General features: G+C 42.3%; 2 protein-coding genes across 2 annotated transcripts; both read left to right on the top strand.

Moving 5' to 3' along the window:
• Positions 1–7,556: 7,556 nt before the first annotated feature.
• LEMD3 (LEM domain containing 3) lies at positions 7,557–51,554 on the top strand (the record flags this gene model as incomplete). The annotated part of the gene is made up of 14 exons (XM_084261459.1): positions 7,557–9,105; positions 24,049–24,096; positions 25,662–25,699; positions 28,071–28,137; positions 35,268–35,335; positions 37,199–37,278; positions 37,362–37,510; positions 39,249–39,350; positions 40,333–40,435; positions 40,655–40,833; positions 47,779–47,860; positions 50,879–50,984; positions 51,072–51,150; positions 51,391–51,554. The coding sequence occupies 14 exons, from the start codon at positions 7,557–7,559 to the stop codon at positions 51,552–51,554; spliced, it is 2,814 nt and encodes a 937-aa protein (XP_084117585.1).
• A 3,046-nt stretch (positions 51,555–54,600) lies between these two features.
• MSRB3 (methionine sulfoxide reductase B3) lies at positions 54,601–140,054 on the top strand (the record flags this gene model as incomplete). The annotated part of the gene is given in 8 exon segments (XM_084268625.1): positions 54,601–54,693; positions 54,696–54,812; positions 74,464–74,590; positions 88,387–88,495; positions 90,307–90,384; positions 101,016–101,044; positions 132,566–132,663; positions 137,297–140,054. Coding segments are annotated over 8 exon segments (816 nt in total). The 3' UTR covers positions 137,462–140,054.
• Between the last annotated feature and the right edge of the window lie 4,125 nt (positions 140,055–144,179).

Raw genomic sequence — 144,179 nt, 5'->3', positions numbered from 1 at the left:
TACAGGCCCCAAATTCCTTGGCTTTACAAATTCTATTTTAATTTTCCATAGACATCTGGAGCACAACTGTCTGCACTCCAGATGATGTCATGGTGCAGATGAGAGGAGAGTTCACTGCTCCATCTACCACTCCCTACAGTGTGTGGATGAATAACTGAAAAAACCCACCTTCTTTCCCTTGCCCTACCTCATCCCACAGGCACAAAAAGCTCTTCCAAACCTATCCTCTGGCATTCCTTGTAAGAACACCTCTGCACTGTCCTACAAAGCTTCATGTGGTATGAAGCAGTCATTCTGGTATTTGGCTCTAAAGTAGTTTGCTATTACTATTTTCTGCTGCTGCTTCTGCTTTCTTCTATTCCTTTTACTTTCCTTACTGCTTTTTGTTACTTTCTCCTACTGTGTTTCCCCCCCCTCTTCCATTTTGTGTGGGTTTTTTTTCCTTCTCATGCTTCTTTTCCGCAAGAAAAGGGAGGTACTTTAGCCCAATCCCAGTTATAGAGGCACGGAGAGGTAAGTGAGAGAGCCGTCAGAAAGCATTGCTCTTGTCTGGCTAGTCAGGAAGAGGACTAGGGTTTTGCTGCTGTGAGGATTTCCCAGAAGTAATATTGGAGCTGGTCCAACAGTTTACAGTAAAAGGACTGCAGTTCCACTGCAAGTTCAGCAAGGTGAAGGCCATCTTTTTTCAGGTCAGGTACAATAACTGAGCTTGTCAGATGTGTTTCTGGTCTGAGAAATTAAGTAACTTCTTCAGATAGGATGCTACATGGTAGACTCTGGACTTAAAGGATCCAGCCTTCATATGAATTCTGACATGAGGAGAGGCAGATCTCTGGTCTGTAATGAACATGCATATTTAAGAATCAAAAGCCCCATAACTGAAGGACATTACTCTGGGGCCAGGGCATCAGCTTCCTGGCATCCCTAGCTCTGTTCTCCAACCAAGACTGTCAGCAGTGTTGACCATGGAGCCTGGCTCTGAAGAATGCTTTGCCTATGTTTGGGTTAACCTAAGAGAAGGAGTAGGGAGATAATTACACAATCTTTTAGGTTGGAAAAAGACCTCTAAGATCAACACCACCATTTCTACTAAACCATGTCCCAAAGTGCCAAGTCTGCACATTTTCTGAACACCTCCAGGGATGATGACTCCACCATCTCCCTGGGCAGCCTGTTCCAATGCTTGACCACTCTTTCAGTGAAGGAATTTTCCCTAATATCTAATCTAAACCTTCCCTGGTGCAACTTGGGGCCGTCTCTTCTTGTCCTATCACTTGTTACTTGGGAGAAGAGACATATCACCATCTGGCTACAACCACTTTTCAGGTAGTTGTAGAGTGATAAAGCCTCCCCTCAGACTCTTCTTCTCCAGACTAAACAACCCCAGTTCCCTAAGCTGCTCCTCCTAAGACTGGTGCTCCAGACCCTTCACCATCTTCACTGCCCTTCTCTGGACCAACTCTAGCAGCTCGATGTCCTTCTGGTACCAAGGGGCCCAAAACTGAACACAGAACCTAAAGTGCGGCCTCACCAGCGCCAAGTACAGGGGGACAATCACTTCCCTGGCCCTGCTGTCCACATTGTTTGTGAGACAAGCCAGGACTGTTTGTGACACACGCCAGGATGCTGTTGGCCTTCTTGGCCACCTGAGCAGGAGAATATGTACTGGTATTACAGCTGCCTTTTCCTGAGGAGACGACAGACACTTTAATGCCTTTCGAAGCAGTGAAACCTGGGCCTCTCTGCCATACACTGACCAGGCATAATGAGTTCGGCACCTCCGAAGGATGAATGTGTCCCACTGTGGGGCTTGCTGCCACGTCTCACACCCCAGAGTAGAAGCTGAAGCACTGGAACAGAAGCCATTAGCAGGGTAGTTTGTGGTGGACAGCTAAACAGTGTTGAAGGAAACCTTTCAGTGCACTATTCTCACAGGGGGAAACTGACATCTGCATGCGGCAGACAAGAAGTGTGTGTGGTGAATGCTGGAGACTCCCATACTGTGTGGCACAGAAGCCTTGGTTTGGGTAGAATCAAGCAACTCTTTAGAGAGAGATACAGATAACTTAACTGTAGGCCAAAAACTAGTTGTTGTGAACACTGCCTAAAGGTACTGTAATTTTTTTCAAGGAAAAACAACATTCTAGAAATGCAGCATGTACTTGGAATAAGAACTGGTAGCTCTCAGGGCCAGTGAGACTTTGTTCCCATTGTCTGTGAGCAGTTCCTATGTAAGTTCTTCCTTCCTCTGTGGGGGAAATTTTCTATGGGAGTGGAGTTATTGAGAGTGGAAATTGCACAGCTTAAGGAAATCTTTTAAATATGCCAGGCCCACACCACTGAGTACTCATAACAAAAGGATCAATTCAATACTCAATAAGAGGCTGAGAGCAGGAGGGACTGAGATGCTTGTGGCAGTCTGTGCTGCTGAGATGTACAAGTGCTTGCTGTAGGAAAGTGAGATTTTCCAAGGGCTGTTGGCTTCCTGCTTATGTACCTCGCCTGCAGTTCAGGTGGGAGGTAATGGAGGCAAGTATGTACTCAAGAGACAGGGAATATCTTCTCTTGTGTTTGCACAGGGACAGGTACAAAAGAGTATAAAAATGGGTCAGCTTTTCAAGTGCTGAACAAGCATAAATAGTAATACCAATAATTGTTTGGAACACGCTGAATTTAGTGCTTTGCAGCAGCCTAATGACATGAACGGAAAGCAGAACAGTGGGCCTAGTCTGACCTTCTTTGATTTGGTTATTTTTGCCTACGGTATGCATTTATGCTCTATTTATTCCTTGAATAAACTGAAATTAGAGCTTTGTGGTACAAGAAATGCATTACACAACTAGCTTTAAATAAAATGTAAAATATAAACTTGTTCAGTTCAGTGAATGATAGTTCTTTGAATATTATTAGATGGATTAAATAAATTTAAGTTTTCAAGACATTAGCCTTGGATCAAAGTCAGGGATGTCATTGTAAATGGTGAGCTCTTTGTGGTTATGTCTACATCATTCTTTGCATTGCTGCCAAACACCATCAAGATACTGGGTATTAGGAAGAGGTTCTTTACTGAGAGGGCAGTTGGGCACTGGAACAGGCTCCCCAGGGAAGTGGTCACAGCACCGAGCTTGGCTGAGCTCAAGAAGCATCTGGACGATGTGCTCAGTCACAGGCCCTGATTCAGCTGGCCCTGTGTGGAGCCAGGAGTTGGATGTGATGATCCTTATGGGTCCCTTCCAACCCAGGATATTCTATGATTCCGTGATTCTAAGATCCCAGGCTAGAGTCCCATGTATACACACATATTAAAGGTTGTTTAGGACATAACAAACAAAAAAAAAATCTCAATAGGTATATTCAACATATCTGCATCCTGCACGGTGCTCACAGGTATTACCTAAGTAAGAAAGGTACAAGAATGCAGGAAATGAGGCATCTCTACAGTATCAGGGTTCCATGGATTTCAGACAGACAGGATCCCTTCCCAGTATTCTCCTGAGATTAAGGACTTCTCTCTGGTTTTTTTCGTTACTTAAAACTTGAAAATATTTGCAAGGGATATCTAATAATAGGAAAGTAGATACTCAAAATCTGGAACAGTTTCGCCCACAACTGTGCTGGTAGGGTATTACACATACATAGCTCTGCCACCTCTGGGTGACAAATATGTTTTACCCAGCTAGAGTTTCTGTATGTTGAGGAGAGAAACAATATGTAAAATACTCTGCCTGACTACCAAGCTCAGCTTCACTTTTTCCTTTTGAAATTTAAACAAAAAAACCTCTGGATGTAATCTACTGCAATGCTTTCTAGAATGAATTACGGAAGTGATATGTCACCCACTTAGAAATGTCTATTACAGCATGTAGTAGCCTTCTAGCAACAATTACTCTGAGACATAACAGGGCAAGAAGGTTCTGGAGACCAAGAGCTGAGTGACATTTTGATACTGTCTTACTTACAAGATTTATCTGTCCTTTCTGAATAACTTCAGGATGGGCCTCTCAACCATTCATCTGCATTCACGAGTGCATACAGCTGCCTCTCTGTAACTACAAAGTTTCTGCTAGCTTCCTGAAATAGAAGACGGTGGAAGGTAAAAATTTACTACCAAAATAAACATCAGCTTTTTGCCACTATCATTTTTTTTTTATTCCTAAAACCCTCCTCTCTATTCTTGGGGTTTTTCCTACTAGGGTTTTTTTAATTATTATTTGTCACACTTTGTAGTGAAATCTCTTGTCTCCTGATAGCTGGCATTCTTCTCTAAGTCCAGTTCCTGTGGAGTTGGACAGCTCAGGTTCAGGTTTTAAAACAAATATACCTATTCCATCCTGGTTCCTGAGAAAAGAACTGAACACATAATGCAAATGTGAGTGAAAAGCTCATACATAAATAAATGATCCTTTTAAAATAAATACAGGTTTCTAAGCCAGTCTTAAGGATTTAGAGTTCTGCTTTGTTGATTTTTTTTTTTCAACAGAGTCAGCAGTAATGCCTCCAACAATCCCACTAAAATGGCCAGTGCCCTGGAATAGAGACATAATAAAGTGAGTCAGGAATTACACGACCTGGTCAGGAATGAACACGAATTGAGAACACGCTATTCCATAGATCAGTATAATTTCTACAGAAGGCAAAGTATGGACTGCAGGAAGGGATTCTCTTGTGTTGTGAAGTCTCAGACCTAAGAACTAAGATGGTTCACTTTTAGTGATGAGAACTGCTGTCACAGCAGGTCATCACACACTTTATGGGAGTGAGTTGCATAGAGACTGGGTTGCATTAGTGGCTGGAGGAAGTTGCAGTAAGAGATGTGATAACCCTAGAAAAGAAATTCATAGATACTAAGAACTTACAAAATTTGATAAACATCACACAAACTTGCAATCAAGAAAGGAAAAAGAGGTATTAAGGTACAACTTCAAACCTCAGTCTGATGAGGTTGACAGAAGTACGATTGCTCACTCCATAACACCTTTTCACCCCACGGAAGAACTGGCAGTTTCCTGAGAACACCAGTCCTTTATGGATGAGGGGGGAAAATACAAACCAGAAAGTCTTATTTGAAACACAACAACCAGTTTTCTCTTGATGAAGAACTCTCCACACTTCTTGCTGTCAACATTTACCTTTTAGTATGCACTTGAAAATATATACTTTTAGTATGCACTTAAAAATGTACTACACATGACCATATAGATACTAATGTGTGCTATTAAAGTGGAAATTTTGGACTGGTAGTGGAAGTATCCTTACTTCAGTATCAACCAGAAGACATATTTTTGCAACATTTCAAAATATTTTGGCACACAAACTTTAAAGCATGACTTGGAATATGTAGACTTTTCAGTCAGCTGTTCTGTGTATCTACATGCTATAGTTTTGCAGATTATTCAATTGTTAACAATTTATAGTATTTACTGCCCTCCTGCTGCTAAGTAAACAGTTTTATAAAACAACTCATACCCTTGCTGTAGTAAACAGACAGTTGAGTTGCATTAGTAAGATCACATCCTTCTGATACAAGGAAAATGCCTAAGCCGGCACTAGCCACAAGTGCGCTTGTCAGAACAGTATCTGATTTGGGACTAACTGCTCTTGGTTTGGCCAGAGCCTCAGGCAGATGGAGGTAAGCACTGACCATGGGGGGCATATTCGAACACAAATCCCTCATAGCTGGTGGAAGGTGTGGGTTGCTTCTCCCTGGGGAGCAGTGGAATGTCAGAAGCATTTCTCATGGCATTTGGAATGTCAGTTAGCTACTATAGATTGGGATATGGATCACAGCAGGTGTACTTATGTTAGCAATTTAATGTGTAACTGAATTTGTGTCAAGTGCAATCCTCCTTATAGCTGGAGTTTTGTGCATTGCTCAAACCAACCATACTGCTGCACATCAAATAGGTCCTCTGGCAGGGAAATGAGGAGGATGCTGTGCACAGTGGCACCAAGTAGAGTGTGCCAGTAACACAGACCCTTGTCTAGTGCTTCCTAGCTTCAGAAGAGTTGTGCTGAAGGAAGGTTAGGTGAGCAATAGGGCAGGTTCTGCATCCTCAGCTGTGGTTGGTGAGAAATGGAGGGCAGGGTACAGAAGTTAAATAATCATCATTCTTCGTTATCATCATGAAAGATGGCTTCAAGCCATTCTTCTAGCTCTGTAGACTTGGGTTGATCTTCAGCATACGGCCGCCTCACAGCTACCTTAATTCCTGCTCTGCAAATGTTCTTCAATAACAAGATTAGCAACTTCAGTTTTGGCATTAGGAGGGCACACCCACCACATCCTCACTGCAGCAGACTCTGAGGGGGAACATTCAACTGTTCCTGCAGTTGGGTGTTCATTTTGGACCACTTCTGCATGGGGTTAGAAGGTCACATGGTGTTACAAGGCCAGTCAGAGTTAGGTCAAAATGGAAACGTGGCCTTCTGCGTTTATGATGTGGTAAGCAGTAGGTAAGCCCAAGGTTCTGTCATGTGGGGTGGACAGGGAAGAAACGCACAGCTCGGAGGTTCTGAAGCCTGCACATGAGGCTCTGTGGGCAAAGGGCCAGGGCTCACCTCCTGCTCTGAGAAACGCCTCTTTATAGTGGCACAATTGTTTCGACAACTATGCATTGCCCAAAGACTCCACTGCCCAAAGGCAAGAGCAAAACACACCCAAACAACTGCGAACTTCATGAGGGTGGTGCTCGGGCCCCGAGAGTGAGGACGCAGGGAAGCGAGCACGCTGCCCGCCCCCCGCGGGAAGGGTCCCCGAAAGGGGTACACGGGGACCCTTCGGCTTTTTTCAGGCATCGCCGGGCTAAACCTGCCACCTGGACACGGCGTTAGAAGATGGCTAAAGCTCGGCCGGGCACTTCCCGCCGCAGCGCACCCCCGAGCCATCACTCTGCCAGCAGCCGGGCGTTAACTCCTGCTCACAGCCGTGCACCAAACCGCGCGGTTCCGGCTGGATCTGCCCCTCCGGCTCCGCAAGCGGCCGGGACAGCCCTGGCCGCCCCTTGCGCCTCCGCGTTCGGCCTTCCCCGGGCCTGCCGGGGTTACGCGCGCCGCCCCTTCCCGAGCCCCGCCGAAAACGCCTCCCGCGGGCTGCGCGAGGCCGCTGCACGGCGCCGCCGCCCGTTCGGGGGTGGCCCGTTCGGGGGTGCCCCCCTCACCTCCAACCGCCGCCTGCCGCGGCGCCACCCCCGCCTTGAACCCCCCCCCCTCCTCCCGCAGTCGGCGGCGGAGGCGGGGTGTGAAGGACCCGCCGCACCGCCCCCCCCGCCGCCGCCGCAGCGCGAGGTCCCGCGGGCGGGACAACGTCTCTCACTGGGGCGGCTGGAGGCGCCGCGCGCGGCGGCGCCAGCCGTTACTGGGCGGCGGGGCGGGGGAGGGGCCGCCGGCGCGGGGCGGCCCCGCCTCCACCCTTCTCCCGTCTGGCCCCGGCGGGCGGTGCCCGCGGGGTGACAGGCAGGTCTAGGCCACAGCCGAGTGCGCACGCGTCAGTTCCGGCGGGGAGCGCGGCGCGGCGCGGCGCGTGGGTAGGAAACGCCGCGGCGGCGGGGGAGCGGAAAATGGCGACGGCCGCGCAGCTCACGGACGAGGAGCTTTTCTTGGAGCTGAGGCGCTTCGGCTTCTCCCCGGGGCCGGTCACCGAGAACACCCGGCCCGTCTACCTGAAGAAGCTGAAGAAGCTGCGAGAGGATGAGCGGGCTGGGGCCCGCAGCGGCGCCAACAAGACCCGGAACAGCAACAACAATAACACGGGGGCCGGAGCGGCGCCGGGTGGCGGCGGGGGCGGCGGCGGTCCCGGGCGGGCGGCCCCGGGCGTGGGCTCGCGGCTGGTCGGCGCCGAGCACCCCTACCTCCCCGGGGCTGCCGCCGGGAGCGGCCGGAGCCGCGCAGCACCCCCTGCCGGGAGCGGCAAAGTGCTGCTGGGCTTCAGCTCGGACGAGTCGGATGTGGAAACCAGTCCCCGGAGCCAGGCCGGCGCCGGCAGCAGGAGGGAGCGGGCTTCACCCCTCTTCCGCGGCCTGAGGCCCGCCGCCCCCCACGGCGCCTGCGGCGTGAGTAACAGCTCCCCCCAGGAGGAGGCGGCCAGGCGGAAGCCAAACGCCTGGTGGGGGGCGGCGGCCAGGAGACCGGCGGCGGCTCTGGGTGTGAGGGAGCCCGGGAACGGCGACGAGGAAGGAGAGGAGGAGGACGACGAAGAGGAGGAGGAGGAGGAGGAGAGCGAGCAGGAGCGGTGGAAGAACCGGACCGTGAACGGTAACCGTCTCCTCTCCTACGGCGGCAGCAGGGACAAGTACTCTGACTCGGAGGAGGAGGAGGCGGGGGCGAGAGCCAAGCAGCAGGTACCGAAGGAGGAGTCTGCAGTTCGCCGGCCCAGACGGAGCCTCAGCAAGTCTCCTTCTCCATTCATAAGAAGCAAATGCGCTGCAGCCGGCGCTGGCGTGATGGAGACGGGCCAAGAAAGGGCTGGCGGAGGCTGTGGTGCTGGTGTAGTCGTAACGAATGACAGGGCGGCGGCGGAGGCGGCTGCTGCCGGGAGTCTAGACAGGGGCAGAAATCGGGAGGAGGAGGCGGCGGCGGCGGGGGGAGGAGGAGGAGGAGGAGGATGTGAAAACCTGGACTCTAGTCCTCCCAGCCCCAGATACCGCATCGGTCTGTCTAAGAAATCCCCTACGGTATTGTTGCTGCCACCGCCGCTCACGGACGTGGACAGCAGTAAAATCACTGACCCTCCAGGCACCGTTAGGAAAGCGACCAATAATCATGTTCTCACCGGTGCTGCTGGTAGCTATAATGTTGAATCCAGGATCTATTCAGCTACTAATAGCCTTACCCCGGGTGGAACCACCTCCTCCCTTAGATTCAACCACTCCAATCATACGGGTTCAAATCATACCTACCTGAAAAACACCTACAAGAAGAATCTCTCAGAGCCCGAGGAGGAGCTTCTCCAGCAGTTCAAAAGAGAGGAGGTATCCACCACTGGAGGCTTCAGTGCACATTACCTGTCCATGTTCCTCTTAACTGCTGCATGCTTGTTCTTTCTGATACTGGGATTCACATACCTGAGAATGAGAGGTTCTGGAGTAGCTGAGGATGTGGGAATCAACAGTAAGTATTAGGTGAAGGGTAAGAGCAGTTTCTTTCTGCATCTGGATATACAACTGTTAATTTGCCTTTGCATTCCCAGACATCCCTTACTGAGGAGTTCTGGGTTCTGCCTTGGTATAAACTTTCTGTATAGGATGTAGCACAGAGAAATTGTCTTTTCTTAAGTATATACCTTGCAAGCTGGTATAATAAGCTTGCCAGACATTTGAGGATAAACTCAAATCCTGGCAGCCCCCTCTGTAATCTACTGATACCTTGTTATCTAGCATGTCTTCACAAAGCGATTTTATGTGTTTTATTCAATGTAGTGGATGTATGGTTAATAGAGAATTGATGAGGTAAGGCTTTATGCTAATCTCACCGAAGTAATCATGCACGTCTAGATACCTGGGATTCCTGCAGGGCTAAGATTTTTACTCTAGTTATTTGGTAATAGAGAGTTGTTTTCATTTATGCATGCTGAGGCTCGAAAAGGATGCTAGGTTGAGATGATGTTGCACACTACAAACTTTGTGCAGTGATTGCTGGACCTACTGTGCATTGTTTTCTAATTATTATTTTTCCTGAATTTAGTTGAGGATATGATTATGCATGAAATACTGTTGTGCTTTAGCTTGAATTTCAGAGCACTTTCAGAATCCTGAACTATTTAGGATCATCTTTGGTATGTGAAAGTAACTTCTTGGAATGGATTTAGAAACTACCATTTTCTATTCACAAAGCATATGAAAAGGAGGACATGCCACCGAAGAGTGGTGATGGATTCTAATTCAATTCCTGGTTGCTCTGAAATGGACAGTGGAGATTTTCTTTCAGAAAGAAAAATCATGCCATTGCTATCTTAGTTTCTCATCAGGAGCAATGAAAACTTACACGAAAAGCTGGTTTGGGGATGCAAGAGCATTACAAGGGCCTTGGGGACTTGCATGTTTCTTGAAATGATCGAGGAAGATGTGCAGGGTGTATACACGTGCGAGTATTTCTTTGTATATAGAGAGGATTTATATACTCTGTGGGCATGTATACAGTGCCTTGTAAGGAGCGATCCCACTCTTGGATTGGGATGTTAGATGTTAGAGGGCAGAAGTAGCAGCGTGTGCTGTTTCTACCCCCTCGTCGACGTCTGTGTCATGTGTGTCGTCCCCCCCCCCCCCCCGGACATTACTGATTACATTATGATAGCAGAATAGTTCTTAATTCTGTTTTATTCTTTTTGCAGGGGCATGGGAGAGGGAGTGGAGTAAAGGATTTAGTGCTTAGGAGGGACAGTGGTAGCAAGTTGCAGTGGTTTCGTTGCTGTCCACGTGGCTCTTAACTACTGTTCAGTCTTGCTTTTTGGGAAGGCCCTGGACATAAGCAGGTGGGGTAAAATTAGGTAGTGTAGTGTGACTGCTGGGGCTTCTCATACTCTTATTCTGTCATTAACTGCTGCCCATCACTGTTGGAGACATCCACAGTTTTTCTTGTGTACTGATAAGCTGTATAATTCTACTGATATATATTGAGTGGGGTGTTTTTTTTGTCTTCTGGTCTTGAAATCTGATGGGTTGTAGTAGGGGAGGATGTCTGTCAGCCTACTGGGGTAAAACTTTTGACTGTCAGATTCAGTAGTTGAATTAAAACTCACCTTCTGTATGCTTGCTGATTGGTAGAGCTGAATGTCTCAGTTATGCAGGTAGCAATACTAGCGTGGAAAGAAATCCACTCTGAACTTTCTCTCATGCAAGAAGATCTCATTTTGAATGTGTGAACTTTCCTGTAGAGTGTGGGATCACTGTGTTGAGTGTGTTCTTAAAAAGTTAGCCTAGCTGCAACTAGCATATGGGGAAGATGGTTCTCATCTGGTTTCCTGCTTAGGTTAGGCTGTCCAGCCAAAGGTCTGTTAGTGCAGTGTTGCTTGATAGTTCAGTTAAGCCAGTTCTTGGCCTGTTCCTGTTCAGTTCTCTTTTCAGGGAACTCATGAAAATGGATTTTTCTGAAGATTTGTTCTGGCAGTGCCACTCATGATTCATCTGCCCTTCCTCACAGCCTCAGGGGGAATAGGGACCGTTGTAAGAAGTACAACAGAGGTTTCATGGCCAGCTCCTTGGATAGGAAGAGGAGCAGACCTGCTCTTTCAAGTAATGTGGGAATGAGCAGGGAATTATCTTGCCCATATGCTCAGCACTTGCTCAGTAATTCTTACTTCTGAAATGAGCATATGCAGGAAAAATATAGTAGGCCTGTAGAACAGGCAAGAACAGACAAGACAGGCCAGTTGCTACTGGGATGGGGAAGAAACCTGCCATCTAGTAGGTGCTTCTCTAAGCTTAAACATGATCTGAGACCTTTGGCTCTTATGCTTGTGTGGGTGTATTGTCTGTTTTCTTTATAGAAGCAGAACTGATTCATACTTTTTATAAAAAAATAGTGTACATCAGGAAACAACCTCTCAAGTGATGGGATACTGAGGTATTTTTCTGTCTTTAAATTGCAGTAGGTAAGATTTTGTTGGTGGAGAGTGACTTGATTGTGAAAAACTCAGTTATTTTCAACTTCAAGGTATTATAAAAGTGGAGTTGAACTATACTCATCTCCATAATTATCACAGTTACTGTAAGAAAACAAAAAAGGCAGTTGTTTGTATATTTGGGTGGATTCTTATTTTAGCTTTGCAGGGTATGATACAGTGTGCTTAACGTTGGTTGTCTTAAATGTTCATTACCTAAAATTAAATTCAGTCAAAATGAAGCAGTGTTAAGGTTGTGGCATTGAAAAGTAACTGTCAAGAAGTACACCCAAATATCAACACTTGGAGTGTTTGCCAGGCTGTAATCAGAGGAGGGGGAGGCTTGAAGCTAGATGTTGGGGTTGAATTTTGCCTGGGTAAAATAATATATATGAGAAGTGGTAAGCAGAAAACTTCAGAAGAGGATTGTCACTTATGCTTAACGTTCAAATGATTTCAGAGCTCTAAAATAGCTATGAAGTGCTTTAGTTTTTCTGCATGTATAGCATAAAATGTTCAATGACAAATTGGGATCAGTCTAATTCATCTGTATCTTATCTACATATGGTCACTTAAGGTAAGGGGTTTTCATGCATGTATCTAAAATGCAGATAAATATTTATGGGCCTTTTCCTAAAGCATTTTAAGCCATTGAAATTAAATTACTCTTTAAGCTTATGTAAAAGACCAACTGATGCATAAGTGCATGTTGTGCTTGCTGTCATTGACAGTGTTGTATGTGAAAAGAACTAACAGTTTGGGCTCAGTACTGGTAACCTCATTAATGTGGATTTTACTGTAAGGAATGTTTTACTTGCACCTGCTTTCAAAATAACATGGAATTGTATCAACCTCTTGCCAAGTCAACCTAGTATTTTGTCAAGAAAATGGTAGACTTCACTTTTGACTACTTCCTGGGGTTTTTAAAACCCTGAACAGCTGGGTATCTCCCAACTTCTTTGCTTTTGTGTTGTTACTCAGCATCTCAAGCAGCTGCCTCTGGGAGTTAGTGCTAAAGTTATTTTTCATGGAAAGTTGATAATGGTATTGTATCAGTAGATGTTGCTTTCAGGTCTGGCTTACTTTCTGAACGATGAGGGTGTTACTTTAGGTGGTGTTGAACCTTGTAACGATATAGGTTGCATTTAAGTTACTGCTTCTGCCCCAGTGCTTTGCCTGGGGAGTGGTTGATGTAGCAGAAAACAGACAACAACAAAAAAAAGTCTTGAAACTTTCAGGTAGGTCTTAATATGTTCTTACTAGAAGAGGCTTTTGAAAGTGACATCTCTCAATAGTAATTTTGGTCTTTCTATGATACTTGTTACAAAACAACTGCTAGGGGGATAATCCTTACTATATTTGCTACCTTGTGTTTTTGAAATGTTAATTCAGGAAGACTTAGCAGTTGTGTATATTGCAAGTGGAAGCTTATGCAAATCACAATTCTAAGAGTTTAATTCTATTCCATTGATGTTCCTTTGTACATGACTTCTAAATCTCTCAGGTGCTAAAACTAAGGTGGAATTTTATGCTGGGAATTTCATTGTGAAGAAGTTAGACTTGCTCTATAGTCTATATTATGACTGTTAGGCTCACACGCCTGCAAAATACTGTTAGAGTGCTATAGTATTTATCAGGTAACTGTTACCAATCTACTTGCTTTCTAAGATCACCTGCTCAGTGTACCTTCTTGAAAGTGTTGGCTTCAATGGAAGGAAATGATTTTTGGGTAAGAAATACTTAGAGAAGAGAAGATGATAAAGGGAGGAAGTAAATTTAAAAGATGTGGGGAGTTCCTGTGTTGTGTGGCTTGCCAGTGTTGCTGTCAGTTCACCTTGGCTGACAAGTTCAAGTCCTTCCTAAGGGATAATAAACAGTCTGTTTACCTTTGCAGCAGATCTGTAGTATAAAGTGTGAAACTGTTCATCAGTATTTGAAAGTAAATTGGTGTGGCTTCAGAATGTGCTTTCCCAAGGAGAAAGCTGTGTTTGATACTTTGGTGAGAATACTTGTACATGCCGGGTAAGATAGTTCTACCTTACATGTGCTGCTATTTGCAGAAGTGCACAAAACCTACCTTATGCCTTGGTTTTAGATACTGTTACAGTGACATTTTTCTCAATGTTTCTGTTGTTGGCTATGCTTTTTTTTTGTGAAGTCAGTTTTGAGAAGTCAGAACAAAATTACTTGCCCAGGGTGCAGGGATGCAGAAGAGCTCTGGCAGGATCTGTTTTCACTGTGTATCAAAAATGAATAGAAAATCTGCACTCCATTTCATAGTGCATTGCAGGTTTTTTTTCCAAAGAAAACTTGGTTTCTGGTGTGAGGAAATGGAGGGTGATCTAGGATCTGAAAACAAATCTGGTTGCAACTTCACCATGTTTGTAAAGGACTGCAGGGTAGAAAGGGGTGGGAAAGCAAAAAGCAAACTTGTGTTTCTTCTAAGTACCTCTGGCAACTGTGTTCAAGTGCAATGCAGATTTGTTTCTGCTTAGGACAGATGCATACAATGATAATGGATGCAACAGAAATACTTTAAGGAAGAGCCCACAATACCCAAGGACTTAAATGTAGCTTTGTAGGACCTCCTCTCTGCACTCTCATTCTCTTTTAAGTATCCCCGTAAGAGAGGAGAATCAGGCTCGCTGTCTTTCTATTCCTGGGGACCAATTATCTTTGTAAAAAATGATGTACATTTAAATTCTGTTAACATCTGTGTTTCATCTGGAGTAATAGGTTGCAAAACTTTGGCTTGATTGCTTACCCAGCTAAGCTGGCAGGATTGGAATCGTACTGAGTCCTTGTCATCCTTCTAGACTTGTACTTCAGAAATAGCATGGACATGTGAACAGGCCAAATGTTATTTGGTCACTGAATGAAAAATCTTAGGCAAGTGAAATAAAAAAGGAAATCAGTTTTTGTTGATGAAAATGCCATGGAGAAACAAAGTCTGTTGTAATAATGAGGCATCAATTCCTTACACAGTTCAAGTTACTGTGGGTATTTGTATTCTGTTATAGAATTAGTTGTCTCTTGTGATTTGTGGTAGGTTGAGGCAAGAAAGTTGACTGGTTAAGGGATTGTGAAATCAAGGTGTGTTAAGAAAAAGTGATTTTTGGGGACTTGTGTTTGCTAAGAACTTCAGGAATAGTGTATTTGTTCTTAAGTATGCTTTATTGGCTCCTACTTTTGCTGCTGGTAGGTCTAGAGTTACGGGAGAACGTGGCAGTGATTATAATAACCTAGAGTTACATGGTGTAACTGCCAGTGATAAAAGTAGGCTTGATGGCTTCTGTTCACTGAGAAATTCTGATTTAGGAAGACTCAGAAAAGGGGCTGTGTTACTGATGGAAAGAAGCATACTGATGGATAGAAGGACAGATTGAAGTACCATGACACCACAGAAAACTGATCTCATTCATATACAATTCCTCCATGTAGAAGGCTTGCTCCAATTCATAATGTCTGATGTTGAGTCCTGTTGTAAATATATTAAAAATTCCATCATCATCTTGAATGAAAATGATGGCACGAAGGCTTTGCAGTTGATGTCCGTGTGCTGTCCCTAGAAAATGCAGAATAGCAAAAGAAATGTCATGCTTTGACTGCATGCAGGTATGGCCTCTTTGTACAGCTGACTGTTCAGATAAGACACTACTTACTTTTACAGCTTTCCATTTCAGGCAAATCAGTTTTCCATTCGTGTATCTCTAGCCTGAGATACTGCTAGCATTTTCTCTGAGAAACTCTAGGAGTTCTGTAGAAATCTGTCCATTTGGTAAGCTGCTCGGCTCATGTGGAGGAGTTGAAAGCAAATGTAGGTAATGGAGCTGGAAGACTGAATCAGGATATTTAGATTACTTGGCACAAGTAAGAGCTCTGTCTTTGCCAAGAAAAATAGGGAAAATAGTATGGTTGTGCTTTGGTTTTGGTGGCTCCTTTTCATTTTGGTATCCTTATCATTGTCACCTTTTCTCTGCTGCTGTGCTGTGCTTCCCACGGTGCTATTTAGAGTTGTTTCTCTGTTCTGCTGTGTGTTTACAGTCTACTGTGGAGGGTGAGAGGGTAAGGAGCAAATGAGTGTGGATGGCTGCTAAATCTGAAACAGGCAAACATCATGTGCCTGTTGGGCCTAGTTTGTTGGAAGAGATATGCTATTATATCTGGTGTTCTGCAGAGTTTAATTCTGTTTCCAGCAGAAAGGATAAAATTTTCTGGTTACTGAAGGTCATACTGTTAACACAGGTATCTTGAATAAAGCTGCTTTTTTAGAGTCTTAAATTCCTTTAGCTGCTTTACATAATCTTGAAGTGACTGAATCCATATAGAAGGCTGCTTGATGTGGGGAGTTTAAACACTAAGTGGCATTAAAATGTGTTAGGTAGTCTACAAGATCTGTTGAATTCTGGTGATGCTGTGCTAGGTAAGTAAGAAGTAGGTCTGTTCATAGATGAAGAATTGTAGACCAATTCTTAGGCTGGTTTCTCTTAGAGACGGCTATCTACTTAATTAAAAGCTGGGAAATGGTTTGTTAGAAAATAGCTGTTGTACGTATATACTGGTACTTCCTTCATACTGCCTTTTCTTGTCTTAAAACTTAATGCAGGTTTTATAAACAGGTTCACACCCCCTAAACCTTTTATTTGTTGAAAAAGTACAAGAAATTTTTATACTGGGACTTGCGAGGTCTCGGTAAGTGCAGCATCAGCCTGTCCTTGCTAGGCAGTCGATGATGAAAACTTTGAGAGGGCTGCTCGGATGAGTTGGATAAATGCAGTGTTATGCCAGACTGGGTTTTAATGCCACATCTATATCTTCATTTTCCTTTTTTGCATGGAAAAATGTTTCTCTGAAGGCCAGTTAAATCTCTGAGTTGCTTATTGGAGAAGCTGCAGACTGTCATAGAATCATAGAATGGCATGGGTTGGAAGGGACCCCAAGGATCATAGAGCTCCAACCCCCCTACCACAGGCAGGGCCATCAACCCCAGGCCTGGATCTACACAAGGTTGCCCAGGGCCCCATCCAACCTGGCCTTGAACACCTCCAGGGACGGGGCATCCACCATCTCTCTGGACAGCCTGTTCCAGCACCTCACCACTCTCTCTGTAAAAAGCTTCCCCCTAATATCTAATCTAAACCTTTCTTCCTTTAGGTTTAATCCATTCCCCCTTGTCCTGCCATTGTCTATCCTTTTAAAAAGTTGAATCCCCTCCTGCCTATAAGCTCCCTTCAGGTACTGGAAGGCTGCAATGAGGTCCCCCCACAGCCTTCTCTTCTCCAGGCTGAACAAGCCCAGCTCCCTCAGCCTCTCTTCATAGGGCAGGTGCTCCCGCCCTTTAATCATCTTCATGGCTCCTCTGAACCCTCTCCAACAGTCCATTGACTTCATAACTGCTTAAGTTATCTTTTGGATATTTTCAGTAGACTGTGCATGAAAGCCACTCACCTTAACCATCTGTTCCCCATAGTACTCCTCAGCTCACTGTATAGTTACACAGTAAAACATTCCACAGAACACACATTCAGTAATATTTATCCCAGTGTCTGTTCACTATCATGAAGCTGCACAGCACAAGCCACTCATGTCCAATATTCCCATGTCTTGCAGCACTTCATCAAACAGGTTTTTATCTGAATGGGGAGGGAGAACAGAGAAGTCTAGCTAGCACTAATCTGAATATTGATATTGATATAGATATTACTGTTAAGGTAGGATTTCAAATATCAAGAGGTGAATGAGCCCTTTTGTTTTGTTGTTTGGGTTTGTTTTGTTGCCTGAATCAGCTCATGGTTGTGATGTGTGATAGTTTGGTGGGGCTGATTTTTAGTTTGGGGTTTTTTTTAATCCCTGAATATTTTCTGGGAAATGGTAAAAGTCATGATGAAATGTTCTATTAATATCTGGCATTTGACCTATATCTAAAAGCTTAGTGGACTATGTGTTGTTCTTCAGGTGTCATGCTTCAGACAACCAAAGAGGGTATTTATGAATTTCATTGAATGACAGTCTGGCTGGTGTATGTGTGACAAACCCCTGAGAGGCCTCTTTCAGGCTATGGAAATCCCCGGTCGGACTGGATTATTGGGGAAGGGCCAGCCTGGCAGTCTTGCTTGTGCTGTTTCTCATTCTTGCAAATTCTTTGGAAATAGTTTAGTGTTACTTTGTAAATAAGAGAAAATTATTTATGAAATTCCTTGGTGGGATCTTGAAAAGAGGAGCAGAGTGTGATGTTAGGTTACTCCTCTGTTTCTGAGTTAGTTTGTACCTTGTGTATGATCCAAGGAAGCTTCTGGAGGTGATGCACACATAATGTATTTCAAGGAAAAAGTTGAAAAGGTGTGGGTTTGTTTGGGAGGTTGTTGGTGGTTTAGTTTCATTTTTTTGTGTTGTTGATTTTCTTTGCTTGTTTTTTTTTTTTTTTTTAAATCAATGGAACTTTATGCTGTCCTGGGGAAGACTTTGCTTAGGTGAGAAGGTGAGGTTTTGAGACTAGTTTCTTCTCCAGAACTATTTAATTTTGGGTTTTGTTTCTCTTAATTCTATGCATGTGCTTATGAGGTCATGCAAAAGCAGTTTTGGATGAAGGTATTCCTGAATCACTGTGAGAAATAAAGAATCTGAGCTGTACCTAAATGATTATATTCGTGTTTGGGTACTTTATATTTTGCATATAATAGCAAACACATGTTCTCAACATTCGAATTTATTTTTACTGAGTTTACATTAAAATGAACATCTGAAAGAGTTATACTGTTTGAACAGCGTCCTTTGAGTTAGTAGTTTTTCATTTCTCATTGAAAACCAGAAATAGCAGCGTAAGTACTCACTCCTGAGAGCTCATCTCTTCAGAATGGGCAGGTGTATATGCAGTCTGACTAAGTGTGTTATGACCACTGTCTGTTATAACAGTTTTAACTTTCATCAGAGGTCTTAGTCCCTGCAGAAATGCTGCAGACTTTTTTTGTTAGCTTGTTTACACTGGAGAACTAATGTATCTCCATACTTGAGGATTGGACAGTGCTGTGGCTAATGCACTTTTTGATTTATAACTTTAACTACTGTTGTGTAGGGTTTTTCCTCTTGACCTTCACCTGTAGGTGCTGCTAATAAGATGGCAGCAGAAGTTAGATGGATTAAATTGCTGGATTGAGTACAAGTGCACATAAAGTAGGGAGGAAAAAAGCCACCACAATGGGATGTTAAATCCAGACTTGTAGGATGCATGGTATTAAAGTTACTTATTTCCAGGGAGAGCAAACTGTGAAGGGAAATCACATCAAAGTAGCAGCCCTGGGAAGGAGCTGTCCTGGAGGCTTGAGGATGGACCAAAGGGGTAGGATCTGCCTCTCCCTTCTGGAAAGGGAATGAGTTACTAGGGAATGGGTGTTTACTGAGCGTCTTACACCTTGGCATCAGACTACTAGGTATATGGTTGGCTTTGCTTCCTTAAGCATGAGATAATTGAGGAAGGAGTGTTAAGGTGTTTTGTAAGCTTTGTTTTATAGCTTGAGCACTGAACTTTGTACTACTGTGTAGTGACTTACATACTACAGAGTTCCATGGATCTATACATAGCCAGTGGTGTGTTAAGGTTTTGTAGTCCCCAGTGTTTGAGATCTCAGCAATGTTTCACTTGTTCTGACTTTCCATCTTCCCCCTTTTTTTTTCCCCATTTCTGTATGGCAGATGAGTTCCTTGCCAAGATGGGTTCTTTCTCCTCATTAGATCCACCTGACTCAGGAGAACTTGAGGATTCATCACCTTAATCCACAATGATGTAACCCTTTAATAGGCGTAACCCATTTAATAAACAATTATGATAACAATATTGGAAGTCTTAGTTCAAACAGAATTCATCTGAGTGTAGGAGGTAATACCAAGGTGTATCTGTGAGGGTAATGGTGATGTATGGCTCTGTGGCAGTCCAGTTGTTCCCTTCTGATAATTATTTGAACCAGCCAGATAATGCTGTGGGTGTAGTTGGTATGGTAGACAGCCTGGAAGGTTAAGCTGGAAGGTCCAGCTGAGTAAAAGTGAAAGTTACTCAGTGTTGCCTACTTCTATTCATTTCTAGTCAAGTGGTGTAATGTCTTGAATTACTACTGAGCCAAACCTGGTTTTGAGCTCTGCCAGCTGCTGCTATACATGGTGAGCAGTTGTCCTTTTATTTAGCTAATGTGGATAAGTCTGGTAAGCTGGCTGCTGCTTCTGCTGTGAAAGCTCCTCTTTGTCATGACAGGAGACCTGCTTGCTACCAGCTACCTCTGTCCTGCATGGAGTAGTATCATTTTTTAAAGATAGACTAGGGCAACTATTTTCAGAGTTTTACTGCTGTGTTCAGGCTTTGTATAGATCGTTGCTCAGTAGTTCTGCTGCTCTAAGTGCAGCAAGCAGTGAGAGACGAATGCGTGCGGAATGGTTAAAAGCACAGAGGCACAGAGAAACCCTGATGTGATCTTTCTCTTGACTTTGTTAATGTCTTTGCTCTCATGAGTGAGAGTCTCTCATCAGTGGAGAGCTCTCTGTGCTCTCCATCTGAATGTTACCTTTGGGTGCTGTGAGCTGTTCGTGCTATTTTATATACATATATATATCTCGAGCTACAAAGTTTAACAGTGTATCTGTGCATTTTTGCATTAGAAACTCCTTCCTGCTTGTACAGGGTCACAGGAGTGTTTCTATCTAGACAGTGTCCCTTGGCAGAGTGACAGTAGATTTAATATTTAATTACGGATCCCCATTGATTTTTGAACCTTTGTGTTTTAATAATACTTGCTTTATGAGTTTGTTTTATAGCTTGAACTTTGGAATTTGAGGAGAGACCATTCCCTAACTTAACACTGAGCTGCTTGTGCTGCCATGTTTTCAAGGTGGAGTGTTCCCTCCTTCTGAACATATTTGGGTTTTTCCATTTGTCTTTATTTTTTTGAAATTTTGTGTGTATTTTGACCTTATAAGGTTTAAGGAACTAATATATCTGGGAAGGAGCACAGCAGAAGGGAGAAGAGGCCTATTGGAATTCTCTTGCAAATAAAGTATTCTCTACCCATTGTCAAAGGCTGGTATGTGTCTGAAGAACGAATTATCAATAAAAGCTCTCTAAACTGAGTTGAAAAAACAACAGTGTTAAAGATTCTTCCATTTTTAGAATTCTCTAATCCTTGTGGCAGATTGTGCTGCTGTTCAGAATTGGCATGGCCAAGGGCTGCTCAAACTGCAGCAGTGCGCTGATTTAGGATTATAAAATCTTTTTCCGAAGCACACAGAGGTAATCTGTATTGAAGGAATTGCTAGGCTTGGCATATAACTCGTGTCTTAATATCAAAGCACAGAGATTTAAACTTGTAATTCAACGTGGTTTCTAACAGAATTAGTGTGACCTGGGGATGCAGGTCATGCAAAACTGCTCATTTGTTTTGAGCACTGAGTAATTTTGGTGCCACATTGGTGATGTGATTCTAGCTCATGTCTCAAGCAGAGAGGTAGTTTTACTTGTGTGTGTGTTCTTCCTAGGTATGACTGCCTGTGAAGCTAGATCAGTTTTTGGAACTTGTCCCATTAAGACTCTAAAAAAGCTGACTTGTATGTTGACAAATGTCTGCAATTAGGCTGCAACTTCATGTCTGTTAAAGCATGCTTTGAAAAGAGGAGAAATCCCAATTTGTGCTCCATTTTTTTTTTTTTTACTGAAGAAAACTTAATCCTTGTAAATAATGTCTGTCTGCAATTGTTACCAATGTATTGGGGAGGAAAATGGGTAGTGGTGAGTGGTTGTATTGTTACTTTAAAGATGAAAGCATCTGTATCATAGTGAAAATTAACCTTATATGTTGACACTGACTGCACTTATTCCTAAAATTGTGCATCTCTGTGAGATGGCTTGGTATGTGCATTTGTGTTGACAGCTTTGGCTGGAATGCTTTAGAGCTGTGCTGTGACCCTTAGCTTTGTATTGGTCACTTTTCGTTATTTGAGACTGACCAGTTCTGCTGTTCTGAGGAATTCTGGTAGTCTCTTAAGTCATCATTTGCAGCTTGTCCCAACAGTACTATGTGCAAATCAGTTACTTCTAAGGATCATTAGTAGACTTTTCAGTAAAACAGAACAGTATTTGTATGCTGCTTTGATTTACCGAAAAGCCTTTGAAGTGATCTTACTGAAATGCTAGTTAATCAAGAATGAGACAGTAAGATCACTTTTTAAAAATGAAATTTAGATAGCTCTCCCTCTCTGTTCAGAAATCAACTTCTATGTGAGGAGGATGTCCCTTACTGTGTTCATTTTTTATTTCCTTCAAGATTTGACTAAACAATCTTAATACTACACCTTGCAGAAATAAAGTTCTTTTCTCAATGCATCATACTTTCAAGCAGAATGTTTAGCTATTAAGTGTTTGGGAGGAGTTGGTGTAGTTCCTCTGTCAATTTTTTAATTTCACTGCTTTCTTCCATGAAAATATTCTTGCTTTTTTTTTTAATCCTGCAGCCAGTATTCACATGTGGCCAGGTAAAACTGCTATGCTTCTCACAGTTTTGCCTCTGTCTGGGGAGCTCTTATAAATAATGAGATTACTGTGTCCGGGTAATTCGTTGCATCCCTCTTTTTTTGAGGACAGTGGATGTGATGGTAGGTTGGTTGGCTAACCTGGAGAGAAGATCACCTGGGACTGCAGCCAGGAGATTCTTGCTTTAGAAAATTATTTCTCTAGTTTTTAGCTTTGTGGCATACGTAGATGAGAATTTGTTCTTTAAAGATCATAAAAACATGATATAAAAATATAATTTAAGAAGCTGGTGATTATTGCTGTATGGTAGAGGTCTTGAACCCGTTTTGAGGTGGAGCCTTGGAAGTATTATGTTCACATAAGAAGTTCTTCTAGTAGTAATGAGTTATTGAATTAATGCTTAGTTTGGTAGAACAAGAACTTGTTACTCTTAAAACTGTATTTTAAGAACTGTCAAGAAACCTTTTGAACCAGTAATGTTGAAGTAATGTATTGCAATGCTTTAGACACATGGGAGTAGATGAAAAATGTACATCTGTGGTTGGAGCAAGTGGGAGGATTTGGTAAGAGCTTAGGTCCTGGCCAAGAGAAAAACAGTGGATTCAGAACAGGAATTACTGAACTAAAGGAGTGGCCTTATTAACTGAAGTTAGTCAAGGTTATGTGGGAAGGAGATGCAGATTGATTAACAGTTGTTAAGTACATATGCAGCTGATAAATTGCTGCAGTCGCATCCCTAAAATGTTACCATCTTATATTTTATCTATCTCGTTTATTAACTAACGTGCTGTGAAATAACTAACTTTATGGGTTTTCCATGAAATCCCTCTGGTGTGAGTTAAAATAATGAATTATGTGGATTTATTAAGTTTTTGTGATAATTTTGGAGGATGGTGGGGTGTTTCTGTCACTTTTACTGCCATGTGTTTGTGAAGGATAGGCAAAGTTGACAGCTCATCTGGATTGCTTCCTGAGTTCAATGTTATAGTTTATCCAAGTATGAAGTTGCTCATATGTGAGATGGACTTTACGCTGGGGTTGCAATGCTGGGGAAGTCTAACACCACCACTGCCTCTGCTTGGTTGCTGTGCTGTCCTGGTGTCCGTAGAATTGCAGCTGACAGTTTTCAGTTTGCATCTTTGCAGGCATGGAAGTGTTGCATTTGCATTTGTTCCATGGCTTTCATCAGTGCTAAAATAAGTATTTGTCAGGTATATTGAAATCCACACACTGTTGTGTCTCATGCCCCCTCCAATCTAAAACCATATAATCAAGGCATCAAGTATGCTCAATAAGATTGACCTTGGGACAAGATGATAATTACGTAATTATCCTGTCTGGATAACTAACGATCAAACTGGGAGGTTGGCAGTCATCTAGAGCCTTGGCTGTGTTTCTCTAATCCTATTTTAGGCTACTTAGATTAAAAGTTTAGTGTACTGGGAATGTTCTGCTCAGTTAGTGAATGAAATACATAGAAGCTTTGTAAAGCTGGTAGCTTGATAACCTTGTAGGTGATGTCTGAACATTTGAACCTGTAGAATGAAATCATGAAGTGGTCTAGGGCTTGATTTACAAGAGGGATTGAACATCAGTTTTAGTCCAGCTGATATCAGAAACAAGTATTCTGATGCCTGTGAAAACCAGTCTCTGTGTTTGGGTGGGTTTGGTGGTTTTGTTATTTACCATGCCAGAACAAGTGGAAGTGCTTATTGCTCTTGGGTGGGTAGCATGCTTAATTGTCTTCTGAGCTTGGGCACGTGGACAAACTGTTGTTTGCAAAGTTTGAGAGTCAAACTTTCTTCTTCAGTCAGAAAGTCTTTTCATCGCCCCACGGTTTTATCCATCATGTGTTGATTGTAATGGTAGAAATGCCTTCCTTACTGCTCCTACACGTAGGAGCAATGAAATTATCATTCCCATTTCAAACTTGCCTTTCAAAAATAAGATGAAGCGAGTCAGCATCTGGCTGCTGCCAACAGTGCCGTGGAAGTTTGTGCAGATAATAAAAATCATTGTTTTACAATGATTACAACAGCTTTTGTTATAATTTTCTTTTCTTCATGTCCTTATCTAGATGCTAGTACACTTGCAAAGGTTAGGGGACCCTTAGTAAGTCGGTTATTAGTTTCTTTGGTATCCTCTGTTTCTCCCAATTGAGAAATCTTGCTATGAGTTGGATGTAGTGTGTCCACCTTTCTCTTAGCTTTCCCATTTATAACTAAACCGATAGGCTTAGTAATCAAGGCTATGGCTCAAGAGTCATATGTTGCCAGTCAGCTGACTATCGGGAAGACATTCTTCATGCTTTGGAAATATCTTTATGAATGGGAGTGCCTTGTGAGAAGTCAAATGGGTTAGTATTATCTGAGGCTGTTGCTGAGTTACCTTCAGATGCAAGCAGAATGCTGTGTGAACAGCTGCAGTGTCTGGGTGGGGTGGGTGTAATTATGCCATGTAAATGGAATTGCATATTTTGGACACTATTTAACATGGCTTTTGTCTTTTTGCCATGCCTTGGTATAGAAAGTTGAACTGCAGGATGTCAAAATGTCCAAAATTCTTCCCAGATTGAGACTTCTTCCACATTCTCTATGCAAATATATCAGTAGTAGTGGATGATACTTTCCCCCACCCGGTTCGGAAGAACTTTACTCTTGGTAGAACTGGATATGCAACAGTGTGCCCCTTCAAGTGCTACTTGTTCTTTCATCAGCAGCATGATGACATTGACAACCTAGACCTTCAATCTTGTGTCAGTTTTCCTAGGATACTTTTTCTTTGGGGTTTGTACTTGGTGAATTGTGGTCAGTAGAACTTTTATTTTCTGCTTGACTCATGTATGGAACTGCTTGTGTCTGTATAAGCTCAGACTGTGGGTGAAATAAGTCTGGGGCTTAGAAAGGCAAGACAGTACGCTCTAATGATGGCATCTTCCATGCTGTGGTAGCTTTTCAGTTACCAGCTGGCTGGTCTTGAGCGGAAGCATATCACAAATTGCTTGTTGAATTTCAGCCTCTCTTCCTTGAATAATATATTTTTGTAGCCAAGTGGAATAGAATAGTTAAACTTATGGTTTTGGGAGCTGTGTAAACTCTTCTGTTTAGGAAGGGATGGTTGCTTATTCACACTGCACTTTTCACCTGAGCTTTCAGGGTGTCATCGCTTACTCTTGTCAAACCAGAACACGCTGATGAGTTGTGCAGCTTTGTATTTTATGGAGTATTGCTTTAAAAGTGTACCAGTTCTAAACACTAAAACCTTTGAGTTATTTCAATGCAATTGAATCATTGAAGTGAGAGATTGGTAAATGGCAAGTATAGTCTTGTTTGTGTGGAAATACCTGTGAAATTTGCAGATATATAAGATTCTGGTGTAACCTAAAAGCTAGTATAGCACAGTATCAAATGCAGAGTTAAGTCAAAGGTTAATAGCTCTCTAATTGTTATTTGTCATAGTATGGACTTGCTTGTTTTATCTATAAATTAGTGTTGTCATAAAGCTATATTGCTGGTATACCTTTCAAACTCTAGAATGATTCTTTTTTTTCTCTTTTGACAGTTAAGAATCCCTTCCGTGAAGAACTACAAAAAATCGAAGTAAGTAAAACTACTTAATATTGAGATTTTTGACTTGTCAAATTGTAGTATGAAACCAATACAGATCTCTTCAGAAGGATGGAGTTTCAGAATATTTTGTATGAAGTGAATGTAGTTTTTGCAACGTCAATGTTTTAATTTTTTTGTTTTTCATTTTGGGTAATGTAACTATCATTACAAGATTTGGCTCTGGCATACTGGTTGCTTTATATACTAAGAAAATGTTACATAATTTGTGTTGTAGAGCTACGAGGAAAAATTGTGTTGTAAGCTTTGAGGCTAAATTTACCATTTTGTCTCTTACTGTTACCATTTGGCTTCTCAGCCTTGAAAGGACAGCTGGTCAGAGGTGATAGATGTGAAGCTGTAGGATCTTACTTAGTGCTATAGAAAAACAAGGGCTAGCCTCTTCAGACAATGGATTTATAAGTTTGGGGTTTTCACTTTGATTCTATCAGTTACTTGTTCCTATATTCACTCTTTCAACTGGAATATTAGGATAACCATTTCTGAGATGCCATCACTGAAGATATCTTAGTTCTACTAAGAATTATTCTTAGTTCTACTGTCTGTGTTATGGTGGGTCTCTCTTCCAGCCTTCAGTCATTCTGCCTGGACTGTAAACATAGTGACCTGCTTTTGCCAAGCATATACAACCAAGTATTGCAAGATAACTCTGTGTGGTTGGTTTTTGTTTGGGTTTTTTTCCCCCCTTGTCTAGGACGAAGCTCTCCAAAAGTGACTAAGTGCATATTCTAAGTAGATAGCCTTGGTTAGTTTCTTGGGAAGAAAATGTTTCTGAATCTCTTGAACAAATTGGATTTGTGGAGTAAATTCTGAGGATTCTTTCAGAATGACTTCAAGTAGTGCAGAGATAATGCATCTTGTGCACTGGACTTGACAGATTGAGAACCTAGTTTGAATGTTGCTTTTTTTTTGTGTTTCTTGTCGGTTGTTCCATAGTAATCCTGGTCCATGCTTGATTGTTTGTTAGCTATGAAGGTTATGCTGTTCAATTCATTCCTTTATGTGGTCTGACCATTAATTTAGTTATTAATAAAGTTATGTCACAAACATATTTCACATGTCTGTCTGTCTCAGTGTAGCTGTGAGTGAAGTCGTGGGTGTACGTTCTGGCAGATAAATGGAAGTTGGAGTACTGCTCTTTGCGTGTGCGTGTGGTAGAGGACTGGTTTTCCTCCTCTGCCCTGCCCAGTATTTTCCAGCCAGGAAATGAGTTAATGAGGTTGGTTAGTTTCCTGGGGAGTACCAACTATAGCAATTTATACTCAGTGGTGGTTTTGTAGGACCAGGATGGGGAAAGGTGAGGCTGGTAATTGTTTCTATAGTTTATGGGAATTAATTTGTCAAATATTTGATCAATGAAAGAAGTATTTTACTCTTTAGTAGCAGTTTTCTTACAGGAAAAGAAAGAGCATTTAATTGAAATTTTAGAGTTATATCTATGCTGGTGCATCAGGGAATTGAGATATATTTAGTTCCTCTCAGTGTGAGCCTAATCAGTAGATGCACAAACTAGTGTCTAACCTGATCTCAGTTATTTGACTCTGCCCCCCCAGGAGTCAGAGCCAACTTAAAGAAAACAACCCCACCCAAACCCCTCTCCCCTTCCCCCGTGTTTTTTACAGTGGCTTTTAGTACTCAGTGTATATGTAAGTGGAGGCTCTGCGTCTTCATTTTTTTTAATAATTCATTCTAATATTGAAATACATCCAGAAACATTTTATGAAATGGCTCAATATCTTGGAAAAAGGTTTGACTCCCCTCTAAGTAACGATCACATGCCATTTCATATTCATACTTGTTTTGGGAATTGGGTCTTTTTATACTGGTGGTCTGTGCAGGAACTATCAACACGACTGTATTGTCACCACTTGTCTGCATATTGTGTTTGGTTTGGTTTTTAATTAATGCTGTAGTTTAAAGGCAAACAGCAAAAATCTTACTTTCCTGTGAATTTTCAGAGGGAATATGGCCAGATGATACTTAAGTAAGGCTTCTATGAAGTGTCACTGCCTGTTAACATATAACAAAACCAAAATAAACTCTGCCAAACTTCTTTTTGGTCACTGCATTTTCTCTCAGTAGTATTACAATAAGCTTTTGAGCTGTCAATTCTAACAGATCCATCAAGAGTCCAGGCTGCAATCTAGTTTAAGTCAAGGCCTGAAAAATAAATATTGTGAATACTTCAATCTATTGGTTGCATTGTTATATGTTACACATACAGGTAGTGTTTCATCTTTTTTTTTTTTCCTCATTGTATATAAAGATTTTTGGGCTAAATGGAAGAAGACACATCTCTATTAATGTTTGTTTGGTAACAGTACTGTGTTTTTTCTAATTCTAGGAAGTTGAAAGAAGTCTTATGATGAACAGCTTATATGCACTTCATGATAAATTGGCACAAGTAGCAGGTAATGCTTTAAAAGTGTTGTGACTAAGAGTGTTATGGCAACAGCCACAAAGAAGTCTATGCTCAGGTAGTGATTTGCAGCAACTGGTGTACATGCTGGGCCTGCAGTAGCTGTTTAGAGTTCCATTTTTGGGAAACTAGAAATCCCATTTTTATTTCACTAGCACTGCCTTTTTCACCACTCTAGTGCCCTTTGTTGCAGTGTTTTTAGTTAACGGAACAGGCTGTTAAGTATTGTGGTTCTTTATGGGTTTTGATCTTATGTCTTAATGCTTTATTAATTTGATTTCATTAAAAGGTTTAAATACAGGGAGAGGAATATGTATTTTTACAGGTAGTTAATTCACTATAATGGAAAAATGTTTGGAAAACAATATTTTGCAACAATTGGAAAATGCTTACTAATGCAATGAACCATAGTGGTTGAACAAGACTGTCTTGTTAGCAAAATAGTCCAACTTAGCTATACTAATTATATAGTAATGAAAAGTGCTGTATACAGTAATGTGTCAGGTGGTGTTTAGGATTAATATTAATTATTGAATATTCAAAGTAAATATGCAGTGTTTTTGCCTAGAGTCATAATTAACAGCTTTAAACTGCACAGACACACATCACAGTCGAGAAATGGTAAAGTTAAGACTGTGTTTAACTTTGGCATCTAGTGGGTGTGAACTAAAGCAGAACTATTTCATGGCTATTAAACCCTTAATTTATCTATCATCCTTGCTTATTAAATCCATAATGCATTTAGGAGGCAGGACTTCAGTTTTTGTTTTAAGCCTTACTGTTCTTTGTGCCAACTATTTATTTTGCAACAGCAAGGTTCACCAGGAAGGCTTCTCCACTGTTATCAGGTGCTAGACATGTCTCAAACACTAAAAGAAAATGTGGAAACAACTTTGTGACAGATGTGAAGCTGACAATTTAGTATGTCAGAGCTATATAGGAAATCTGTGAGAAACCTGAGCACCTCTAGAATACCTTTAAATTTCAAGAGTAAACTTCTTGCAGAAGTTTTTTGCTTCCAGAGCATTTACAGTATTTGCAGTGAATAAAATGGCTATTTGGACAAACCCCACAAATGTCTTCTATACATTATTCTTTAACCAAGAAAGTAGTGAAAGGATGATGTTTGACTGAGTGCATGTAAAATAATAATGACTTTAGCCTGCCATTTTGTTGCTTGCTACCAGTCAGTGCCTTGAAGTGTTCATTAGTAAGTAATATAGGTGATAGAGGGACGGTTGGACTAGGTGAACTTGGAGGTCTTTTCCAACCTTTATGATTCTGTGGTCTTTCACAGGTCAATCTTGATACATTTTTATCTGTTTCAACCTATTTCATACTTAATATGTGGTAGTTCTGATAGATAATTCAGTACTGTAAGTTGTTGGAGCCAAAAGGTTACTTTTTTCCGTGCTGTGTAGTCAGCCTATGGGAATGTCTTGGGAGACCCACAGCCTGTGTGCAGTAGAGCACTGACTTGTCTGAAGTGGAAGTTGAGGGTTATGGTACTTCTCTCTCTCTTTTGGAAGAGGAAAAACCTAAACAAAAAAAACAAACCAAAGCCAGCCTGCTGTGTTCCTTCAGTGTGCCACCTCTCCCTCTGATGGCAATACAGTAAACATGGTGCTTTCATGGGCAAAAAGTTTTGGCACCTCATTTCTACATCTGTGAAAGAAAGGGTGTTTTCTTCATTACCTGGGGCTTGCTTACGTGCACATAGATGTATAACAATGTTTATCTGTCTGTGTTAGGAGAGGAATTTGTATGATCTGAGATGACTGCTTTCTTCCCCAAGCCTGAAAGATGCATTAATCTCTACTGGTCTGCTCCTGGCCAGGAGAATCTTCAGTGCTTACTTTCACAAAATACAGCTATGCTTTCTAGTTAGATGATCCCCCAAACTGACGCTGTATTGCAAGATTACCTGGTTGCTCAGAGTAGCTTTCATGCAGACTGAAGAATGACCTAATTCATCTGTACTGAGAGAGAAGTTATCTTTGATGCCAGGTTTCTTAAGGTATGAGAGGAAGAAGTCTGCTGTTTCTTAATACCATGTCCATGTAGACCTTGCACGATACCTGGAAGCTGTTTAAAAGCCATAGAACAGAGGAAGCTGCTAGGGTGATGCAGGGTTTAGAAAGCGTTGCTCTTGTACACAGTCCACCACTTCAAAAGAGAGAAGTAAAGGAATATAGTTTTAGTAAAAGTGGTGCTTTTCAGGTCTCTGTCACATACTTGGAAAAGTTTCTCTCATTTCATACTTGGCTATGAATCACTTGTTCATGTTATAACTATTAATATTAAAAAGGCAGCCTGGAAACTTGCAGTAGTCTGTTCTGTTAAGCTTTATTCAACATCTTGTCTACCATGAAGATGGTCACTTCAGAATTTGGTTTCTAGCCCTCTTCCTTTTATTAGAGTTTTTATATTTTTAGTGAGCTAGTTTCTTGCCTTGTCAACTTCAATTGGAAGTTGCTTGAAGGAAGAAAGTCAGAATAACAGTTTGTTAATTTTATTTGACTTATATACTGCGTTCCAACTGCAGATGCCTATTCTGTACTGTGGTGCCCTGATATGATGTAAAATGATTTAATTATCCTATATAAAAATAGATTGCCTTTAATGCATCGCTGTTCTAAGAATTGCTAGTCTGCCAAACCTACGGTGAGTAATGCCTACCTCACAAGAAACAAGAGGGAGAAGCAGTGTCTACTTGTCCAGTTTGTGTTCCTGTGTTCTTGTCTAATGGTTCAGCCTTTCTTCAAAGCAGCGACTTTCCATAGACAGTATATTTCAGTGCTTATCGCTTTCTCCTATACCAAAATATGTGCTTTATTTAAATTGGACTTCCTCCAAGCATGTGTTAATTACTGGATATCTCAGACTTTAGTGGAGAGTTTTCAAAAAATCACATCCATTTTCAGTCAGACTTGCAAAATGAATAACCATAACCACTATATCCACAAGTAGCTGTTACTGATGGGTGTGACCCTACTTTCTTGTACATTAAGAATTTCTATTTAGTTAGACATTTCTTTTTGCTTGCTCCATTCTACACAGAGTGATGATCTATCAGATGTAGACAGTTTCCTTCAGAGCTAATGCCCAGTTACTTGAGATGCAGGGGTAAATTAGACTACCATATGTAATAAGGCTTACTAATAAATCCATGACTGGAAGAAAATCCTGGCAAAACACTAGACATTACTTAATATTAATTTCAAGTGTCAGCTGCTATATCTGATAACTGTCATGGGCTCTCTGTTCTGTCACTCCCCTTACTCCTTAGTTCTTCATGTAATTGATAGTGTGCTGTTTCTAACCGGTGATTTAAAAACTATTTAGCAAGTTCTGATTTTCCACAGTGTTATTACACTGTTGAATTTGCCTTTGGGAGATCAGGCATTCTTTCTTGCTCTCACACCACTTGTTCTGCTCCTGCTTTTATTCAGCTGCCCACTTTAGTGTCCTGCTGCAAGTAACCTGTAAGCATGAGACCTGCAAAACAAGTGCTTTATATGCTGTTTGCCTTTTGTATTGACTGACACATCAAGCTATAAGCTAGAGATCTGTGCTAAATCAGTCTGTTCTTCAAAGTATTACGTTTCCACTAGGTTTTAGTTCTGGTACTTTCAGAGAACGATTTACATTCTAAAGCAAATATTTTAACATTCTGGGTATTTCTGTTCATTTAGGAGCCGCAGCATGTACAGTTAAGCTAAATGCCCAAATCAGAGTCAGTTTCAAATACTGTAACCTGCATGGAAAAGCAGATCTGACTTGTTTTCTGTATTGAAAGCAATTGTGAGAAAAAACTTAAATGTTTCTTTAGAGCTAAGGCTTTAGTTGCTTTTTGGTAGTATTTGAAGAAGAACTTACTGTTCTAAGTGTCTTGCCAATGTACACTAACATAAGCTGAAGGGTAATTTTGTGACCCTTCCTGGGGGTCACAAACATCCTGGGATGTTACTTCTCCCCTCTGCACAAAGGCAAGTAGAGTGATTCTCAGATTGCACTTGAAATTGAAGTGATCTGTGCTCAAGGAAAGTTTGAGCACAAAAATCCATTCTTTCTCTCAGCTTGCAATAGACATTTTTACAGAAGGGCAGCTTTCACAAAGAGCTCAGATGTATCTTGCAGCAGACCTGTATAAAGCCTTTTTTTTTTTTTTTTTGCCTCTGCTTCACTTTTATTCCTGGATATAGGGCCTCAAATGGAACAGTTGGGAAACATTTTTGGCTCAGACTATGGAAAGTGGGTTTCCAAGCCAAGTGGTTAATGATTGCACCAAAGTTATTCAAAGTAAGCCTTCATTTGCAGAACTATTAGCTAAAGCAACTGCAATGGCATATAGGAATATCCTGCTGTTTGCAGTAAAACAGAAGGTTGTCTGACTTGTGAATTGCCTAACTTTCTGCAGGCTTTCAAATTCATGAGTTTCTCAGAAGAAAGCTGCTAAATGGTTCTCAGCAATAGATGGGTTGGAATGAGAAACTGCATTTCCAACAGTTTTTTGTACCGGACTGAAACTCTGTAGCTCTGATTAGCTTACTCCTTTCAAGAGTGGGAGGCAAGATTAAAGAGATTTTTATTTTTTCCCCCCACAGCGTTGCACGACAGTAATTTGAACTGATGGGCTTTAGACATTGTCAGAGCCTAGCCAGCAAAAGCATTTTTAACTGTTAAACGTGTTTGGAGGGAATACAGTCTAAAAGAAATTTCATAAGCAGGACTGCGAGGAAACAGTCTGCTGGGTTTTGAAGATGAGACCAGAAGCAGTTAACTCAGTGTGTTGGCTGCATACTACATAAATGTGATTCCTGGAGGAAGGCAAATAAGATTAGAATTTAAAACTACTGAAGTAATCCTGTAGCCCCCTTATCTGTAGCTTTTGTCCCCTTGCAAGAGGTAATGGTGTGCTCTTGTTTAAATTGTGAAAAATGAATTCTTCAAAATAAGTTTCAGGATTCATTTTTGGATTTTCAATCTGGCCACCTGCTTATGTGTTTTGCTTGTCTTCTCTGTGTATTAACCTCATGCTTTCTTATTTCATAAATGGACATTCCTGCTTATCTACATAATTTTAAACCCCCCCAAAACTCTGAAGCAGAAAGGTCTTGTGCTCCTGTTCTGATAAGCTGTTTGGTTCAGTCAAATTGTGACTGATGTGCTTTTTTTTGTATAAAACCCCCAGGAGGACTTCAGGTCTCACTGAAAAACAACATCAGTTTAAATGGATGAATGCCTACCAGTCTTGCTTGTGTCATAAAACTGATACCTGACTGAGACTGTACACAGGGCTTCTACAGAGATGTATATTGGGTTTGTTGTATTTATTCCATCAGTTCTAGATTTGAAACAATATGTTTATACTGGATATTGTGTAATTGTATAGTTATCCCATGTCTGCTAATCTTGAAACATGAAATCACTGGTGATTACACCTGTAAACTTCAAGGTTGTAGAGCTTATGCTGCACAAAAATGCCTGAATTGCACACAAGTCTAGCCTGTAACTCCAGTTCTTGTGCTGACTTATAAATTCAGAGTGTGTTGGCAAAGATGGGGTCAATTTTCACTTGTGATCTCTGTAGTTTTGCTATTACAGTAGACTCTGGCATGTTTGAAGTTTAAGATACTGCACGTTAATAATCAAATTAAACCACTTTTAGAGGGATATCTATTCTGCTCAGTGCTTGATTAAAAATACACACATGCACACAGGCTTGGTTCCAGCAGCACTTCTAGGCCAGATAGCGTATGAGCACTCCTACAAACAGTGTTCCTATTTATCTATAACCCAACAGTAAGAGAAGAGCATCCCTGGCACGCTGATGTGTTTGCAAGGCCAAATTCACTTAAATCTGCTTTTGTGTATTGAGCAAAACTTTGCTTGTAGCAGTCCGAGAAGGACTTTTGTTCCGTAGAAACACTTCTTTAGAACTCCCAACTGTGAATGTGACTTGAAAATGCTGCTCCCTGACTTGCTAGGATTTACTAATTTTTGGTCAGATTGCCTCAAATGTTCTTGTTTGTATAGAGGAATTAATACTTGAAGTTGTATCATCAAAAGGGTTTACCAGGTAGATGAATTCCAACCTTAAATACTTTGTAAGGGTACAAGCAAAGGTTTATACTTTGTTTATGGATGAATATCTTAAACTTCCCTAGCCTTGCTATGGCTTTGGAAATAATACACTTCAGCATAGATGCAGGAAGGTAAGGCAGGTGTAACCCTGAGGCAGTGGAAGACTGGGTTTGTTTCCTATTTTGTTGTTTTGGCACAGTAAAGTCATAGCTATAGATGTTAAGACTTTTCTTCGTTAAATTGGGAAAAGGGTGATTTTTCCACTCGCTGACACTTCTTGAGAAGTGCTGGCCTAGTGATAGATAAAACTGGTGTTAGACCTTTTCTTTTTCTCTGACTTTGTGTTGGTATGGTTGCTGCTGTGTTTGGAGTTTTTTGCATTAATTTGGTACCTCAGTACAGTTTAGTAAAGAAAATTAAGATGATGGTGGCATGTGGCTGTGAGGACTGACTGTGCATATGATACCTTATTTCCTGACTACTTTGCATACATTCCAAAACACCTACAATGGTAAAACCACCAGTCTCAGGCCCTGTTTGGATTCTGAACATGTTCAATAAGGTTATGACTTACTGTGATAACTTGGACCAATCTAAAAGATAACTTCACAGTGTCTGAAATACCACTATGTATGTGTTGCAATGGGAACTAACCTGGTCTGTATTAAAGGTAATGCATGTTTCAGGGTAAATGAAAATATTTGAAGAAGTTGAGTCAGGGTACAGCAACGATTCACAGTAATGTCCATCCTTTTGTTCTGCTTTCAGCATAAATACAGAAATATACTTTGAGCACTCCATGAAGTTGTATTCATGGGATCTGTACATATTATTAGCTGTGACAATCTTCAGGTTTTCTAACTTTTCTGAAGGAGAAATTTGTCCAGAGATTTTTCCATGGTTTTAGTGGAACCTGTGAGAATTACTGAACTACTGCTGCTTTTGTAGATTGTGTTAACTATAAGCTTGTATTTAATGATTTTATAAAATGTGGTAATCAGTAGATCAAAATAAACAAAAGTTTGATTTTACCAGGAGAACATGAATGTGGCAGCTCTAGTCAAAGGAACCTTACCGTCCAGGAGGCAGCTGCATATTTAAAAGTAAGCAAACAAGGTATTTTTCATTGGTTATATATGAGATTTGTGTAATTTACAGTTAGTGAGGCCTGATTTCATATGTACTGTATTAACTAACATTTCAGTTTGTATGGAATGTTATTTGGAAATGTTTGTAGCTGATGTCTTGAACATGTGCTACTTATAATTTTTATTTAGGGAAGTAGTGAGGGTTTTGAGGGAGGGAAGGTGAAAGAAACTGACTTAATTGCAATTAAGGCACAGATAGACAGTAGTGCTTCAGTGGCATATGGTTTTCTTCCTTTTAGTTAAAACATCAGGGCATAATTTGAACTGAAGGAGATAGTTGACCAACACAAATGTCTTAAATTTATGAAATGCAAATCTTTAGAATCTTCTCCAGAAATCAATATACTATGTTTGGAGACTTAATAGAAAAGGGTACTGTCCTCCTTTCTTTGGGAGGAGACGGTGACGCATGGATCTCTGCAGTGTGCCTGACAGCAGCTGTACGGAGACACCATTCACTGATGCTTTAAATAGAAATGGTCAAAAAAGGCTTTTTTGTTAATATGATAGGTGTGCAGTATTATGAAATCCCACTCTCTGCTGTCATTCCCCTGCCATACTCCCCAAATAAAAGATGACTCTTGCCTTGTCTTGACAGCTGTAGGGTTTATTTTAGCCCCCGTTGGTGTACCCTTCAGTGGAAAACTACTTGCAGCTTTTAAAAGGCTGTGAGAGTATAAGATTTCTTTGATTGGATGGAGGGACCTAAGCTGATGTGACTTCTAATGTGAAAATGTGTAGAAATTTTATGTCTTGGCAAACATTTACATAGGAGACAAAAAGAGGCGAGGTTAAGAGCACCCTGAAGAAGCTGCTAACACCAGTTTATGGTTTGGCAGTGATATTCTGTGTCTGTTAAAATCAGTGTGTTGTGGGAATACATGGGAAAAAATTAAGTTCTTGCCAGATCACTGATGGTCTTATCTGTTGTGCTGCAAGAATGACAGTTATGATAACAACTGTGTTAGCTCTGATAAGAGGCTCAAATTTTATATGAACATTTTTCACTTTGTGCAAAGTCTCATTTAACCCTACAGCCCCTCATTTGGGGAGTATAAATGTAACTCACTTGCAGAATTTCTGTATTCTGTGGCAAAACTTATTTTCATTTTGAGAGTAAAATAATTAAGAGTTGTTTTTTTAAGTGTTTGTCCTTTAGTGTTCTATGCTTGTTGCATTATGTGAGGTTCAAAAGAAAGGTGGAGGTAAATCTTATTGGCGAGTATAATTTCAAATATAATAGTACTTTCCACTTAAGCTTTCTTCCCTGAAGAACATGTGAAGTGAACTATGGAGACAGACTTTTAGCTCAGATAGCAGTGAATTTTCTCCTATGAGAGTTGATATTGAGTAATTTTTTTTAAAGTCAATTTCTATAAAGTAATATCAGTTCTTGAACTACAGTCACGGGGCTATTTGCAAAATACCAGTTAAACTTGATTTTCATCAAGTCTGAAACTGCTCTTATAGGACCTGTTTTCAGCTGGGTTTATATCTAATTTGAGTTTTAATGAAGTAGATTTTCCACGAGCACCACCTAGTGACTGAATCTTTTTTTGGTGTAAGTTAGAATTGTTTTTAACACCTTGAATGTGACTTGACTTTTCAAACGGTCCTTAATTTGAGGAAAGCTACTAAATCTGATAGCTGCTCATATCATGGATAAATTCAGTTCGTGTCAAACAGGCAAAATCTGAAGAATCAAGGGAAAAAACCTCACATAGTTTTGAGTAGTAATCTGCAGTATCTTGATTTTATTGTGGCACAAAAACTTTTTGGTTATTTATGAAGTAACTCATTACTGTTTTCTCTTGACAGAGTTTAGATCCACAATATGAAAGTGTACTTAACACAGCATTACAGTGGATCTTGAGTAGCGGGAAAGATGTTGGCATAAAGTAAGTGCTTTTTATCTCTTTTAAAAAAAAGTTCTTTAAACAGAATGTATTGTTTTTCATAAAACCTGTGTGTTTTGGAATAGGTGTCTCAGCAATGACCCCAACAAGGTGAATGTCACTAATTTGACAGATGTGAAGTATCTGGAATCCACTAGTCCAAAGATGTCTTTCAGGTGTCGTTTTCGCCGTGCATTTGTTAATGTAACTCACAGATTGTCAATATTGCTTTTGGGTAAGTTAACTTCAAAAACATCAAACATTTTGCTATAACAGCTTGCAGTTGTGTAAGTGCACAGGGAAATGTAAACAGCACTTCCAGAGAAAATTTTTATTCAACCATAAAACTTGGGAGTTCCTATCAGTGTCTTGATTACGGCGCGGTTTGCTTTGTGCTGCTTTTGCAGCACTGTTGGTTGCTATCAACTGCTGCTGTAGCCAGCTGAACATACTCCCTCTTTGGGAACACTATTTTTCCCCTGCCAAGCGATACCTTGCGGCTTCCAAAGATTCCAGAGTGAACTGAATTGAAAAAGTAAAATGCCCAGTAAAAAAAAATGTAACAGCCATAATTTTGAGGGTATTTCACTGTTATTTCTGGAACTTAACTACTGAAAAAGAGCTTTCTAGTTTTAGGAAGAGATGGATACCAAACATGTTTATCACCAAACATTCTTACCTCTGAAACTGTTATAAAAATGTATCCAATTCTTCACTAAGGCTTACTCATTTAGTCTTTGGTAGTACTCTAAATTTAAAGTTCTTTCAGTTTAATTCTTCACGTACTGAAAACCATGTAACATAAATATATGATATAGGTGAGTGCAGACACTTTACTTTTTTCCATGTGGCTGGTTGGAAATTCTGAAGGTGTAGAGTTCATCTCTACAAATACTGAATATGTAATAAATTGTTTTATCCCAATAAATTAATCCCATGCTTATGAGCAGAATATCCCCTTCACTGGTCTTTTGACAAACCAAAAGAATCGAAGGGAAACTGTCCCAGATTGCTGTCTTTCTAATAATACTGGATATGAGGGTTGAATTGGGATGCAGAGTTGGAGCTCAGTATCCAAGTTAACCACTGCTCTCATCAGTCATGTTGAGCAAATTGCTCCATATCTCAAATTCATCATCTGTAATTCAGGTTAACATGAAGCACCTCTTAAAAAGAAACCATTGGATAAATGTTAGATGTCATTATCATTAACTAATACTCGTTTGGCCTAAAATGGTATCCTTCAGTCTCTGGGATGCGCCAGTTATCAGTGCCTTGTGATTGCTGTCATAAAAAACAAATTATGTAACTGTAATTTGGGAATGCATGTTTCTGTGTTTCTTTCCTTGTTAAGAGATCACGGGTGGTGTGGTGCCCTCAGCCTGAAATAGAAGTAGTAATGAGACTTTTATTTTCAACTTATGCTGCTGGCTTTCGTAACTAGATTGTGCTTTTTGGGGATAATCTTTAAGTAATAGAAAATTACTTCAATAGAAAAACAGCATGCATATCTGTAGCTGAACTGAAGCAGTCCCAGTTACTTAGTTTGGACAAGTATATGTAAAGTATGTGACTTGTCTGTGAATTAGTGGATAATTGTGCATTTTTAAATCTTAACGTGTTATCAATTGTCAGTTTATGTGACTTCTGATATGACTTGAGTTTTTCAAATAGTTGTTTTACTGTTTTTCTTCACAAATGGGTAAAATTTCAAACAACAATAATGGGATACTAGGCTATTGTTAAAACAAATGTTTTTCTAAAGGGTAACCAGTCTTCAGAGTTCACGTGTTTGTGCTGCTGTGTGAGTAAAACAAAACACACTGACAGCAAGTATTGAGTGCTTCACTGTTTTGAAAGCTAAAATACTTCAGAAAGTTAGCTAGTTCAACCAACTTCTGAACTGCGGGATGTAAACTGATGAATAACCTCGTTCCAATACTGATTAAAGAATAATCTACATCTAAATGCAGGTGTAGCAATCGTCTGGGGAGTCCTGCACTACATGAAATACCGTTGGGCAAAAGAGGAAGAAGAAACAAGGCAGATGTATGATATGGTGGTAAAAATCATAGGTATGGCTTCCCAAGTTGCATCTGATGTACCAGCTCTAAGCTTTCAAATTGCTGGCATTAATGGAGCTGTGTTTTCTGTCTATTTAATTGTCAGTCATCAGTGATGCTGTTGGAGTTCTTGGTCAAATGTGCGATTCACGTGTTTGGCCTTGTTTTTAAACACACATTGTCCTTTAAACCTAATCAAAGCTTTTGGTATAAAGATCGTAATTGGTGAGTTACATCAACCTGGCCATTTAAATTCCCATTGACTTGGTGGGTTTTTTATCTTACTGCTGAAAACAAACACAAAGTTAATTGTCTGGAAGTATGGTGGCATCTGTATCATAATTTTTCATGTATCTTTAAAATATCCACTCTTAAAATGTGTGTTAGTTCTCAATTCTGTTCTTAATGGCTTTTCATAGGAAAAGCAGCTCTTTAGTTACTCACTTTGGGCAGAAATTATGTTACTAAAGCAGAATAAATTCTGAAATTCTGCCTTTCTACTTGAAGCCATGATGTTTTCAGTAGCTGTGTTTATAATTCTTAAGCTCTGATTTGGGCTGCGTTTTTGCTTCAGTTGTCTTATTACTTTCACCTATGGGAATCATCATAAATACAGAGACTGCAGACAAACTGGGGCTCTTCCCCTGTTCCTACCTCTCTTGCATTTGCAAATCAAGTTTTCTTGGGGCGGGGGAAAGCACTTTATTTTCAAAGGTATCTGTTGTTGGCAACAATTAAAAGTACCAAACAAGTGTAACTGCAAGAATTCTTTTTGTGTATTTCAGAGTTATTTGAGGCACTTAGAGGGTGTGTTTGGTTAGTCTTCTTGATTTGTGGTCAGCATGGTTAGATGGGAGAAAATGCTTTGAAATGCCAAAGCCCTGTTAGCTACTGAAACTGGGAGGGGTCTTCAGAGCAGCTGTTGATTGCCAGCATTGATGATATTCTTAATGTTAACCTACATAGTTACCAGTTTTTCTTATGGTCTCCTCAGATGTTCTAAGAAGTCACAGTGAGGCATGTTCTGAAAATAAAGACTTGCAGCCTTACATGCCTATTTTACATGTGCGTGATTCTCTAATACCACCTCAGGACAGGTATGTTCTCACTAGAAGTACTGAATGTCCTTATGTGCAAGGAAAAAATAGTAAAAATAAATGGGTCAATAAGTTAATTTCAGTAGTCTGCACAGTACAATATTTGGGAGTTCTCTTGACGTGGTGGGGAGTGGGACATCAAATTTCTCTTACACGCTGGATGTCAGCTATGCTGGTTGTTACAATGCTAACTTTGTACTTCTTGCTTCAATTTTTAAGGAGGAAAATGAGGAAAGTCTGGAATAGAGCAGTTGACTTTCTTGCAGCAAATGAATCTAGAGCTCGCACAGAGACACGAAGAATAGGTGGTGCTGAATTCTTGGTTTGGAAATGGATGCAACCTTCTGCAGCGTGTGACAAAATTTTAGCAATACCATCGAAAGTGTGGCAAGGCCAAGGTATTGAAGTCTGGTTGTCTTTTGCAACTGCAATACTTTTTTAATTTCTGCATCTGACTTCTAAATGATATTCTGTTGTTCGAATGTGAAGGATCTGTTTTGTCTCACACTGTTAAGTGTTGTTATAAACTGTGCTGTTTATCTGTTATCTTGTTCAGTAGACTTACTTTTTCTGTGTATTCAGGGTCTGCTTGTTTTCAAGCAAAATCAGCTTTTCTGTTACAGCTACTGCAGAAACACATCAGAATGCCCAAGTGAGTTGCTTGTTTCTTTCCATAAATTAAAAAAAAACAAACCACCACCACCTCTTTAGTTGGTGAAATTTTGACGTCTTAAACTTATTGGAAGTAATGTTGTATCTTATAGCAGGTAAATCAGAGCTTGTAGACTTGAGTTTCCCACTGTTATCAGTTGGGTACCTAAAGATAGAAAAGGAAGATGGAAGAGGAGATACTTGTTTTGAAAAGGAAACTGCTGGGAGAAAGGACTTCTCAATTGGCAGAACATAGGTTTTGAGTACCTCCTAGTAGTGCTTCTTTTCTGTATTTTTTTTTCTACACTGTGCATTTGTATTTTAAGCTCTGTGGTGCAGCAGACCTTTTATTTTAATAGAGGAGGCTGTTCTCATGTGGATTTTTGCAGTGGTTTGTCACTTCTCAACTTTATCATGGAGCCAAGTGGCAAGAATTCAGTGGGTTTGCAATTGTCTGTTTGCAGTGGTCATATTTTCCTAGTTCTTTTTCTTTCTGCCTTTCCTCATGTTAAGCTTCAGGTTTTGGGCTAGGGGTGTTTTTGGTCAATGAAAATTTGAAGCTATAATTAAAGCAACTCTGGGATACAATTAAAAATTATTAATTATATCAATATTTCAAGCGTGAAGGTAAAGTGAAGTCTTAATTGCCAATTACTTAAGTGTTCTGACAGTGCTGAAGAGTCTGCCTTGCTTCTGCCTTGCTTTCTGTTCATCTGTAATGCTGTACTACCCCTCCAGTGCAGAATCCTGTTTTATAAACTCATTGGCCCGTTTAGATGGTGAGGGGGTGGGGGCTTCTAGAGTTTTCAATTCAACTTTTAAAATCAGGTATTACCAAGGTTCTATCGTGTGTTACTTCTGTGGTGTTGAACTAGATGCTGAAAGAAAAAAAAAGCCTGTTTAAAATCAAACAGACTTTCTGCCTCCTTAGTCCCACTTAAAAATAAAAATACCCACGGGCAAACAACTGCACTCTCATCTGTGTTCTTCTGAAGTATGCTAAATTTGGTATTAGTTTAACTAAAGCAAATAGTAATAGGATCTTTTCTTTAGCTTTTTACTGGTATACATTTTTATTTGCAGGAAACAATGTTCCCACTGTTTCTTATAAAAGAGGGTACAGTTTAAAGTAGCTCTTTCCAATGTCATTATTTCCTTTCCAGAGACAGACAGAGCTTCTTTGTGGCTTGGAACATTTATGCTGTGGCAGGCTTGATTGTCCAAATGAAAGTACTTCTAACATTCTGGTTTTGTCCCAGGCCACTTGCATGCTTTCATAAGTTCTATGTATGCTTTCAGCCCTTGAGTCTTAAATGTTGCTTTTCTGTAAGTTCAAAGCAAACCCAAACAATTCTGTCAGCTTGAAAAGCCAAATATTTTTGAGACATTTGCAGATAGATGGCACTTATCTGCTGTGGGTCTTAGTAGTCTTGGTACCCATTTCTTGCTTGTCTCTGCTAAATGTTGTATTGGGATGTTATGTGCTTCTCAAAGTTCTGCCCTTGGTTTCAGCATTATGTTTCTCATTTGAAATCAGTCATTGGAAGTGAGAGCTGCTTTTTTCAAATACCTTGTAAATACTACTGCAGGCTTGAAGTTCTGCACTCATTGTCTTGCACCAGTTGTGACATGGCATTCTGTGACATCTCTATTACTAAATTTTTGAGAAACTGTAATAATCTAAGACATGAATAGTAACTTTATTACAAGAGTTGCAGGGACTTTTTTTTTTTCCAGGACACTGACCAATAGGGATGTGTGAGTGCTTTAGGTGTAGTGCAGAAGTCGTGGGCTTGTCAACAGCTGCCCGTTCCATCTCTGATAGGGTCATCAGCAATTTTCAGACTCTTAAATTGAACACAGCTTCTGCAAGCTGAATCTTCTACACACTGTTCAATACAGGCACAACACTCCAGTTCTCAAATTTCTTACGTATTACTTATTTGCTCTCAGTTTTTCTTGTCTTGTTTGATTGCAATATCGATTACAACATCCTGCTCTGAGTTAGAAATCAGACTGGATTTTTCTTCATCTGGAAGACTTTCCAGTGTGTGGTAGCTTAGGTGCTGCTTTGCTACCTGGAATATATATTCAAGACTCAATAGAACACTTGTTTCTAAAACTTCCTAGAAAGACAGCACCTCTGGTAGTGGCTGTTAGGTACCATCTGGGTTTCAGCATCTGATACCTACTGTAGCATATTGTGAATGTGGACAGAGTAACTACTTCTCAGCAATGGCTTTCAGCTCTGTGCTGCCTGGAGTAGGTACTTAAGATTCTATGCTTTCTGTTGAATAAGATATTTAAAGATCTATCCTGTTTCAGTACTTTTAATAGCAGTTTCCCTAATTTTCTTGTCATGTTTGTAGTTTGGCAAAGATCTTTGTGGAATTGAGATTCCATGCCCTTCTGTTAGGGCCAAAGTATGTGAGTAGGAGTGTCTGAAATGACATAGGTTGTTTTGGCTCTGAGTATCTTGGTAGTCAGCAGTCAAAGGTAATTGTGATGTGCAAAGGCTCTTTCTATTTTAAATTCCTTGTTTTCATATGACTGTTACAAATAGTTTCATTACATAAGTCTGGTGCTTTTTGCATAGCTATTCCTTTCCTGATGTTAGGAATTCTATATACATGTGGCAGTTCTTCATTTTTGGAAGTATAAATCAAGTGGAATTATGTTTGTCCTGCAATTTTGATGTTTCAGTGTAGGAGTTCATAAATCTATTTTTTTTTTCTGGGTCAGAATAAAGTCTGGTGTATTTCCTTTGAAATATCTGTCCAAAAAATAAAGATTAGTAAGGTCATTGTAGGATGATGGACAAATGAGTGAATGTTTTAAAAACAGTTGGCAAGACCAAAGTCGAATTTCTTTTTTGTTTTTTTGGAAGAAATAGTCAGTGTGTTCAGTTTGCTTTTGAAAGAGCAGATACTGTTGTCCCCTCTTGCCTTTGATAACTGAGCTCTAAAGCAAAAAAGGTAGGGGAAGCTCCAGTGTAGCTAAGCTAAGAGCAGTAGCTAAAGTTCCTTGACAGCTCAGGAGACGAGATAAAGAGGTTCTCTGAAGTACCACATCTAGGGTGATATTTCATCCTGCAGCATGGAAGATAACCTGTTACCTTGTGTGAATGACACCCCTCCTCCCCAGTTTGTGAGAATGTAATCCTCCACGTTTAAAAACACAGGGGGCTCTATTCTTAACTACTGCAAGAAAACTGTGGATTTTATGCTTGTAAAATGCTGTATCCACCCCGTGTTGGTCTTCTGTAGCTGAACTTAACTGTATTACACCCCAAGTCAACCACACTCTCCTAACATTTAGTATTATTTTGATTTCAGTATCTTCCCAGTTTACTGAAGAACCTTGTCTTGTGTGAAAGTGTGGAACTTCAGTATTTTTACTAAATGTTTTATCTTTTTGTCCTTACCTTTTATAAGAAGGGGTAATATTTAATAAATCAGTGATCTGTGGCTTAGCACAAATAAATCTGTTCTTCAGAAACATGGTTATCTGTATTTAATGCAAGTCTTCCACCTTATCAGGTGTGTCAAATCCACATCTAAAGATCTGTTGGGCTGCCTTATAACCCGTGGCAGTGATACTGGGGTATCCCTTTTGCAGTAATACAATAGTAATTCAAGAGGTCTAGAAAGCTGCACTGTCTCTCAGATGTTCATTTTTAAGTCTGTGCAAGAGCCACTAATTCCATCATACACATTCCAGTCATGGTGGTAAAGAGGCTGTTGAAACCCACATTTTTATCTGCTGCTGTTCTTTGAATCTGGAACGATACAGTCATGCTCAGTTTAAGGTAATAAAACAGGGTACATCATGATTGAAATACCAAGTGACTTCCTTTCTTGAAGCCCCCAAGGGGAGTTTAGCAAAGTCCTAAAAATTTTCTTGTCAGTGACTTAGTACACAAAGTTGTGCTTCTGCCTTCCTGTTTCATCTCCACCTCTTTACCCTCATCTTGTAATTCTTACTGTTGAGGGCTACTTTGGAAAAGAAACGTGCTGGTGAGGTGCTTATTTAATTGTGCTGGCCCAAAATAATACCTGCTGTCATTGAGGAGAATGTTTTGTATGCTCCACATCAGTGTGAATACTTTAAATAATCAGTACTGCAATCTGAATAGGTTTGTCACCATAAACATAATCTTTTTAGGAGGAGGGGGAGAATTAATTGTTACAGACACATCTGTTAGTTGTGCTGTTTTGAATTGTGCTCTGTAGGTACAGCATTATTTTCAGTTCACCGGTGTCTTCCCGAGCATCCCCTTTTGGTCTGATTTCTGGTATACATTTTAAAGCTTGTTACTGTGCTAACATTCATTTTATACCTCACTGATTTCTGTGGCCACCTTTTTCTTTATACATGAAAAGCTCCATCTTAAATTGCAAAATTTTCTTTTAATTTATGATTGTGAAACACTTTTGAGAAAAAGCAGAATCAACATTTATTGTCAGATGCTGCACTGCCTTGGGCACTGCTTCTACTAGAATGACACTTAATTGGTAGCAGATTAGTTTTGTGCTGGTGGTTTGCTCTGGTTGAAGTAATCTCTGCAAGCACCTGAGCCCTTCCCAGCAAAAAGACATAAAGATTATTAGAAATTGGAGCAGGCAGAGCTCGATTTTATAGGTATCTGCACTAAAGTGTCACTTGTCCATTTAGTTACTTTTGTGTGTAGCTTGGTGGTGTAGCTGCTGCCTTAAACAACAGTATGGGGGTTGGGAGGTTTTTTGGGTTGTTTTTATTTTTTAGTTCATAAACAGCTTGCAGAAACGTTGATCCCCTGGGCCTAGGGTGTCTACAAATAACCTCACTGGTCTTTATCCTTGGACTAAAACCGTGTGCTGAATAAACCTAAGTATGACCAATCAGCACACAATTTCCTCAACCCCACACCTTTCCAGGGCCCAGTCCATGACTAAGCCACCCCTGGTCACCTTTTCCAGTATGGTGTGGTGCCCCAGTGTACCAAATGCTGGTGACATTTCTCACACACACCACTTGATCTGTGTAGTTCTGTAAATGTTGGTCAGTTCTGTAAAGTTGTTGTTGTATACCCCATGTAAAATTTTTAATCAAGGGCAAAAGAACTTTACAAAACCATGTGCTATTGAAGAAGGACTTGTCCTTAAGCTCAGAAAAAGATGCAGTGTCAACAGCAGATTTAGAAATCTATTCCCAAGGAAAAAAAAACAGACAGTTGTTACAGGCATTGGTGACTTGAACTGTGTGTGTATATTCTAATAATACTTTGAGTACTTGGGGAACTTACCGTAAGTTCCAGATGAGATTTGGAGGTCACCCTTTTTAATTTTTAGTTGGCAATTGTATTATTTTTTTTGCCTTGAATTTAGATAGACAAACTTGACAAACTTGTTCCCTATGCCGTATCTGCAGGCAGCAACTCTCTCTTGGTTAGTGCTTGTCTTTCACATGCAGTCTCTTCCACATGATTGAATTTCTTCTACCTATCTGGGGTTTTATTGTGGTGACATACAGAAGAGGAGCAGCGTTCATGCATTTTTTATATACTTGCAGGATTTCATTTTAAAAGGTCAACAGTAAGAAGCACAAACAAACCTGTAGTGTCATCTGCTCAAAACTGAGACTTCTAACATGTGCAACGGACCATCTTGAATCTGTTGAACTTTTTTTCTGAAGTAGGGATTGCTAAGGAGAAGCATTAGTATCAGTTAGGAACATCACTTTGTCTTGTGACTTTTTTTAATCTTACATGTAAACTCTTGAATTAACTCATCTCAAGTCTTAAAAGTAAAATTTCCTTCAAGCCTTGGACGTTGTTTTATGAGGCTATCTTATTCCATTTCTGTTGCTGTTTGCTGGCCCTTCTGAAGGCATGGAACTACCTAATCTGAAGGGCTCCTTTGTTCCTCTTCTCACAGTGCAGTCTTCTGTGGAAATTCTGACAGGTAGAACTTGTGAACTTTAGAGACTTTAATAGTTATTTTGGAACTTCAGAATGCATTTCATGGGATTGTTCAGCTTTGAAAGATTCACTCTGTTATTTTTAACTTCCATTTTTCTTCTTGCCATTTTATCTGGTTTGTCCTCTTGTGGGTTTCACTTTAGATTTTTGCAAACTTCTCGTCGTGCTTGTAGAGCATCTGGGGTTAGAAAAGCTCCATCCTTGTAGAGTGATCCTTGACGCTTGCTAATGCAATGCATATCTAATAAACCATCTAAACATCTCCCTGTTTCTTTGATGGACAGTAAATTGACTCAAAAGTGGAAATCAGGCAGTTAAAACTGGTCAACATGCAGCTCCAAAAATTCACTCCCGATGTCAAGAATTGACATCTTTGTCAATGAAAATGCCTTTCACTGAGATGTAATGCAAATACTTCATCTTCATGTATATAGGATTTTTTAAGATATCCTGAATTCTTTCCACATACTGTGGCCTGGATATAAAACAGTACACATTCTATTTTAAAATGTAACAGTGTAAATTGAAAGAAAAAACCCAATTAACTATGGTTAACTTTATTCAGGGCAATAGAAAACTGCAGGGAACTTAATCTGTTTGAAGCTTTTTCCATAGATGAAGGAAAGTATTCTTTTGAGTAAAACTACAATTGTATTGATATGTAACAAGTTCACACTTGTTAACTAGATGGTATTATGGCTGCCAGTAAATACTATTACATTTTTCTTTGTAGCATTTCATCTAGATAGAAGAAACTCACCACCGAACAGCTTGACACCATGTCTAAAGATTCGCAATATGTTTGATCCAGTTATGTAAGTAAAGTTACCTATCTATCTGTATCTCTGTATCCTTTTGGAAAGGTCTCAGAGGGGTTTGGAAGAAGTGAGTGAACATGAATACCTTAAAATAAACAAATGAGTTGGAAAAAAAAAATCTGCCTTTTAACATCTTTGAGAAGACATAAATAATCTTGCTTTCTTCTGTCCTTGTCTTGCTTTGTGTCTTTGGGCCAGTTCTTGAAGAGTGTAGCACTACAAGTGGTTTGAGTGACTGATCTTGCTCCATTAATTACTTTTGTAAATGCTCAATTAGATCAGCTGACAGAGGAGACACGTGTCCTAACATCAGACTGTATGTTTCTGAAGTATTGATAAGTATTCAGTGGCATTCAGTACTGACCCAGTCAGTACTAGTGCATGAAAAATAAAGCCAACCCACAAACATTTATAGACTAGTTCTTATATTTTTATGCTGCTTTTTAGTGTCTATGTCCAGTCAGTCTATTTGAACAATGCAACTTCTAGTACATTCCCTTATTTTAAACCTTTTCTGTTGGAAGTTGACCTAGCTCAGTTACTGGACTGCAGGATTATAGTCCTTGTGAGTGGGATACTTTATGTAATTCTGTATCGCACGCCCTAGCTGTTCCTCTTCCATGAGCTGTCTTGCAGAAGACTCCTGCTTAAGGAAGTACTTTTTCTCACACCCTTTGCAGTAATCTTCAAAAAACAAACACACACCCCACAGTGCAGGACAAACTACTTTGTTCAGTGCTTTGTCAAGAGAGGAAGGAGGTTTATGTTCTTGTCCCAGATCTGCAAGGGTTGAATGCCCTTACTGACCACCATAAGCACAGAATGTTCCGGTGTATGTGATTAGATAAGCAAATATTGTTGATGTTTGCCATGGGTGCAAGATATGTTCAATAAAATTAGTTTGTGGCTGCTCTAAGTCAACCAACAAAATGCCAGTAGTTAGTAAAAGCAGCCATCCATAATAGAGGTCTTTCCTCTTGACCTGAGAATCATCTGAGAACATACCAGTTAATTTGTATTTAACAAAGTTAACAGAGTAAATAATCATACTGCTGCTGTCAAAAGTCAGAAAACTTACCTGCAGGCTGTGAACCCTTAGACCACAGCAGTGGACTTAAACGTGGCTGTATATTCTAGGCATTTACACCATGCCAGACACAAACCTGCTTTTTGGGGTTCTGTCTTGTTTTTTTAATGTCAGTCTCTTCCAGTGTTTCTGCATCGAGCACCAAGGCAGTAAAAAGAATGGTTCAGAAAGCATTACTGTTCCTGTGAGACTCCTGTTGACAGCTAATGGGACATACATGTGCAGCATCAGGGAGGGGCAAGTCACTTCCTTGGGAGCCTGTTCCATTATGGGAGGTCCAAATTAGTTGATAACTCGTATTTCATGTCCCAGGTCTGCAAAATATAGAAAGCACCGTAGACTGAGAATGCATTTCTGTTTCATTTGCAAACAGGAAATGAGCACTTGGGAATAATGTGGTGACTTCAGTATTTGGGAAGAATACAGGCCAGCAGAAAAGATGATTGCCTGCTCTTAACAATGTGGTCTCATGGTAGCTGGTTTTCTGCTGATGACAGCGTGTTTCTCAAGAATATCCGGACATAAGTCCTGGGCAGGGAGGGAACGTACCAAAGTCAAGATTGTATAGAATCATAGAAATGTTTGAGTTAGAGGGGACCTTTAAAGGTTCTGGGTTTTGCAACTTGAAATTACTCTATTTCCCTAAGATCCTGAGCAGAGTGTGTTATCTAGAAAATGCTGCTGTTCACGCTGTTAGAGAAGGGGAAGTAGATCTACATATTCCCTTCATTTTGAGCTATTTAGTAAAAAGAGAACTTCGTTTTTCCTTCCATTCTGAGTAGGGTGCAAGTTTTTAAGTTGTTCTTTCGACTGTGAAGTCTCTCTCCTAGTAGGACCCTTTGCACCATTGTGTCCCTCTCCCACTTTTGTTGGCTTGTTTATATATGTTCTCCCTGTGCAAGGCTCATCAACTGGAAATCTCATCCTCCAGCCAATGACAGAAGCAAATCTGACATTCCATGTTGCCAGAGTCACTCAAATGTAGGACCCCTCTTGGTGTCATACTCAACAGATTTAAGTAACATCCCCGACCAATTAGCTTCCCTATGTACATTCCATTCCCCTCATGTGTGTTCTGCTGAATACAGAGGAAGGTGGTTAAACTATTTAAAGAATTTTAGTCTTATGTAAAGAAAGCTCTTTAAAACTACTCAGAGCTCTTAATAGTATTATTGGAAGAGTAGGTTCATTGTGGGGTTTTTTTTGTGTAAAGACTATTCAAGCAGGCTTAAAGGTGTATTAAGGCTCTTGAAATCGTTTTGCTTCTGCTTAGAATTATTTTATTAGGACCAGATAGTTCCTGCAGTACCTTCATAAAAATACAGAGACTTCTGTCTTGTCTAGTGATGAACCTAAAAATTGATAAGCATTGACAATAAAAGAAGTTGAGGGGGAAAGACAAAATGAAACCAGCAAAATCTGAGTCTGGCTTTAACTTCTATTTCTGGAGCTACATTGGCACATTCTATCAGTAGCCTATGGGATGAAAGCAGGTCGTCCCATTGTTTGGGGTAGGGAATTGGTATTTGGTGATGGACAGCATCTGAAGAGCTGCTAAATCTCCTTCAGCCTGCTGAAGCCTGGCTTGGAATGTTGCTTCTGTGACTGCTGGTAGAGGTGATATGGTAAAGGGGCTGAGGCTTGCAGCTTTCAGAGCTGATGGCAGGCTGCTGGAAGGAGAGGGCAACACACACCCCACACCCAAATTCAAACTACGCCTTATGATGATTATTGTTGAATTTTCTGAAGTGGACTCTAAGCCCTAATGTACTGAATATTCAGTACTTGAAGCACGAAATCTGTCCCAAAGGCATTTAACAGGTAACGATGTCAAGTTACAAAGAAATGGAACTCAGTGGGGAAGGATGAGATCGTTGTCAATATTGTAAAAATGCTGTGCTTAATTAAACCTTTTGTTGTTTGCACAGGGAAATAGGGGATCACTGGCATCTGGCAATTCAAGAAGCAATCCTGGAGAAATGCAGTGATAATGATGGAATTGTTCATATTGCTGTTGACAAAAATTCACGTGAGGTGAGTCTTTCCAGTAATTTCTTAATGCTTTGTTTATCATTGTCTGTTGGACTTCAACAACCCAAACCAACCTTCTCTTTCTTGCAGGGTTGTGTGTATGTCAAGTGTCTCTCTCCAGAGTATGCTGGAAAGGCTTTCAAGGCATTACATGGCTCTTGGTTTGATGGTAAGGAAAAGGGGTTTATAACAAAATATGAAATGACAGAAGATGGGTGCTGTTCTTTTTAAATGGTGAAGGGTTTTAACATCTGAAGTACAGAGCTTTAACAACAACTGTGTCTTCTTTTTTTGTAGTCACCACCTGCAAAACTAATGTCAGTGTAATGACACGTTTGTGCAAATTTGTCTTGAAACATAATGTAATATTATTGAACTAGAAGGTTTCTCTTATTTCTTTGCCTTGTAGGAAAGCTGGTAACAGTAAAATACCTGCGACTAGATCGGTACCATCATCGTTTTCCCCAGGCTCTTACTTGTAACACTCCACTGAAGCCATCAAACAAACACATGAACTCTATGTCCCATCTGCGTCTTCGGACAGGCACAACTAATTCTCAGGGAAGTTCCTGAGAAGACTTTCTACAACTGCTAGGACTGTTACTTGCAACAGGAATTTTCCTGTTTGGCTGCCGTCTTCCTTTTTTAGTGCTTTTTGTATGTAATACTTTAATGAATTAAATAAAAATTTGAACGTTCCAGAAATCTTGTTTCCAAAGGGACTTAGCAATGAGGCAGTAATACTGAGCTGACAACAAAGAAAAAAGCTTCAGGAAGTTTTCTGGGGCTATAGTAAACCAACACATTTAAGTTTTGCATGAGGAATACTGAATTCATTATACATTTGCAGATGTGGTGACTGTATTTTTGCACCAAGAAGTGTTTTTGATAATACAAAAGCATGGAGAAAAAACAACTTCCTGTATTTCCATAGTTTCCTGTGAAATAATCTTGTGGGTATTTTGTAACAACCAACCTACAATTCCTGATGGTGATTAAGTTTAAAAAGAAAATCTTTTTCAGTCAATATTAGGTTTTTGTTGCTGTATAAGAATTTTTTTTTCTGCAGCTAGGGTCTGGGGAAAGTTAATCTGGCATTAGTGGTTGCATATAAGTGTGAGGGAAAACAAACTGAATGTGGATGTACTGGGCTTTGTATATAAATGTAAATGCTGGTGGTGGCAAAAATGGTTGTGTTCTGTGAGGATGTCTGCATTGGAGCAGTGAAAAAGCTTCCTATTTTATTCAAAACCTAATGTTTTTTATGGTTTTGGCTCCATGGCAGGAGGCCAAATACCTTAAAGTGTTAGATACAGGTTAAATATCTTTTATAGGTTTTATATTAAAAATACCCAACTGATTTTGTGTGAAAGGTCTGATACCAATTGTAATGAATTCAAATTTGTGAGCAATAAAGAAGCAATTGGCAGATACTGGAAAAATATTCTGTGAAAAGCTGTATTTATTATTACAATTGTCAGGGCTGTGACAAAATACCGTTGGGATTAAGTGACTTTCCCAATACATTACAACTTGATTTGATGAACCAGTTACCTGCTAATTTCTTAAATTACATATTTCCTTGCAACAATTTTGGCAGGTGTGAGCAAACAGTACAGCTGACAGCAAACCTTGTGATTCCAAGCTTGTAAATTTACTAACACCAAGAAATACAAAGTTGTTGCTGAGAAGCTTAGTTGCAAGTCTAAGATTATTGCCTTTACTAATCCCCATTCCAACAAAAATTATCCATCCGAATAGCCTGTAACGGGGGGGTGATACTGGAAGCACACCAGTCCCACAAACTTTACTCAAACTCACTTTACTTTGTAGATAAGATGGTTTTGCAGCATGAACTTGCACAAATAATGCACGTTTTTCTTATGGTTAAGTAAACATGATGCACACTATTCTGCAACAAAAAATCCTATTGTGCCTTACCTTTGTGCTTTTGTGGGCACCATGTTTATTATTGGAGAGTTTGTTAACCGAAAAATTTTAAATCCTCAGTTTTATGTCTCAGATGCTAATGAATGAGTATATATAATATATAATCAGCCATGCAGAATTCTACTTACCAAGGACAAGTACATATTTTTGATGGGTAAGTGGATTATGCCAGGTCTGGTAGATTTTGATGAGTTTTACTATATACATATATGTATAATATACATGTATATGTATTATATATATGTATATAAACTAATTTTGCTGTATTTGATGTGCATCATAGTGATTTGTTAACCTGACCTTAGTGACCCCATCTTGTGACCTGTTGCAAGAGTGAATGTAAAAATAGTTGTGGCATTTTAAAAGGTCGCCTCGATGCAAATGCATCTATCTTGCTTCTAAAATATATTTCTTGTAAACACTGTACATTTTATTATTGTAATATGTACTATTATGCAGCTTATTTTACCTTAAACTGTTAAGTTGACCAATATCCCTTACTGCAAGACAGATGGGAATGTGTATAATACCTGAACATTTGAGAAAAATCAGATGTTTCTTGTAATTTGTCACCCTGTCCTGTAAAAACAAACAGAAAAACCAAAACAAACTCGAATTAAAGGTTTATTAGGGGTTTTTATATGCGTCTCACCTTCCAGATATTTGCATGTCTCTTTCACTTGATACTTCTTTCAGTCGGGAGGGAGGGGTGGGGGAATTTATTAATTCATTGCAGCCACCTAACTTTTAGTGTTAGGATTTGGAGCTGAGCAGCTGCTACTGTGAGCTGAAATACACAACTGAGCTTTGCTTCACTGTCTGTCACCTTGAAGCTTGTCTGCATTTTGTATGCAGGGCCTGACAGAGGTGTTGCCTTCCTTTATTTCTAGGGCCTGGGGCCGCCTGACAGAGGTGAAGAGTCTCAGCTTTTGTCTTTTCAGCTTGTTTCTTGTATTTTGAGATAGTAGTGGTCCCTCAAAGGGATTTTGGTAGATTTTGGAAACGGTAGGCACTTTTTTCCCCTGCTGTTTAGGAACTGTTCAAGTGACAGTTTGTATTGAAGGGCTGGGGGGCAGGAGGACCGAAGGAGGGGGTATTAAGGCTGTTATTTACATTCGTTGGCTTAGCTTGTATCTAGCTCTTCCCTCTGCGAGGGAGAGGACGGCGCTAGAATTCTGACACACACACCCCCACCTTTTAAACTTCTATTTCATTCGAAGATAAGCAAGGTGGGCCTGTGACGAAGTTAGCTCAGTCACTCGGCCGCTGGCCGCAAGTGGGAGCCGTGGGCCGGAGCCGTCGCGCCCCGCAGAGCTGCCGGCGGCCTGGCACCCTCCCAACCCCCCCCCCGCCAGGCCGCGGTGCGGCGGGCGCCGCGCAGGTAGGTCAGGGCCGCGGCCGGGAAAGGGGCGCCCCGCTCTGCCCCCGCAGAACAGCAGGGACGTTACTGTAAAACGGCGGAAAGCTGCTGGGTTGGCCCCACCGCCGCGCACCCTTCAAATCTCACAGGACAGCGCGCTCCGGGCGTGCTGCGGGGACGGGACGGGGGTCCCGGCCCTCCCCGCCAGCTGCCTGGCCGCAGGCCGCCCGTCTGCAGCGGCGCCGGGGTCGGCCGCCTCCCCGCGCTGCCGTGCCCTGCCGGGCGGGCGGCGGGTGTCTCCCCGGCTCTATGTTCATATTTGGTGTTGGCCGCCGGTGCCCAGGAATTTCCCGTCATGCTCCCCGGGCGGCGGGCCCGTCACTGCGATCCCGGGGGGCGGGCGGGGGGGGGGGAAGCCGGGGCCGCTCGTTCCCTCGGGCCTCTCCTCATGCGCGCTGCGCCGCCGCCACCGCTGCTCTCCGCGCTCTGCCTGGCGCTGGCGGCCGCCGCAGGAGCCGCAGGTAGGAGCCGCGCCGCCGCGGCCGGCAGCTACCCCTCCGCCTCTCCCCCTCCTGCCGCTGCGCCGCGGGGGAGGGCGGGCCGGGGGCTGCGGCGGGGGGCGAGGGGAGGAGCGGCCTCCGCGGCGCGGGGGGCCGGGCCGCACATCACCTGCCGGGGCTGTGTCGGAGGGCGAGGAGCGGTCCCCCACTGAGGGAGACCCCTCCTCCGGGCCCTGCCGGCGGTGGAGAGAGCGGGCGGGGGGGGGGGGGGGGGGGGGAGCTGGGGTCGGTGGTCGGCGCTCAGGTGGAGCCCCGTTGCGCGGGACGAGCCCCTGACGGGCTTTGCCCTCCTTTCATTCCCGGCCGTGCCTCCGTGGCGTCCCTGTGGCCGCCGCAGCGCCCGACCCCCCGGGCACGGCGCGGAGAGCCCAGGCTCCGGTTGTCCTTTGCTGGCGCTGCCGCTTCTGACTCAGAAGCGAGGTAAATAGTTTCTGGGATGTGCAGCGGGATAGTTGGCGTGGTGGAGCGGTGCCTGACCGAGTGCCTAAATAGTTCCGTTCTCCGGCGGCTGCCTGCTCGGTGAATTGTGCTTCGTTGGTCAAAAAAGGAGCTCAAACTTGCCAGCGGCTGTGTGCGCGTTGCTGTGTTTCTCTGGGGCGGCGCGGAGGTTGGTTCGGCGTTACGCTACCGGCGGACGCGCTGGCCGCGAAGGGTAATGTCTTTCTCCGTGCCCCGCTCCGAGCTCGTGGAGCTGTGCTTGCTGCGCCCTGATATTCCGGGAAATAGAAATGAGACTCAATTAAGCTTCCTGTAGCGTTTGACAGCTCTGCAGCAAATGCTGGCTCTCCTGCCGGAGCTGGGATCCCAGTCATCCTCCCCTCGCACGGAGGCTGCCTGCAGGCGCGGTAATCCTAAGTGAGGATAACCGTGCCCTGAAACCACCAAATCTAACGATGGGTGTCGACAGAGAGGGGCAGATGCCTACTGTTACCTAGCAGTAAACGTCGTGCCTCTCGGAGACTCCTGATCTCAAACACGGCATTTAGGAAAGTGCAGAGCTGTACGTTACATGCACGGTGCTTTTAGTTCTTTTAAGCTTCCCGTTGTTGCTCTTAACACGTTTCTGAAACTGCTCTCTCCAAAGAGGTGTCAGAACGTGGCACCTGCAGCAGGCAGATACTTTGCCTTACTGGTACGGCTTGTTTGTGGTAAGCGGTCTGTAAACGGACGGGCCAGCTCCACTGCCGCGGTAGCCCAGTGCCGGTCACCTGAATGTGGCGTTTGGTGCTCAGATTTTGTCCTGTTTGCGTTCCTGCCCTGGCCGAATTGACAGAAGCGCTTGCCGTCTTGTTTGCTGATGATTCCCAACTTTCTGTTGCGCTGCTGCGTGCCTTCGCAGTTCGTCATGACTCCTCGGCTGCCAAATTTGGTTGGTAACAGTGCCCTTTAAGTCTGATTCTGGAAGTAGTTTCCATGTGGCTTGTCATCTTAATCAGACGCTTGCTCATTGTTTCTAAAAGAATCGCCTGCCTTGCTGCAGACATGGCTTATTTTAGAACAGTATTTTTATTTTATCTTTTAGAATTTATGTAGGGAATTGAGTATGGTGAATAACATAACCAGAGTTACTAAATACTCATGGAATTTCAGGATGAAATAAGATTTTTTTTTTAATAAAGTTTTGTGTTGGTTTCTTAAAACCACTAAAGTTAACAGTTAAGCCATATGTAGTTCAATCCAGAATGTGGTTGGTTGGTCCTTTTCCTGTCTGATGTTCCTTGGATCTTCATTATATGCATTTGAAAAGATCTTTTTGGTCAGGGAAAAAGAAAATATATGTTTTTTTCCCCAAAAAAATCACAAGCATTAAAAATAGCGCCTTTGTATATGGGGTAGTGTTTCTATATTTGGTAGCAAAGCCATATAAAGCAGTTGATCCTAGACAAAAATAAAATCTTTTGACTGAATGACCTTGTTATTTTTCCAAGTGGTGGTTATACACTCTCACAGGGATTTGGTTAATACAGGTTTTTATGTTTGTGCATACCATAAGAATTCCTTACAGCTGTTTGATATGGGAAACTTGCACATGAGGAAGACAGTTGGTCCTTTGCCCTGATATTTTTTAAGGTATGGGAGGATCTTGTTTACCTACTCACATTTTGTCAGCCTTGTAAATTGATACTTGCTTCTATATTGTTGGCAATCCAGCTTATTTACTACATTAAAAGACTAGAAAATTAAATTTCCTTTACAGGTAGATTGCTAAAGGATCCTTTGTTATTAATTTTACAAGTGGGGGGAGTCGGAGGAAGAAGGGGCAGAGCAGAGATCACTCTGTTAAGGATTTAATCTTCTCAGCCAGAAGGTTAAGAAGTCTGCCTGTCTGCATCTGACTGGCATCGCTACAAGCCTGCGATGCAGTAAAGCCATCTAATTTTGAGATGGCTCTCTGGAGCTGCATAATTCAAGTGAGTGTGTCCTCATTACAAAGCGATACCTAAGCTACATGCAACATTTTATTAGTCAGGGATAGGGAGTATGCCCCTCTATTCTTCTTCTGTTATCAAGAAAAGCTGTAGTTTCGGCAGCTTCCAGGCTATGAAATTAAGCTTGTGGAGTCTTTAGCTGATAGGAAAGTGGGATAAACTGTCACCCTAATTATAGCTTTGTCTAGCCCTTACTTATTTAAGGCATCCTTTTGCCAAAAGACCCCCATAAACATGGACACAGATATTCCTGGTGTATTTATGACAGTGTGTTTAGGAATTACTGTACAATAGCGTCAGATATGGATTTTAGCTTTCCATGAGTAGCTCTGAAATTGGTATGCTTGTTTTGGAACAGAAGCCAAGGCTAGATAGAATAGGGCGTTTCTTGCTCTGGAATAATTGTGTCCATACATGGAGTTATTTAGAGGCTACTTTTTCGACAAAACACAAAGGTCCTTAAACCAGAATAATTATAACAACAACAAAAAAACCCTCAACAAACCTTGCCGGTTTTGAGGGTGTTCTTATTTTTTTAGTGTTTTATGAAGTAGGAAGTGGCTACCGGTTAACTTTCCACTCCCTCACTCTTTTAACTTCTGTAAGATTGTGTGTTTTCAGATACTTCTTTGGCCTCAGAAGCATCTTAGGTTCTCAATAGACTACTAATAAGTACTCGCTAAAAAAAAGAATCGAAGTCATTGTCCATGGAAATCTGTGACTATGTGACCACCTAGCAGTGTTTTAAAAAAATTTCCAACCAAGCACCTAAAGGAAAAAAGGGAATACATATTCCATCAGTAACTTCTACCAAAAGATGAAGAATGTCATTCTGAGTTTTAAGTGGGATTTTTGTGTCCTTAATCTTCAAAGATGGTGATCCTTATGTAGGTAGAAAATTCTTTGGGAACATCATTTATGATGAGGTAATTGGGAATTTGTAATATATCTGCTTAGCCTCGGCTTTCTTGTTCTCATTTAGCAACCTCAATTCCAATGGCATTATCTGGAAACCACATAATCGAGTAACTGGTACTGGGAATAAAGAGGCTTTTTTCTGTAAGGACTTTAAGACCTGAGGAACTGAAACGCTACTAGCCAAAAACAGGCAAGAACAACGCTCAAACTTATTAGGTGGTAACACAGCTTTGCTGTCTTCAGAGTTAAATTATAGTTTAGTATTGTTTTGTAACATGATTAATAGTATAAATACTTCTTCATTTAGGGTCAGCAGTGGAAGTGATCTTTGCAGTAACTTTTGCATTTAAATACGGTTCAGCTTTTGAGCGTTGTGCAGACAAAGTCTACGGATGGGACATCTGCAGAGCTCCCAGTCCGCTCTTCCCTTTCAGCAGCATTCAAACATCAGGATTAATGATTGATTTGAAATGTGGGCAGCAGTTTAGCCAGACGTACACAGTGTGCTAATCTGTTGTTTTGTTGGAAAGTGCTGCCGCATCCACGAAATCTAAAAGCAATGTCGTGCGTGGCATTTGGAAGTGTTTTCCCAGGGGTCTCTTTAACTCTGTGTTCTTCCAAACAGGGACAACGCCTTTGCGTTTCACCTGATGGAAAACAAATCCCTACTACCAGGGAGTAACAATAGGGCTGATGGAAAGTAGCTGCCAAATGCCACCGCTTTCACTCCGGCGACACAATGAAAATGAGAAAAAAAATAAACTTAATATCAACAGAAAGAACCTTAGCAGCTTCCTGGGGAAGTGGTCCGTGCCAGCCCAGAAAATGTTCCGTCTGCCCAAGGGATTGCCCTGTTCTTGTGCCTCTCTGTTCCCCAGTGTGTGGTTCTCTGGGAAATCTGCAGGCAAGGCTGTGCCTCCAGCTGCACATGTGGAGAGAGAGCCTGGGTGATTTTATCCCAGGACATGTGCTGGGGTGAGGGCTGCACGATGTCCCTTTCAGCTCACGGGCAGGTGTTTGAACAGCGTGCTGAGCCGGGCCTTAGGTTTTGTGTGGCTGGTTCAAGAGCAAGCACTGGTTTGATGTAAAGTCACTCTATTTGCTCAGATGGGCTAAGAAAAAGGGTTCACTTTGTACAAGCAAGCTTTGCCACCTGGGTCAGATTGTCATCATCCTGCTGCTGGGAGGAAGCTTGATACTGAATGTAAAACCAATGCAGATCTCTCCTTACATGTCCTGTTGACGAGCAGTCATGGCTTGCACCCAGTTTGAGTCAAGTTTGTACTAGTGGGTGATCCAGCAATGCATTTGGCCAGTCTCAGCGATGCTGAAACCAAAGCTTGCAGATCAGATCGGTTAGGCTGCTGCTCCTTCACACCAACGGCACTGTTGGTACCCATAGGACTGGTTGGTGGGGGAGAGGGGAGTGCAACAGCGACAGATGCATAGGCTGTCAGCTTGGGGGCAGGCAGAAGAGTTGAGGTGGATCAGTGTGAAGTTAAAGGAAATGCAGAAACTCTATAAAGTGATTTGTTTTTTCAGTAGCCTCAGCATCTCAGCTTTCTAATGACTGCAGGAAAATCAGTGCTGCCTGTCAGTACTGAACTGTACATTTAGGCTACTACTGTACATTTAGGTACTACTTCTATGTGCTTGCTTTTAAAAGCAAGTACACCTAAGGGATGTGATCTCTGCTGACATGGGTAGCAAATAAGTTGCTCACTCGGGAAGTGACCCAGCAGACAACTTCTGGTTTCCAGAACCTGGCATCACCCTGTGCAGAATCTCCAGGTGGCTTTGCTACTTGTCTCTGAACTTGAGAGAGGTGCTGAGCTGCACCACACTCTTTCAGGGGTTGTTGTACCATGCTGGAAAAGACTTTGCAAAATCGTCAGACTCTGCCTGAGAAGTCCTTTAAAATGTGAAATACAGGAGCTGTATGGGGGGAAACCAACCTTTTTCACTGCTCTGTTACATAGACATTATGGACTTATACATTTTAATGTAAAATAAGACAGTCAAGTAATAGCTGCAACAGTAATAAAGACAGTGTAATAGCTGAGTGATGCAATGCTATTTTAGACAAGATGCAGGTTTTCAGAGCTTTATCCTGTCTCTGCAGTCACTCTTGTAGACTAAACAAACCAAGTTCTAATTTTTTTATTTTTTTCCCGTGAATTTGGCTTTCTGAACCACTCTCTTTATTATTATTATTTTTATTTTTCCCCTGGACTCTCCACAGCTGTCTGTCCTGCATCTCAGACCAGGAGGTGTTGCAGCTGATACCTCACTGCTGCTGAGGAGAGCAGATCTCCTCCACAGCCACTGCTGATAGGTGCTATGCTTCTCTTCTTAATAAACTGCAGATTGTAATTTGCCTTTTATTTTTTTAATAGGATCACACTGTTGGCTCAATTTATCATCACTGTAACCTTGACATCCTTTTCTGCAGCACTGCTGCTGGCCTGGTATTCTTCCTTTTGGGTTTGTGCGTTTGAGGATTTCTTTTAAAGTCCAAGTGTGGTTCTTTGTACTTGGCTGTACTGAATTTCATCTCACTGATTCTGGACCATTTCTCCAATTTATTAAGACCATCTTGAGTTCTGCTCAGCTCTTTAGGGTGCTTCTTGCTCCTTGCAGGGTGGTGTGTCTGCAGTTCTAGTAAGACTACTTGCTGGGTTTTGACCCTAGTCAGTAGAAGTGCTGAACGAGTGTGTGTTTTCAAGAAGCTCTGAACCTACATTATAGGATCTTGATCCAGAAGGAAGGTGCTTTTCTGGTTTGCTCTGGCAGAAAGTATTTTGTATTTGAGATCTCTTGGATTTACTGCTTTCCTCCTGCCTGTAGAAAAGAAGGGAAGAAGAAAAGTACGTTGGTTGATGTGGTTAGATTTTGACGAGTCCATCTTGGTGGCTTCTTGCTTTCTAATTTTCTGTTGTGTATTTATGGATTGCTTAGTCATTTGGTTCAAAAGCTTTTTAGTGTTCACCAATCACTCTTTTCTCCCTTTCTCCCTTTTTAAAACAGGGTACAGTTGGCTTACGCCTGAGCTTTTGGAAAGGCAAAAGCCTTTCAAAATGCTCCAAGGTGCTTGTTCTTTTCTGAACTATTGCCCCAGCTTGTTTCCCAAACACTGTAGGATACATTTCCTAACCTGTCAGAGGAGGAAGAGCAGCCTCAGTTACAGACACAGAATAGCTCCACTGTCTGGGAATATAGGGACTCAACAGGCTCCTGTTTATCCAGCTAAAGCACCCAGAGTGAGTTCTTAAGAGTGAGAAAGCAAGCTTGATAGATTTTGATGAAGCTCTCTCTCTCAAAAAAAAAAAAAAAAAACAAAACCCAAAACCCCCCAAAATTCCCAAACAACCCCCGAAAACCAGCTTCATTGACAGGATAGTTCATTGCAAATGCAAGTGACTGTCTTGCTGCACTGATGCCCTGTGTGCAGAGGAAAATCTGTGCAACAGAGGCAGAATTGTTTAAGTCAGTCACTGCAGCTACTCTGTTAATTTTTTTTTTTAAATCCCTCCAATATGCTGCCATGGAAGGTCATCTGGGCAGTCAGCCTGTTTCCAAACTGGTAGTCTGTTACCTGTGTGACTTTCTGTGTATTTGGTTACGAATAGCAGAATCTGCAGATGGGCTTAATTGATGACAGCTTATGGTTTATTTATTTTCTTGTTTGTTTTGCCTAGCAACTACATGCAATTTCCAAACATCTAGATAAGATATCTGTGAATATCTATCTAAGTACACGCATAAATATAAAAGAACCAGAATCTTTCTGTATGTATGTACCATAACAATACTATACTAAACAAGTATATCAAAATTCAAACCAGTAATTATTGTTTCAAAAATCCTTAAGGTAGACAGACAGTTGGCACATCCTTTGTCATTGGTTCTGATAGGGAGTGCTGTAGGCTTGCATGCTCAGTGCTGAGGTGTGCTGAGGGGGACAGTCCTGTCCTGGGGACCGAGGGTGCCGTGAGGGCATGGCTGAGTTACTGGGGAATTTCTGATGTGCAGCCACACTGGTGTGAAATACCAGGTCCAAGAGGATAAAGAGGGACTCTTAATTTTTTAATGTTTTAATTGTAGGATTTCCTTTCTTGGAGCGTGAGCCCAAGTAGGACAGACACTGCATATTGGGGCAAGGCTCAGTGAAGCTCCTGAAAGCAGGCTGTTGTGTGCTGCTGCCTCTGCTGAAGGAAATGGCACAGATGTCACTTGTAAGAACAGATTATGCAAATAAAACATCCAAATTTAACTTAGAGTATTGATCTAGATGGGAGGCTGAACTACAAAACCTGGAGACTAGCAGAAGGCTGATGGAAGAGGGGAATAAACTTGGCAGCTGCATTGTTCCTCCCGTGATCCTCCAAACAAGACGCACTGAACTGAGTGGTGTGCCCACTCAGTGAGCCACAGGCACGGGCAGTGTCTGGAGGGGCTCTGTGGAGGACTGTGGGGCTGCTGCCAGGTCTGGCATCAGCAGGCAGCATCACCTCTACCCACAGGTGGCTCACGGGGTGAGTCTGGAGATAACCCCGATATAGTCTCTATTGCACACTCACTGTAACAGAGCCATCAGAGGTAAGTACCCCTTGCTGCACAGCAAGGGTTTGCATGGTTACTGTGGGCTGCAAGTCCAGCTGGCAGGTACAGGAGGAATATTTTTGTGTTTTGAATCGATTTAGGGTTGGGAAATGGGCGTTGAAAAAACTGTAGAATTTTAATATTTTTGATCAGTTAAAAGAGGTCGAGGAGGTACCTTCACATTCTGGACACTCGAGAGACAGAGAAGGGAAATAATCAAAGCAGGTTCAAAGTAATGTGTTTAACTGGAATTAGTACTTACTTTGTTTATGAATTGAAAAATAGCTTTAGAATGCCTAGAGGGGCAAATGCTTGTGCACCCTACATACGGTGTAAATATATTTAGCTAACTGAAAAGAAAAAATGCTACATTTGTGCATTTTTAAGCTGTGCTGGAATGGAAATCAGAATTCAGCTCATACAGAGTCCAGGTAACTTTTTTCATTGAAAAAAGTTTGCTCATTTTCTCTTGTAAGAAGGAAGGAGAATCCTGAATAAATGTTCTTATCCCTGTAATTACTTGAATACAAGTAGGTGTACCTATAATCCTGGTTATTAAATAGTGGTGGGAAATTTTGTGTAAAGGTGTGTATTTTTTGCTAATCAGCATATTTAACGATAGCCTAATCAAGTGAAGATTTGTTTTAAGAAAATGATAATGCCAGAAATTTAAATAAAACTTTATTAGATCAGTCCATCTGGGGCAGTGGTTTAAAATACACTAATCTTTGTATTTGAGTCAAATGTATTGCTGTCAGGACAGAAAGAGTTTTCTTTGCTCCCTCACTTTCCAGTCACTGACATTCAATATTAGCTCATCTGATTGTACTGTACGTTCAAAGGAGATTTAAAGTATAAATACTCTCCTTATTTCCTATAGTGTTTTCTCTCTGCTATTCATAAAAAGTACATCTCTGACTGGGGAAGATTTAGGAGTTTCCATTTTACTTGATGGAATTTCATTTTGGTATGGGCTAGATGTTATTTTAACTGTATTTTTTATCCATCTAGATAGAGGTTCTTTTGTTTTCGAATGGTTATTACAGTGTGTGAGCCATTCTTTGTATGGGTTTTGTGCAGTATTGGAATTTCTTCATGCTATAATTTTTTCCAACTATTTTTGGATAAAAGGAGGAGGTTTTCTTGTATATTCATAAGGCTGCTCCACATACCGTCATGACACAATCGATGTGATCAAAGGTACATTTTTAAAGGGGTCTTTTATTCTGTTGACATATGCAGACTTCGGTGTGCCGAGGATGTTATTTGAAGGATGTTGCTTGAAGGCTGAGGCTCAGTTAATTACTCATGAGCCGATGCAATACCTTCTTACGAAAGGGAGGTGGCTCCTCTCTGTGGTGATGAGCGGTATTGTTTTTTAAGAGAAAGCCACGTAGAAAATTTCCACGTAAGGGAGACTGCTGGGGAAAGATTGGCAGCTATGATGTCTTTAATTCGAAATGCTTTTCTAGTGTCAGGAATGCTAAAAAAAAGAAGCAACCAACCTGGATTGGTCTGAAGTGCAGTTATTCTAGCTAACAGAGTAACTATATTTTATAAACCCCATGCTTTACTTGAAAGATTTTGACAAAATATGAGACTGTACTCTGGTCTGATTCACAGTCTGATCTACAAATTGTATTTTCCCATGTAGTGAATTATAAAAATACAGGGAGATAATTCGGCTTTCAAATGATTTGTGCTGAAGAATTCAATGCTGAGCACGACACAGGCTGATGTCTGGGTAGGACGTGAGTCTGTGGGTGCCTTTTGCACTGGAAATTTACTTTTCTGTTAGGGTCCAAGGCTTTTATAGGCACATCATGAGAATATGCAAGTAGATAGATATTAGCACCAACAACTTCTTCAGTTAAAAGTGTTCTAAATATCTTGAAAATCTGCTGCCTATAGATTTACTGATTATTTATTGGTAATTTCCTATATACACTGTAATAAGCCCCTGGCATCTGATCCTGCCTTGAGGATGCCTTAGTTTGCTGTTCTGGCAGGGAGAGTTGTGACTTTGGGGTTTATTAATTCCTTGATACAGATTTTACTCGGAGAGCTCATTAAACCACAGGCCAAACCCATGGCTGAAACCCCAACTGTGTTTATCTCTGTGCTGTGCAGACAGGAGCGCCCGCTCAGCAAACCACTGCCAGGCTGGCTTCCACCCCTCTCATTGCAGGGACAGGGGAGTGAGACAGTGCTCTTGTTGAAGGAGTGTACTTCTTTGATGTTTAAGGTTGGAAGTACTGTTAAGTCTTACTGGTTCTTAGCTGGAGGCTTTTTGCTTGGTTTTTGTGACTCTACCTTAGTATCAAGTATCTATTGTGTGTTGTCACCCAGGCAAACAAGCATTGTAAGCTGAGGAAGAAATCCTCTGAGTTAGGAGCACTGTGTAACATAATTCAAAAGAACTCCAATGCCAAGTGATGTATTTGTTTAATCTTTTAAATTCATCATCTTTTTTTTTTTTATTTGAGAAATAAAAACTAGTAAATGGTTTCAGAAATGCAGAATAGATATTTCCTTTTGAAGGGCTTCTGTTCACTGGTAAAAAAGAAAGATGTATTTTACCTTCTTGTAATGATACATGGGATTTGTCCTGAATTAAAAATAGAGCAGAAAGTTTGCTAGCTCTGCTGTGTCAGTAAGCTTGGGTTGACCTTGTCTGGAGGCCAGGTGCCCAACAAAACTGCTCTATCACTGCTCTCCTCAGCTGGACAGGGGAGAGAAAATGCAACAAAAGGCTGTGGGTCAAGATCAGGACAGGGACAGATTGTTCAGCCATTCCTGTTATGGTCAAAATAGATTCAACTTGGGAAAATTAATTTAATTTATTACCAATCAAATCAGAGTTAAGTAATGAGAAATAAACCTGTTTTAGAAACACCTCCCCTCACCCCTTCTTTCTTCCTGGGCTTAACTTCACTCTTGATTTCCCCCTCTCCTCTTCCCCCAAGCAGCATAGGAGGACAGGGAGTGGGGGCTGTGGTCAGTACGTCACACATTTCTGCTGCTCCTTCCTCCTCAGGAAGAAGACTCCTCACAATCTTCCCCTGCTCCAGTGTGGAGTCCCTCCCACCAGCTGCAGTTCTTCATGAACTGCTCCAGCATGGGCCCCTTCCATGGGCTGCAGTCATTGAAGACCAGACTGCTCTGGTGTGGGTCCCCCATGGGGTCACAAGCCCTGCCAGCAAACCTGCTCTAGTGTGGACTCCTCTCTCCATGGGGCCACAGGTCCTGCCAGGAGCCTGTTTTAGTGTTGGGCTTCCCATGGGGTCGCAGCTTCCTTTGGGTGCATCTCCCTGCTCTAGCATGGGGTCCTCCATGGGCTGCAGGTGGGTGTCTGCTCTACCATCAACCTCCATGGGCTGCAAGGGGACAGCCTGCCTCATCGTTGTCTTCTCTGTGGGCTGCAGGGGAATCTCTGCTCCAGCACCTGGAGTGCCTCCTCCTCCTTCTTTGACCATGGTGTCTGCAGGGTTCCTCTCACATCTTCTCTCTCCTCTCTCTGGCTACAGTTGCCCTTGTTGGGGTTCCCCTCCTCCTGATTAACCATGTTATCCGTGAAGCACTGGCACTGGTGGGCTTGGCCTTGCCCAGCACCAGGTCTGTCTTGTAGCTGGCTGTCATTGCCTGTACTGGACATGGATCTGTCATTGCCTGTACTGGACATGGATCTTCCTGGAGAAGCCTCTCCAGTTACCAAAACCTTGCCATGCAAACCCAGTACTCAAGGCAAATGTTGGTTGAGAGGGAGAGCATGCCTACTCAAATCAACCTGGTAGTAAAAATAGGTATCGTGTCTTCAGTGCTAGGGTACCTCTTGGGTAGCTCCTCTGTCCATAGCAGTGACTCACAAGTTTTTAAACTTTGGTTTTCTTTGTAGTACTGAAAATGAATTCTTTATTGGTGAGCAACGCAAAAAGCTTCCGGGCTTGCCAGTAGGAATTGTTAAATTAAAAGGTTATTTCCAGAACACTTGTATCTCGTCATCTGAGCACCAGAAGCAATTAAATCTTTACCACTGTGCTGAAGAGTACTGCCTGGAATGGAGAAGATTAGATATTTTTCAAGATGTTGAAAGGATCGTGATTCCCAGAAAAGACCCGTTTAAGAATAGTTTATGGCTGTTGTAGTTATAAACTCCCTGCCGTAAAAGGAACGGGCTCTGTGTTGGCAGGCTACCAAGGCAGGGAAAATGAAAGTGCAGCTCAGGGCTATTTTGGTGCATCAGTTCTGGGAGGAGCAGGAATGGGGGGGAGGGAATCCCAATTGACCTATATTTACTCTCCTTTGGGAAGTACTACCAGCCATAACTATTGGGAAACTGTCTGCAAACGACAGATGTGTGAGCAAGGCTCAGAGAGGTGCTGTTCCTGCCCTTAGCTGAGGATCCTCTTTCATCCCAGGCTCAGGGACTCCTCTCTTGTCTACTGTGTCTCTTCCTCTACAGCGTCTCTTCCTTTCCTTGGGGTCTCTCTCCACTTTTTCTTATCTCTTTGCAGTTCTGCTTTTCTGCAGCAATGAAATCTCCTTCCACTTTACACCCCTCATTAAACACCAAGCCAGAGTCCCTTGAGCAAGGACCCTTTACATTTTGTATTACTTAAAGGAAAATGAATTAATTCCCTCCCCTCCTGTACTACTCAGTGTAGCACTGATATCCTTCATTCACACTGGACAAGGCCATGTCCTTTGGCTGTTCAGAGGGGACCTGTACCACTGCCCTGGATGTGTAATAGTGTTAAGTAGTAAAATAAGGACGGAGAATTGAGTCTCACAGTTCTCTTCTCCATGGGAGCAGTTGTGGAACAGGGAGGCATTAATGCACTTTTCCCCTTCTCACTTTTCAGGAGGGTATAACCTTCAAAACCCCCTTTGTTTTCATTGTCCTCTCAGTTCTCAGACCTTTCTAATTTGCGCCCCCCCTCTCCCCGGACACACCTCTGGGCTTTTGTTACACCAGCACAGGAGTCTTTTTGTTACCAAACTGGTTTTTCGCTAGCTGGAGAGGGGAGCGATGCAGTGGCCAGTTCAGGATACAAAATGAAGTATTCCTGTAAGGGATTGTGAGCTTCCATCTGTGGCAGCTGATGCTAGCGAGAATTTTAGCTCAATTTGGTAATTAAATGAAAATTAAGTATAGCTCTTTGTTCTTTGCTCAGATGCAATGTTTTTCTCTTGTAAATATAAACCACTTTTCTATTCTGGATATCTGTTCCAATATAAATACGAACTTCAGACATATGGAGCGCTACCTCCTTTCTTAGCTTTCTCCAGCAATTGAAATAATTGAAATTATCCTGAATTCTCTGCAAGGGTTTCAGAGTCTGCTTTATTTTCCAATATTTTAATGGTTATTTTATTGGAAAGGTAATTGTTTTATATGCACAATAATCTAAAATCTATTGTGGGCATCTCCTCTTTCTCAGATGAAGGAGCAAAGTCTGGGTAATAAAACTCAGACTGAAGGCTGCACTCCTAAACAGATCTCTGATTCACCTCACTGGGAAACTTACATGCAGCCTAAGGAGGGAGTATGGAGGGTGGTTAGTCCCTAAGGCTTTGGTCGTCCCTGTGTGTCACAGACTGGGACTTGGGATGAGCAGGTGGGGATGTGCATTCCTGCTATAGGGAGAGCAGTGCTTCCCTGCTGTCTGATCCTGTCTCACGGTCTTTTCCGGCTTTCTGCTGTTTCTTCGTCTTCCCCCCCCTCCCCCCAACTCCAGCTGTTAAAATGATGACTACAGAAGTTATTACTATTGAAGCTTCCCAGCCGGAATATGAAAAAAGTACATCAATAACATTAATAACTTGGGCCCTGTTACCCCTGTCCATGTGTTGCTGTGGGAAAGGCTTAAAACCAAAATCCAGTGTAAGAGAATATGTAAAACCCAAGACAGCAAAAAGGTTTTGAACTTCATTTTTTAGGCCCCTTTCTTATAGCTGTGCTAACTTCAAGTTTAAAGCTTGACGTTTCCTGGTTTTCCACTCAAATATTACGAGGTATGGCAGTAATTGCCTCCTTTATCAAGGCACAATGTAAACTTCCTAAGAGTAGCCTGGATTGCCATTCAGTTTGCACATTCCAGCTCAAACAGCCATGGAGAACATGCTTTAATTGAGGGTGTTAAAAGTGAAAAGGGAATTCAGGTCTAATACTTCTCATTTCTGTGGCTGTAATTGAGAAGCTGGTACTGTGTGTGTGTATGGAGGTGTATGCAGACAGCCATGCAAGTTAAATGCTGCAGTCCCTCTGTAGACCTGTAAGGCTAACACAATTAGTTACTTTTAAAATGCCTTATGCCTCTTCAGTAAGCCTTTGAAAAGCTTATAATTATCTTTATGATGTTTTCCTGCATATTGCTGGCTGTTAATGATTAAAGTATTTACTCTCACCAGACAATGAGCTTTTGCGAGGTATTTTAACAGTAAAAGGTGAACTGCTGAAGGCAGGTTGTTTGCATTATCAGTGGATATACAAGCACATGAAAACATCCAGCTCCTAAAATCTCTATTTAAAGGTGAATTTCCAAAGGTTTTGTCAGTTACCTTTGTAATTTTGTGCTGAATGCTTTGACTGCAGTACAGTGCATTGAAGCATGCAGCTGTCTGAAAAACTCTTTCTAAAGCACAAATGCATATTGAGAGAGTGTGTGGTTTTTGTGGGCTGGAGGCTGCCACCGCGTTGTTGTAGCAGACTGTTGGGAGGCCAGGACAGAAAGGGTGGTTCAGCAGGTAGTGAGGTGTATGTGTGTGAGGAAAACACTAGGTGCACTGCAGTGGGTGCTAGTTTAGAGATCTTCTTGGACCCGAAGGGGGAACTGTGACTCTTGCCTTCTCCTTTCTCCTATAAATAACTGGCAGTCCTCATCCCCCTGCTGAAAACCTTTCCTGTGCTCCAGTCTCCTGCCACAGCCGGCAGCTCGGTAATGGTTGGTGGCTCAGACCCTATTAAACATCTCCTTATAAGCTATTAAACATTGCCTTTACCCCCCCCCACACACCCCTTCTGCCTTAGCAGGCACCGTGACAAACCTAAGCCATTTACCGCAAACAGTAAAGTCCATAAAAACCACCAAGTGCAAACGCAGGGAGCTGGGGAGACCAAAGGCTTTGGTATTCCAGAGAACATGCTGAGGTAAAACGATGATGAAGTAAATAGCTGTTCAGGCACAGAAATCCATTATAGACTGAAATACTTGCTCGCACCGTTCCCTCAGGGCTGCACTTCTTCCTCCTGCACAGCCTGGTGGTTCCTCTCTGCTGGCTGGCCAGCCTGACTGGCAGCAGCTCAAGGGGAGCAAAAAACCCAAATAAAACAAAAAATGAAAATGCTGAGGCTGGAATCAACATGTGTATTAGATATTCCACTAAGCTTCCTCAGTGAAACATTTTTGTTACAGTTTATTCATTTATTTATACATAAATCAAATAAAACCTTTGCAAAACAACTGTTTGAACTTACTGCTGGATGGGAGAAACTTAACAAAACAAATAGTGATTAAAATTAAACTGTTAAAGTAACACTTGAGCTTAGAAGACTCACAGGCCTTTACTGTCTTCTGACATCTGGTTGTTTGGGTTTCTCCAGGATGGCAGTATTTTTGCTCTTTTGCTTTTTCCAGTGACATAGAAACTCCTGACATAAGAGCCTGGCTCCCTGGCTAGTGTGTACCTATCTCTAATTGTTTCCTGCCCTCAAAATGGGGCTGGAGAGTTGGGGGTGGGGGAGGGAAATTGAGGGAAAAAGTAGAAGCCTCAAACTATTAAGATCTCATTACTGGGGCAAGAAGAAAAAGAAAAAAAGATTCCCTTAAGAATTTGTGTTATTTTTTAATTTACTTGTAAAGGGCTAAAACTTTACAATAATTTTTTTGTGAGCGCTGGGGTTCTCATTAATTTTAGGAATTCTGGACCTGAGTTGTCAGGAAAAACACTGAATACGGAAAAACTTAAGCCAGTAGTGTTATCAGCTCCTGAGAGTCTTGGTGCTTCCCTGAAAGCAAGATGTGATATTATCAGAATTTAATCTTTCTTCGCCAAAGAAATTTCCCTAGTTGCAGACTGAGGTTGAGAAAACGTAACCTGAGTATGTACAAAGTTCTTAATTTCCGAAGGACAAATTTGACAGGCCCCCTACGTTACTTTTTAACAAATCCTCTTTATTTTGGGGCTGTGCTTTCTGAACATTTGCAATTGACAATCTAGAAGCTCTTGAAAGCTGGCAGTACTTCAATGTATGTCTATATTAGGGTATCAGTACCTAAAGGTAAAGCTTCCCTGGCATTACAGAGTGTATCATCCTAGCAGAAGGCCCCCAGTGACATGGTTGCTGCTATTTTTGTATAATCTGTTCATCTTAAAAGAGTCACACAGTGGAAAGGTTCGTGCTGGCTCATGCTGTGGCTAGGTTAAAGAGTAAAGTGTGGTGAAGAGGCTCCAAGAGTTCTGGTAGTGATGAGGGACAACTGTGGAGGAGCCAGCAATGTCCTGGGTGTTGCTGGCAGCGCAGCAAGCAGCATGTGTTTAAAAAACCCCCAGCAAACCAAACAACACCTCCCCCCCAGAAAACCAACCAACAAAACTAAGAAGTAATGTATGAAAGCATCATGCCCTCCCCTAGCTGGTGAGTTTTGCTCTGACCGCTTCATGGAGTGTCTGTCCTGCCAGACAAGTGCTGCAATAAGGATATGGGGGTGCTGTGCTGCAGTACCCGCCGTGGCTCATGGCTGCAGTACTCCTGCAGCATGGGCACATTAGCAGGGTGCTGTGCCCAGGCTGTTTGGCCTTTGCAAGGTGTGCCCGCATGGCCATGTTCCCCTGGGGCTGAGGCCCTACCGTGGGGCCTTTGCTTAACCTGGAAAGATCCAGCCATGCACAGCATGGGAGTTTAAACCACCTGTGATGGTATTTCCAGGATGGTGTTTTCTTCCCGTGTTTCTTGTCGTGCTCTGGCTGTTCCTCTGATAAATCTGAGACACAGACCCAGTTCCTGAACGTGCCGTGGCCCGTCTGGCATCTTAACCTGTCATTCTCCCACAGCCACTTCTCTGTGCCAGTGGAGAGGGGGTGAGACACCTCCAAACCGAGTTGTGTTAATTGCAATGAGTTTGTCTCTGCTCTGGGCTGGTTCTTTACGTGCAGTTGTTGCCGTGGTCTGTCAGCTCCCTGCTGCAGGGATTTAGTTTGTCTGCGTACGCTACCTAGCACCAGGAGGTCCTGTCCTACCCGAGACTACTGGGCCTTGCTGTAACGTACAGAGTAAATAAAAATAGCGATCAAAATGTCAGCAAGAGAAGAATAAATATGTTAACTGCAATAAAGTACTTTCATGAACACTCAGTTATATTTTATTGGGCTTTCAGGACTTATATATCCTCCAGGTCTTTATGAATACTTGAGGCTAAATAACAACTTTTCGGTGCACACTGAAATATGTGACGTTTTCAAGAGGTCGGGATCTATTTTATAATCCTCGGGGCTTTTAGATAATTTCCTTTAAGCTGTTTGCACTTGAGGGAGTCTCGGTTGTGACGGAGGAGAGAGGGCAGTGTGGCGTTGGTGTGGGCGGTCAGTCCTGGACCCTCGAGGGGCCAAAGGGCCTGCGCAAGGTGGCACGGCGCGTCCCTTCGCCTTGACGCCAGGCTCCTCGGGTCCCCGTGCCTGCCTGTGCTGGGCGCCTTAACGGAGAGGGACGGGTCTGTCCGTGCGCCCCGCGGCACGCTGCTCTCCGAGGTGTCTGTCGGCACTCCGGGTATGAAAGACCCGCTCCGGAAGGTCACACTGCTGAGGCTTTCGGCGGAGCCAAGCCCTCGAGCGCTGCCCCGGTGCGAGGGCGGCCGGGACAGCCTCCCGCCGTCAAACGGCGATGCTGGGCCGAGGCCGCCAGGTGGCGCCGCGGTGCGCGGACGAGGGACGGGGGGAGCTGTGCCGGCCGGCAGGGGGCGCCCGGCGCTGCTGCTGGCAGAGCGCGGCTTTGTTCCTCGGCCGGGCAAAGGCGCCTCCGCCTTCGGGCTGCGGGCACAGGCAGTGGGCTGCGGGCTCCGCCGCCGGGCTGCGGGCACCGAGAGTGGGCTACAGGAGTGGGCGACGGGCACCGCCGCCGGGCTGCGGGCCCCGGCAGTGGGCTGCGGGCTCCGCCGCCGGGCTACGGGCACGGGCAGTGGGCTGCGGGCACCGACGCCGGGCTGCGGGCACCGGCAGTGGGCTACAGGAGTGGGCGACGGGCACCCCCGCCGACTGCGGGCCCCGGCAGCGCGCTGCAGGCTGCGGGCGGGTGCCGGCGGCGCGCCTGTCCCGCCGGCAGCAGGGAAACGGGCTGCGCGCAGCCCTCCGGTGTTTGGTTATCCGGCAGCCGGCTCTGCAGCCATGCGTGACATGCTGCGCTTGCTGCTGCGTAGTGGCCGTCTCGGGCTGCCCGCCGAGCAGCGTCAACCTTCGCCGCTTCCCCCGCCCTGCCCAGCGCACGGAGGTGTTCGGGTGTCTCGGGGAGTTCAGTGTGGAGAGGTCCGAGTTGAGGCGCGCTCACGCAAGCCCCTTTGCATCGGATGCACTCCAGGGTGGTTTGGTGCTACGTCTGGCTGGGTACCCGTGTGCTTGTTCTTCAGCGTGAGACCGTGGGCAACTTGTTCCCGGTTGGGAGAATGCCCAGGACAACCCCCTGCTCTGGGCCATGGCAGGACCCTGTGGCCCGTGTGCTCCGACACCCCAGAAAGACAGAGGGGACGAGGGAGGAGGCCGGGAGTCGTGCCCTGCTGCTCAGTAGTTACCTGGGGCCCAATCCTGTTCCCACCGGAGTCAGTGAGAGCTTCGTTACGGACTCCGGTGGGGCTTGGCTCCCGTCCCTGGTGCCACATAATCTCCTGAAGTGAACTGTGGCTCTGAATGGCTGGGCTGCGAGGCAGCTGCGTTTCCTCTTTCCCATCGTCGGTAAACGAAACAATTAGTATTCATGCATTAAAGCCTTCTAAAATAAAATCTCGCGACTGCCATCCCCCTGCTCACTATATTTAAACTGTCCGGAAGATTGTTTAAATATATCTCATGGACAGTTTACAATGCGAATTATTTCCTGCCTTAAAGAGGGAAAAAAAAAGAGAAGTTGTGGGTTTAAGATATCTGGCGAGTTTATTACAATGAAATGTCACGTCCCTCAAACAAGTCATCAAAAGAACAATTTTTAGCAATGACTGGTTTCCAGCATTCACCAGTCAGAAATGTTGCGGGGTTGTTTTAAATAAATAGAAAAAGCCTGCGCCTTTGATCTGCCCGGCATTCCTGGGTATTTAGAGCAGGATTCCTGCTGTCTATCTGAGGTCCTGAGGTTGCCCCTTAGTACCTCTGCACTTGTGACCACATAGGTTGCTACCCTAGGTTGCTCTCAGTTGGATATCTGAAGCAGCCTCAGCGAATACTTGGTAGCATAGGAAGTTACTGAATACTATGTAATATGTATCAACATTTTTGGGGGTGATGGTGTCAGAAGTGGGCTAAACATACTAAGCAAAGTGCATTTAGAATTGTGCTCCCATGTGGTGATCTCATACAATTGTAAGCATCGTTTTTCTGTGAATGTATCTTAACATTTTTGATGCTTTAATTTGTTCTCATCTTTTTTTTTTCTTTTTTTTTTTTTTTTCTTCCCTACTCAGCTCTTGCCCCTGTTCTTTGCCTCTGGTTTTGTTGGTGAGGATATCACAGTGATGTCTGCATTCAACCTGCTGCATTTGGTGACAAAGAGCCAGCCAGTGGCCCTGCGAGCCTGTGGGCTTCCCTCAGGTTGAATGGGTGCTGCTTGTTGTGTCATGCGTAATGAAGGCCCTTGTAGGAGCGGGTGTCTCTGCTGCAGGAAACATGTGCTGTGGGATGCTCTGGTTTGTTTTAATTTTCCTTTGAACCAGAAGTTTGTTTGCTTTTTTTTGGGGGGGTAAGAGTTTGGGTGAGGGGGTTCATAGATTTTAGGATTCTTGGAAATGCTCTCCAACTTCTGTCTGCAACATATTATAATTTTATAATATTTTCCTAATTCTTTGCACAAACAATGGAATTAAATTGAAAAATCAAATTTGTTTAATGGTATTTGTAATTGTTTTAAAAAGATGCATGGCAGAAGTTATCATATGGATTGCTGCTAAATCACAGGACGTAAAATATTTTCCAAGTTCTTTAGCAGTGTACTGTACTTACATTCAATGTGTCCCATTTTAAATTTTTCTTACAAAAATACATGTTGCACTGAAAACTATGTACAAAATATGTGCAGGACTGAAAATGTTATTCTTTCATTCCTCTTACAGCATATTCTTTAGTTATGTGACACTTCTTTAGAGAAATAAATGCAATTTAATGCCCAGATGCAGTTGCACTTTTCACATGATATCTAGTTTCTGCTATTAGGTCTGTGAAGGGTGCTGTAAGACCCCCAAGTCCATGAATTGGTCATATCATGAAAACTGGAACCTAATTATTTTGTCTTTCACTTCAACAGCAAAGGTATCTGTAATGTCTGCGTAACAATGTCACTGTGCATGGGTATGTAGGAGAAAATAAGAGCTGCAGTGAGTTAATTTTCAATGGTTTTAGGAATTTTCTTGAGACCCAAATAAAAAAGATGCAACCCTGGCTGATCAGTATTTGAAGCATCAAAAAGACCCAGTTTGGGTGTTTGTACTGTACTCACAACTGGCTTGTAAGGGCACAAAGCATTACAAGCACTTTTTCCCAGGGCCGGGCTTAACAAGCATATGGAGGTGATGTTTTAAAGACTTTTTTCAGTGATAAGACATCGGTTTTCAAGCTGATGGATTTTTTCTAAAGCTGATTACACTTTATTTGAACTAAATCTGAGTCCAATTTTTGCAGCATTTGTGTTCTGTTTCCCCCCACGTGTGCACAAAACTCCCATTAACCTAGATAGGAGCTGCAAACACATATTGAGGAAGAGAGAGAATAGCCCACATTGTGTCAGGCTGACCTTGGTTTCCTGTTATATTTGCTGTTGAGCCAGATTTAAAATCCTAAAAATACAGGGTAAGCAAATTTCCTTAGCCCTCATTATGCACCTTTTGGTGTGCACTCATATTGCTGGTATCTACCTTAAAAAGGAGGGGGAGCACTCAGTCTTCCAGGGTTTTTTTGGTGTTTTGTGGTTTGGGTTTTTTCCAGTTTTGTTTCTGCTCTGAAAAGGAGATCTCAAAGTTGGTCAGCTAGAAACACAGCCCCTGGGAGTTTTTCCTATCACATACCTGTTCGTGAAGCATTAGGTTAGCTATTGTGTCAGATTGTTTTTCTGGCACAATCCAGTAGTCACATTTTGGAATAAAAAACCTCATAACACTACTGTTTACTCCTGTCCTTTTGATCCATAACTGTGCAAACATTGATAGATTGAGTTCCACTGACTGGCTACGTTTTTTAAAATATATATAAAAAATAAACCCAAATTCATCTGCTAACAGTGGAATAATATACAATCACATAGCTCACATATTTTGAGAGTAATCTAAATTCCCCAGATGCTTATAAATTAACGTAGGCTTGCTTTGCCTTTGGTTCAGTTTTTTGTGTGTGGTGTATTGAGGGGGTTGCAAGTAAGTGGTATAGCATGTATCAAATTAAACATGGGAACGAGACCTAGAGCCAACATCTGCTTCAGTGCCACAATGCACTGTGACTTTAAATTCTCAATATATAGAAAACGCCTGGAGTTCTCATGACTTTTTTTTAATGATATAACACTTTGAGTCTGTACTTTTCCCACCACCTAGCTGTGTGCAAATTGCAGCCCTGTAACTGTACCACCACGCTATGTGCCTGCTGAGTCTGGAATAGTGTGGAGTTTGGTGTCCTGGTTGGATGGCAAATTCCATACAGAGGGAGACTTTCCAGCCTTGGTGCCCCTGCCCGCTCGGCGTAAGGGAGCAGCATAATGGCAGAGCTGTAAATGGGGCTTTCAAACACAATTTTAAACTCCCTCCAGTTAAATCATAGACATGCAGACTGATTTGGGTTGGAAGGGACAATCTCCATCAGACCAGGTTGCCCAAAGCCCCATCCAGCCTGACCTTGAACAGTGCCAGGGAGGGGGCAGCCACAGCTGCTCTGGGCAGCCTGTGCCAGGGCCTCACCGCCCTCACAGGAAAGAATTTCTTCCTAGTGTCTAAGCTAAATCTCCCCTCCTTCAGCTTGAGGCCACTGCCCCTTGTCCTGTCACTGCCTGCCCTTATAACCAGTCCTTCCCCAGCTTTCAGAATTTGCAGGATAAGGACTTGAATGAAAATACCCTTTCAATTTCTGGGCTTGGAATGTTACCTCCGCCCTTCCTCTGAGGACCATAGTGATACAATGCAATATTTACTTTGTATTTAATATAAATACATAGTTGTAGATGAGAAATAACCGATTCCCCCCCCTAAAAAAAATAAGTTCAATGACTGCAGTAAGACTAGTGAGTATCTTAGCCTAGGGCTGCCCTGTCTCCCCTTTGCAACACTCTTCTGTGAGCATGTGCGAGTTACGCTGCATCAGTTGTGCTAGTGAAGTGGGTTTATTTGCTCCTTTTATACATTAAGCACCTGGAGCGCGGATCTATTCCTCCAAATTGTATTTTTAAAATATTATTTTGTCTGAAGCTGGGACTAAACGTTTCAATGTGTGCAAACCTAGCGCAGGGTCTGCCCGCCCCGTTTCCCATGGCCCAGGCAGCGGCTGAGCGGGCGCTCCCAGCAGATGGCACTCAGCATATGCTGTTTCCCACGCCTAGCACTGTATGGAAAGTTTCCCGTTTAGGAGTCAACCAGACATAAAATACACCCTCAGACCTTTTACGAACATTTACAAGCATTTTAAAGAAATAAGCGTGGGCACTGGGGGGAAAAAAAATCGCATGAATCCGTGCCAGTGGGCAAACTGCCTTTGCCTTGGTGCGAGGTTTCTTCATTCCCAGTAATGACCACAGCTCCGCTGTGTCTGGAGGTGATGCAGAAGTGTCACTCCTTGAGACCACTTTATTAGAGTTGAATGCTCTAAATTTTCTTGGAGATGCAGGATGCGCTCAGTACCTGCCAGGATTTAGTTAAAATTAAATCTTGGGAAAAAAAACCCACACCCAACCCCCCCAAAAAAACCTTTTAAAGTAAAAACTACTTCAGCTGGTTTAGTGTGTGCCAGAGGGTAACTGATACAAGTAATGATTATGCAGATTCCATGTACATATGTTTTCTGTAGCAGACCACCAAGCTGTACTGTAAAAAGCTTGTTTTGCTTTGCTGTGTCTTTTAATTATGACAGGTTCTCATTTCTTAAAGAATCCTCTGTTTCTTTAACACTTTGAATGTTGTGCTGCTTACATCACTTTTTTTGCATGAGACAGTTTGGCTTTTCCTCTCCTGTAGATCAAAGAAAATTATGGTGCTTGTAAAATTAAGTAAAAGTAACGATGAAGAAATTACAGGGCTAGACTTAGTATTTTTTCTCTGAATGAAATAATAAAGTCCTAGATAATAATAAATTGTTGTGAAGTGTTTAATTACTAAAATAACTACCAGTAGTAAACCATAGTTTTCTAGGATTAGATTAAACTACAATACATCTGTATGAAGATGGTGTTGGGCATATGGTGTAAGTCTTTGTTAAGTAAATGTCTATAGTACAGTTTCTCATAGCCTGTTTTATGAAATCTTCATTAATTCTGAGTTTCAGTATAATGGCTTTCCATAAAATTGAAATGAATAGTCAGTGAACAAAAGATTACCAAGTCTCAAAATTGAATGTTTAGTAGTAAGCTGTTAGCATAAAGGATTACTTTTAGGAGCAGATCTTGCAAACAGTCACATACATGAGTTATTCATATGCATTTGTCCCTCTGAACTCTCAAACTGCTTATGTCAGTGAAATTATCTCTGTGTGTAGTGTTTGCCAGATCTGGCTTTAACAGTGAAAAGTCTAGAAAAGACCTTAGTCTCTTGTGTTCTAAGTATGGTACTTGCTATCAAACTTTGTGTGACTTAAGTATGTCTGAATGTTTCAAATTTCTGTGCTTCTGTGCTGAGATACAATTTCCATAACGTATGTTGTAACTTTCCCTTAGCTTTCCATAACGTGTATCGTCAAAGATGTACTATTTCAGATGTCTCTCCACCTGGTCTGAAAGAAAATAAAAGTAAGACTGATATGTTGTATAGCAACACCCGCCAGTATGGCTATGGTTAAATGCCTGTCAATGTTTTCATTATAAATCCCTATTTTCTGGGGTTTATATCTTGAACGTGAAAATTTGCTCTGGGTTTAAATATGTCATACAAGGTCTCAGCTGGATGTATGTGTTTCTTGGAACTGGTTGGGAGGCAAAAATTTAAACTCATTTAAATGAAGCTAAATTATATTTTAAAAACCCCAAATACCCAGTTTGAACAAAAATAGATTTTTTAACTTAAAATACAGTCTTACAGATGACCTGGTTCCCTACCTCCCAGCAGTTCTGAGAAATTCGATAAATGCTTGAAAAGAGCCTTGAAAACAAGCACTATGTGAGCGCAAGTGTAAATAGCATGTGAAGCTGTTCATGTGTCATTATTATATAAATGTCTGTGTGTCTGTCTGTCCTAGTCATATGACAGTAGAATGTTGCATTATCATAGCAGAGCATAACATTATCCTGGTTTTGGAATGGCTTGAAAATGGGTTTTAAAAATCACCTTTGTATAGCTGGCTTAATAGTAGTACATTCGATGTTGTGTTTGCTTAAAAATTGTCCTGTATTGACAGATGTTTATTTCTGCAGGAGCATTCAGTCCCTAATACCTTACTTAATACAGTTTAGCATGAAGTTTACCTGTAGACCTCTCATGTGGAGTAATACTGTTACTGTGCCTGATGCTTGCAAAACTTGGGATCCTAAAGCAGACCAGAAAGCCTTTGTTAATGTACCCTTTCTGTTTGCACCCTAGGGTTGGTCTCCTATGTTGTCCCCTTTCTTAACTCCTTGTTCTGGTGGAGTTTTGCACTCTCCCTCATTTGCTCACTAGATGGAAGGTGCTTGTCTCTGCCTGGTCCGGGTGGAGGCTTCACAGTGACTCTGTGGTGCTGAGTAGCACAGGGATGATGATAAGTTTCTTGTGCTCCCAGCTCCATGCACACAGCCAGTTCCTTAATGTGGTCCCTGACGGATCTCTTAAGGTCATTTGCTTTTCCCTTCCTACTCCCATAAAGGACCCACCACAAGCCATTGCTGCCTTTCTTGCTGGAATGTTTTAATTCTGGGAGCTCATAAATTTCCCGCGTTCCTTTCCTGTGCCCTCTGCAGCTCAGGCTTTCTGTGTTTTCTGCTGAAGTTGGGTATGGAAAAGATGAATTTTCAGCACTGACTGTGTTTCTGTGTTATAAAGGCTCACATGAAAAGCTACTTTCTTAGTTATTAGAGTCTCTGTGTATAACAGGAGGTTTGGGAAGTCCTTTAAGGAACGCCTCCACTTTTCCCCCTTCAGTTAAAGGGGAAAAACCCATGGCTTTGCCCTTGATGAAGCTTGCAGAGAAGAATGTGATGTAAAGATGGCACCAAAAAGGAGGGAGATTTTGGAAGGATGTTTCTAAGCTGGTAGAGGGCAAGCAAGAAGAGGTGCCAGATGGAAATGTGGATCCTAAAGTCACTAAGAGTGTGTTTGGAAGTGATGAAGGAGTTATCTAGGAGGTCACTTAGGTGATGTGCGAGCTTGGAATTTGATGCGACATTTAATGGGTGTAGGGAGTGTGGATTGGGAGTCAGGCACCAGAGATACGGTCGTTACCATAATTTAGCTGGTAGGTCAACCCCAGGTTGCTACAGCACAGACTTCTGTTTGGGAGGAAACAAGGAGTAGAGAGAAAGTGTATGCCAGAGATGGCTACAAAGCAGAAAATGTTCTTAGCTACAAGCTAACCATGTCTCACTCACGATCTCTTTCAAAAGAAGCTGTGTTGGGAAGGGGTGCCTGGCTGGGGTACAAAGCTGCCCCCTGTTCCAGCCGGAGGAGAGGTTCTCATGGGGTGTTAGCTGCTGGCAGCGCAGGTCCGGTACTGTCAGCTTTGTGCACCTCAGGTAAGAACTCCCTGCTCAGCTCCCCGGCCCAGGTCAAGGAGTCCCAAAGATGACATAGCAGGGGAAGGGCTTGATCGACTACTCATGGAGCTCTTTTATAGGGCTTGACCCCATCTTCCGGACCCATAAAGCAGGGCTGAATTTACAGAAACATAAGGATGTCTGGGAGGCCCTCAAGGGGAAGAAGTTGGCAGCTACTAACCTTTTTGGCCGTGTCTCTGCCTTTTGTCCTGAAGCAGGTTGAGAGGAGAGGATGCCACAGTGTTTTCCATGGTGGCCACAGCAGAATAACAGCTGGAGCACAGCATGTTCCAGCTCTTCCTGTCCTCATGCTGGGTACGTCCCACAGTGCTTGGAGGTGGGGGATGAGTGGCCATGGAGCAGGCTGTGTCTGCTTGCATCTCAGCTGAAAGGGTTCCTGTGCAGTTGGACACACAACAAATTTTGCAAGGGTTTAGATCTGGGCTGCTGTGGGGAACTGAAGGAGAAAAGAAACATCCCTTGCCTCAAACCCACTCCTTTCCTCCACCCCCATCCCAAGTATAGATTGCAGCACCTTGATTCTTGAAACTAAGTGCTCATTTCACAGGCCACACATCACTATTGTGGAGGAAGCAGCAGGAGGATTTAGCAACAGCCTGAATGCCACAATAAGCTACACACCACTGCGGTAACCGGGCAAATGCTGACTTTTTAATTGTTTCCGCTGCAGGGTTAAACCTTTATTAAAGCTGTGTGAATAAACTTATTTTGATGGCTTACTGAAGTATTTTTAAATGTAAAAGGTAGCATAAAGCACTCTTATTAAATTCAGCTTAATTCTGCTGTTAATAAAATGCCTTTCCATATGTTGGGCACCCTTTTATTGATTCTGACAGAAAACTACTGACCAGATACAGAGTGCTCAGTGTCTCTGCCTTTCTTGTTTTTAATTTAAACAAATGTAGTGCCTGTGAAAGGTGCTAGGATCATATCAGCAAAACAAAAGTCTCTTTATCTGTTAGGGGAGAGAGGAAGAGAAATCCATCATTATAAATGTTCCCCCCTCCACTGCTGTACCTATAGATCTTGATGTTGTCTTGCCTGGTTTGCATCCAAGAGTAAGGCAAATAGGTCAGCTGTCCCATGCCCTCAGTCTTTGGCCATCTCAGCAGAAAGGCTAACAAGAGTGTCAGTTCATAATGTAATGAGCTTTTGCTCCACTTAATTAAAGGTGCTGCTAATCGCCAGCCTCTGCTGAGCAGCTGCATGTGCCCATCACTGTGGTACCGGTGAAGATGACAGACCTGGCCAGCGCAGGGTGGAGTTGGAGTCCTCAACAGTTACAATTTGGAAACGTGGTGGGACCTGATAGTGACATTTATTTCATTAATGTGAGATAGGGAAGTAAAGGAGACACGAGGACAAACGAGCTGCTTTTCTTTCCCCCTTCCCTGCTACACAAACTGCTTCTATCTTTTTGTTAAATGTTTTTTACATTGATGGGAGGGGAGGCAGCTTCAGATTTCTTTTCCAGGGAATGTCTCTTTGGCTTGCATGGCTACCTTGGCCACATAACCTGCCGCAGAGATGCCTGCAGACCTGAGGAAACAACGAGGCAGCATCTGTTCCTGTAGATGCTGTCTGTGCTGGGATCACTGGGGTTCCAGTAGTGCTTTCTTCGGGAAGAAAACCAGTGTACAGAGAGGATACATTAGTTAGGAATTTGGGGAATTTTTTTTAGTGCTTCCGAAATTTTTTGTCTTACATGGGAGAGCTCTGACAGTGACACATAATCTATACATTTCTACAGAACAGGAGCCATGTGAGTGACCGGGTGAATAAATATGACAGCTCTGTCCCCTGATGGGGTGGGAAGCTTGTGCGTTTGCAGAGAAGGGGGCTTGCCCTTCCTTTGTGGCCATGGGACCTTCCCAGGCGTTAAGTAAATAATTTCTTTTAAAGGCAGTTAATGTTTGGGTGGTGTTCTTTTCAGATAGAACCCGGCATTTGACCCAAAATTGTAACTGTTGTCCTGGTACCCGGCTTTTGGATTTTCAACGCACAATATAGTGGAAATGATCTTCGCCCCATTGCTCCTAATGCTTGCATGAAACTGCAAATGGTATTTCAACAGCAGGTGGGAGTTGGCTACCTACAGCAGGAAAGCGAAGGAGCCATCCCTCAGAGAAGAAACACAGATCTGTTTTTCAATGTGTAAAACATTTACGGGGGTTTTTTAATGATGAAGTTTGGATTTTACTTAAACTTGACCTCTCACCATTTCAGAGTTCTTTTGCAGCAGCTATCCTCGTCAGCAGGCTGCTTAGGTAATTTAAATGCCTTGTGACGGGATTATAAAAAGATCTATCATGTCAAGTACAGGTTTTGTAAAACAGCATTTTCCAGCTTAGAAACCAATGGAATTGTTTGCATCAATTTGCTTTTTCAAGAGTTGGGTGTTGGTTTTGGTAGGGTTTTTTTTAATCTAGATGAGAGGTTCCTGGCTTGGTTGCAGTGAGAGGAGTCTGCAGCATTCTCCCAAGGCCGCAGAGAACAGACTAAACAGAAGTAAAACAGAGAGTTGCACGTTTGCCTTTTCCTAAGCACTGAGAAAGACATAACTGTATACAAGAGGCATGAACTGTGTAAATGGAATTTGAAATAATAAAACCAAGAGATTCTACTTTTAATAATACTGAGCATTAGTGATAGCGTAGGTAAGGGTATTTATTTAAAGAAATGTATGCAAACATTTTTTAACCTTGCAGGATTCCTTTTAATGTCAGTTTAAGATAATTTACCATAGATGACTAAGGTATGACCCACTCCTAAGGGGACAGGCTTTGAGAAGGAGAGATGTATACTCAAAGCCAGATTCTTTAATATGATTTACATTCGTAGACCCTTATGTAGTTGTTGGAGCAATGCGTATTCTCCAGGGTCTGCCCACACAAGTCACATTGTAGGATTGGGGCTGGGGTGGTATATGAATAATAAAATGTGCTGGAAGGCCCCTAAAAAACTTCTTGGGTATATTAAAAGAAGTAGTACTGAAAACTAGAAGCCCTATTTATTATATGGCTGTGCTCTGCTAGAACATTTGATCTTGCTGTATTTAATTCAGGAAGTCTTAATGGTATGTGCTCAGCGCATGGCTGTAATGTCCATTAATGCTAGTGGAACAGAAGCATATGTAGAAGGGGGAAACTGTGTGCTGTCTTCCACGCTGAGTTAATTTCAGTGATAGGAAGCAACAAAACATTAGAGAAAATCATTAGAACGGTTCAGAAGACTATTGAAAGAAAGAAAGACATCAGGCAAAATGCTGCTGTATTTCAGGACATGTCAGACACTAATTGCCACCCTCCAGCATGCCGGGGCAGGTGAAGGGCTGAGTGGTGAGGACTAATGGTCTGCTAACTCGTGGCTGTCTGTCTGGCCGCATCTCGCTGCTAGTTTCCTTGTGAATGCTTACATGGAAGGAAATGGCACATGCCTGCGTTATGAACCACAGATTTGAAAGGTCAGTTGAAAATGGAATTTATATGTGAGGTGAGATGCTTAATGTCTTCATTATCAGGTCAACACCCATCAAATACTCTCTGTTCACTTCATTTGTACAGAGGATACTCCAGAGCTGAACTCTGAAGTGCCCGCAGCCTGTGGGTGAATAGTGAATGGCAGAGAGCATTACACTGCTTTCCAGGAAAGCCATTCCTAAGCACAGGAATGCCATGAAGACTTCACCAAGGTTTCTGTTGGTGTTTGTTTCATCCTTCTCAGCTTTTTTTTTTTTTAAAACTTTTATGCATTAAGACTTGTGAGCCTGGTCTTTCCATCCTGCTCCAGGAACAGCTTTTAGGACTGCCATAACTGTTGGCACAAGGCTAAAGGCAGGTGGCCTCAAGTGGAAACGCTGGTGCCTGTTTGTGGAGCAGTTGCATGTGCACTGCTTTTCTAATGAGTGCCAACTCCAGCAAAGGCACCAGAGTGCACTGATTAGAGAGATGAGGTTTGGTCTCCCATCCCGCAGGGGAATGTAAAGGGAATTGTGGCTGCCCATGTAGGCCAGTGGTCACCTCTCCTAGCAGCAGGATCTAACCAGAGAGGTCCCAGGCTCTTCTAAAAGTCATTGCTGAGAGCATCACCTGCAAAGAACAAGCAATCTAGAATCCTCATACAGAGCTAGTTAATAACTCTTGTTATTCTCATGGTGTATTTCATTTAGTCTCACCTTTAATGTGATCACAGTGACGTTATGCTATATGTGAAAAACTGATGACCTTTTTTCTCTTCTGCTTTGACCTGCATAATTTGCAAATGAGCTGTGAGCCTGCCTTTATGCCTGAGCTGCTGAAGTTTGTTCCCCATATGGGAACCCTTTCCACAGCCCATCCCCAGTCCCGTTTTGGAGAACCAGACTGGGGAAGGTGGTCAGCCTGCGCCCTCATTCTCTGCTTTAATAGCAAGTTTGATAACAGCTGCATTGCTAGTGGCAGTTCCTCCCATCTTGGGTACATATTCATGTAGCTTTTTGTAGTCCCAAGACACAGACAATTGGCTTGAATGTAGTGGACATCTCACATGCCATAAAGGAACAGCTGAAAAGAATGGACGCAGCCATTCTTGTACTGCAAGTCCAGCACTTTTGTCCCTCCTGCATGTTACTTTTTTCCTAACTGAAGGACCGTATTCCTAGAATCCCATCCAGTAGTGTTTAGGGCTCGTTGCATTTTATCAAGGCTTGCAGGCTAGCCCTGTTCCAGATAACATATCCTTACATCCTCTGCCGTCAGGGTGAGTCATGCTTTACCTCCTTGGCTCTTAGATGATAGGGAAATACTGCAAACAATTTACTGAGCTATTTTGTTGTTGCTAGTGGTTAAATAATAAACACATTTAAATGAATAGGGCTGTTCTTGAATGCTGAGGGCTGGACCAAGGGATTTCCTTTATGACCTTTAGTGCAACTACAGCTTTTTGCTGATCTATACCCCATTAAATTACAAACCTGGAGAGTCCTTTCTCAGGGTAGGTTGCAGTTTACCCCAATGCAGTTTGGCAAAATTCCCCAGTAGACATAAATACTTGTCTGTATTGTAAAACATGGAGTTTATTATTAAAAACAACAGCGAAAAGAAAAGTTTTATAACATGCTCCCTAATTCTGAGCTATGCTGTGGATCAAGTGGATACTATATCTTGCACATATAGTATGAACCCATTGGTTGATGAACGCTACATTTCTAAAACAGGTGAAAAAATACTCAAGGAGAATAAAGAGGGAATAGCGACCGTCCTTTAAAACACTCAATATTTTCTCTGGGTTTTTTCAAAGGGAAGCTATTTCAAGTTTGGGGTTTTTTGCAACATCTAATGAGCAATAGAATTAAAAAAAAAAAAAAAAACAAAAAAGGAAGATGATTTTTAAAAGTGATGTTGGTTTTTAAGATTCTTTGCTGCTCTCTCTACTACTTTTTAATACTGAAATAGTAGATGAAAGACCGTCTCTCAAGCAGTTTCTTTCTGAGCTGCGTAACGCAGCGTAACAATAGCTATTTATATAATGCGTATGCTTCCTTTCCCTGTTAGCTATACTTTGAAAGACTTATTAGACCTAGAGCCCAGCACGTTCGGAGAATAAAAACCTCCAAAGTTTGACATCTTTAAATAAGCAACCAAATGTTATAAAGAACAAACCTCACTTACAGTTAGGAAACAATATTTACATTTAAGGTTGAAAAGCCAGGATGTAGGAAAATTTTGCTAATTTGGAAGGTGACCTTTAAGTGCACCAAAACCAAATAATTTGTAAGCTATGGCACAGGGCACATTCCTGCAAAATTTGTGTGAATACTGCTTTAGTGGTTCTTGAAAGACAAACAAAGAGACCCGGAATGAAATCTTTATCCCTCTCCCAAATAAGATTGAAGCTAACAAAGGCATACAGCAGCGCTCTTTCAAAGCTTGCCATTAAAATGAAGGCTCTGCAGCACAGCTAATGAGATGGCTCGGAGTGGAAAACAATCTGTTTTTAAGAATGTTTAGATCAAAAGTAATTTCTAATCTATGAAATAAAGTCGCTTTTCAATACCTTTCTTTCACTAGTAAAGCTTTTTATGTTTGCACTATTTACTTCAATCAGATGTTTTCAATTTTACTTTTTTTCTTCCTGAAAATACTTCCTAGGGTTAGTTGGTAGTGACCAACAGCATTATTCTTTTACTCTCTCCCCTATTCACCCACCCCCACACATTAAAAAAATGAGAAAAGAAGAGGGGGAGGAAGAAAGAAACATCTTTTCTTAAATGATTTGCAAGCATCTGTGCTTTAAGCTACTTTTTATGAACACTCCTTAGTAATGACTCAAGGTAAAAAAGCAGAAAAGCATCCAATGTTAGGAAATTGCAATCCAATACCATGTAATTTAAACCTGCCATTGCCTCTCCTGTACTAAATGACATACAGATGGGTAGGTCTGTTCCCTCTACTTTGGGAACACAATTGGTCTTTTTATGAGTGTATATACCTTACTAGCAAAAAATATTTTCGTCGGGACTGTTTATTTCTAATTGCACCGTATTTTAATTACTGTCATAATTAGTGCGCTTTTTCCCTGCCGTATTTTGTCAGGTAATCTTTGCAAGCGATTATGGAAGTTATTTGAATATTTGGCAATTTCTGTTACTACCCTGGGAGTTTTCATTCTCAAAAGCAACCTTATTGTTATTTTTTCTTTCCTGATGTGATGTGAATTTCTGCACTGTACAAATGTTTTTTTACAGTAATCCTTACGTACTCCTTGGATTTTCTATGTGAACTAAGCAAAGCGTAAGATGAGATTTTCAAAGGAGGGTAATTTCAATAGCAACCCTAATTTTTACGACAAGTTTACTGTGGAACCTTGTAAGCTTTGCACATAAAGAAATGACTTCCTCCTCAGGGCTCCTATTCTAGTGCTTCAACACTGAAAAAATACAATGAACAATGTTATAAAGTAAAAGGACAAGGATGCAACTAGAAGTTAAATACACCTTATTTGAATTCTAAAGATTAAGAAATGCTTTCAGCAACTTTAAAGGGTAGTGAAATTGTTGGGTGTTGTGGCTGAACATCATATGCCCATTACCATAAGTCTCCAATATAGATGTCTTGTAAAGAACATTTCAGCTGTAGTTGTTTTTTTCAGCTCTTATTTTTTTTAAACGACTGAAAAAACGTTACTTTCTCCTGAATGATTGTGTGCACAACAGTTTAGCGTATAACACAGCGAAGGGCTTTGGCTGTAGCACATTGTCACTGCTCCAGTGGAATCACCTGGCTCTGAAACAAAATTCTTTTTTAAACTTGGATTTGAAGAAATAATCAGCTGCTGTTCAGCTGAGCCATTCTTCGTGCATTAGGGACCGGTCTGGTCATTGACAAGTGAATGCAGAAGCTATGCTGTGGCCGTCTGCCAAAGCAATTATTCAGGATTTAAGCTAAAAAGGCTCCTTCTCCCATATCCTCTCCCTTTGCAGGGTCATGTAGGGATAAAAAGGACTGTAAGGTGGTCTTTTCCCAGGAGGAGCTGAGGAAGCGGCTGACACCCTTGCAGTACCATGTCACTCAGGAGAAGGGGACTGAAAGGTAAGACAGGACGAAGGAATGCAGTCCTTCAAACACAGGCATCTTGCTTTTCTCCCCCTCCTCTTAATGGTGCTTCCTCACCTTCCCCACCAAGCTTGTGGTTTTGTTTTTGGCTGTTTTTTTGGTTGTGTTGGGGTTTTTTTTTTCCCCAGGATTTCTGCACTTGTTTACTAACCCCTACAAATTAACACCACTGCAAAGACAAGCATCTGCAGCACGGGGGCCGAGGCCAGGGGTCTTGTGTGACTTTTAATGAACACTGCATGTCTTATAAAGTCACCAGGCTCATGTTTAGAGTCTGTTTTTAGTTTACTACAAAATGTGTGGAAGTAATAGCGGTTTAGGTGCACTTTTTTTGGAAGACATGGCAGTAAGCAGAACCACGAGGGAAATGGCCCTGTGCCAGGAGGCTGGAGGTTTGAAGGTGGCCATTGTAAGTATAGACATTTTGGCTGCAGAAAGAAGGTAGCATAATTTAGTTCTTTTCCACCCCACTCCAATTTCTTTTTGAAGCACATGTGGAGAAGGTATTTATTGGCTCATTTGTGGTTGGAATGTCAAAAATTTTCAATAACTGCCCTCACATGGCTTTAGTCGCTGGAAGCCAGCCCCGAGTCCTGGAGGAGGGAGGAAAAAAAAGGACTTTCTTCCAAGACTGTTTTTAGTGAATAAAGTCTCTCTCTCAGCTGATTCCAGCATGAGGGTAACTTGCCAAGGCCTAGCCATTTTTTGTTGTCTAATTTATACCATTGAGCTTGGCATAAGGCCCTGGCTTTACCTCTGCTCCAAACGTACTAATGATGTAACTGCTTGTTTTCATTCATGACCTGAAAGGGCTCCCCACTGCACGTGGGGTCCTGGTTAATTGGCAGCACTCTTCCTGACAGCGTGTACCGGTGGCTGAATTTGCTGAGGCGGGGGGGGAGAAGGCAGCAGGGACCGTCCCCCTCTCCACCCTGGCCCCCTTCATCCTCCAAGAGCCCCGTACGGGCCAGGGGGACGGTGGCCCCTGTTGGGAGGCCTGCCTCCCCTCCCTTCCCCAGCCCTCCTCACTCTTCTGTACAGGACCAACAATATGATTTAATGCACACAAACAATCGGAGATTAGGTCATTCTTAAAAATCCTGTTTATAAAAAAAAAATTGGACCTCATAAAAAGGGTGAAAGGATAATAAAAACAAGCTGCTGAGCACATAGGCTTTTTGTTGGGCTAGCGCAGCTGATTCGTATTAGATGAATGACCTCCTAGCCTTTTAGATTGTTAACTTAGAAAAATATTCCCTTAAAGCTGTAATATTGCTTTTTGACTAAAAATATAAGGCGCACACAGCTTGAAATCGTGGACCAATTATTTCATTTTCAGCTACAATGCCTCTGTCACCCTGGCAGCCATGGCGGCCTGACCCAGCGCCACGGTGCAGGCACCCTTGCGCTTCACACCTCTGCCTTGGCAGCGGAGCCCACCACTGACACGGTTTCTCAGGTTGAGCTCGGTGTCAAACAGTCTGTGTTTATAAAAACACTTGCCAAATAGGGAAAGATTCCCGGTTTTCCCTTTTTGTTGTTGCTGTTGTTGTTGTTGTTGTGTCCTTTGAACTGTAGGACAATTAGCTTCCTCTTGCACAATACATAACACCTGAGGCATGCTAATGAGGGCATTCCCTTTTTCCTGTGCCTGCTTCATTTGCTGCCATTAATAAAAAGCAACTGCCAGCTTAAATTGTGGGGAGGTGGGGTTTCTGTAGCATTTTTGTAAGTCTTAGTAATTTAAGAATTAAATCCCAAAAAATTCCATGTTGTTGTTTTCCCAGTGCCTTTGAGGGGGAGTACACACATCATAAAGCTCGAGGAATATACAAATGTGTTGTTTGTGGGACTCCTTTATTCAAGTGAGTATGCTAAACACAGTGTTGAGATTTCTGTCTCTTAGTTTATGTTCTGTATTCCTGTGTAATCTTGCGTATATTCCACTATTTACTAATTGTATAAGATCATTTAAGTCATCCAAATTTATAAGGGATAGAGGAGAAGCAATGTAAATAATAATGCTATAATAAAATTAGTCTTATAGTAAAGATTAAAAAAATAGTAAATAAGATAGTAAGATAACATTCTGGTAAAACAGGTAATTGACTATAAGAAGTAATTCTTTTTCTTTCCTCCTCATCTTATACAGCCTCGTTAAGTAACTGTAACACAGTTATTCACTGCACTGACAGACACTGAGTTTTGGGCATTAGCATTATTCACAGGTAGCTATAAGATCTGAATCCCAGGTGGCAACGCTGCATCTATGCTACAGTATTGTATCTGATAATAGAGAAGAAAATTGAGGAGTTTGGTTGTGGGTTTTTTATTTTAGAATTCAAGCAGTTAAAAAAAGAAAACCTAGGAAAATTGCATTACTTGTTGAAAGTCAGGCATCCCAATTAGCACCCATGGAGAGCTGGTTTAAGAACTGAGGCAAGGATTAAGAAAGAAATAACTTTTGTGTCTTGCATGAAAAATACTCTTTAGAAGTATAGTGGGAATTACAACCCTACATTTGGTGCTAGAAGCAGTGATGATTGAATTCTCTCAATTACTGCATTGTTCTGCACCGATTCAGTTGTTTATTTGTTTTTTTTCTTATTTCTGGCTGCTTGTGTTTCATTTAAATGAAGACTTTATTTTTTTTTTTTGCTAGCTTTGTCAGGAGGGTGCTAATAATAGAGAAAATTTGGTTGGTAATAGATTACAAAGGAAAATAAAATCGATGTAACTCCAGAATCAGCAGATGTGGCAGTGATAGTTGTTCTCAAGAGACTGTCTGTAAAGATGAAAGAAGCACTTCATCTCTGTTACGTTTGATTTCTCTGTTAGGAGGATTACCTGCAGAAACCAGTAATAACGTGAATCTTTTGAGTTGGAAAACTGATAGTTACAAACTCAGCCAAGACAATATTCTCATGTCATGTGTTACTGTGGTACTTGGCTTGGAGGTAAAAAGTGGGGATCTGAAGTCTCCATAACCTGGTTTTCTAGTCTGCCATTTAGACATTCCCCTGCTTACTATAGCTAAATCTTTATGGGGGAAATCCGGGCTCTCTTGAAGTCAATTCAGGTTTGGCAAACGAGTAGATTGGAGCCAGGATTTCACCTTCTACCTTCAAGACTGGCTTCCTTTCTGTCGTCTGCTGGAGAAAGAGTAGGTTTTTTTGTAGGGTGAGATTTGGAAAGCAGCAGTTCACATAAAAGAATGTGAACTAGTTTCCAGTTGCTTTCACAATCCACTTAATATGGGACAAAAATGCAATGTGAGACTTACCTGCCATTATCTCAAGAGTGCAGTATGCTTTGGTGTAGTCTTGACTCTTTGGAGTTAATGAGTTGGATTTCTCTATGTGAAATAAGCTATATGGAAATGTCCCTGTTTCCAGGTTCCCTTTGAGACTCCCCATGGATTTTATGGGAGTAGAGAGGGGGAAAAGGAAGTTGTTTTTTATTTTTAATAAATCCCAGGCTGATGGGCACTTGAAAAAAAAAAAAAAAACACACCTTGCTGATTGTGTTCCAAGGCTGGACTGACCTGATCTCCCCAAAGCCTTCATGTTGCTTTGTGAGCTTTTGCCACCTCTTGTCTACATCAAATTCAGCCACCTGTTCTCAAGTCGCTGTCAAGGGTGGGAACAAACAGAGAGGGCAATAGTCACTTATGTACCCCAAAATATCAGTATATAATGTCATCTTCAACCAGGGAAGATACATTCCTGTATCTTGGTGACTGCTTTAGCACAGACAGATAAAAAGTGAGAAGGAAACACAGATAAGAGAGTGCAAAATGTATACAGTATATACTATTTTTTTCCCTGCAAAGTGTAAATCACCAAAGTATTTTCTTAGGAGCAAGGTGGTAGTACAATACAAAGAAAGTCAATTGCCTCATTTGAAATATATGCAAGTGGGTTTGGTTGGGTTTTGTTTGGGTTTTTTTCATAATTTCCAGATAGTCCTCTGAAACTTGCATTTCCATTTGTTTCTCATTGGGTGTCCATTAATTTTTTTTTCTCTGTGTTTCTGTAATCCATAAATATATATATTTGGACTATGGACCTGTTAGTTTAACCGGGAAAGAGACTGGAGCTTCAGCAGTAATATTAACAAACTTCAACTTTTAACATTTCTGATTTACGTTGTTTCATTACCATGTGACACATGAGGTCAGGGAACACATGAATTTTACACTCCAGATGAAAGACCTGTTTTTTGGTACGTCTTTAAAACAGAATTCCATCTCTATCACAGAAAAGATAAAAGAAACAATTAGGAATTTAACATCTCTTCATCTACCTACTTGTACTAGTGTTATGAGAAACCTCCCAGGCTTTATGGAGAACATGCTTTAACTTTTTCCACAATCAAAGGTGCCTCACACATAAAATCCGTAATCATGCCATTGAATCTAATTATTCCATCTCTGAACTTTCACGCCAGACGGTCTCCTCCATCCCAGTACATCTACCCAAAGAAAGCAATAAATGAGAGACAAAAAACTAATCTCAAGGACCTCCTTTGTCTGCAATCCAGCCCTTATGTTGTTTTGTGTTACTTCTACTCCAATCTAGCTGCAGGCTTGTGCTAAAGGAAGCAGCCTTGCCCTCCCTGCCTTTCTCCAGGGTGAGAAAAACATGGCTTCCCTTTCACTGGACCTTGCTTGGTGTGGCTGGAGCATGTCTTGATGCAGCAAATCGATCTGATAGAAAAATAATCTACCAATGAAGAATACCTTGTGCTTATCAACTCTACCTGCTCATGTTAATTTTGTTGTGTGCCACATTTACCATGGCTGGACAGCTTCAGCAGCAAGGTTCTGTTTTTCCTTGACGGTTCACAGAGAGCCACCTACACCACTCGAATCCTCAGTGTTTTCTAAGGGCCAAGTGTATTTGAAAGATTGCACCTACTTTAATTTTTCAAGACATTTTCTTCTACACCATGCAGAAATGCCATTCTGTTCACAGCCACAGCAAGAAGAAGTTAGAACAGACCTGAGTGAAATCCAGGACTTGCAGTGCTGCCACAGTAGAGGAACTATTCCATATTTAATAAACCACGGTCATGTCCTTTACCATATGCAGGACTGTGTGAGAAAGGTGTGGTATAGATGGGAACTGGGAAGCCTGGGAGAATCATTTCCTTTTAAAAAAAGAAATATTATTGTTGTGTCAGTTTCCAATTTTTAGGGCCAAAGAATGAATTGCCAAGTCTTCATAAATCACCCACTGCTGCCTTTATTGCTTCCTGGAAGGAATTCTTGGTAATGGTGTTGGCTCTTCTGAACATGCGCTAGGAGGAATAGCAACACCCTTATTCATGTCATGTTTTCATTTGATTTTCATTGAACTGTGTCAGGTCTTCTCAACATCTTTCAGACAACCAAAGGCAAATCACAAGAAAGGCAAAACGTGGCTGGGCAGTACTGCAGTAGCACTGTACCACTCTTGTCTTCACAACACAAGGGAGGATTTCAATCACCAGGCTGGATCTATACGAGGAATTTCCATGCCCCAATGCTGAGTGTTTAATTAATGGTCTTTAATTTTTCTTAATAATCTTTATATCCTTTGAGCAGGTCAAATGACAAATCAGTGATGTATGTCTATGTAGGAGAGTCCATACAAAGTAATGGCCGTAGCGTCTCTAGCCTTGACAGACTCAGTTTCCTCACAAAACTTTGTCACAATCAGCAGCTTCTGTTTGATAACACTTGTTTGGAGTGTGTTGGCTCACACCAGTGTAGGCCTCAGTCAGCAGGCAGTATTACCGAACGGTTCTCATTCAAACCCAGAGTTTCTCTAGGTCTTGTGTAGCTCCAAGAAGCTTGAGGATTTGAAAGCTTGCAAGAGTTTCTGCAGTTTTTTGTGACTGTCCCCTAGAAACACCTGATGGAATTAAAAATGAGTAAAGTTGCTATCATCAAGCATTGGTTTCTTCTTGCTTCATCCTTTTTTGTTTAAAACCAGACATTGTTTTGAGTCTGCTCTGTCACTGCTGGATGGTAAATTGTTATATACTTCTAATCATCTCACCAAAAATCAAGATAGCAGAGTGCTCACGAGCCATCTTGTTTCTGGAGGTTTCATCCACCTCTGAGGATGACCATCAATATGAATGCTGTATTTACTGCAGCCCCTGCAGTAGTGCTGTGGATACAGTCTGTGGCATTTTCGTTATCTGAACATACCTGAATGATGAATCCACATCTAATCCTACCTGAAAGCTGAAGATGTGCCAAGCTGTGTACAGGTTCTCACAGATGTAGCATAGGGCCATCACTGTTGGCTAATTACTAGTTTTTGTGGTGGTTTAGAACAGGACTTTGTTCTCCTGGTCCTCAGGGGCCCCTTGGAGCAAAAACAGTACAATAATGGCCCTGGGTGCAGTTGCTGGATGACTCTCAGGGAAAGAACCCAGGACAGCTTCTTTCACTGGGTGCTTGGCAAATGTGGTGAATAAAGCTGCAGTTGTAGAAACGATTCTGCACTTCTAATCGGCTCATGGGTAGTTTTTAATATCCTCTAACTGGCAGGGTTCTTGGCTGATGCTGAATGTTATTTCACTACCCTCATACAAGCAATGAAGTCTGGAAAGAGTTTTATGTTCAGGATTAGGAGAGGGGAGAGCAAGTTTGGAAAACAAAAAACACTTCATCTCATTTTTTTTCCCTTGATCCACAAGCCATCTGGCCTTGTTTTTTCAGTAGATCAGCTCTACTTTACTGGGCCTGTTGCTGCCCACAAATGTAGTAAGGCACTGTCTGAGTTGCTCAAGATCATTGGCTGCACAAGGAACATGTCAGATGAGACTGACAGCTACAACAGCCAACCTGATGTTTCCTTTTGCTTGTGTTCTTCGAGAAAGACCATCTCCAGCAGTGAAAACAAGACCAGGAATATGGGGGATCTCAGAGTTTGCTAAGCAGAGGACATTTCAAAAAGTATCCTTTCCAAAAGACAAAAGGTCAATCTAGATTTCCTAGGAGATATGCATTAGGATTAATAATAATAATAATAATAAAAAAGAGGAGGAGGGGACTTGAAATGTAACATTTTAAATCTTTCAAGAGAAGCCTGTGAAGTTCTTCTGATTTACTTATTGCTGAGCACTGCTGAACTGCAAACCCATGTTAAATGTGCTTAGAAGTAAGAGGAAATAAAGTTCCATAATCCTAGACATATGTATAGACAACTTCCACTGGTTTTAGGAAGCATTTCGTTGAAAGTTTAGTGTATTCTTTGTAAACTTTCAAGTCTGATATGTTTGAAATTCACACTGCTTTGTGTTGGCCTGGCACCCTACTTGGAAGAGCTAATTTTCAGTTAGTCTTAACCTGCTTTGTGCTTTGCTATGTGGATTTATGTACCTGAAGTAAAAATCAGGTAGGGTGGATTGTGGATCTTCAGAAGCTGCATATTTAAATATTTATTTATGTATAAGTCTCACATTAGAAAAAAAACCTCTGGGCAGACTCATGCAGAGACAACTTGTTGACTAACATGACATGAAAATGCTCTTTTTGAATTTGGCTTTTCATCAGTATCCCAAATAGAAAAATCTCACACAGCATCCATCAACAGTGAATCAATATTATTTTTTTCCTGTAGTCTAGGAAAGCAAGATTAAAAATACATCTTTAATCAAGCTTCCTAAGGAAGTAAGGCTTACAGCATCGTGCTGCCTGTATGTAAATCCATTCCTAATAATAAAACTGTTTCATTTAATCTACTTGCCAATTTCAGCCACATTTGACAGGGGACTAGCTATTAAACCTCAGAGATATTAAGTTCTTAAAACTTTCATGAAATCTGGAGAGGGATCACATTCAAGCACTCTCTGAGGAGAGACCCGAACAAGAGTTCAACTATATTATTAGATTATACCAGATAATATTATTGTAAATAATATATACATTATTGTATTATAACAGAGAACCCACATGTGGGTGGAAAAGAGAGAGGCATTATGAAAGTCCAGCTCTGGGAAGTACCTATAAGGAGTCTCACCTTATTAGACACCCCAGGATCTGTCACCTGGCTGTAAGACAGCAGCATGCCCAGCTTTGCTCCTTCTGCTGCCCAAGGAACTACTTGTTCTTAATGCTTGGGGGCCTCTCAGATTCCCTGATGGTGAGGGTCTTGTAAATTCCTAGATAGTTACATCAGGTACTAATTTTTACATTGGAATACTTCTGCATTTTTCTTTCTGGAAGTTTGCCTTGTTATTAGGAGCTTGGGCTCATGAAGAGGATCGGTGAATATTCCCATTTAAAGGCTTGCATTTCCAGAAGAGAAGGGCTGATTCTGTGATCCTGCTTGTGAGGAATGATCCCTGGCCTGAGCCCCCCTGTACCTCACCTGTAGAAGAGTGCTGGTTCATTCACATGGGTGTGATAACGGCTCAACACTGTGTCCAGGAGCACGTTCACATCTGAGCACTTCTGTCCTGGCCTTCTTTAGTTGGGTAGAAATGCTGTAACTAAGAACACTGATACTCCCACTCAGTATTACCCATACTTTTGTGGGAAACAGGAAAGAGAGGGGAATCATTCTGCTCAGTCACCGGGACCAGGATATTGATTGGCTTGGATGGCATCAGGAGCCTGCAAGACCCTTGTCTCTTCAGCAAACTGCCCATGCCAACATGGAATGAAGTTATTTGAAAAATAAAGATGTACCAAAGCTGCAGCTATCATCTTTACAACCAGAGCAGTTATTTATTCAGTCACAGTCCTTTTCAGAGGGGAGTAGTATTTTGAATGCCTGCCCCTACCAATGCTGTGTTTAGGATCCTTGAAGCAACCTCTTGCAAAAGAACAACCTGATACAAATGGTAATGAAAGGTGTAAGAAAGCCAAGTCAGCGACTCCTTCAGTGTTAAAACGAAAGGATCAGATCAGAACTGCAGAGGTTGCATCAGGTGCTTTCTTAGAGTGCTGTGGGCCTTTCCAAGGTTGTTCACAATGCTGGGCTTCAAGAAAACCTGAATATATGACCTGGTAAAGACTCCATCAAGAAGGGTGAAAGAAAAAGGCAGTTGTAACACCAACAGTAGAGGTTCTGCAGTTAAATCTGCTTTGCCCTCCCCTTGCCAGAAGCCCACTTCTCTGGCAAACAGCAGATCTGTGTTAGCTTCAGTGTGTCCGGCAATGCCGTAGTTATGTGGCACTGAACAACTGCGGGTCAGTCACGCTTGGGAAGGCACTAGTTGAAAAGTCACGCTACAGGAACACACAGTGGTTATCATTACTCTGTTTCTCTCTCAGTACTTGTCAGTATGAGCATCAGGCTTATGGTGTCTTTTAAAAGGAACATGTCGAAATCCTCTGCCTCTTTGCAGTACACATAGAGCAACCATCATATACTTCATTGTTTGTGCCTGATACAATTATTTCTGGGATCTTTAAAAGTGTTGTGACACCTTGTCCTGAGCTAAACTTTCCCAGTAGCTCGCTGTTTCCTTGCCTATTGTGTGTTGGTAGTTGAGCTACTTGGCATCTGTATTGCCACGTGTTGTCCGCATTTGTGTCATGTCACTGTTGGAAATGGAAACCTCTTTATAAAAGCCTCTTCTTCTCTTTATTCATACGGACTCCAAAGAGATTTATGGATTATTCCCTGGCGTTCACAGTACACCTAAGGGGCAAAAGTAGAGAAAATGTGCACAGAGCTGTTCTTTCTTTGGGTGGGGTTTTGACCCCTCTTGGTGTAATAAATGATAAAAGACAGTTTGTAAAGTCAGTGCCTGGCTCTGTAAGGTCCATCTTGTCAGGCTGGATGCTTTGGTTGGATATCACAGTGTACAGAGAAGTTTCTCTGTAGTCATTTTTAGTTGCATATTATTAACACCTACATGCAACTAGTTTCTGATACCTTTGTCTAGTGTGCCATCAAGAAAAAGAGGTAAATACTGGAAGATAAAAGGGAAAAACAATGGTTCCATTGAAACTGCTGGAAGCTCTGTCATTCCTTCAGGTAGTCAGGATAACTTTGTATTCTTACAGGGTGCTTCTCTCTCATCTGCTAGTTGTTTATTTGCAATGCCAAGACGCTTCATTATCTTCCTTTTTTCTGTCTCTCTAACAATTTCTGTAACACTGTGTTCTAAATTTTGCACTGTTTTCCCAAGGTGACATGGTGACCATAACGCAGGTGACCCTCCTCCTCTCCATGGCTCCCAGCACTGTCTCCCATGTTGTGTTTTCTTTCATAGCTGTTCTGCTGTTGCCAGGCAGAGCTCTATAGTTCCATTAATTTGTCGCTCTGTATCAGTTTCTTGTCCAGCAATTTATGACTGTTTGGAGCTGTGTGCCCAGTCACCCTTGTGACCCTCCTCTCTGCCATCCTGGCCCCTGGGCCAGTTTGTAATGCCGGAGGTTGCAGTGCATACATCCATACTGAGCCAAGCAAGCTGAGAACTGGGTTCTTTGACCAAGAATCTTTGATCAAGAATCTTTGACCAAGTATCCAGAACTTAGGCAGCGAGAAGTTGATTCTGCGGATAAACAGATGCTGAGAGTAAGATTTGTGTGTTGTCTCTGACAGTGTAAGTAGTGGGGTGTTGCTGACACAGCAATAAGCAAGAGAGAACCATCTAGACAGCTATACTGCAGCTTGAGGAGACTATTGTAAATAAAACACAAGGAAGTGGCTTTACCTGGAATGCAGTGGAATTCCCCCCAGCTACCAGCAGGCGCCTTTTGCAGGGTAGGGGCCTTATTTTGCTGGGTGCAAATACCAAGTGAAGCACACTGCCAGACAGGAGTGTGGGTTGGTGCCCCAGGCAGCTATTGGTGCTGGTATTTTTGAAGACATCAGTGACATACTTTCTTTGTTCGCTGCTTTTGGTGATACTTCTTAAAGTACCAAACAGGAAGATAAGTTATGGGTTTTTTTCCTTCCATCTTGTCAGTATCTGAGAGCTCTACTTAAGACACAGAAGATGGCGAGCACTGAGGGAAGGTGGGGAAGGAATGGGAAGGGAGAAAGGAGTTGTTTCCTTTCTGATGGCTTCAACTGTAGCTAATGTGTGAACACGTTCCTTTCTTATGTCATGATTGATTTGCTGTTTGGTTGCTGTAGCACAGACCGTTGGTAAGGGATTACAATGCCAATTATATAAAATATACAGAGTATTTGTACAGTACATCTACACCTACCTGCGTGTACAAGCTTATCAAACAAACAGAGAAAATAAATCTGCAATTAGTTCTTGAGCTTCGGTTATTTATTTTTGAAAAAAGAAGGTCTGCAACTTCCCAAAATGCATCCCCTCCCTGATGCAATGTAAAAGGATCCAACATTGTACTTCCTTCTTAGAATTACCAGAGAAATGCATTTTGCTGCCAACGTAACATCCTTTAACAGGTCTCCTGCTGGTCAGACCTCATGTCCTGCTGTGACAGCCATGACCATGTGTACCACTGATTGTTAGCAGGCAATATAAATCTGATTGGAACATGCCCGTTAATTGGTTTGAGAGCTCGATATAGACAATGCTGTCTTATAGCAGATTGTGTAGATAGGCCTAGTCATAGGGTTAATTCTGCTTGACAGCACATCAGCAGCATCTTGAGAGTAATTACCCAACTTAAGTTTTCCCACAGTTGAATTGAGATCTTCAAAGGCTTCTACATTTACAAGTATTATTAACCTATATCTGAAACATGATGTTCCCACAAGGGCTAATTTTTTTGTCCTTTTATTAAATATACAGGTTATAGGGTTCATTTGCTAAGTGCTAAGCCCTCAGAAGAAAACACTACTTGTTAGAGAAAAATCTGCAGTGCACGACCAAAGCTAATGGTGCATAATGCACACATCATTGTCTTTTTGCAGACTTTAAAACAAGTTAAAATTTAGGTCTGGCTCCTTTCGTCTCTCCCTTTCCCCCCTCCTCCCCCCCCTCCCCCACTTTCCACTTTTAAGAAAATCAAACCACTTATTCCTATGTGCAGCGTAAGTAAATTGAAGACACACACAAACAAAACCCTCCTAGGATGTTGTACAATTAAGTGCAGATCGTTGGATACAATACATATGACATTAATGAAACGGTATCTGCTTCAAAAATAGATTGGAAACATTCATGAATAAATTAAATCCTCTTAATGACTTTTCAGAAATGAAAATGAATGAAACCAATATTTATTTCATAGGAACAACTGTGTGCTGTGATTCACATCCTATAATTTAATCCTGTTTTAAATTTATATTCTATTTTCTGCATTCATTTTGTGATTTGTCTTTTAAAATACCTTCTTTATAACTCAACACTGTAAAAAAACCCCAGCATATTAAAGGTAATAGTTACGACTTGGGTTCAGATGCCCTTGAAAGCATTAAATACTAGTGTGTAGAGGTAGACAGTCTTGTTAAAGATTATATTAGCTGGGGGCTGGGGGGTGTGTGAAGCAGTCTGACAAATGACTTTTACGGCATAAAGCAGTTCTTGTAACTTACGATCTTTTTATTTTCTTTTGCAGGTCAGAAACAAAGTTTGACTCCAATTCAGGTATGTTTAGATTTACAGTGTTTTGCTGAATGTACACTATTCAGGTTAATCTCAAAAGAGTAGTTTATCAGTTCAAGTTCAGTTTAGTTTTAAACAAACTGGGGTAGGTCAGTCTTAAAAAGGATCTTCATTTCTCACCCTCTGAAAACAGCATTATTACTGTGAAACATTTGCTTGCTTTCCTTTCATTAGTCCTGTCTCTTTACATTTTCCCAAAAGATGATCAGGAAGATGTATCTTGCGACAGGCTTTAATTGATCCAGAAAAATTATACTGCAAATAAATGATAATGCAGACTTAAAGCAAATGGAGGAGTGAAGTTTGAGAATGATCACTGCTTTAGAGGAGAATGTTTTTCTTCCTGGTGGACAAAGACATTTCATGGGAATGTGAAGTCAGTGCAGCCTATCTGTCAGGAAACAGATGATTTGTCATCAAATTTTCGTGACAGATGCATGTACACAACGCATGCCAGACCAGTCTGTAGCGCTCGCTTTAGGAGGTTTACCAAAAGGCAGTCTCTCTCAAGTTGTCTTTTTAAAGAATTTTAATGTGTCGTAGGGATTGGGAGGGAAGTGAAGGTCAGTCTAACAGGTTAATGTGTATCTAACAAGACAAAAAACACAGGACAGCAAACAGGGGAACAGTTGGGGAAAAAAACAGAGATCCTAATACCAGACTGTTATTTATTCACTTAGCTATTCCTGGATGTTCCTTAAAGTTAAACAATAGTAAATTAAGAATAGGCCGTTGTCCTGAAACTAGCTGAAATGCCCGTTGCCTAAAAAGGTCATTCAAAATACACATTTTTTTAAAGATTAGAAGACTGTTTTAAGCAGAAGACCTGATATGACTACAGCTATTTTGTATTTAGACCAAGGTTGTCTTCTGTATGGTTTTCTTAATGCAGCAATTATAATTGCTTATAACATTATGAATGTTACAATATATATTATAGGAACATAGAATGCTGGAATAGTTTGGGTTAGAAGGAACCTCAAAGACCATCTAGTCCCAACCCCCTGCCATGGGCAGGGACACACTCCGTTAGACCAGGCTGCCCAAAGCCCCATCCAGCCTGGCCCTGAACACTGCCAGGGAGGGGGCAGCCACAGCTTCTCTGGGCAAGCTGTTAATCAGAGTACTTATGAAGTAGCATGGTTCTTTCTATCCTGGTGACAATGTGATTTGGGTCTGCAATGTGAGGTATTACATTGCTTTTTCTTTCAACATTAGATTTTATCTTTTGAAATCTATGGAAGTTAAATCTACAGCAGGAAGCATTTACACAGCCAATTCCTCCATCTTCTATACTTGAGTCATCTTGCCTACATTATGATTTTAGTCTGTGAGTTTGAGGCTACTTGATTTAAATGCTGTTTGAATGAAATCTGTGCTAAGATTGCTTCGTGGATCTTGACAAAACAGCTTTACGTGGGGGCATAGCTTCCCACATTGTCTGCCACTCTCCCCATTCTTTTAGTAAATTTACCAAAACTGGGGTGTGGAGCAGAATGTCAAATGCCTCACTTTTCTGTTGAGGGGAGAATGCCCTCTGCAGAACTTTGATCTGCTTGGTGAATTAAACTACAGTTCTCTGTCTTTCTCTTTTGAAGCAGCTCTCCTGTTAGTTCAGTAGTCTGCACGCTGCACCCTTGGCTGGGAAGGCAGGGGTATGGTGTTTCCTAGGGAGCACGGGGCAGTAGCCATGTCATAGCTATGCCAAACGCCTGCTCAGTAGGTGTCACCAGGTCTCTGTGACTGGGCTCTGCAGAGTGAGCAGGAGCTTTTGAATGTCTACTCTTCATCTGTACAGGCTTGCTTTCCTTGAGCTTGGGTCTGTGTTCTGGGCACAGTTTGTCTTTATTTCTTACACAGGGGTGCCAGGAAGCCCTGTTGCCCCAAGACCAGAGGACAAGAGGTGTTCTACCTGCACTGCTCTTTGAAGGCACTCCTTAGGCACTAGTCTTACAAGACCAGAGCCTTGTGAACACCTGATGCAGTTTGATCTCCCTGAAAGCACAGAGCACACAGAGTTGGAAGTAAAGACCATTTACAGGAGACCACACAAAAATACCTAAGTGAGCAGTAAAACACTCAAGATCTTCTCTGTCTCCACTTTTTTTTTCTGCACCTAAATTGTCTCTAGATGCACACCAGAATTCCCTGCAACGGGTGATTAACAGTATTTTGCTGAGTGTCAACAGCAGCGGGTACCATGGCCATCAAAGTACTGTGTATACCATCAGGGATACAGTAGAAGAAGTCTGGAGCTAAGGATTTTCTTAAATTTACTCCTCCTTTTTCTGCAGAGCCTTGCTTTCATTTTCTGCTCGTGATCCCTTCCCCCTAAATCCCTGGGGAAGTCTTTGGTTGGAATAGTTTCAGGCTTTCCTGTCATGGGACCCTGGCCGGCCCCAAGGTGTTTAAGGCTCCTCACCTGGTGATCCTTTGTGGATTGCCAAAGTGTGTGGCTGGACTCCTCGTCTCATTTTGTGCCCCAAATGCTGTACTTGAAACTGAGAATTACTGAGGTTTAACACCTTGGTCTCATCAGTGCTGCCTCTTTCAACACAGGTGTCAGGTAACAACCAAGAGTAGATGTTAAAAGATAGTAGAAAGAAGACCCCAATAGATTAAACACACAATTAAAATGGTATTTAACAAAAAAAAAAAGAAATCACAAAAGCTCTATAACCTCAAAGCACATTTCATGGCCAGCAACACCAGAGCTGAAAAAAACCCTTGTCTTTGTGAAAAGCACAGCAGCCTTCCCTTTCTAAGGACAGTACTCAGTTCTTCCACCAAGAACCTTTTCTTGATAGTCAGATCATATAAGCATTTAGAGTTTCTCTCTTGTTCTCAGTATGTGAGAGCAGAGAAGTGGAGATACTGAGTTCAAGTCAACGTTTATCACCCAAATAAAACATCACCAGTTTTGCTTCCCCACCAAAGAGTTTGCCATCCCTTTCCAAAACCAGCCAATGCACCAGACCTCCTGCTGCCTCCGAGTTGAACAGGAGGGTGTAGGCAGGGAATGAGAGGCAGAGAGGCATCCTCATGAAAAGATCTTTCTCTGGTGTGTGTGGGGGTGTGTGCGGTGCCCCACGCAGCACCACGTTCTGCACAACCTGCGCCTTTGAGGGGTGTGAATGCAGCGCTGGTTTTAAGAGGGCTGCTGCTGCTGTTTGGCAGCGATGGTTCTGTGTTTCTGCGGCCCTGGGTTCCTCAGAGACACCTTACGGTGTCTTCACGTCCTTCAGTTCCTTTTGAATTCCCCAGACTGTGATTCCCATAAGTCAACCAATTATCCCGCAAACTGGAACAAACATGCTTTGTTCTCATTTATCTCATGTTACTCAACACAGTTAAAGTGTTGAACGTGAGAATGGGGTAATTCTATTCCAGAATTAATACTTTCTTCCAGGGACCTGTTCTGCAACCTGTTGTGTGCTTTAAATTAACCCTAATGGTGATTCCAGTTAACTTGCAAGTCTAGATGTGCCCTTGTTAAGCATTTATCTATGCTTATTGTACTTGTATTGCCTAGAAATATGTGTGAAGTATTGAAGAATTAAAATAAGTCTTTCTGAAGCAAGTACAAAGTCTGGAATACAGCTTTAAAAGTGCTCAGTAAGCTCACTGTAAATGTAACCCTGGAAATGTTGTTCAACACTGAAATATTAGGCAAACATTGTCAAAAGAAGATGAATTTGAACTTGAGCATTAACTTAAAAGAAGGCTGTAAAATTCCTATAGTGATGATCGGGATTTATCATATAAATAGCTATAACATCTGTAGGGGGACACACATTCTTCATACCATGACTAACAGTTCCATCTGAAAAACTTCTTTTTCTCTGCTGATTCTTTATTAAGTCTATAGCTGGCAGAATTTCTGTCTCAGAGACCATGGGGTTAGCTTCATGCTGTTAGAAGATCTTATGAAATGAAACAATTTTGCTTTCCTGTCATAATATGATGAATTTCACTGGTGCTGAAAATAGATTTTTTCCAAAAAAGTACTTGAAAGTGAAAGAGGTTGTAGGAAAAAATATTTTTTCCCCTCAAAATTTGTTAAGGAACAAAGCAAACCACAAAACCCACAGATGAAAAATTTTATTCTAATTATTAGTGTTATGGTAGTGCCTAAAATGCTTGTTGTGCTCCATGCTTGATTCACAAGCTTTAGAATTTAAGAATGGAAGAATTAAATTGGAATAATCAATTAATGAAAGATATTTTTAATTTAGAGAAAAACAGGTCTTTGTGACTCTGTTCCATAAAAGGAAGAATTTCTAGGTCTCCAAAGCTGTCATTGAACACTGTTAATCCCTCTTTAGTCACAGGAAAATAAGCATAGGAAATGCAAACTGTCTCAGCATGCCCACCAGGGAATGGTAATGGTGAGTTTCCTACTGCCTGCTGGGAGGGCTGGAGTTTTCTTGGGGAATCTCCTCTAATGTTCGGTGTATCCTGCATGTCACTGTAGAGGTGAGCCACGTGATAGTCAAGTGACAGTGTTGGCAGCGAAATCGTGAAGGGGAAGAAATTTGAGGGCTTTTCTGTGTGAAAAAAGAAAAGACACATCTCCAGACAATACATGTGGCCTCCAGCAGAGTCTCTTTTATATATACGTGTCACTCAGACAGTGGGATGGAGGAAGTCAGAGAGCATGGGCTGCAATAAAGTGACAGTTGTGGAAGCACCATACTGTGGAAACACATCTGTGCTCTGGCAGAGGAGAGAGCAGTGCCCAAGGGCGCACGGAGCCCTCAGCTGTGTTCATCCTTCGCTGTTGCCAGCCTCTGGCTTCTCCCAAAGAGAGAAAGGCATCTCCAAAACTACTCTTCTGTCTCCCTGCTTGATCACACTGTGTGTCTAATGCAGATTGAATGACATGTGGAGACCACCGATGTGATTTTATATCGCAGTTTGTGTTGCTTCTTTGGGAACATTCCGATTAGTGCCAGGAATGAAGCTGTAATAGCTGCCCGTGCAGCTAGGGGCTGTCCTGAGGGACAGATACACACCAGCTTTTGTTGGATCCCTGCCGCCCCAGCAGGCAAACACAAAGCGAGTCAGGGAGCCCCCGACGGTTCCTGGAATTTCCTTTACTGCCTTGTCTGGACTCGCAGTGTCAGCCAGTGACTCTGCAGGTCATTTCTCCTCTCTGCACATGGCTTTTTCCACCAGCATGAGTGTATCCCCGTGTCTTCAGCACCGCACAATGCTGCCGCCCCTCTACCACCATCAAAGCCCCCATCCTTTCCTTTCTTTCCTCCTGAATTCACTCCTGTCCTTCCGTTAATGTGGCCCCTATGATGTACTAACTTGCTGGGCTACATGATTCAGCACAGGTGCTAGGGAACAGTTGAAGAAAATTATAAGGTTGGGGATGGGCAGATGTTTTCCTCTCATAAATTCCTCTTGGCTACACTGCCAGATGTTCAGCAACAGACCTTCCAAACTCATGCTATCAGCCCTGATATCCCCTGGCCTGTCATCAGTCCCATTGTATGAAAGTCCTCAGTATTAAGAGCACAGAGAACTCTTCCTCTGAGCAAGAAAAAAATGAAAAACAGAAGGTATCTTGTAAGTTAGCATCTCTTACTTGCTACCAGGGAAACCCAAAAGAAACTTAATTCACCTGAAACCTTAGGTCCCTGAAGCAGCAGGGCACTTAAGTAATATCATCCATGGATGATTTGGATCACAGATCTAACTACAGATCAACAAATCAATTCCTGAATTTTGTGGATGCCAGCTTGTTCGTACGAGCTGTGATAGAGTGGTTAGTAATTTCTAGTTCGCAAGGCTAAATAGTTTCAGGAACAGGGAAGGGAAGTGACATTTGGTGTTTAGAAAGACATCATATTGACAAGCCCATCAGTCACCCTACAACCAGAGTACCAGGGTATTTGATTAAAAACCACAAAAATATTACTTGCAGAGTCTGTAACAGGGAAAAGTGGCAAAATCAGCCAAGATAATGAAGAATGGGCATACTCCAGAGCTTTTTCGGTGGGGCAAATGACCTTTCCAGAGCCTCTTCCAACTACGAGGAAATACTTGCTTCTCTTTGGCCACCACCAGCACATGATTCTTGAAGGGGTGCGTGAGCTGGCACAGAGATGGTGGGAGACAGCAACTACATCCACAGAACAGCAGCTCAGATCTCACTTGTCGTTACTTGTCAGTGCTATTTTGTTCTTGGCATTAACAGCTCTGCAGGCAGATTGTTAGGGATGCAGTGGCTGGAGACCATGGTCTGTTATATTTGTTCAGCAGCGAGATGAGCATTTAGATCCAGATGCAAACTGAACCATCTGTTGAATGTTTTCAGGGCCATACTGCAACGTGAGCTGGATGGAGTATGTGCCTGTAACAGCGCTGACCAGCAGTAACTGATCATTGCTCTACTGCAGTATCTCTCGTAAAGGATGGCAAAAGTTGGTTAAAGTATTTCAACATGTTGAACAGCATTTTGCTTTGTGGAGGGCTGATCAAAAATGCTGAGAGCATGCAAGCAAGCTTGCTTACCTAGGGCGTTTGAAGAAGGCAGTCGGCTGCCAAAGGACTCCAGATGTATGACTTTCCTAATTCTAATGCTTGCTTTGCAGTTTTTCACGTCTTTTTCTCCCACTTTCTCTGTTCATCTGAATTGTATCTGAGCTTGACTATTCCTTGCTATCATTGGCATGATCCTTCTCAGCTGCCAACGTATTTTAACAGGGAGTCTGTTCATTTCCATAAGCTAGATCCATGAATCTACCAATGGAGGCCAGCAGCCTTGATAGGATTCACAACAGCCTTATTTCTTGTCATTACCATTTGGGGGGGGTGGGGAGGGAAGGGAGGGAGGTGGATAATATATTCCTCCCTCCAAAAAAGTCCTGTTTGTGTTCTCATTAGTAGGGCAGCTACTTAAAGATGCCCTACCCTTGTGAGCTAGCACACATGCTCACCGTACTGCTCCAGCCCAAAGCGCTGCCTGTCGGTGTGTGGTACGAGCTCCACACGGAAGGGCCTTGCTCGTGGGGCCAGGAATATAATATCAACAAAGACAAATGCAGTTTTCTATTTTTGTCTTACATATACTTCAGTCATCACTGCTGCTTCTTTCTTGTCTTGCTCTGAGGGTCTTGCTGAGAAGGGTTTTGCAATGTATTCGAACCGGTCCTGTAATGAAAATATTTAGATGTAGGTTTTCCATTTTATAATCATTAATGTAAGCAAATTCATCAGATTTATTTAGGAGAAGTTTGTTACCCTTCTTTCTAAGTACTAGAGACAAATTTTCTAGTTTTTATTTCATTGTAAATAGCTAAAAAAGGCTGTCTTTAAGAAACAGTTTGGAAAAAGTAGTCTGAGAGGACATGAATAATATATAAAACATGGGTTTATTACATGGAATTGGAAACTACGGTACTCACTTAAATTATAAACTATAAAGTGGGTTGGCTGAGGACTTTTTTATTCTCCCAAAAGTATAGCTGCTTCTAACAGTTTTGGTCTATTGGGGAGCTCGTCTGGTGTTTGTCAGCATATTGCTCTTTCAAGGTACCAACACTGAGCAGCACAATGTCTTTGCTGTTCTGGGGGGCTGGATTTCTTAAATACAGAAATACTGTGATTCTTGCTTAGGCCTGCTCATCATTGTTCAGTTTTTTACTGAGCAAAGCTACCTACTTACTTTTCAGGAGCTACTTGCATTGCAATCTTGTTCAGTGGACAAACTAGCAGATTTTTCACAGAATCACAAGGTTGGAAAAGACCTTTAAGATCATCAAGTCCAACCATTCCCGTCCTATGCTAAACCATATCCCTAAGTACCTCATCGACCCTTTTTAAAACACATTTTTTGGTGATACTCTTGAATTATCCTACATTTACAAACTTGGTAGAGTTCTGCTGTTCCTTTTAAATGAAAATTCAACCCTATTGCAGAATAACTGTGATAATTGACTTTGCCATAGTCCCATGTAATTAGCCAAAAGTGGTGTATGTGCACAAGAAGCCACAAGAATGGACAAGCAGGGAGTTTTCTGGTCGCATCTGTGGCTCACTCAGGTGGGTATGTAGCTCCAGTGCAACTTACCCACCCCACGTACAGCCCAAGTCAGTTGTATTGTTTCATTGTTTTACTAGTTCTCTAGTTGTTTAACCCATGGAATGGGGGGTTGGAGGGAAGTGCCTGTCTGCTTTGTAAGTTGGAAGCTGAAATACAATTAATTTCTAAGTAAGTGGAGCATTAGGGCAGGTACAGACTTCTGCAGAGGTTTTGAAGAATGGCAACGCAGGATACTGTTTAGCTCACTGCATGATGCCAGGAAACAGGAATTCTGTATAGTACAGGAATACTTCAGTACTACCTTCTGGTGGAGAAGCTATCATCATCCATCTGGGTGTGTAGAGGTAGCTGGGATGTGCAGGTTTGCACATAATTTCTTTCACAGAATCACGGACTGGTTTGGGTTGAAAGGAACCTTAAAGATCATCTGGTTCCAACCCCCCTACCAGATTTGGATGACTGCTTCATGTTTTCAATGTTCTATGGACACCTGCCAGTTCTGTGCCCTGTTTCACCATGTCTGACAGCTCTATGACCTTGGTACCTACTATCTATGCATTTTTCCCTCCTGTCCATTGTCTGTCTAGTTTGTTTATATTGCAAGACTTTTCAGGGAAAGAGCTGTCTCTTGCTATTGAGCATGTCCAAGACCTAGTACAGTGGAAACACTTTCTCAGTTGAGATCACCTCCTAGGTCCACCATAAATCAAATAATGGGTGGCCATTACATAGTGTCTCCTTTTAGACTTTTAGACTTAGCAAATGAAGTTCTGTTAGAAAGAGTCTCTGGAAAGCAATATAAGAGGCAGCATGGCAAATGTATTCAAATGTACTAAGAGTCTTTCACTCTGCCTACACAGTCACCTGTACCATAAAAGGTGTGCCACAGGGATCTCAGTTCTGTGCAGAAGAAATACAGTTCATGCAAATGGGCATCCCAGGTCCAGAATCTCTCATCTAGTTGAACTAGGAGATTTCTGCAGCAGGATGCATGGCTGTGGCCATAGAGAAAGATCTGAGTTTGTTTTGTTAAAGTCCAATACATAATGGCAGCAGAGTTTAAATGTAAATACAATCTGAGGGCTTAGGCATATAAGACATAAAATACTTATGGAATATAAAATTTCTGAAAGCTATTGAAGACTATTATTCCTATCAGTGATATGGGTCTAAGAAAGCAGCTTTTTACCTGTTTGTTATGGGATCATTCACCCATGCATTAACTTCTGGAAACACAAAGAAAGAAAATCACAAAAAAACCCAACCCAAAACCCCACTTTTTTTTTTTTTTTTTTTTTTTTTTTGCAAATGTGAGTGATACTTACCACAGCAGGGCCTGGATGATGTTAAACATTCTGGTCAATGCCAGAATCAGTTTGATTCTTGCAGGATTCTGAGCAGTCTGATCTTTTCTGCAGGCCAGGAGAGTTGAAGATGCCCCACACCTGCCATCCATCAGTTCTATGGTGTTTTCCATTATGGTGGAAAAAATACTGATTTGGAAGGAAAAGGAAGGTGAAATCAGAAAGACAGTGCCATGTTCTCAGGACAAATTGTTTTTCCCTCCTTAATAAATTAATCTCTTTTTAAGCTGTATCTCCCTCCCAACATGCCTCAATTTCCTCTGAATCAGTAAATTCCTTGCTTATTCTAGAAATCCATGTTGAGTCTCCACCCTTCAAGAAAGTTCACAAAAAGATTTAAAGTACTTCCATTCCCTTTTCATTCATTCCCACTCACCTGAAATTTCCTCTTGCTCTCTTTTTTGGTGACTAACAAAATTGTCATCTTTTATTTGACTAAGGCTGTGTTGGGAAATTGAATGCTGGCTCAGTAGTTCCTAAACCCTTCTTTGGCTGGAGCACTGCACCAATTGTCCTATGAAAAGGCATCCCTTGTTCCTCATAGCACTTTTTATTCTGCTTCTTTGAAAACAGACAGTGTCAAAGGAGGAGAGGGCAGAGTGCAAGGTGGCAAGAATAGTGGCCTTTGTGAGATACTAAAATCCAGCTCTTACTGGGCTTCTTGTGGAGGAGGGAAGTTCTGCTCATATGATGTCCCACTGAATCAGAGGAAGATGATGAAAAAAGTGGCACGGCAGCTGAGGAGTGTTCCCACTTTTTCATTGACTGAATCTAGCAGCTGCTTCATGTTGGCTTTCCAGTTGCACAGTAAAACCAAACCTAACCTAACAACCCAACTCCTTGCTTTTGGCTGAGGAAGAATAATCAGTAAGGATGCTTTCTTTCAGCCACCCTGGCTCTCCCTTCCCACCCTGGGAGGAGTCCACAGCTTCAATAAGGACAGCAACAACGTAAGATGCAATAGCATCACTTCAGTTGTGACAATCTGGAGGTGCTTGGCACAGCTGTGACCTGAATTGAGAAAAATCTAGAGTTGTAATGTAAAACCACTGGGACAAGCAGCACACTGCCAGCCTCATCATGGGACGGAGGAGAGGGTAAGGCCTTGGCATTGAGTGGGTGCCCTGCCTTAGCCCCCACACCCTGCATGTCAGGTGGCTGCTCTGACCTCAGTAGCTTATCTATGGGACAGTCTGCAGCCAAACACCAGGCAAAGAGGACTACTGAGGTGTTTTTTGCCTGTGTCCCTTGATTAATTTAACAGGACAGGATGGTTATGGTCAACGTGTCCACTCTTTCCCTCATCATTTTCTCACTACCCTAATGTGCATTTTCCTGTTCCAGTTTTTGGCAGTGTCTCAGTAAGCTCAGTATCTTCTGTGGTTGAGTGCATGTCACCCAAAATTGCACATCTTCTGTTTTGATTTACATGGTTTATGGGGTTATAACTTTGAATAAGAAGGAGGTGCAAGCTGGTTTTGTTTCTTCCCCCTGGATTTGTCAAAAATAAAAAAAGCCCTTAACATCTTTTTGGTACAAGATGATGAGAATGTTATTGTACAGTATTAGTTGAAACTGGAGCAAATCTGTTATTTGAAAAAAAAATTATCTGTTTCATGTCATTAGACTGTACAAACTAGCCAAGTGATAATTATTAACGACAGAAGATTCAGTAAAGATTAAAATAGTTCCTGTTTTTCTTTCATTGATGTAGCACTGTAAGTTTATGACCAGTAAGAAACCATACAAAAGGTCTGTCAGCTTTTACTATTTCACATTTTAGTCTCTTATCAAAACTGATTTCGGGTTTTGTGGTACTAAAAGTAAAGGGAAGAATGCAAGCTGCTTTTAATCAAACTGGAATGTTCAGTGATCACCATCAAAATCTTTACAGCGTTGATCTGAGTATGGAGCAAAGAACATTAATTTGTCTTTTGTTGACTTAATTTAGTGGCAACCGCAGCCTTTAAGATGTAATGGCAGACAAGTCTGTGTCATACCACTGCAACTGCCACTGTACATGCGAACACCCATCTGCTTAGGATTAAGTCTTAAGTCAAAACACCAATGAAGTCTAATGCTGCCCGTTTAAGTCAGGCTCAATTTGCACTGAACTTCGTGCGAGTAAGGACAGCACGGTCAGCTCTTAAGCCAGGCAACCGTGCTTGAAGTTACAAGGGCTGAAAGTATTTCTGCAGGGAAAGGACTGCATCTCTGTGTGGTTCCATCCGGAGCCTTAGCAACCTTGTTTTCCCATGGGGGCTGAGTTACCATTCTCTAGTGTGTGGTATAACATTGTCATGCCCAGCTATTGTTCTTTACAGAGGAAGTGGTCCCAGCCTCTTCATCAGCCATGGTCCAGAAGTCTGAACAAACTCAGATTGTACATACCTCTCCAAACACTGTGTCTATCAAGATCACAAAATCCATATTTGCAGTGTTTGGTTGTTCTGAATAGGCCCTGGAGCATCTAATTTAGCATTGGTCTTTGCTCCTCTTTACTAGCTGTAGCAATGGAGGTGCTTTGCTTATTTGCATAACACCCTTCTTGGGTTATCTCTGCATCTAGCTTTCACACAATCCCTGTGTGTCTGTGGAGAAACCGTAGCATTTCATTTGGAGGGATAGGAGTGGGATCATCTTGCCTAATTGTAACTCTCCACCTTAACACAGCCCTCTGAGCTTCATCCAGAGTCAGTTGGAAGAGATAAACATCCTCAGAGGGGTTCATCCCTTCTGCTGGAGAACTCACTCTGGGGATGCACTGAATCACCCATCAGAGTTCCCACCAACTTTGGAGTTTGACACGTTAAATCAGGAGAGATTCTCTCTCTCTGGAATGGATGTGCAGAGGGCTGGGAAGAGCGGCTGTGCTCCCCAAGTTACTTTCTACAGCTGCCACTGTGGAGGCATAATGGAAAAACATCATAAATTGGAGAGCTACACAATTACTCCCAGGTTCTTCTGCTGGGTGTCCCTAAATGACCTGTACACAGACCTTGGGTGCAGCATATTTATGGGAACGACATTATTTTGCTTCTGTTTCTCCTTGCATGAATTTTAATTTCCCTTTACTTTTCTTACCTTTCTTAAAAAAACCCAAACAAGGCACATCTGATCACGTGTCTCCAGTTATCGTTACGCCAGAGAACTGCAGCAAATTTAACCTCTTTCCCTTGAATTCTGAGTAAGAATTGTCAGATGTGGAAAAGCTGACAAAATGTGATCTGTAAATAGATCGTTCACCGCTGTTTATCCATTCATGGGCAGGAAGAGAAACGTGTAACTGAAAGAGAGATGGCCTAAGGGTAATGAGGATCAATCAAAACTGTTGTACTAAATTTAGCTTCAGTCAGGGCCCAAATATTAAGCTGGTCTTTGGCATGTTTCAGAAAGCATGTGAAATTCTCCCAAAGCATACCAGGCATGAGGTTTTGCTGATTTTATGTCACTCTTCTTCAGCTTTTAGAAAATCAAAGTCTTTTAGCCCATGTTAACCATTCTAATCAAGTTAAGGACACCTGACACAATAAATGCAGATGCAAAAGCTGAAAGGTGTACTTTTAAAACACTGAAATCTGGAAACAGAAGCGTTCTGTTTCTGCCTCTTACTTTTCGAGGAGGTGGTCATGAGAACAGATCCCCCCGTTTGTATGTTCATTAAAAAAAGTGTTTACCCATAAGATTTATGATTTTGAAAGTGTTCATATGCTCACTTCTATACTATTATCTCCCCTATGTAAATGATTTTTTTCCCTGCCACACTGTATTTAAGGGATTTAAACAGAGTCCCAGGAATATGGAGTCACAGAGGGGTGGGATTTGGAACGTCAATTGTCAATGCTGATGGAGTATCTGGAAACTGATTAAAACATATTTAGGTTGAAGAGTGGTGGAAAAAATGTGCTTGTGAATAAAAAATCTGCTGCATAAAATACCGTGTTGAAGGCATTAGGGCTCTGGAAACAAGTTTAAAAGGCAAGAGGGGAAGATATAGCATTTCACTGAAATTTCACCCCTCCCTGCTTTCAAGGACAGTAAGAAATCCCTGATTGAAAGACTCCTGTTGGAGCTGGGCTGTAGGTCATGAGTTAGTGTTTAACTGTGGCAAATTGAAGTACCAATAGCAACTGGGTAGTTGCTTATGCAGTTAACTGGCTTTGCTGAAGAAGAGAATTATAGGAGCTCTCTCTTCAATTTGTTTAAAGTTTTCTTTACTTTCTGCATATTTAAGACTCTTCCCTTGCCCCGCAATGGTGGCAGGTCTTGGGTATACCTGGATCTGCATCATTATGGCAGCATGATTAAACAGGGCTGCATTTTACTGTTGGAGAACAGCATGATGTGGAAACCTTTGCCAGCAGCTGCTTTCACTCCTTCAGATCCAGGCATCACAGTATAGACCATATAAAAAGTAAGTCCCACTCCTACAAAACCCAGAGAAATGCACATAGCAGAACTGTAATCTTAACTCCCTTGCTCTAGTCTCTGTAAAAGTAATTTCTCTAACGATCTATCAGTGTAAGTTTTCATGTTTTCCTTTGCTTTCTCACACAAGGAAGGTCTGTGCCCAAAGGACCTCTCCTGGTCTGGACGCATGAGACTCCCCAGTGGGACGTGCTCTCTCCTGGGCTCCTGTTTCTGTGGAGGAGGGAGGGAGTACCTCCCCACCTCCCCACCTCCTGTGAAGATTATGCAGAAGTCCAAGCTTGAGGCTCATGCCATCATTTATTTAGGGTGCCTGCTGGTATGCTACCCAGAATGGCAAGGCAACTTGGCTGTATCTGGGTGGGAATGGGGACACAACTTCATTAAAATGCCCATCCTTAACGGGATCTGATCGTCCTGCATCAGATCAAGAAAGTGGTAGACTGTTCAGAGACTCTGTCCATCCCTCTCCATTCTACCCTTCTTCCCACAGTGAAAGGGGTTATTGGGAAACTTCAGAAGCTGAAACTCATGAGATTTCCACTGGCACTTTGCCTCTGAGAATGTTTTTACTTATCTACAAATGATTGAGCTTTAATGAGTTTCTCATCATTTGTGCAAGCAGTAAGGGTATATTTATTTCGTTCCTCTGACAATAGTTCTTGTATATTTTTAAATGTTCATTAAACTGCATTGGCTACTGCCAGGCTTAAACCTTGCACAGATGGAGGTGGGCAGTAACATTAAAATGCCTAAGTAATCAGATGCATTGCAGCCTGCAGTTCTGCTTTAGCATTTGGATAGGAGTGTTGCTTCATATTTAAAAACATAAAAGTGCTCTCTTAAAGAAGCTGAAAGACGGTGTTCTTCAGATTCATAAAGATTAATAAATGCAGACCATTCAGTGTCATCTTCAGGGCAACGTAAAAATTAAGATTATCTAAGTTATGCAGACATTCTACCTTCAATTGAGACTATTTACAGAAGCTTCCCACCCATATCTCATTAGTACAGTGTTACGGTTTATTTGTGCAAGGCTGTTTTAAAACTAATGAATGATGGGGAATTAGAGAGTTACAGCAGTGATAGCAGGTATTTAAAAAAGATTCAAAACAAGAACAAGGAATGCTGTGCTTTTGGGAAACAAACTGATACTTGCTGAAGCCCATGCACATATTTAAATGATCTAATAAAGATCAATGGAGGTAAAAAATAAGAAAAATAGTCTTACGGGATTGGCATAGGAAAGGAGATTGTCCAACACAGGGACAGCAGAGAGATAAGCTAGTGTAAAGCTGCAAATAAAATTATTGTTTGCCTTGCTCACCCAGTCTACATATTTGGAGGGATGTATAGCCTTTGCTATGCATTCTTACTGAAGAAAGGGGTAAAATGTTCAAGTAGAGGTGGCTAAAGATAGTCCAGAGGCTGGGGTAGCCGCAGTTAGAACCATGGGAACAATGAGGGGTTTTTTTATTTGAGGACCAAACTTATATATGGAAGTCAGGTTTGGGGACTTGTGTGTCCAGGGAAGTTTGCTTTAAGCTGGCAAGCAGAAATAAAAGATTGTGGGTTTTTCAATGTATTGAATTGGGGCATGGTGTCTACCCCTCAGATGTTTTAATGTAAATTGATACTGGAGAGGAAACATTTTGAAGGCTTGAGCTATATGCTTTCAGCATGAAGAGTGGAAGACAGTCGACCGATTTGAATTTTGCCCAAATTCTCCAATTTTCCTAGTCTCTTGACCCTTAGAGACTGCTGTTTAAGGCAGATGTATTATTTAGAAACTGGAATTATTCCTAAACTTGCCAGCAACTCAAAGCTCAGGCCCCGTTTAATTGGATGGTTAATTACTGGTGCCAACAGGTTGGTTTCCGAGATTGCACAATCAGCCTGTCGGTGACAGCCTTTCTGTGCCGTGCTGCCCTGGTACAATGGAGCCGAGCCCCTCTGTGACCCCTGGGAATGCAGACAATAGAGATGATCAGTCGTTGCACACAGCTTTCCAAGGGGCAATCACTTTGTTTCAGGTCTTTCTAGGAAACTACTCATGGTTTTGGAAGTATTTGAAAACTTAGCAGTTCTTAAGGTGTAGATTAAAATACGGGTTACTTGGAGTAACGGTGTGACACGAGCATCACACCCATTATGTCAGTGCTGGACAATGAAGTGCAGCAGTTAAACACTGAAAGCTTTGCTACCTGCTTTGAGTACACAAGAGTAGGGATTCTTCTTCCTACCCCCTCCTCCTGCCCCCTGAAAAATACACCAAATCAATGGGATGATGCCTTGTGCAAATGAAACACCATCGTGTTTCATGTCAAAGCGTACAACTGTTTTAACCTGGTGGAAGGTCAGGCTCTGAAAGCAATGTCAGATACGGCCTGTACTGAAAATCTGCAGGTCATTAAGCTGCCTGCAAGGGAGGGAAGTAGGTTTTTAAGGTCCGTTCTGGAATGTGGGTCGGAGGTCCTCGGGTCTTCTAGTTCTTGCTCGAAAGCCAGAAGCTGCAGGGCTTGTTTGGGTTTTCTGTGAGATGCTTTATAGACTGTTGCTTGTGGCATGGGAACCATGTCATTTTTCAGAGGCTGATTGTGCTGTTGGCACCGTTTTCTTCCCGCAGAGATTTGGACTGATTTGGACCTCTTTAGTTGTTTTATAGGAAGGAATCCTGTTGATAACACCTGGAGTGATACAAATACAGCGCAAGCATTTAAATCCACGGGTACACCTCAGCTTCCCAGGGAGCCGGGGGGAAGTCAGGGAGTGTGTGGAGATTTTTCTGGACTGACTGCAAACCGTTCGTTGTTCAGGGTACAAGATGCCCTTTAAATTTCATCAGAGGTTTCAGCTTAGAACAGAAAGCAGACCTTTTCTACCAAGGCTAAGAGCGCTCTGCAGCCAGAATGTGTGTTATTTTGGTTGCAATCTGATGATCACCTCAAGGGTAGAGAGGGAAACCCCAGCAACCTCTAGCATTCCAGCCCTTCCCCATCCCTGCAACTTCCATTGTTGCGGTGCCTCTAAATCCGCTTTGCCTGCTCAGGACTTAAGTAAACAGACATTGTACTTGGGGGGGAGTTATGCATCATTTAAAAAAAGGATTGAGTTTGTTGAATAGAGTTGGATCAGTACTGGGATAGTTTGGTGTCAGAGGTTAGATTTCATTATAACCGAGACAGGGTTGGGAACTGACATACTGTAGCTTTTCTTGAGGGATCTAATTTTTTTTAAGTGCTCACAGCATCCTTAGAGAATGAAAAGTACAGTATGTTTCAGTCCTTTTTCCTGGAAAGTGCATCCTCTGCTACCTGCTCTCTGAGAAAAGATTACAGCCAGGATAATAACCCAGGTAATTTCCTCCAAATTCTAAATGTGCATACCTTGCCTTTTGTAATGCTGAGACAGAAGGGATCTTTGGAACAGAGGGATTACAGGCTTATTTGAATTATAAAGGCACTGACCTCAGGCAGCCTTTTAGTCAAACCTGTTCATGTCTTCAATTTATAATCATGTTTGTGTGATATTGGTGCAAAGACATAGTGTGATTATCTATCGGGGATATCACACTAAGTCATTCTTACACCCCTTGCCCTGTATTCCTCCAGTAGTTTTTTAACATCTAAGTTAACTGATGCTCACTAGCCAGGAAAAAAAGAGAATAATTTTTTGCTGATTCAGTGAATTGAACTTTCTCCCCAGAAAGGGGTAAACACCAGAGCCTCATTCACTAGAGGATGGTGAGGAAGCAGCAGGACCAAGAAAACTGAGACTGGGGGCAGGAAAGGGGTGGGAAGCTGGTGGATTGTTTAAACCATCTTACGATGCCTTCCCCCAAGTCTGCTTTGCTACAGCTTCTCCCCTCTGCATACAAAACATTAGAAGCTGATGAGAACAGAAGCCTCCCATGCATCTTCCGTGGAACCTCCTGACCAGCAGGTCAGAAGGGTTGAGTTGGTCGTTGGTGAAAGGGAGGCACCCCTATGAAAAGGTTTGTTTCCAGCAAATAAGTGTTTCATCTTTCTTTTGTTTAAAAAACTGCCTTTATGGGAGTTTTCCTACTGAGCCCTTGTCGAGATTTCGATTTTTCACCTTCTCCGGTGAAAGTCTCTGTAAGACTTCCCTCATACAGCGAACAAGAAACTCATCTTTCAAACCTTTTAACGAAATCTCAGTACAGCTCCTTCCAAAATGCCGTCTACTGAAGGCTACAGTTGCTTGGCTTCGTGCTCCCGGGCACACGCTGCCCGAGAGGAAGCTCAGACACTCAGGTCACTGCCTTTTTGAGCGAAAAAGAAAAGAAATTCCTGTAGGGTAAGGAAAAACTAATGAAAAGAAGAAAGTGGAAAGGCTGAAAATGAGAAGTTGGACACACAGGGTGTAAAAAGCATTAAATCAGATTGAAATCTAGTTAAAATCTCCACTTGCAGCTACTTTCCAACTCCGCTATTCTTGCTTACTGCCAGTTGGTGTGGGCTGCCTTTCTGCTAGCTAAGTTCTGTTTCATTAGCAATTCTTCTGCCAGTCAAGCCTGACATACCTGTATCTCCCCACTTGCTGCATCCCAGGGCTCTCTCAGCAGAAGTTTTGGCAGCAAGCAGCCAAATAAGCAACTGGGTGTATGAGGTGTGAATTGTCTTTGCTTCAGTAAATTCGGCATACCTTGCAAAGTCAGCCCCTGCTATTTGCTCGAGGCTTCAGCAGAGTTTACTTCTCAAGTAAATATTAGAGTGAAATGAGGTACAGCGCTGTCTTTGAGTGCAGAGCATTATTTTACACCTCGTTAGGTCTATTTTTCCTACAAATACGGCGGTGGCAATTGGACAAGTAAAAGACGGATGGGATGAACAAAAGCGGTGCTCCTTTCCTGAGCACCATAAATCCGTTCTGTAAATGTGGCATAAAAAGAAAGAAAAGAAGAGGAAACAAAAAAAAAAGACCCCGAACCACATGGCAGAAGTGGTTCCTCCTAAGGAAAACCTGCAGTACAGCAGTTTGTACAAGTTTCTGCACCTCTCTATTTAACGTTTCAGACCTTCCTTCCCCTTGACATTAAAAGGATCATTTGTCTGTGGGCAGCTAATTTGCTGGTTTGCTCAGATTTCCTGAAGGAAATATGCAAAATAGCATCATTATGGCTGGATTCTTTTTCTGCTTTTGAAAAGTTAAGTTTTTATAAAAATTGAGAACAACTCAATCTTGTTACTTATCAGTGTCTTTATTAATCTTTCTTAAGTAACATCATTTACCCTTGGTTTGGGCCCCACTGGTCCCAGCACAAGCTTATGCTGCACCAATTATGATGAGGGAAGTGTCCCGGGCATGTGTCTAAGATGCCCTGTGAGAATAAATTGTGTAGGGGAGGAAACTTAACCTTACACACAGCTCCACACAAGCCACTGACCTCTTGTCCAGAAGATTTAAGAGTATTACAGTAACTGAGAGTATCAAGATTCCTTTTTTTAGGGGTATCATGTAGCGAACAGCTCAAGTGATATCTCCCCTGGCTACCTGCATCACCCCTCTGGCATCAGCTTCATGTGAGTAAACCAGCACAAGAAAGGAGCCACTAAATGTGAGCTGTTCCATGTACAAATGTGCACAGCTTGCATAGATGCATCAATAATGTAGATTTAGTGATGCTGAATTTTGACCTAATAATGACAATGCCATGACTTTTGAATATTCTTGTTTGGGTTTTTTTCTGGTAGAAGCAGCTTTGTGGTGTTGCCCCTTCATACCCCGTTTTTCTTGCTTGCAAGAGTAAGATTCAGCTGTTGATACAGGATTCTAAAAGGCTTTGGGGTAACGGAGTGAATTAAACATTCCTCTTCCAGCTGCTGCTGTTCACAACACTTTTGACAGTTAAAATACATCACACATTCTCTTGTCTGTTTAATATAAACAATTAGTATTTTAAGTGGAGTCCAGAATCAACCCCAAATAGGAGGATCCAGACAGGCAGTTCAGATAGGAAACTAAGCAGTGTCCTGAATTTATATAAAAGTGGTTTGCAGTCACTTCAGTCTATGCCTGACATACTGTCTACCGCAGCACATTACACTGTGCCAGTGGCTTTCATTTTTCATCTCAAAATTCTTCTAGCACAACTTCTTATCTGAAATTTTTAATACAAAGAAGACATCCAATATGCAACAGTACACTTACAAAAAAAAAATCATAATTAAAGTATTTTCTTTTTAATATATTGAATTATTGTGCATAATGAAACATTTTAATTAACCCAAGACCAGTTCTGGAGGAAACCTTGTTTAAAGAGGGTTTTCTTCTTCTGTTGGTTTTGGGCTTTTTTTTCCTTCCATTCTGGAATGAAGACATTTGAAATCACAACACTCAATGAAACAAACAAATTCTGACTTGTCTATACAGAAACTTAATTTTAGTATAGAAGCAACACTGTGAGAACAGTAGCAATATTAGTAGTTTTAGGAATTCTAACAGGATTTCTCCAAAATGCAGTTTGCTAAAATTTATTTCCTAAATAAAGAAATTTGTGATAAAGAGGTTATAAACTGAAAAAGCTCCTCACTCCTTATAAAAGGCATCCAAGCTGCAATTCTATGTGTATGAAAACACCTTCTTTTTGGGTCTAGACAGTGCCTGGCTGCATAATGTAGAGGAGGTAGCATTCTGTACAATACTGCTTCGCACAGCTGGTACCTGAAGTCAAGGCCCTTGTAGATGTGGGGACCTTGGAAACTGCTCTGACAACTTTTCCACATTAAAAGCTAAGCCTGTGCCACAGTGCAAAGCTGGACCGGGACTAGCTGGACCATTTAGGATTGAAGCCTCTCTCTTGCTACCAGCGTGGGTAAAATACCTAGTAGGAAGTATTTAGCCTCACTTCTGCATGCCAGGAAGGAGGAAGCTAAATTTTAGGTTACAAACTTTGCATCGAGGACTGTTTTTCCCTGTATTCCTTTGTGGTGATTAGCAGCTTGATCATACCATGGCATGTGGGGTCTACAGCAGGGCAAATAACGAACCATAGATAAATGACTAACCAACTTTGCGAAAGGAAGCCAGGCAATTATTTTAAATTGAGACTTTGTCTAAAATTAAATAGTCCCCTCAGACCCACATGGCAGCTTCTGAGGCCATCAACTGGGTTTGCACCTTTAAAGGAAAAAAAGGAGCAGGGCACAGGGAGTAAAAATGAAAACAGCTTCAGGTTGTTCAATTTCCTGTTTGTTTAAATTTGTCCTTCCTGACATGCAGATTCATCACACTCCTTTACTGGTGACTACTTCATTAGATTACTTTAGTTAGGTATTCCGAGGGATTTTTATCTTCTGACTCATAAAATTCTTGTATTCCCCTAATAATTTCCTGTGTCTGACTGGAATTTTATGTCTTTGTAGTTTTAGCTGTGCTCCTTGAAGAAGCTGCTTTCTAAATGACTGTGCTTTTGAGGTCTTCAAATAGCATCTGAGGAGCCCGATTCCTGTTTTCCAGGAAAACTGATCCGTGCCAGCACTTCACCTCTTAAAATTTTAATCAGTTAGATTTTCTTCATCTGTTTAAACTCTTCCTTTCCGGACAGCATTTCCCCTTGCTGCCCATGCCCTTTCCAGGTGTCCACTTCAGAATATTTTTGCCCAATTCCAGAAGTGCACCCCGGTGGCGCAGAGTGCTGCTGCAAGCCTGTCCCATCAGGTTTTCATCACTCACTTGCTATAAAGCAGAGAGCTAAGGTTACGAGTATATTGGAGCATTTAGCAGTTGATGAGAAATGCCTCGTAGATCCCTCCTCTGTCTTCCTCCCCCCGACCCCCATCCTTTCCGAGGAGGGTGAGAGCCAGGTTAGGCTGGAGCCCTGGTGTGTGCTCCTTTGAAGGGTTCAGTGAATTGAAGGTGATGCTTTTTGACGTCTGAGCTCCAGAAACCTATCAAGGGAGTGTCGTGCCAATTTGCCTGCTTGCACGAGAGCCGCGTCTGCCTTCCTTTCCCCCTCAGTGCCAAATCACGGCTGGAGCTCCTAGATGGGTGCCCTGAAACACAGCTTTAAATACCTGGCAAGTGTGTTTATTTGTAAGGTTACTTTCCCCGAGTATATTTGCTTATAAAATCAGCAGGTGGAGACACGAACAAGGCTATGCGCTGCCGCCGCTCCCGCCCGCGCCGCCGGGCCCTGCCGGGCTCCCCTCACCCTGAGGCGGCAGCCAGCGCTGAGGAAGCCCCGGCCGGGCCTGGGGCGCGCCCCTCCCGCGCTCCCGCCCGCCTGGACCGGGCTTCCCCCCACGGGCCGGGCCGGGCCGTGCGGCCGGAGCTCGTTGCCCCGCACCGCCGGTGCCTGTCTTGACCCGCGGTGCAAACGGCCCTTCGAGAAGCAGCGGGAAAGGGGAACACATGCTCTTGTCCCTCAGACGCCATAGCCCGCGGGTAATTCCTTTCTCTTCTTCCTCGCCCTCGTCCCTCCGGGGCTGGCTGCTGGGAGATACCCACTGCGGGTGTTGAAGGGCCCCGAGCAGCCGGCACGCCGCACAGCCTCGCCTCCCCGTGCGAGCGCTGCGGCCTCACTGCACCCTGGGGCAGAGCAGGGCAGGGCGGGTTGTGCCGCAGCCGGGACGGCGGCTCCACTGGGGCCGTGAGACATCCGAGTGATGCTGGGGGGGAAGCCCAGGGAGACACACAAAGGGTGCGGTCCTCAGAAGCGAGCATCCAGTGGCCATAGCTGAAACGTGAACTGGGCCCATGGCTCGCCTAGGGCCGTGGGAGGCACCATGTAATGGAGACGCGTCCCCATGAGTATGGAGCGTTTTCCTTGAACGGCATGTATTAGGGGAGTGCATGCCCGCTCCTAACATCTTGCCTCTCCCCAGTTTTCTCTTGCATGTTGGGCCATTTCCTTTTTCTGATTCTAAATCTTCTCTTATTTCTCCTCTTGCATATTGCATCAGGTTTCTTTTTCAAACCAATTACTCCTTTTTACATATTTTGTATAGCGTAAAAGAACACAAGGCTCTGAAGTGAGTCGGATGTTTATGGGCCAGTATTATTTGTCTTCAGAAACATGTAGTGAGTATAATTGACTTCCACTGTGACCACTCGCACTGTGCCTAGTTACAAATGCTCTTAGCTTAGGTTGAAAATTACTTCCATGTCTGGAGCATTTTGTGTACGCTGCATTTGTTTTGTTTCAGTTATTTATTCAAGAAAAAAACAAAAAAGTCTAATCCAGAAGAAAAAGACAAAAATCAAAGACAATGTCATATAAGGATCAGCACAGGCACCGAAGCAAATACGAGACCTGTGCTGAGCTGATGCATGCAGCAGCCATGGAATCTTTGGGTGATCCCAGAGACAAGCTAGGCTTCCCCCAGAAGAGCATTAAAGGAGAATAGCTTCTCCTGAGATCATTTTTAAGCAGTTTGCTGTTTCTTTTCTTGGTCTGTGTCACCAGCTACACAGTATGGCTGTGAAAAGTTTTCCTTTGAAATCTTTCATGAAAGAAAATACGGGGTTTAGCAGAAATGACATGCTTTGCTTTAGAAACTGTAAAAGAAAGCAAACCAGAAGGTGAACATTATAATCTGAAATATGAACTTTTCCATTTCAATAGTTTAAGTTTTCAGAAGTTTTCATGAAAAGTACAGCTGAAGTTTTCCACAGAAAACTTAAAGGAAAAGGAGTGCGTGGGAGTGTGTGTGCACATGTATATTGTTTTTGTCAGGCTTTTCTGTGAAGAAAGGTCTTTATTTTCTCGTCAGCATTATTGCCTACCTCCTTTTGTTTGCATAAGAGGTTGTTAAAAAGATTTAAATCCCCCCCCCAACTCTAACCCCACAAATCATTCCTTTTTTCTTCTTTTTTTTCTCCAGTGCTTATAGCCTCTGCATCTTTTTGCACATGACTCCACAGTGTTCAACTGTGTGTGTTGTAGAGACAAAATCTTAACCAGAGGGCACTGTAAAACTGCCCTGGGTACCAGGTCTGGGGTGGCAGAAGTGCCTTGGAAGCCTTTGCATGAAGCTGCAGTGAGCGGCTTCTGCACTCCCCAGGTGAAGGAAGGCTTCGCGGTAAAGGTTCCTCACAGGGTTTGACAAACCTGAGGCACATAACAAGATGTTCCTGCACTGGGATGAAAAACTTGCTCTGGAAATGTCTCTATTTTAAGGACTAGCATAGTAGATAAGCTGTAACATTAGTCAAAGAGAAGGGTTTTTTGCTCTCTGCCACTTCATGGTGACATCAAAAGGAGCTCTACCCCACCTTCCTGCGCTAGTCTTGTCCTGTAGCTGAATGGCTCTTACAGCAGACACGGTGTTTTGTGACTCTGTCTTCACCCTGCTCTTCAGTTCTCTGTTTTGTCAATCTTGACCAGACATTGCCATCTGCTAACTGCCCCGGTCTTGGCCCAAATCTTGACAAAAGCTTTCCTTGATGGCCAAGAAAGTTATGTCCCTTCTTAGTTATTTGTGACCAAGTTCCCTCACCAAGACATCTCATTCAATATCTAAAGTAAACAGAAGAAAGGAGGCCTTTGTCTTTCTTCTCTTTTTTTTTTTTTGGTTTTAATCAGTGTAATAACTCTTTCCCTTGTTTCAGAACTTTACAACTGCAATGAGAGCCTGTTTGTCCAGCTGTAATGAGGAGGGTGCTTGTCTGCTAGTGCACTGAGTGCTGGAGGCACTGTAGAAGGAGGCTCAGTAGAAGAAATATAACTGCAAATGGAAGACAGTACAAGCTACTTTTCTTTTTCTTTGAGTTAAAAGTAATTCTGTCAGAATTCTACCTCTGTAGTTTCAGTTTTGCTGTTTAACTAAGTTCTGAGTGTTCTTTACACAAGTTATTTCCCAAACATGTATAACAAAATCGCAGGAAAATATTTCAACAGGTTTAAAAACAAACTGTGGATGTTTATTACTTGAAACACCCCCATGACAAATTTTTCAAATATGTACTTCATATGTGACTGCTGTTCTTTCAGGGCTGGCTGGTGATTACCACAAGGTTGCATTTGCTGTTTGTTTTTGTGGTTTTGGTTTTTATTTTACTTTCTCTGAGAACACATTGCATTAGGATTCCAACTTTGTCAATCACTTCCATCGGAAGGCCTGCCAGGTCTACCGCTGTCCTCATTTACTCATCCTGTATGAAAGCACCAGTTATTTTAGGGAACTGTGGAGGTAACTCATAGGTATACCCACTGCAAGATATTCTGCAATGCATGCATTTGTTTTATCAATACTGCTTTTGGAAGGAAAACAAAAGCAGTCCAAGTGGAGTTGCTTTGGACTGAGGTTACTAGGTCAACAGTAAATTTTTAAAACTATTTGAGACATTTCTTGATGGCATTTTTAAATTATAGCTTAAGGTTACACTGCTTCACATGATTCTGTTTGGATCCTTTGATGCTGAAGATCTACAACTGACTTATGTGTAAGATATATTTTTAAAAACATTAGCCATGATTTAAAGTAACGAGACACTGTTCAGACGAGGGGAGAAACCCATCCTTTGGGAGGAAGTGAGTTAGGTTCAGTAGTTTTGTTGAACCTGAACCAAGAAAAAAACCATTAGTAACTCAATCTTTCTAAGAAGACTCGAGGAAGATCTCAGCTCTTGCCTACCTGTTGATTTTAGCAGCAGCCCAGACGTTGGGGATGTCAGGAGTGTTTCAGAGGAAGGCTCTAAAACAGCCGGGTTGTGTTTATCTGTACTTTGGAGCTCAGGGAAAGGACTAAGGAAGCAGCGAGGGCAATCGTGGCATTGTGATAGTTATTAATTGCTGAAGAGAGCAGGCCCCATGCTTTCATTGCTCAAGAGACATCAGGGGCACTCTTGTTCTGAAAAATTAAGATGTCGCATGAAATTGTAGATGTGAAGTTCCACATCCCCCTTAACAATCATTTAAAACAAATATAACCTGCTCCCACTAACAAAGAAATAAATCTGGTTTGCATATGCTGGTTCTTAGTAAGCTGTTTTGATGCTCAGAGTGCCACAGTGGAAGAAAATAAATACAACCTTTATTTATGGCTTTCACTTTTTTATTTCCCAAGTGAGAAACATAACGAAAAAACCAGATGACGATTGTCTCATAAAAGCTGCTACTAGAAGTTCAGTTGTTTTGTAAAAGTCCCTTCCCACACTCTTCTGTCAGAGTGGTGTTTGCCTGCTGCAGTAGCCTGAATTTGCTACTGCTGTTACTATATTAGAGATAAGCCCCCTCTTTACTTTTCCTTTCAAAATGAAGCTTTATTTTGTCTTTGTCTTCCCTGCCCCAGCCTAGCTACCACTTGAAGCCCTGCATTGCCTGCTGAGAAACAGTGCCATGAGGTCCTCCTGGAAAGGGCCAACTGTTTACTTTCCAGAGGCATACGTATCAGAAATTGTTTGTTGGTGAACAAGAATGTTTCTGTGCCCCATTCTGTTTCTAGCCACATTTAGGTAAATTTGATGAACCTCCACTGAAAGTTGTGTTACCTGATGGTAAAATATTTGTGTAAGAATATTTACTGTGTATTCACCATCGTGGAGATACAATGAAAAATAACCCAAGAGGTAAGGCAAAACCCACCCTATATCTGTCCAGGCATTCTACATAATAGCAACATGTCACTTTGTACTTCTACATTAAACTTGTATGTGAGAAGATACAGCTGTGGATGCCTGTGTCTTTCAGATTCTGTTTCAATAAACCTGTGAGAAAGAAAAAAGGTGAAGGCCCTTCAGCTTTACAGCAGTTTCAAAGCAGAAGCTTTATTACCTTTTTTTTAATCCTATGTGCTTCATGTTTTTACACAGACATAGCTTCTCAGGGAAGATAAATGATGAGACTACCTTAAAAAGCCTTTGGGTTTTCATTAATCCGCATTAGGTTAAAAGGGAATCAGAATTCTAAAAATACAGCACATCAGAGAAACAAGGTATTTTTCAGGTCAAGGTCCTCTTTTCCATCTGGTGCCATTTGGTAGTTCTAACATCTTCCATCTCCCCCCTACTTCTCCATCTGTAAATAACTCACTGATGTAAATGCTTGGAATAATTACAGCAAAGAATGATAAAATGCAGGTTGAACTTAATCTCTTTGGGATCTAAAATGAAAAACATAACTACAGACATCGCAGTTATTGAGAAACTGTGGAGGTCTCCAGTCGGCAGGTGTATGAAATGGGAATAATGTCAGAGCACTGGATGCTTGGGGACTGCAATTGTTCTGTTCAGAAAAAAAGTCAAAAGGAGTATTAATTCAGGAGAGGGGAAAAAATAGCCTAGCAGGGCTGATTTTCAAAAGCAGCCTGCCAGTTTGCTTCTGCAAATAATTATAGACTCATATTTTAACGGTTAAATGTCTAAGTGCTTGCATCCATTTATTAGGAAGTTGGAGATCTAACTACAACAAAATGTGTGCAAACTTGCAAAACTGGAAAGAGGCTTGGGATGCTTCTAAAATTGATCAATCAGTCAACAGCTGGACTGCTTTCCAAAAGTTTATGGGAACAAAATGTCTGTCTTTATTTGCATGAGGTCAGCATTGCCCCAAGAAAGAGTCCTGGAGGACCCCATGAGATAAGGTGCTTTACAAGCGTTTTGTGATGAAGAAGCATGAACTGCTGTCTCCTCTTCACCAGAATAGGGACTGTTAGGAAAAACAAAAGGTTCAGTTTTGGTGAGGAGGTGTGGGGTGAATTTTAGAAATGCCGTGCAGCTTTTATGAAATATTTGGGGGACGTCCCAGAATGAGGAAGAATGGGACATGACTCAGTATGTGTGACACCCAGCAGCATCAGATCCTTTCTATTACTCATGCAGGATGGAGCGGAAAAGATCTGTCAGTAATGTTCAGTTTACACATGGTTTTCACTTAAGTATTTGACAGAAGAAAGTTTCAGTGCTTTATTTGGTGTATTTCAGATCCAAGAAAGGATACTTGCTGTATATCTGAAAAACTATTCATCTCTGTGGCTGGCTTATTAACGTACCAGAAAGCGGCCCGGGGGATATAGCAGCCTGACTGCCATGTAAAGGGTCATCAGAGTGAGCACAAACACAACAGACTCTTATCTTACAGCCCTTTAATATTGGCAGTGTGATGCAGAGTGATTGTGAAACTGACAACGAGCCCATTTTACATGTCTGTAATGCGATAAGAGTTGCTGTGTTGCGCTCTCCCTCAAACTAAACTTTACATTGGGGGATAAATGTATTCACAAACCTCAGCTGCTCTTCACACACACAAAAAAATAGTGCATGTCATTTGAAGTTGTTCACTCAGCTGGGAGACCGTCCCCACCCCCATCTTGTCCTCTGCAATTACCCTTTGCCCCTTTCCTCCAGCAGCTATTCCTTCCTAGCTGTTCGGTTTTACCATCCTTCCAAAGTCATTCTCGTGCTGCCCACGGGATGTGGTGAGCCAGGCCTGACAGAAGGCCGTTGCTCTAGGAGGGTCAACTCTCAGCACTAGCATTCGCGGAGGGTCTCCTCCAGCGCTCAGTCCCTGCAGTGTGAAGAGTTACTCTTTCTCTCAGCTCAACAGAAGCAGGAGACATCCACAACAGGCTTCTTCACCCCCTCCCTGTCATTCCTGCAGACTCACATGTAGAGCGAGCCAGCCATTTTGCAGCCTGACAGGAGAGCAGGAGTGGAGGAGCAGCAGCCAGTGAGACCACAGGAGAAGTAGGCTGGAGCTTGTGAAGTGAAGGCCACTGCTGGGTCATTCACCACTTACAAAGAGAGATCACATGAAGAGCCCACAGGGGTCCAGTTGGCTTTCTACGTCACTGGGAGTTGCCTGGAGTGCAGGCAAGCAGACTGCTTCTACAGCTCATTCCTGGCAGCTTTTGAAGTAAAGAGAATGGCCAGAGAAGGCTTAGCAGACTATTGAATGGGTTTTCCACTTCAGCTCAGGAGAAAGGAAATGAGACAGCAGAGGGGAATTGATTTTCCTGGTGAGTTTAGCTCATCAACTCGATGAGCAGTTCACTTGTCTTCCTCTCAAGGTCAGCAGAGTGACAGTGTATCTCAGTATGCCCTTCAGGACCTTTTCTGTTGGAAGGTTTTCTCCGTTTTCAGTCAACCCTCATGGAGTTACTGGTTTGTCACAATAATGCCGGTGCGTGACCTGTCATGTCACTCAAGAAGAGCTGGCTTAGACTGAGAGTTAAAAGTCCACACTGTGAAGCCACAGCCTGTTTCCCAGTCCCTTTCTTGGGGACCATATGTGGCCCTGGTGAAGCCTTTGGAACATGTGTCACATGTAGCATGAACTAACAGCCTAAACTGAAGTCACTCCAGTTGGGTACAAAGGCTACTTTAGGAGGAGCTTGCCTGTTTATATAGTATTCAGATGACTTCATTTTTTAAAGTGCATGGAGTGCATCCAAAGCAAATAATTTTCCTGTGGTGAATGGGAAGACCAAAAGGAAAAGTCTGGAGAAAGGAGGATGGATAGTCTTCCTTTAATGTCAAAGCTGACATAAACACGTCTCCTCCAAACCCTTCTCACAAGATAATTTTCTCAGCAAGACACAGATTGCTTCAATCTCTGTGTAGCAGCCTTTGAAGCTTTCCCCTTATTGCTGTTATGGAGGAGGGAGGATTGTCTTTGAGAATTTCTGCAGTGCTGAAGTGTTCCTACTCCAAAAGCTTTCACACGATCAGATACTTGGTAGCTCTGTTACAGCTCCCTCTTTGGAACACAAGGGCAAACAATCTGTTTTGCAAAATTACTAAATTTTAAAAATGAAAAAAAAACCAACCCCAAACCCAAAACCCCAAAACAACTAAAAAGGCTTAATTAAAAATATTCTGACCAGTTCTATTTAAGGCCTCAATTTTCATTAGACAGAGGCACAGCTAAGAAGATGATGAATGGTGTTGGAAAGGAGCCACCAATTATGAGACATCAATTTTTCTGTCAACAGGATAACCCCTTCTGCAAAACTTGTCATATGTTTATTCCTTTTCTGTTTGTGGAGGTATTTGTTTGGCAGGGATATTTTGCATGAGGGAAAGAATTTATAAATTGTTTTTTTACGGTTGTCATTGCTGCACTGGTTTGAGTTCCTGTCCTGTGGGATACTCTTCAGAGTTCTTGCTCCTCAGTCTGTCTGCTGCCTGTAACTCTTCCAATTGCAATACATTTTTGGGGGAAAAAAAGATTACTTACTTCTGCAGTGAGTTCTTGGATGGAAACACATGTGCTGGTGGTAGACACCTTGGGAGCATAGAACTTGGGGCTTGCAATGCCTTCAGGTTGCAGGCGTAGGAATGCTACTATCTGGGTGTTCCCAAAGAGAGGATTTGGGAAGAAATGCCATTTTCTGAGCATTTTTTTCTTTAAAAAAATATTTTATGCCTGTTAAGCTTGCATCCTAGTAAGTGCTCTTCCATATTTGCTGGTTTAAGATACAGCTGAAGACATTGGGATTTTTTCCCAGTTTACACACTTCCTTTACCCACATTCAGAAAACTTGATAGTTTCCACACCCCCTTTTACTGGGTAGGACATTTTATTCACTTTACTTATGGGAAGCTGTGTATATCCTTTATTCACAGCTGCTGTTGTGTTCCTTATTAGCTTATTGCAAGTCATTTTGTGAAATCATCAGTAGCAAATGCTTAACAGATACTAGGAGAAGAAACAAGGAAGTTCTCTGTATGTGGGCATCTGTGTATCCACAGAGAGCAAGAGCTGCATGTTATATTTGGCAGGGGGCTGAATGAGAAGGACAGATAGCCGGTGGGATTTCAGATGGGCACTGGTAGATGTTGACATGACCTTAAAGCCTATCAGGTTCTTATGTGGGAACCCAGCTTCAGGAAGTGGAGCATATGATGACAGGTTTTTGAGGGGTGGCTGAAAAGTTACAGCTGTGTAATGGGTATCTACTGCAACACTGAATAGACTTGTGTTGGGGAGAGGGGGAGACTTGGCAAGGAGTAAAGAGTAGAAGGTTGTTACTGAGATCGTAAGTGGCCGTTGCTGGTAGATGAGGTATACACCTCGACATCATGTGGTGTCAGGCCATGCTGCTCAGTCCTCAGCTAGAAGCTATGTTGAACATATGTGTTAACAAGTGCAGTTCTGTCCTGGATGCAGACCATGTGCAGAGCATCTACTAATATCTAATATAAGCATAGTTATGACTTCACCTGTCCATGGCTGATCTGAAGTGCTCATTACTGTTCTGAAACTTGACTAAGTAGTCGTCATCTCACTGCCTCTGATGTGTGATGGGTCAGTGTCTGAGCACATCCTTCTGGGTGTGACTGTGTCTTGGTGAAGGCAAAGGTTAAAGCAGATTTTGGGCTCTGAACTGCAACTTACTACTTTCTAAAGGACATTTATACTACAAAAGCAAACCCACTTGTGTTCCATTAAGTCTCATGGTTTGTCGTCAGGGTGGAATTTGTGGGGTTTTTTAAATGGATGATGAAGCTGGATCTGGCTTACCTGAGCAACCACCTTCGTGCCTGAGCTAAACTGCTACCACTGTTTGTGGTATTAGGATGGAAGTTTTCCAATGTATCCAAGTGATTTAGGATCCAAAATCTCCATTTAGTTATTTCCAGGCTCTGGAGTGAGATAACCATTTTTCAAAGTGTGATTCTGTCTTGCTTTTTACAGTGCCATCTGCCATGAAGACACCCTCTTATCTTACTTACCTCGTTCCTCTTTTCCAGGTTGGCCTTCCTTCTATGATGTGATCAGTCCCGATGCAATTGCTTTCAATGATGATTTCTCCTATGGGATGCATCGGATTGAAATATCCTGCAGTCAGGTTAGTTTATAGCACACACCATTCCGATGGCTTAGGCTGTAAAAATCATTACAGCCTGCTGCACTTTCCCTAAGATTTGCAAACCTTTCAGTTCCATTAAACAGTAATCATTGTGAGAGCACACAATGGGCTGTAGGTATAACAGCTGGGTGGAACGAGCCAAAGGCACAACGGGCTCACTGGAATGCGCGTTGTTGTCTTGGGTGAGATTTAACAGAGCAGATGCAAATGGTTGGACTCAGTGCTGAGTCTACAGAAATTGTCTTCCTGAAGAGGGTCCCTTCAAAGGAGCTCCTGAGCCTGAGCCTGGGCGACTGACTCCACACGTGAGCAGTTGAGAGGGAAGCCGAAAGCAGCGGAGCGGCCGCCTGTGTGCTGATTCCATCACTGCGCATTACCGTGCAGCCGTGCTAACTCATTCCCAACATTCATTCCCAGCGCAGTCCTAATGGCTGCCTCAAACAATCCATCTGCCATCATAATGAAGTCAGTCACGATTCAAAACATGCCTGAGTTTTCCGTTATCTGTCTTGTTCTACTTCCTCTCATCCTTTGTGCTGTCCTCCTCCCTGAGAAGGGAATGGCATAATCATTACCTAGCAAAGGGAGAAGCCGCTGCCTTGGCGTTTGCCAGACATACCCGGCAGCCTGTGGTCCTCTAGCTCCCATGCTCAGACTCCCCCTGAGAAGGTGCAGCAGCTTCATTTGGGCCGTGAGAATTTGCTGTTCTCTTTCCGGACAGTATTGTTAGAGGGATAACTGATTTCATCCCTGACAACATGCATCCTTACTGATCAGTCACTCCTCATATATAAATGCTCAGAGTAAGTGAAGAAGCTTGTTGAAAAGAGGCAAAATTGTCTTCATGGAGAATCCATTATCTTCAGTATGGGTAGAGGGTTAGGCCCAACATGCTAATGGCCAAATCAGCATGTGCTGGTATGCCGTGTACTACATAGTTCTGTAGTTATCACATTGATGCCATGTTTTAGAAGATCCATCTAACACATTTTGGGAACATCTGTTTCCCTAAATTCCCTAGCAAGGTAGCAGTGACTGAGAATCTCATGCTTCACCAGTGATTACTGGCAAAACCAAAACCACTCTTTTCAGCTCTGCATAGGAGGCCCAACTGGTGCTAAAATCAGTGTGCTGCCAACCTGCCGAGCCTCTATCTGCTGACACCCTTGAAGACATAGCCAGAGCTCCTGGTTTCACCCGAGAGAAGCCCAAGGCAGCCTGTGGTCAGGCCAAGGAATCTGGGAATGTCATTTACCTGTTGCCAAACAAAATAGGCTTAGCAGACCCGAGACCAGCAGTATTAGCAGCAGTCACATGCAGACACCATAAAATAAAAGCAAAACCAAAACCTGAATTTAAAGCACTAAGAAAAAAATACGACCAAGGTTGCTATATAATCCGATGGCAGCTTCCTACCAGCCACTCCAAATTCTTGGTCCAATAACCCCACTGATGGTCAAGTCACACGGGAAAATAGCTTGAGGAGTGGTGAGCATCTTTGTGGCCACCACTCAGCACAGTTAGTACCGCCACATTGTGTATCCATAACAAAACCATTTCCTCCCCTCCTCGGAGCCCTAGGAATGTGAATTGCACATGCAGCTGCAAAAAAAAGCACAGTTTTTACTGCAGCCTGGAAAGCGGTGGGATTGATATGGCAGCCCTTGGTCGAACTGAAGGGAAATACCCTCTCCCACACCCAAAGCCTTATTGATCTTTCGCAGATGAAAAAGTAGTTGATTTTTCTTTAAAGCTCCTTCCACCTGTCTGAGGGAACTAAAAAACTCTTAATGTTCTCCATTATAGAAAGCAAATGCTGGGGGAAAATTGCTGTAATATTAATCAAAGACATCCATGGGATTATCCTAGCAGTAACTGCTACAGTTTTTGGAAACACATCACCCTGGATGTATTTAAAAGATCAATGATTAGTGGCAGGTAGAAGCTAATTAGAAATGCATTTGAGGAATACTGTAAAACTGGTTGCCTCTCTGTTTTTCTTCTTGTTGTTTTTCTCTTCCTGCTTTAAAGCCCCTTCCCCTGAGGTCTCCCTAGCTGTAGCTGTACAAATTGATAAAATTCTGTAGCCACGGAAGGGCCGTTGGCACATGGGTATCTCAGCTGAGTGCAAGCTGCTTTCCGTGCCTCCCAGCAGCATATTAGAACCAGGAGGCTCGGGAGATCCAAGCGTACTGACAGTTAGTAGGGACCCCCCCTTTCCTGCTCCCAAACACATACCTCAGATGCTTTACTCTAACCGTTCACCGTCCCAGTGCATTCTGCCCAATATATTTATGTGCGGGGCCGCAGCAGATGATTGTGTCTCCTTGGGAGTCGCTGCAGACGTGTATATGCGCCCTAGAAAAATGGTCGGCACCTGTGATGTGTGGGGAGGACAGTAAGATCAATTCATCCTTTGTACTCTCAGCTGAGGGCCAGGTTTCTTACGCTGTGATACAAAAGATTGAATTACCTTCCTTTTCAGGGCAGATGACTTATAGAGTCCTCTACAGAGAGAATGGCCACATAAATTTTTGGTGAGGGGTAATCTCAAAAGGTAACAAATTTTGCAGTAATCCAACCCCAGTGTGATTCTGCCATCACGAGAAGGTGCAGTGAGTCTACCTCAGACTCTCTCACAGCTTCTCAGGTTTTTGTGAGGAAAAGCTTTTTGATAGATTGTCTTCATAGTCCGTGTGTTTGTGAGTATATTACTCCTGCAGGCCGTTTCTCTCTATGGTTTCTCTTGTTCTGTTTCTGTCCAGTGGAGAGGGAATGATTTATCTCTGGGTAAATGTTAATCTGGAAAAGATCTGTTTAATACTGCTAGCCAGGAGATTTTGAAACATTCTCAGTTGAGATGAGATGATTTAATTAGGATGCTGGGCATTTAGAAAAATACTCTCTCTGGGACACAACATTTTTTAGTCGTTTTTTTTTTCCCTAAGGTATGGAAAAGCTTTACAGTTGGGTGAAACACCTCATTTTCAGAGACCCCACTCTGAGAAACATCTCAGGTATTCTGCCCAAACTGCCTAAGTCCTTCAGTCTAAAGGAAAATTAAATAAATTAAGCAGCAGAGAACGTAGGAAAGGGTAGCAAGAGAGCATTCGTTGAGGAACAAGGCTTGAAACTGTGTCTTCTCTGGTTCTCATGCCTTTGCCTATTTACCATGTTTTGTCTTCCTTCTGTTCAAAGCCAAGCAGTGCTGGGAGCTCATCCTGCTGACACCATGGGCTAAAGTGCCCTTGCTTGTTACTGGGGCTCTTGCTGGACTGCTGGGCTGTTTCAGCAGCACTTCTCAGGGAGCAGAGAGCCTGCCCTGGGTCATGGCTACGCAGATGGGACTGATGGGCAGGAGCACTGAGGCTTCCCGTCCCTACCTGCCCTGCTCCCAGGGTTCGTGAGGATTATTGTTTCAGATGTCATTAAAGGAGAAGAATTTCTGACCCTCCCAGCTGGTGTGAGAGCTTCTCCCAGTCTTGCAGTCTCCAACCTGAAAGGTTCAGAACCTGCTCCTGCACACCCCCTTCTTAATGGTGAATTAAACGCCGTAACAGCAGGAGAACATTAGCAACACAGTAACTTCAGAGCAGAGAGATGCCATTGCTAACTCGTTCACAGTTTGGAATAATCAGTATTGCCTCTATGTATTTGGGATCTTATGAATTAATTAAATGGTAAGAATAATCTGCAGTCCTTAATTTTTGCTGTCTGACTGCGAGCCCACGAGCAGCTCTGTGATCTCAGTTACATCATTCAGGCTCTCACTGAGATCAGCTATTGACTTGAAAGGCCAAGGCTCTCTGGTTAAGCAGCATGACTTTCCTGTTCAAGACAAATATTTCTCCAGTGCAAGGTTTTGTTTTTTTATTTCTCATGGCAGGCTGTAAAAATGAACTCGTGGAATTTAAGTGACTAATTACAAGAAGCTCTTATTATCCAGAGAAGTTGTCAGCCATAATGTGCAGCAACAGTAATCCTAATTTTTGAATAATATCAGCTGCTTCAAAATATTGTACTCTCTGTAAAGCAAGGGACTGTTACCTTTGTTTCATGTAGGAGCAGTAGTGTTCACCCTGAATACCACTGTGAGTATCTGCGGCTGATTCATGCAGAACAAAAATGAGCATGAGGGTATACTCCAAAGAATTTCTTCACTACTTTAGGTCCTCAGTGGGTTCACCAAGGGGTTTAGTGGTTTTGTTACTGAAGGCTGCAGGCTGAGGAGAGCCCAGAGCTCAGGGATACACAGCTACCCTTGCAGCCATAAGCGAAATTTGGGCAGCGTTACTCTCACCATCACAGGTTTCTCTGAGCTCCCACCATGAGATCATTACAGAGGCAGGTGGCTTCTTGGAACTAGTGGCCCAACCAAACATATGCACTGGCACAAACACCCAGGAAATTTGGGATTGAACTCTTAGGTGCCTTAGATGATATCTCAGATGATGATCTTCCTAGATCACTCTTGCAAATAAATGTAGGATGTAAATCCCACTTGAAAGGGTAGGTGCCAGTGTGCTTCCTTGGAAGCAGCTCCTAGTCATTGCTTAACACCATGGCGATGCCATCAAGGTGCACAGTGATCCTCTATTGTGTTTTGTTTCAGTGTGGTGCTCACCTGGGGCACATTTTTGACGATGGACCTCGCCCAACTGGCAAACGGTACTGCACAAACTCTGCTTCGTTATCTTTCAAGCCAGCAGACAAGAACAACGCTGGAGAAGGCAGTGCTAATGCCAGTTCTGCCCAAACAGGCAAAGCTGAGCTGTAGGATGGAGGAGCGCCTGCAGAAAACTGTGCTGATCCCACACAGCTTACAAGGAATGTTTTCTAAGTTGCGTGCTCTCTTTCATCCTAAGAATGTTTAAATGTATGAAAGCATTTTGCACCTTCCTCCTTCTTCCTCATCTTTTTGGAACTGAGGCCTTGCCTGCTGGTGCATTTACTATATAATTGGATTGAAAGATGTGTTGACTGACTCCACAGGTTTTCTTTTCCTTTCTTTTCTTTGAGATTGCTTTGGGGAATCCTTAAATCGAGAGGCTTTGGCAGCGTTTAGTTATTAGTTTCTTCTTAGTGCTGTGCTACTCTAGGTTTGAATGCTGTTCCTTTCTGTGTGGGAGATGAGACTTGTGTTTGTCTCCAGTCTATAGGAAACTTCTGGGCATAAGAAAACCCTGAATTCCCAGCACGATGCTGCTTTGTTCTGACTTGCGAGGCATGCAGCCTTTGGTCATATGTATCCAGCCATCTCCCGGCATCAGCCGCACCCTGCAAAAACTTGTACTTATGGCTGTTCCTTCCCAACTGAGAGAGATGGATGAGATGTAAAGCCCGTCCTTTGGCTAATTTACTGCCAGAATTTCAAGGGTGTGGTTGAAAGGATGTAAACATTGTCTCAGCGTCTATTTTTCCCCCCTTGTTTGGTATTTATATCAAGGTTTTAACTAGCAAGGCTCACTTCTGCCGGCTACTAATGAGGCTTTGTCTTTTTTTGTGAGGCCTGTTCAGCCACTGTAACTCAAATCTCCATTAAAGTTGAAATCTGCAGGGGGTAATTATATGGACAAGTGCAGAGATAAACTTGGGAAGTGAAGTAGATGAGGGATGACACTAGCCTCTTTATCTTGCCGGTTACTACAAGGGTTCAGAAACATGATGGTTTCTGCTAAAAGGGAGTTCGGGCATGAATGCAGCAGAAAGAGGGAGGCCATCCTGAAGCATCCAGTGTTAAAGATTAGCTGGTCTGGGTGCGTGCTCCCAGCAAGGCCACCACTTTTAATCTGTGCCATTTGGGTGTAGGACATGAGTGAGGGGGTTGGTTTCAGCAATGGATTGGGAAAATGCCTGTCAGAACTTGAGAAATTCTCATGTAGCAAAATTTGCTGTCCCACAAGATGTTTTTCACAGCTCCTTTTAGGTTTCGTTGTTTGTCTAGAATTGTGCACAGTACTGTTCTTTAAGCTATACTGTACGGTATTTGCTAACACCACTTTGCCTTTAAGCATTGGAAGACTTAATGAATATAGTATCTACTTTTATTATCAAGCTTTGTGACTAACGCATTTGGATCCAATTTTTTTTCTGGTAGGAGCAAAACAACCACCGATTTTCGTGGAAGCAGGGCTGGGGTTTTTATGTCAGTGATAACAAACGTATTACCTAAAGTACAAACATCCTTCAGTTCAAATACAGCTACTGCGACAGCGTATGGAACGGCCAGAATTGCCTTTTTCTGAGCAACATAAGGGAGACATGAGAAAACCATACAATACCTTAACATTAAATAGATGCAAATAAGGACGGTAGACATTTAGAGCTAAACCACTCGGGCTCTGCTGCAGTGAGCACTTCCTCACATGAGTATTCCCCCAGATGTTGTGCAAGGAATTGCTCGCCAGCCGCAGGAGAGGTTGTGCGGACTGACCTTTGGTGTTTCCAGGCGGTCAGGCTTCTCGTAGTCCCTTTGGGGTTTAGCAATTTCTTCTAGAAGGGCTGCTTTTATCCCTCGCTTTTATTTAAAGAAAAGTAGGTTTTCTCCACCACATTTTCTGACACAAACATAAAAAAGGCAGCATCTATAAAAATGTGGTACATAAATGCGGTTTAATTCCAGATTGCTGTTGGGTTTAAGTGTTATCAAATTTCAGTATATTCCTGCCTTATGTTAAAGAAATATATTACTTAAACTTCAGTGCACGGTAATGTATGCTGTCCTACAGGAGATTTATTCTTGCAGGATATGGAGTGCAATGAAATGAGTCAATATGGTGAGGTGTATGTGATCTCTGGGAGTTAGACCATTTAACATAGGAAATGCATTGTTCTCTCTTGTGCGCAAACTATACCGCAGCGCAGCGCAAGGTAAGACAGATTTCCTTTTATTGCCCTTGGAAGATGCTGGTAAGGGCTAGAATTGAACCCTCCGAATTTGGTTCAGTCTGGTTATGATCAGAGGAAACTTGGGGGCTGAGCACAATGTATAGAATAATAGGAGAATAATTCCGTATGGTTAAATTTTGCACTGTCTAGATGCTTATAAAAACTGAATGCAAACTGTGTAGAAAGAGCAAACTATATTTTATAATATCTCTATTGTTACTCAGACGTTTAAATAGCATACCTTAAAATATCATGTAAGCCACACATGTTATTTATATATACTATATATATATATAAAATTGCACACGTTTTTTATATATATATACGTACACACACATATATTATCCAAATATAATTTTAGCCTTCGGTACCTTTTTAATAACTAAAATCTTTCCTTAAGAGAGTTCAATACTTTTAAGAAACCGAATATACATTTTTCAAATTAAATTTGTTTTCATATATTTGTTGTACGCAAACATAAAATAAATTTCTTTATAAATAATTCTGTTCTCTTTTCTTATTTATGTGGGTTTATGGCAGCCTTTTGTGCCTCTAGCTGCAGCATGTCGTAGGGACCTGCTTTTACTTTGCTTTCCCTGAACTAAGGGTGGATATTTTATAGCCAGCACTTTCTCTCCAGCCGGTTTCTGGCAGGGGTGCGGCGCTGCAGGGTACCAGGTGTTCCTTGGACTTTTTCTGCTATCAGGAAAGTACTGCAGGCCCAATAGAGAGGGGAAACGTTTAGAGAAAGGCTCAGCTTGTACCTTAGTGGAAGTTTTGGAGGCTTCCAAGATGAGTGGGATGTGGTGGGTCACAGGCGTTGCTGTAGGAGGAGCCCCGCAGTGCCCAGGCTCAGTCTGTGGTGGAGGAGGTCGTCTGGGAAGTTGGTTTCTGTTCGGGTTTCATCTCTGAGGATGCAGGATGTGAGCAGCAGGTTAATGCCGCTCAGTAGATCAGCTCTGTGGTGGGGTTTGGAAAGATAGGCATGAGGGAGAAGTTTTAGGCTGTTTTCAAACCAGCTTCCATGTTTCTGTTCATGGGAACTGGAGAGTTGTGTCAAAATAAATTCGCTTGCTTCTTGTTCCCAGGCATTGCGGTGTCCTAGGACAGGTGACTCACTGAAGACTTTTTAAACAAGTTTGGTATAATCCATGAGTCCAAAAGTTGATCCCTTGCAGCCCTCTGCCTCCCACCCATCACTGTAGTTCCCCCTCAGAACTGTAATAGTTGGGTATTTCCGAAATGAGGGACTTGTGGGTACCCACTAAAATGAGACGTTGCTGGACGCCTGGCAGTGGCTTTGCCCTCTGCTCCCACTGTAACCCAGACAGTCTGTCCATCAGCACCCTGAGGTGCTGCACTAAGGCAGCTCTTTGGAGCTGCACAGCCTGCTTGGTGCTTGCTGGCCTGGCAGCAGACAGGAGGGACAGCTCTGCACCCCAGTCCAGCTTAAGGCAGGCTGTGTTTTGCAGCGCATGGCATCGTGCGTTTGCACCTCAGGCACATGTGCACCCCACCACCTCAAGGTCAGGGGAATTTCCTGTCAGAGGTGCTCTCCCTGCTGCTCCTTCTGCTCCCCAGGGTGCCCCAGCCACAGTGTGGGAGAGGCAGTCACAGCAGGGTCAGTGACAAAGCCCAATTAAATAACCGCTTTGTGATTAACTTATCACTGTAATCACAATTACAGAGTGCTGCCCAACAACAAGGACAGACAGACTGACCAACCAACCTGACACCCTAGCCATACTCAGACTGTTCTGGAGGTACCAAACCCCTACCCTTCTCCAAACAGCTGCTTTTATTGGGACGTGGTGTCAGGTGGTGTGGAAAACAGCCCAGGCAAGCTCAGCTCACCTGTGCTGGCTGCTTGGGAAGGGTAACTGTCCTGGCCAGAACCAGGACAGGCTTCCATATATTAAAGGTACCTTAACCATAGGCCTTTCTCACTAAGCCATTTCAGCTCTCATGCACTAAACAAGTACAGACTCTGTATGTGACCTGGTTAAAACAGGGACCTTCTCGTGGTGGCTGTAGCCTGCATTCCCCACGTGGGTAGTGGCAGGCTGGCATCTGGATTCAGGCAGCAAAGACTTCCAAGAAGAGTGAAGGAGCTTACTGTGAAGGGGTGCATTGGCCTTTTACTTGCACTCACAGGTAAGTGGTGCCTGAAGGCTCTGTCATCTCTTCAGCAGAAAAAGGGAGGTAAAACTGAAGCGTGCAACCTGCCTCCAACACAAGGCGCTGGTAGCAATGGCCCGTGGGATCAGACCTGCTTAGGTACTGGCATGCGATGCGAGACCTTACTGCCCTCCCCACAGCTGGTGAAGGCAGAACTGTTCAGAACACTGGGACAGGCTGCCCAGGGAGGCTGTGGAGTTTCCTTCTCTGGAGACATTCAAGACCTGTCTGTACATCTACCTGTGTGATATGTCCTAGGGAACCTGCTTTGGCAGGGGGGTTGGACCTGATGATCCCTGGAGGTCCCTTCCAGCCCCTACAATTCTGTGATTCTGTGAACTTTTTGTGGTGCTAACTAAGCTCCAGTGTATTTCCTCTTCTTCTGCACCCCAAAGCCAGCTCAGTTAAATAAAACTTCCTAGGTCAGCATTTCTATTGGGGTGACACTGAAGAGCACATTGTCACAGGCACAGTGCCAAGTGCGGTCTTGGTGCTTTACTGATTGTACTGAAAGGTCTTCCTGGCAGCATTCAAGGCCAGGCTGGATGGGGCTTTGGGCACCCTGGTCTGGTGGAGGGTTTCCTTGCCCATGGCAGAGGGGTGAAACTAGATGGTCTTTGAGGTCCCTTCCAACCCAAACCAGTCTGTGATTCTATGTGAATCGTTTTTGCTTATTGTTCAGTATGTTACAAAATGTCTGTGGTTAATGTCAGTGCGTGGCCAGCAGTGCTCTGTTCCTTCACCCGTGCTCTGGGCAGGGATGTGAAATACAGGGTGCAGGCTACTTTACTGGCCATAACTCAGAGTTTCAAAATCATGTCCTCTCTGTTCCCATCCTTGGAGGAATTTAAGGATGGTCACAGGTGGCCACACTTCCAGAATTAAAAGCCGTGGGCTCTGTATCCACTCATTTACAGAACACCTGGCAGAGTATTCAGTGGCACTAGGAGCAAATTCACCAGCTTCTAAATTCAGTAGAATGAAAGGAAGTGTTGCTTAGCTCATCAGCAAACCAAGCTAATAGTTCTTGGTTTACTGACTATTAAAATGAGGCCACCTACAGGTCCCACGACAGACCTGCAAAAATGTTTAATCCTGGTGATTTGAAGAGCTGCATTCCAGCCTGGCTTGTTCCTGCTCCGTCACGGGGACAAGTGATACACCACAGGGCCTGACGGGGCGTTTCAGATCAAAGCCGTGACAGCAGTCAGCGACTGTATTATTTTTACAGTCACTTAAAAAAAACCCCACAAGATAATACTTCCAAACACATCCCAATTGGTGAAATCATGGAAAGAGCCGGACTCTGAGCGGTGCAGGCATGTGACGTCCTGAAATCCTTATACAGGCCACTGGTGTGACATTAAATGCACCAAGCAAAAGGGTCTCAGTTATGTCCACATGTTTTTGGGATCAGGACCTGCTTGAGCAGCCCAAATTAAGCAGAAATTGTACACTCAGAAACCTTCCCCAGAGGCCTCCTAGGACTTGTAGCCAGCCTTCTCAGCCCTTTCGCTTAGCCAGCGTAGGCCACTAGAAAAAGAGAAGCGGTTCCAGAAAATAAAGGCGGCTTCCAGTTTCAAACTCCTGTCTTACTCACCTTGTCAGACAGCTTGCGAACACAAGAGACATTTCACTCTGCAGATGTCTTAGCTAGGGCATGCCCATTTGCTGCTCTTTGTAGTTCCAGTACAGATGATACCTGCGGCCGAGCTCCTTTTAGCCAGGAGATTTTACTGCCCTAATTGAACAGGTCTGTTTCCATCTCCTCCATATTCAGGTGCTGTGAGGATTTTCTTCTCTCTTGTTTTTCGATAGCTGGCATTCCAGGTGATGGTATCTTTTTTAAAAAATTCTTTTATTTTCATTGTGGCCTACAACAATGGCTTTATCTTGTCTGAGACATGATACTTCTCACTTCTTCTCTGCCCAGGTAGAAGGACTGGCTGTTCCCCAAAACACAAGCAACCACCTAAAGAACCATGACAAGCCACATGCACCCACTTTCTGGGAAAAGTAGCAGTTCTTTGGAAAAGCAAATAAAATACGTCTTTATCATCCTATTAAAGCGGACAAGTTGGTTTTGTGTGTGGGCTAGTTAATTTTCATGTTTTTCCAGGCCGCCCTAAAGCCCTTCTTCTTGCAGTCTGGGTATTGTCTCCTCTGGTTTACAACTTTATTATTGTATGTTTCATACAAACACGAACATCTGGAGAACATCCTCAGGTATAACTGCTGGGCAGTGCAGAAAATATCTGGTGTGATCTGAAACAGGTTTTTCTTCCCATGAAAATACACCCCTGGGACTGGGAAACTTGGAAGGTCTGTAATGGCGTTGGAGATCCTTTCACCTCCAGAACACCACTTCACATTTGGCCTGGATCTGAAACCGCCAGCATCCCCGGTGATTTCTTAGCTGTTCACTGGCT

Source organism: Gallinula chloropus (assembly GCF_964237585.1).
Source record: "Gallinula chloropus genome assembly, chromosome: 1".
In the NCBI taxonomy this organism is placed as follows: Eukaryota; Metazoa; Chordata; class Aves; order Gruiformes; family Rallidae; genus Gallinula; species Gallinula chloropus.
This window is presented reverse-complemented; position numbering and strand designations above follow the sequence as displayed.